Source organism: Pinus tabuliformis, chromosome X (assembly GCF_031772625.1).
Source record: "Pinus tabuliformis cultivar Carrire ecotype Pingquan chromosome X, CPIR1, whole genome shotgun sequence".
Lineage (NCBI taxonomy): Eukaryota > Viridiplantae > Streptophyta > Pinopsida > Pinales > Pinaceae > Pinus > Pinus tabuliformis.
In genome coordinates, this window is record NC_142308.1 from 989219350 (window position 1) to 989363528 (window position 144179).

The window sequence follows — 144179 nt, forward strand, 5'->3', positions numbered from 1 at the left end:
GGTCGAAGCACCTTCGTCGATGAAAGTTCTGTGTATACCTTTACCTTTCATGATGATATGCACCTGAAATGCAAGTTGGTGGGAAAGGGGAGGTTTACACTTGTCCATGTCAAAAATAGCAAGCATGGAATCCGTATGGTCAATACCTCCGATAGCCGAAAGCAAAGCTTTTCGTTGGGTGGGGCATGTTTGTAATACTTCGAGCACCAACATAGCTGACGGCGCTTGCGCCAAATCCTCTACGATGTTGTAGAGTTGGGCGGCACACGCAGATGTATTGTGTGTTGTGCGTCGAAGTGCCCCTTTTGGGGTTCGAATTATAAAGTCCTCAGCCGACCTTTCAATATGAAAATCGGTGGGCGGGGATGGGTTTTGACCTGAGGATGGTTCTGCTGCAGGAGTGATAGGAGTTCCATAACATTTGGCTCTTGTGGCGAGTTCTACCATCTAAAATGTGACAATGGTAGAAGATCCTTCACTAGCTGAAGGATGTTGCAAACCATCGTTGCCCCCTGGCGTGGGTTGCTGTTGGTTTGCAATAAGATTTTGCTACTGCTAAGTGGGAAAAGGATTCATAAGGACATTGGGGGTCTTAAGAGTATCCCTTTTGGCAAGGTACTCTGTGCATTCTTGAAGACGCGGACAATGCTAGGTTACATGGTCTTCAGTAGAGAGTTTTCAAGGAAATCTGGCAAGTGTATACTTTTCATTAGCCGTAGGCGCAGTGGCCTTCTGTTTTGGGTTGGGCTGCTTTGTTGACTGCTCCTCAGAAGGAGCGGTCTTTTTCTTATTCTTCTTTTTCTTACCACTAGGATTTTATGTAGTGTCACACGGAATCAGTCAAGGGTGCAGACACAACTGACCTTCCTAGAAGTCTAAGACATTCTAATGACAAACAAAACAAACTGGAGCTATCCTTCTCTAAACATACATTATGATATGAGAAATCAAGTGTTTCATTCTTACCTTTGTCCAAACGCTGTTGTAGAAGTCCAAGCTTTGTTGATCTGGATGAGCTCCTCCTTTTCTCCAAAACCTGCAATCACCAACAGTCAAACAATTAAATAGCACCTGATTATAACATAAAACAAAGCATATTCAACACATAGACCAAGGAGTACATGAAATAACCCATAAACAACAAGTTATTGAGAAGAATGGACCAATTTGCATTAAAGGTAATCAAAAGGAACCATTACAACCTGAGCCTTGGTGTTGTGCAAGCTCCTTCCAGGGTCCACAAGAGTCTTCCTCTACTTTGACAAAGCTCACCCACTTCCAAATAGAACAAGTAAAGATGGCAATCTCTCCTCACAAGCTTCTAAATGGGAGTCCTAATTCCTGCAGCATTTACCCTTAGAAATCTATAGCTTTCAACCTTCTTCCTTCTGGCTCAATGCCTCTTTTTATAGTGCTCAAGAGGAAGTTAATCAGGTCCACCATCAATGGGATAGTCCCCTCTTTGGATGGGATCACTCCTTTATTGATGGGATAAGTTCCTCTTTGGTAGGAGTGCATGAACCATCTGGAGGCGCTCAATACACGTCAAACAAACTTCTAGAATGCTCTAGAAATGACCACAAGTAAGTTCTTGAAGATAAAACTTGCGCATTTTAACCTTTTCAGAGGGACGCACCTGCCCCTTTAGATACAGAGAGTCCTTGGACGCAGACCTTATGAACAATAGGTGCGCACCCGCAAGCAAGGTTTGAGAGAACCTGCGTACCCAGAGATAAACACATTTATAAAGACTTTCTCTCTTTCTTGGAGTTTGACATGGATAGCAGAGGCATAAGACTTGCTCAAGAGGGTAGTATGACTGTTGATAGAGCCATACCAACTGTAAATAGCCATGGTGACATTTTTTAGTGTAACAGATTGCCCCCTAAAGTGCGAAGCCTGGAATAGATTAGGGTTTTGTATTATCTAGGAAGGGTGAAGCGCTTTATCATTTCGAGGATTATCTTGTGGAGAACCCGGTCAGAACCTGCAATTTTCAACACAAAATACATGTATAAGATTATATCATCACTGAGGTAGGCATTCCCATACTCAGATTGAAACTTTAACTAACAGACTAACTACTCTGATACAGAAATGATTTTGCAGTACATCATAATTATAGACTTTTGTAGACACAGTATGGGCGCAGCCATCTGTTTATGGTTAGTCTACTTAGATAATGAATACAAAACTCCTCGCAGCCTGGATGGTAAAGATTGGATCCAGGGTCTTCATTCCTACTTCTCGAATTGGTACGATTCTAACCATGCGAATAAATGAGTCGATGTCGAACATGGTAGAAACCACTTGATTACCAGTCGATGATGTAAACTGTTAACAAGCGTGAGAGAGACCACCAGTAATGTCAATGGTTCTCAAAGTACCGAGTACAATCCATGCGATGTGAATGAATGAGTTGATGTCGAACATTTCACGGAATCCTTTGATCGAAAGTCAATGATGTAAACTGACGTCAAAGGCGAGAAACCTGCCATTGATGCATGCAGACTTCAAGGTACTGACGATTTCTAAGTCATCTCTCTAGATAATGTGCTGATGTCGATAGAAAGTGACCCGATGCAGGCAAGCCCACAACACGAAATCATTGTTCAAGTTGGAGAAATGTTGCTGTAAGGACTGACTCAGGGATGGTCAAATGGATGACAAGTATTTTGCAGATGAAAGTTTTGTTTGCAGACCTCTTGAACACATAACGACACGACAGATGGTTTGGTGCTAAATAGCTCAAAGTTAATCCCCGGAACCCGGTTGAAGACTTTCAAAAGTGGTTTGATCAACTGTGAGGTGAAAGATTTCCCAACCCAGGTGAATGAAAAGTGTCGTGTCCAAGAGTGGTAATAAAGTTTCTTCTGAGACAAAAGGTAACAAATAGGCTCATTCTTCTCTCTTTTCCCCCACCATTTCTGGCAAGTACCTCTTTATTTTTAACAAGCTTGAGGAGGATAACATATGCTTGATTATAAGCTCATCCTTCGGATGAGTCCAACCTAGTTTTGATTCGAACCCTAGGAAGGAGTGGTTCGTTCCTGTTTGTAATTGAACAGGTCCTTTACTGTGAAATGTTTAACGAGCCCAGTATAGGAGAAACTCGGCGTTTTTCAATTTTAGAGAGTCTGAAAAACTTAAGGAGACTCTAAGTTGAACTTTTTCGTAAATTTGTGTCCCTCAAGCCCGAAAAAGTATAAAATAATACCTGAGGGAACCGCTTGATCTTGCGACCAAGGAGTACTTTCATGATTAGTGCCTCTGACCTGAAAAGTAAAAAGCGATCAAGGACACGTCGTTTTATTTCCGTATCGAGTTTGAAACGACAAAAACCCGGCATTCTTTTCCTGATTTTACGGTCAGAAAAGAGCTATAAGGGGACCGTCTTTTAATTCTGTTTTAACGAGTGTAAAAGAAACGCTCGGCAATCTTTTCATATTTTAGGAGTCAGAAAAGGGCTTAAAAGATGACTCTACGGTGTCACTTTTTCGTAAGTTTTAATGAGTTCGAAAAAATGATAAAAATGTACTCATAGTTTTCACTTTTTCGTAAATTTTAATGAGTTCGAAAAAATGATAAAAATGTACTCATATGGCCGACTTTCAATTTAATTTACGAGCAGGAAAAGACGGAAAGAACTCGGCATTTTCGTTTGTTTTACGAGAATGAAAGATAGCAAAATAATCTCGGTATTTTCATGAGTTTAACGAGTCTTGAAAATAACTAAAATCGACTCGAAATAGGTTTCATTTTTACAAAAGCTTGAAACAGAGAAAAACTATGCTTCAAAGTGGTTTCATTTTTACACAAGCTTGAAATAGAGAGAAACTGTGCTTGATGCCCCCTAAGCGTAACTGCTAGAGTGCATGCCCCCCAACTTCATTTCATTCAATCGGTTGGATGAAATGAAAGTTGAGTTACGAGATCATTTGTAAGACTCGACCTAAAACTGTAAGAAAATTACGCAAAACACTAAAATAACTAACCTAAATATACAACTTAACATTTATGAGATCTAGCCAAACTCTCGACTCAATTAGAGGAGGATTTGTTTCATTTTTTAACGAGCTTGACACAGGAAAAGAACTATGCTCGGACTTGGTTTCATGTTTACGCAAGCTTGAAACAAAAAACTATGCTTGTTTATAAGTTCGCATGACGCAAATCAAGGTACATGCCCCCCAAGCTTCATTGCATTCAATGAGGTGGATGGAATGAAGCTTTACTTTCAAGATCTTGGAAAGACTTGTGGGAGTTGTTTCATTTTTTAATGAGCTTGACACAAGAGAAGGAACTATGCTCATAACTACTCTCTACAATCTACCTAACAAAAACTCTACTCTAAAACCCTTGATTCATTTTTTAACGAGCTTGACACAAGACAAGGAACTATGCTCTAAAATCCTTGATTCATTTTTTAATGAGCTTGACACAAGACAAGGAACTATGCTCTAAAATCCTTGATTCATTTTTTAAGGAGCTTGACACAAGACAAGGAACTATGCTCTAAAATCCTTGATTCATTTTTTAAGGAGCTTAACACAAGACAAGGAACTATGCTCATAACTACTCTACAATCTACCTTCTTAACCTACCCTTGTTTCATTTGTTAACGAGCTTGACACAAGACAAGGAACTATGCTCAAAAAATTCGCATGCCCCCAGCATAATGATGCAAAGCGAGGTACATGCCCCCCAGGCTTCATTGCATTCAACCGGCTGGATGAAATGAAGGTTTACTTTCAATATTTAACTTGAAAAGGGAGTTGTTTCATTTTTAAGGAGGTTGACACAAGAAAAGAACTATCCTCATACCTGATTCATTTTTTAACGAGGTTGACTCAGTAACAGGAACTGTCCTCATAATCCTACTTTCTACCATCTACCTACATATCCTAAAATCTACCTGATTCATTTTTTAATGAGGTTGACTCAGTAAAAGAACTATCCTCATGCTCACTGATTCATTTTTTAACGAGGTTGACGCAGTAAAAGGAACTTTCCTCATGCTAGCCTGTTTCATTTTTTAACGAGGTTGATACAGGAAAAAACTATCCTCGTACTCCTTGTTTCATTTTTTAACGAGGTTGATACAAGAAAAAACTATCCTCGCGGTCTTGATCATGGCTTCCAACTGGAAGAAAGACATGTCAATGGACACACCTTGATCATGGCTTCCAAGAGGTCTTCATCAGAAGGAAGAATACTTCTCTCGAAGGAACACATGTCAAGGGACTCGAAAGGGATAAGAACATCGTGTTCAAGTAGTCCCATAGAGTTTTCCATGTCAATTACCGGATCTAAATCAACAGTGAGAGGCTCACTTACATCGGTAACTGAATACATGGGACCAGTTGCCACATAATTAACCCGTGGCAGGGTAGATACCACTTTAGAATCAGGAACATTTAGGGGTGTCATATTATTGGTAGTTGAGACAAGACTAGGGAACGAAAGCTGGTCTACAGTCACAATACTGCCATTGTGAGGGAAAGACATCACGCGAAAGAGTGTCGATACGACAGCTTTCATTGCATAAACATAGTCTCGCCCAAGGAGTAGATTGAAATCCAAGGGACCTCGAACTACCATAAGATCAATACAGACATTTTTACCTTCCAAGGTAATAGAAAACTTAGGAAGGATCCCTAAAGGTTCACTAATGGTTCTGTTAAAAGCTTTCAGATTCTGCGTAATAGGCGCAAGCTGAGGGGAACCCAAAGCTTTCCAAACAGTTGAGGATAAAATACTAACAGAAGCACCTTCATCTACCTGTGTACGATGAATGTCCCTACCACCAGCCTTGACAATGATTTGGAAAGGGATGGAGGAAGGAAGACGAGGTTCTGTCAGTCTATTCCAATCAAAGGAAAAGACCTCAGTACTTGGAGGGGGTTCTGTAGAAACAGGTGAAATGCCCCCCGGCATAGAAGAATCTGATGTAACAAGAAGAACCTGAGCGGTATGAAGTTCACTCTCTAAATGGAAAGTGGGATCGACCGAATGTGAAATTGAATCGACCACTTGATCAACTAATGGATCATCAACCTGAGTGACATGAGTTTCACTCTCCAATGGAAGAGTGTGATTGATTGTACTTGAATTTAGATCAGTCACTCCGTCAGTTGACGGTAGGTTGGGAGAAAGTTTACGGTAGCCAGTTGGAAATTCTTGCTGTGGAACAGTAAGGTGTTCCAACAATGTTGAGGCTTCATCCATGTGAGGGCAAATGTGAGTTTGATGACTCCCTTTGCATAACTTACAAGGAAACCTAACTTTACCCTTTTTCCCAGGAACCTGACTATCACTGGTTGATGGATCAATGGAAAGTTGATGAATTTTTTCTGACCATACTTCCAGGACCTTTGGAATACCAGGACAATTGACAAGGAAGTGGTCACCCTTACAAAGCCTGCAAGGGTATTTGGGTTTACGGTGCATGTCAGAATTTTCCTCAACACAACTAACACTTACAGCCATGGTTGGTTGGTTGACTTCTTTCTTATCTTGCTTCTTCTTCTTCTTCTTCTTCTTCTTCTTCTTCCCTTTCTTCTTCTTCTTAGCCTCCTGGTTACTAGCATCAAGGCTTTTACCAGGCGAAGAGGAAGAAATGGAGGAAGAAGAATTAGGCGAAGAAGGTAAAGGGTCAACAGAAGGTTGGTGATGTTGAGATGGTGAACTCTGTTGAGGTGAAGCATCCGGTTGAGATGGAACAATTGGAGTACTTTGGACCAACGAAGTTGAAAATAACCATATCGGTAATCCTATTGTAAATCCAGGTAATGACAAAGTAGCCATATAAGGAGGACCAACATTTCCAAAGTAAGGAAAAGTACTAGGATTCTCATTAGGAGGGGTTCCTAGGTTGATAAATTCCGGAACATTTGCCATTATATTCAACTTCAGTGAATTTTATTAACAATTTAAAACTAAAATTAACAATTCACAAATCACACTTAACAACTAAAATTCACAATTCACACCTATGGTCTCTAAAAGTAAAAACAAACAAATTAACACGCGCTATCAAATCTAGGAGTCAAACCACACACAAACAGTAGCCTTCCGGACCGAAAACACTAGTTGGTGATTAAGCCCAACCTCGCAGAATCCAGTACAGAAATAGTGGGTGGAACAGTTACCCCGGCAACCTGCTTAATGAATAGACTGGACCAAGTTCCTCCACTTTAACCGTCTCGAAGTGAAGTGAACCCCCCGGAAAATCCAAGTGAGTATAACCGACGTCTGCTCCAGGTACAGTGGGATCTTCCCTCCACCGTCACCTTGGGTAGAATCCTAAAGATTATGGTCACTAAGGTTACCAACGGCAACAAGTACACCTGGGGGAACAGTCTAAACTCCGACAGCACGCAAGGGTAGAGTAGCAAGCTCAATCCCCTTACCGGCTCCTTGACAGTAATCCAAGGTTTACCGATAAGTGACCCCTGGCTCCTCGACAATGGTTAATCCGAGGTTTACCGTTTGTAATACGTACTGTCTGGCGTCGTTCCCAACGAGGGAGGATGGATCCCCTCACTGGTTCGGACACGAGCTCGTGCTTCTCCTTTAAGAGGAGCTTTCCCAGAGTGTAAATGTAACAATTGGATTTGATTCTATCACAAGATCAGCTACTTGTTTGGTTTTGCTGTCTTGGAGAGTTAATTACTCTCCTACTCCAAGACACTAGCCTGATCTATATTGGTGTTTCAGAGCCCTAGAAATGTAAAAATTACTAGATGAATTTTAATTAAGCGCTGTGTTATTAAGGCTGTTTTTACTCAAAGGGGTAAATGGAGATGAAACCAATGGTGTTATGACCCGACTCAACTGAATGCAATCGAATATGATAATGTAATCTTTTCAATTCGATGAATCCTAACTAAAGTAAGGAGAGAGTTTCCATTCAATTCCAACAATGCAAAAAATTGATCACTAAGAGAAAATATAAAAAATTCTCTAATGCACTAATTTTATCAAGAAAAACTAATGCAAATCAATTCCAAACCATTTTTTTATTTTTATTTTTTGTGTAAATTCAAATCAAAGAAAGCTGATCTAAATCTACGATTGATTTTTCAGAATGTAAACTATGCAATTGTAATCTAAGCACAATTCACTTGAAAAGTATGCAAAGGTAATCTATGCACATTTTTCATTCATATTCCAAAAATGAGAATTCTAATTATGCAAATGTGATCTATGCAAGAGAATTCTCAAACACAAGATGATTCTAATGTGATCTAAGAACCAATCAAGTGCAAGTCGAGAAAATTGGGTGAGAGTTCCAAAGATCAAAAAATAAAAACACTCAAAGGCGATTAACACTCATACACAATTTAGCCCCCCCCGGCGAATGAGGGGGAAATTTTTCTGCAAAAACAGAAGCAAAAAGATGTAAAATTGTGAAAGGACTGAGAGAAACCTCCAAGTAATGACCAAAGGAAAACAAATTAAGAATTTCTCAAAAAAGAGACTCAAAACACCCAATTGATGAAAGCTTAAAGCAAGAATGCTAATGAAACGAGCTTAGGTGAAGATTTATGGCAGGTAACTAGTGGATCTGGGCAGTAAAAACTAAGAAAAAGCAAAATCTAAGAGCAAAAATGCAAAAAATGGAATTTTCTCAAATTTTAGCAGGGGACGCAGGCAACCCGTTAAGACAGGTGCGGGCCCGCACTGTGCACACAGCGACAGTGCGTCCAGGGACGCACTGTGCAATACTCAGAGGGTGCGTCCTACTGGAAAATTCAAGAAAAACCAAAATGAAACTAATCCTAAGCTAACCCACCCAGAGACAAGGTCACAGAGCCAAAACCAGAAAAATAAACCAATTTTCTCAAAGCAAAGTTCACACAAAGGAAAAGACTTTTCTCATCAATGGTATCCCCAGTGGAGTCGCCAATTTGTCACACGGAATCAGTCAAGGGTGCGGACACAACTGACCTTCCTAGAAGTCTAAGACATTCTAATGACAAACAAAACAAACTGGAGCTATCCTTCTCTAAACATACATTATGATATGAGAAATCAAGTGTTTCGTTCTTACCTTTGTCCAAACGCTGTTGTAGAAGTCCAAGCTTTGTTTATCTGGATGAGCTCCTCCTTTTCTCCAAAACCTGCAATCACCAACAGTCAAACAATTAAATAACACCTGATTATAACATAAAACAAAGCATATTCAACACATAGACCAAGGAGTACATGAAATAACCCATAAACAACAAGTTATTGAGAAGAATGGACCAATTTGCATTAAAGGTAATCAAAAGGAACCATTACAACCTGAGCCTTGGTGTTGTGCAAGCTCCTTCCAGGGTCCACAAGAGTCTTCCTCTACTTTGACAAAGCTCACCCACTTCCAAATAGAACAAGTAAAGATGGCAATCTCTCCTCACAAGCTTCTAAATGGGAGTCCTAATTCCTGCAGCATTTACCCTTAGAAATCTATAGCTTTCAACCTTCTTCCTTCTGGCTCAATGCCTCTTTTTATAGTGCTCAAGAGGAAGTTAATCAGGTCCACCATCAATGGGATAGTCCCCTCTTTGGATGGGATCACTCCTTTATTGATGGGATAAGTTCCTCTTTGGTAGGAGTGCATGAACCATCTGGAGGCGCTCAATACACGTCAAACAACCTTCTAGAATGCTCTAGAAATGACCACAAGTTCTTGAAGATAAAACTTGCGCATTTTAACCTTTTCAGAGGGACGCACCTGCCCCTTTAGATACAGAGCGTCCTTGGACGCAGACCTTATGAACAATAGGTGCGTACCCGCAGGCAAGGTTTGAGAGAACCTGCGTACCCAGAGATAAACACATTTATAAAGACTTTCTCTCTTTCTTGGAGTTTGACATGGATAGCAGAGGCATAAGACTTGCTTAAGAGGGTAGTATGACTGTTGATAGAGCCATACCAACTGTAAATAGCCATGGTGACATTTTTTAGTGTAACATGTAGACTGCACAGAGTTTATTGCAGTGGTAGGAAGAGCAGTCGTATTGGTAAAGGGGTCCACTTCCATCTGGGCATTGGAACCACTGCGTTGTTTTACAACGGCCCCAAAGGTTGCGCCGACAATCCCGTCAGCGTGCACTCCAAGGTGCTGAGTGGCGGAAGCATTGGGTTTACCAGGAGCATTGGGGACTATGTCGTAAAGAGTGCCAGACTGTGAATATATCAAATCTAAGTGTTGGGCACGACATATGGATTGGTCTTCTGTGATTGCACCACCTAGAGCAACATCTCTAGTGATTTTTGGAAGTAAGGACCTACAAAACCAGTCTGTTAAGAGAAAGTCTAGGAGGGAGCTTTGACTAACCTCTGCCTATGTCTCCATTCATGAATATGATAAGAGATGTGGGTGGTAGTATCTTGATGAAATGAAGTGAGGAGATCTGTCCCAATCTCATAGCGGATAGGTAGCTAGAAGTGCTTCAGGAATTCCATCGCTAAATTATCGAAGGTATTTACTGACGCGTGTGGTAACTCAATATACCACTTTGTTGCATTGCCAGTAAGGGTGCGGGGAAAAAGACGTAATCGGACAATATCATCCACCATGGAGTTAGAAACACTCCAAAGATGGTAGGTGGTGATATGGGTGCTTGGATCCTCCCCTTAATTGCCATCGAACTTGGGAATTTCCGTTGGTATTTTATGTGGGATCGGCGGCCACTGTAACTTGTGGTAGATTGGGTCATTTTTCAGCTTGTATAAGTTGGGTATATCCAGTGTTGCCAAGAAAGGCAGAGAGTTAGGTTCCCCCGACTCGGACCATGGTGATGACGGATGACTTAAGGAGATTTGCGCTCCTCCCATCGTTTGGTTCCCCATATTATACATGGGTTGCATGGTGTAGCAGTTGCTTTGTGGTATGGTGTTGTAGAGTGGATTTCCATGAGGATTTTGATACTGGGGTATGAAATTTCCCCCAGTATAAGCGGTGCCCCCTTGACTCATTTGAGTCTGTGAGTAGGGTGCCCCCATGGATTGGTTGGGAACCCCTTGTGGATTCTTGACTGACACAGAACTAACCATTTGGCTTTGATTGACAGAGGGAACACTCATGTCAATTAGCGACTATCCATGCATGCCTGAGAACGGAGGGGGAACTGTGACATTCCCTACCGGCATGTGCATATTGGGAACCCCCCCAGATATCTAAATCTAGGGGTTGGAATTGTACATTGGCGGCTGACCATATTGTTGGTAAACAGGAACCGCACCCATAGTGCCGCATTGAGTGTTATATGGAGCACTGTATGTGGCACTTGTCGAAGGTATGCATTGTGGCACCATAGGAGTGGAACCTAGCATCTACTGGGTTCCACTTATAGAGGGTGTTATGTGAGTTTTCATACTTGGGACAAATGGGATAGCAGCATTCCACATTACCGATGTTGTGATGACTGTGGACTGGGGAAGTGGTAGAGGACCAATGGTGTCTCTCAAATTCCACAACCCATGAGTCGTCGACTGGATAGATGGGAAATTTCCACCTACTGAAGAAGGAAGCACAGGTACCATGGGAACCACGATAAGGTCCGAAGGATTTGTGAGCGGAGTGTTAAAGTGAGGAAGAAATTCTTCCATGAAGAAATCCTGTAGAAAACTTGAATCATCGGTCATCCACACAAATCCTGTATGAGATTTAGGAGACTGATTCCTTGAAGATGAGGAATTCGAGTCAGTGGAACTCGGCAGATCTTCCAAAATGAGTGGAGGAAGTCCTAATAATCATCTGGATTGACAACGAGGGCAGGATGTAGCCACGGTGACTATTGAGTTTTATCAAATAAATTTTAATGTGATATTCTTTAAAGTCTCAAAAATGATAGCACTCAGGTACCTAAAAATAAAAAATACACTAAATATATCAATTAGCAAACAAAGGGAAAGTATCTCGTCTAATAAGCACCGATCACTGGAGATGAAGCCCAGTATCTCAATGAATAATAGAGAAGGATGGCCAAATGTACAATTATGGTTACTCTAGAGCTTCACCCAAACCTCAAATTGAGGGCCAAGTACTCTCGTGAAGACGAGAACCCTCCAAAAAACTGAAGACAGAGTAGATCTGTCCATGTAAAGTACCAGGACAGCCTGTCCCAGTCACCTTGTGTAAGTACCTAGAAGTTTTTGCCACTAGAGATACCTCAAATCATAAACGTTACGAGGGGGACATAGTCATAGACAGTGTTCTGTGTAGGCAAGAAACCTGAGTCCACGGCTCAGTTTCGAAATCCCCGAAGGGACCCCCAGTACTCAGAATGCCCAAAGGATTTGTAAGAGAAGGTGAGTTACCTTCAATTACAGTCTGATATTGTCTCATATTTTTCTCCTTCGTTAGTGGAGTGGTCCCGGTAATATAAGCGCAGAAGGAATTTTTCGCTAGTTAACGACACTAGTTTTGGTTTTCAACCTTGGGTAGTTCACTCACATGCTTATCCCAAGATCCTAGCGTAGCTAATGTTGGTTTACTCAAAAGAGTAACTAATTGGTTTTAATGTAAATTTTAAGTGTACTTTATTTTTTGCCTTTGGTAGGGGTGTTGACGTATGAATATGGTGAGACTCTTGACTCAATAAATCATGTAGAACAAGGCTCTGATTTTTTTTTTCCAATTTTTATGCAAACAAGTCTTATTCTACATATTCATCTTTTCACATATTCATGGATTCGTCTGTGCATCTAAAGCCATTCAACACTTGCATAACCAAAAGATTCTTTTTCCAATATTTCCTAACAACTACTGAAAACCAAAATGAAGCAGCTTACAACTATTTCGACAGAAGGATGAATACAATTTATAAGACTTTCTTTCAAAAAAAAATGTATTTTAAGAGAGAAAAACTAAAACAATTTCCTAAAAATAAATTTTCATGACACCAAATTTGTTAACATAATATAGTTGCAAATCTTACTTCAGCCCATGAGAAAATTCCCCCACTTTTGGTCCACAGACTCTTTTGGAAATCATGGAAATGGGAGACTAATGCTCTGTTTCAGTGTAAACAGAGAGTTAGTTGGTCCACTAACGCTCCCTGTACACAGGCACAATGCTTTATAAAGCTCTGTTTAGCTTGGTAACCTGCGTTAGTGAGGGAAATTTCTCAAACAAAGGGCCTTTAGGATCAGTTTCTGAGGAGAATGCAAACTAGTAGGATGTAACAAGATAGTTGGTGGATCAGAAAAGGATTTGAAGAAGTAGGGAGCTCTTAGAAGAAAGAGAAGAACTGAGAGGAGTCCGGGTAAACCGGGAACTAGATGTATAGTCCCCAACAGAGTCGCCAATTCTGCTATGGGGTAAAATGCATGGTGTATGGAGAATGAAAACTACCCTCAAAGGCCTTCCCGGGACCTTTGATAGACTGTAAGATTATCTGCAGAAGCTACCAAGTTATACACATGTTCATCTATCAAATATCAGTTAACCAAGTATGGAAAGAGTGTTTACCTCAAATCTCCTTCTAGATTTGTTTGGAGATCTCAATGCATCCAAGAAGAACTCCTCCAAAGCCGGCTCCAAGATAATTCCTGCACAAAGGAAAGGCAAACATAATCATGGCATACAATCTAGAAAGATTAATATAAGAATGCACAATGAACATATACTTGTATACAACTTAAACTACTCAACTCGACAAGTATCGAAATGAACAACTCAGTGAACAATGTTACCGACACTATGGTGTAGGGTGTTATCACCTATAACTACAGTCACATGTATATAATTTTTGTCCAAAGTTCACTATCAAAAAATTGGTGTCAAATGGGTTTTGTCCTATGTTTCTTACTTAGGGGTCATGTTTCTAAAGGGTCTTGATGTGAATCATTATCTAATACTATTGGTCATCCTCCATCATGATTGCATAAGCCATGTCTTATCTTGTACATGTCACTGGTCCTTTCCGTATTTTCGCAGCGCAGTCTTATTGGTTGATTTTGCAGCGCAATTATGTTTTAGCCTTTTCGCAGCGCGTCAGCATCCAGCCATTTTGCAGCGCATTTTGCTAATTTATAACTGTCTGCGCTACGAAATCGCAGTTTCGGGCATTTTGCAGCGCAGATTCCTAAAGGGTCATGTCTGAGGATGAGTCATTGTCTCCGTTGGTTATTGTCAGTTGGCGTACCTCCCAAACACTTATGAGCCATCACTCCACCAATAGATCCATAGGCATGCACATAAAAATCATTCTAACGGTTTTATCATGCATGAATGATTTATGATGTTTGTAAATGATGCATAAAGTGGCCAGCTTGTGTGATAAGATATTCGAATTGCAAATGAGCCCGAGTTCAAATGAGCTCGAGTTTCTTTTTCAAGCGAGCCTGCGTTCTAAAAAATTGAATTTGCCATTTGAGCTGAGGCTGGGAGTCATTCTCTGTGCAAAAATTTCGAAAGCGGAATGGAGAGGAAGGAGCATAGGTCTGGAAGATGTCAGAGAACAGAGCCTGAGGGATTGGACCTTGCATTGAGAGACGAAGGTGTCAGGAAAGCTTTCAAGGATGCTGGCTGTTGGAATTTCTGTGAGAAGCTGCAGGGTGGCCATGCTCAGGTAACAAAGGAGTTTGCCTTGAACTTTACAGGTTTAAATTCTAAAGTATCTATATTAGAATTTCAAGTATCTCCAGAGGCAATTGCCAATGTAACTGAGATTCCAAGAGGGGGGCAGGAGTGGTTTAAGAACTTTAAATTTGATTTGAACCCCTGCAAAGAATTTCTTAAAGAGGCATATGTGAATGAGGATTTAACAAAGGCAGTGCCTAGAAGCTATGTTAAGGAGCACTATGCTCTGCTTCTTACATGTATTCAAAAGTATTTAACCTGTGAAGGTAGATATAACAAGGTTTACTCCTATCACTTTAAGTTGTTGTTGCACTTTACTGGTAAAGCATCCATAGATATTCCATTTTACCTGTTTCGTAGTCTCAGCAAAATGTGTGATAAAGTGCAATTAAGAAAGGATGACTGTGAGACATCGTTATTTCACCATGGTTTAGTGAAACTGTTAGTGCTGGATGGTCTTCAGAAAATTGGTAGGGATTGGAACTCTTTCATCTTTATGGTTGGTTTCCAGAGTAAAACAGGCCTTACTCCACAGCCGGTTAGAGAAAGAGAAGAATCAGTTGAGGAACCCACAATAGTTGAACTTAGAAAGGAGGTAAAGGATAAAAAGAAGACCAAGTCTAAATTGAAAAAATCAGTGAAGCCCTTGGTTATTAAAGAGCCACCTCAGCCATCATCAAAAGAAGAGGTCAAGCGCAAGAAAGATGTACCTGGATCAAGTGGGTCAGAAAAAGTATCAAGAGTTAAGACAAGGAGTCAATTAAGCAAAGAGAAGGGCAAATCAATAGCTGTTGAGGAAAGTCCAATATCAAAGGCCAGTTTGAGTGATTTTCTTGAGGCAATTGAGTTTGAGTAGGTTGAACCAGTGCATATTGAACCAATGCACATTGATTTGACTCAATCATCACCGAAGAACACTAAAAAGTCCAAAGCTTCAAAGAGACTAAGATTTGATGAACCTGGTGAGGAATTTATTTTCAAACCACGAAGGCCGGTTACAAGGAAACAAGTCAGGGAAGCTGAGAAGCTGCATAAAGGAGAGAAAGTTTTAAAAATGCCCAGAGAAGAGGTAGTTGAAGAGCTGTCTAGAACAAAGGAGGCAAAACAAATCAAGCAAAAAGGCAAGAACAGAACAGTCATTATTTCCCAAGGGGGAAATATCATAGATATAAAGAGCCAGATGGAGTCAGCAAAAGATGTAATTGCCAAGGCCAAGAATGTCACTAGGGAGCTTGCAGTCAGGTATGCCAACTATCGAAGAGCTGTGTTAAAAGGTAGTAAAAACCTAGTGGGTCAAGTGGATTCAGTGGCAGATGTATATACATGGATACTTCCAGCTCTCAAACAAGCTAAACTCATCAGAAAAATGAACATGCGTTTAAGAGCTGAGAACAAAGCTTTAAGGAGAGAGGTTGCAGATTTAAAAGCACAGCTAGGTTAACTGGCTGCTTATTGATGGTAAGAAAGGTCATGTTCTAAGTTTTATAAAATTTTGCTTAGTTCCTTATTTTGAAGGCATGTAGACCTTGCTATACCTATCCAAGATAAAAAGGAGTTTTGCAATCAGGTGGCAGAGCAGTAAAAATCTTAAGGGAAATGGAAATTGTTTAAAACAGTTTCGCAGTTTCGTAGCGCGCTACGAAATTGCGAAACTGTTGTAGGTGTTGTTTTTAAAACGCAGGCAAATAGTTTGAAAGAAGAATCAGAAATTTGCAAAGGGAACACCTCAGTGACATGAAAGGGATCAAAGGAAGTTGCTACAGCCATTCAACATATGCCAAGTGTACCTTTTTGTAAAGGTGAAATATTTTGTCTTAAGTTAAAGCTTTGATAAAGGTACTTTATTACCGGTTGTTAGGGTTTTGGAAGAAGATGCATACGAAGAATTTTGGCTTATACACCTGTTCAATCAACAAAGCTTCCAACACATTTGGGAATATGGTGATGCACTTTATTTTTGGGGTATTAAAGAGCTGGGAACATGCTGCTTAATTTTTGAAGAATGGTGGGAGACAAGGACCGGAAAAACAGGGGTTTTATCCTTATGATTAATGAACCATCAGCGCATTCAGTATCCAAAGCTAGCTTGTTCATTGCATCCTTCTCTCAGCTATCTCGACCAAGCTTTAAGGAGACAAGTGTCAAGGATCAAGAAAGAATCATGCTACGAGGAGAACAGAATCAGAGTTTTAGTTTAGTTAGGACTCTTTGTAATTACAGCTCAACACTTAATGTATTTAATGAGTTAGTTAAATGGTAGATAGGGGTAATTAGTAGCAGTCATCGAGCTCCCCTCATGCTGGAGGAGGAAGCTCAAATTAGTTAAGGTTGAATCTCTATATTGAGGGTTGGATGTTTTTGAGAAACAGAGTTTATTTTGGCTTATGTAAGAACTTGTTTTCAGTAATACAAATGACTGCTTTTTTCTTCTCAGGATTCATACATTGTTTCAGATGCTCAAGATATATGTGGTTTTGTTTTATCCTTTATGTTTTACAGCTTTATATATACACAATCACTCAGAATTCACTCTGCTGCTCTGATTTCCTGTGTGTATTTGTAGGTTGAGGTTTATTTGAGAGGTGTCTTGAGTGTTTAAACATTACATGCCCTGACTTATATGAATGAGTGGTTTTATAGTTTGCTGAAATGATGATTAACTCCATGAGCCCAATGGAAATCTTTGTAAGGTCTGTCTAGCCAATTCATATGTTAAATTTACTTTGCAAGAGTTAGCCATCTCATCAATATTTGAAATCAGTAACCCCTTTGAGAGAGCCCTCTCAGGCTAAGGAGTCTAAGCCTTAGTCAAAAGTCTGGTTTGAAATAGTTACACAGAGTCTGACTGATTAGCAGCCTTCAGTGCTTGATTTTGTGATAACATAGGGAACACAACTACAGTTCTGTATTAATAATGGAAGAGTGATTACAAACATCCATTGTATTAGCCTTCCCTTGCCCCTTCTTACTCTCTCTCTCTCTCTCTTTCAGCTCAATTCTTCAAGTATATGACAGTTCACAACAGCTTAGTGGGCTATCCTTTCAAATGCTTCGACCCCTTTCACAATGGACCTCTCACTGCTTATGTAGCAATCGAGTTAGGGCTGCCAGGCTCCTCCTAGAGTTCATTAGGGCAAAAGCCATGAACCTGCCCTGTTTTCAAGATTTTTCCCATTTTCCTTCATTCTCAGATTGGAATTTCCCCAAATAATTCGATTTTTGGAGTTTCCTTGCTTTTCTTGAGCAAATTTAGGGATAAATATCTAGATATTTGTGAGTAGATTTGTTGGCTTGACCCACTAAACATCTCTTAGTTTCACTAACGCTCCCCATGGTCTAACAACTTGAGTTAGCAGGGTGACTAATGCTCCTCTATGCTTGGTAACAAGCTTTATAAAGTAGGTTAGCAGTGCAAAACTAGCGTTAGTATGGTTTCAAGGCCTGCAATTGTGGTCTTTGCTTTAGTCATGCTGTCTTTCACCTCTGAGTTGATGAGGAGGTCATTTTGTCCTAGAAAAATTCTCTATTTTCTTTCTCTATAATTTCAATTTTTGATAGCAAGGATTGGGTTTCACTCTTACCAAGTGAAGAAGGTCCCTCTGGCTGAGCCTACTCCTCGTCCTTCTGCTCTGTTGTGTCTTTGTTCTTTCTTGACATGGATGGGGACTCTCGGTGCCCACTAACCCTTATCCTCCACTTCGGCCTCTTGTCACCAATTGATTTATCAAATGACCTCTTTCTAACCCTTAATGTCGAGGGCTGGGGTTGCTCCTTTGTCACCTATGTAGCTTCCTCAAACGTCTTTGTTTGCCTTCTGTAGGTGGTCCTAGGCCTTTTCCTCATGAATTCTTCCCAATTCTTGCCCTGTCGGCTCAAAGCATCCAGCACAATGAGTTTGATAAGGCCATAGTTGGTGACACACGTTTCTAGATACACAGTTGTTTTCACAACCGCATCCATATGCCTAATGTTTCCCAGCAAGAAGTAAGGAAGGTTGATCAGTTGCTGATTCCGGAGGTGGTTCAATAGTGGAAATTGATAATTAAACACAATTGTTTCCCTTCCCTCACAAGTAATGTACTTGATGAGATAGAGGGCAACATCCGCCCACGACTAGGGGAGTGACAATCTATCAATTCACATTCCTTTATTTACCAGCGACTCTTCTTCTTGGGGGAGATCCCCTTTCAGTGAGAGGTCATTGACCTTCCTGTTGAACCACCTCTTCCTTCCACTGGAAATCTTGTTACTCTAGCAATCACCTCTTCTGTGACCTCTAGCTACAACCCTTTGACCTCTGTCTGGTTTCTCTCCAGATTCTTTGCAAATTCCATGGCAACACTACCGTATGATCCTTCCAACCTCCGTAAGAATTCGAACCAGCCTTCATCCTTAAAAATTTGGGATGCTTCTAGGCACTCCTTGAAGGCTTTTGTGGACCCTGGCTCGTGCCATGTTGCTGCTCCTCCCATTGACTATGCAAATTAGTGTTTTTCCACCTGCTTCTCCTTCCCTTTAGGTGCTCAGGGTAATCAACACACAACCTGGCTATTTCAGCCTGCACAGTTATCTTTCTCTTCTCCGGTCATTCCGAATGGGGATTCAGTGCTTCTAGCAGGGGTAAATGATAGGGTGGCAGGGTGGCACAGGTGAGGATTTTAGATTAGGATTTGGCACTCATGGTTCGTACTGTACAATGAACTTTTCCTTAATGGTGATTCATGGGGAGGTCTCGTCAATGGTACACTTACCCTTTTTGGTATGATCAGCATTAAGTAACAATAACTACCAAGTCATCATGCCTTAATTGTAGGATTTTTCGAATAATCACAAATCATGCAATAGTCATGTCACAATATGATTCATTCCTCCCCTCCCGACTTAAATATGACAACTGCCCTTGGCCATCAAAAGTCATGTTAAGTTTCCATAATTACAAAATAAAATGAATTCAATATTACCTTTTAATCACATACCTGGGTGACGTGGGGTGAAGTAATGGGCAGTGCGGCGCGTGAACCAAGCTTTGGCAACGAGACGCGCAAACTTAATTCTAATGATGAGGATCATGGTGATGTTCTACTACTTATTACAATAAAATATCTCGTTTATTCCTAAAATTCGTCAACTATTACAGGTGTAACAACCAAGACGACTGATATATATTATTTTAACTTCTACAAAAAGATAAAAAAATAAAATGTCATGTAATAGCACTTATCGTAAGATATACTTTGAAATAGAAAATGTTGTTACAGAATGTGTAACAGCCGCCACCAGGTGGTTTTCAACTGCTACAAAAAGTGTCTATCTGCACCTGGAAATGTTTTCCAAGCCAGATTTATTATTATTATTATTATTGAACAGGTGTAACAGCCACTAACCGAAGTTGATTTTCAACTGTTACACTTATTGGAAAAAATAAAATTTTTGTAGCATAGGGGGGCTTTCCCTTACTCCTGTAATTTGTAGATCTAAATTTGTGACAATGTTTACAAATGAATCCCTTGAAGTAGATTTGTGATATAACCGAATACGGCGCCCATTTGCAAGTAATGGTGTCCTCACACTGTCAATGGTCACCAAATTTACAGTCCCATTTTCAAAGGCTGCATCTACCTCATAGGGACCTAGCCATTTGGTGCAGAGCTTAGCCTTGAAGTCTTTAAATCTTGAGTCATATAAGAGAGTCCAATCTCCTTTCTGGAACTTCTTCTTCTTTATGAATCTGTCATGCCACTTAGCTCTTTTCTATTGGATAATCTTTGTTTCTGGATAGTAGCTAACAATTTATCCTCCAATTCATTGAGTTGGTTCAATCTCTGCCTTTGTGTTGTAGCCAAACCCAAATTGACCTGCAATGTTGTCCCTAGTGTCTTGATTTAAAATTCATTGGGGAATAAAGGGTTCTTACCATACACAAGTTCATATGGTGAGAATCCAGTGGTGTTCATCTATGTAGCCCTGTATGCCCATAACACTTCTGGAAGTTTGTCAACCCAATTTCTTCGGTGACTGGCCACAGTCTTAGTAAGCATCCCCTCAATTACTTTGTTAGGGCTTTCCACTTGGCCATTTTCTTGTGGTTGATAAGGTGTTGTGATTCTGTGATGCATTTTATATTTCTTGACCAACTCCTGTATCTTATGAGATGTGAACTGGGGCCCTCCATCTGTGACTATCTCCCTAGGTATGCCAAACTGGACAAAGATGTCTTCAAAAAAAAAGTCTGAGACAACCTACTCTGTGGCTCTAGTTAGTGCCTTCACCTCAACCCATTTTGTGACATAGTTAGTGTAGACAAATATGTAGGATCTCTGTCTAGATAAAGTATTAATTGGTCCAAAAAAATCTAGAGCCCACTTCTCAAACGGTTCTAAGACGATTTGGGGCTGTAACGACATCTCATATGATCGCAGTGGTTGGCCCATCCTTTGACAACTATCACATCCCTTCACAAACTTCTTGGCATCTTGAAATATTATTGGCCAATAATACCTTGTCGAAAGGACTTTGTATCATGTCTATTTCTCTGCGAAGTGTCCTCCACAAGGTTCCTTGTGACAAGATTTAACGATATAAAAGATCTCATCTTCTCTAACACAGCATCTGATCTGGAAATCTGGTCCAATGTGATAGAGGTTCCCATTTATCCATGTATATATAGCACTTTGATGTATGCTTTTTATTTTCTCCTTGGAGGACAAATACTGAGGAAACTTCCCTGCAACAAGATAATTGGCTATATCTGCATACCAAGGTAAGTAAGTAGAAATAGAAAAAAGATATTCATTCGGGAAAGAATCCTCAGTGGGAGTACAATTGTCATCAATAGTTAGGCTAGAAAGAAATTTAGCTACTACATTATCTTTTCCAAGCTTATCTACAATAGTGATATCAAATTCTTGTAACATTGATAGCCAGCATGTAATCCTACCATTGATAATTGTCTTATTCCTTAAAAAGTGAATGGTAGAATGGTCATTGTGTACAAATACTTGATACCTGGTGATATCATGTCATAATTTATTGATGGCATGCACGATGCTAAGAAGTCCTTCTCGGTCACTGTGTAGTTGAGCTCAGTGGGGGTTAGATTTTTGCTTATGTAGTAAATAGCATAAGGTTTCTTCCAGTTGGCCCAGAACAACACCTACAACAATATCCGATGCATCCATAGCTATGTGAAATGACAGTTCCCAATTAGGTCCTCGCAAGACCAGAGCTGCAGATACACAACATTTCAGCTTTAAGAAGGTCTGCTCACACTTCCTTGTCCACAAGAAATCAACATCCTTCATGAGAAAGGAAAATAATGGCGATGCAATTTTTGAAATTTTTTCTATAAATCACCTGTAACACCTTGCATGCCCCAAAAACTACGTACCTCTTTTTGCATTTTGGGGATTGGAATTTTTAGAATTACCTCTATTTTTACAGGGTCTACCTTAATTCTTTCAACTGAAATTTAGTGTCCAAGCACGATCCCTTCAGTCATCATCATGTAACATTTCTCTATGCTCAAAGCAACATTAGTCAGTACACACCATTCCAACACTTTTTACATATTGACTAATGTTGTTTCAAAAGCATCTCCATAAGGTGTGAAATTTTCCATGAAGATTCACAGATAGTCATTTAACAAGTCAGAAAAAATTCCCAATATTTCCCTTTGAAAGGTTGTTGGTGCATTATAGAGTCCAAAAGTAAGTACTCTATATGCATAGGTTCGCTAAGGACACGTAAAGGTCATTTTATCCTGGTCATTTGGGGAAATATGTATCTGATTGTAACCACTAAATCCGTCCAAAAATGAAAAGAATTTCTTTCCAGAGAGTGTATCAAGGACCTGATCTATAAATGGTAAGGGAAAATGGTCCTTCTATGTGGCCTTATTGAGTTCTCTATAATCAACCCAGACTATCCACTTGCCATTCTTTTTAGGAACGATGACAAGTGGTGACACCCATTGACTATCAGATATTGGATAAATAAAATTAGCACTCAGTAGTTTTTGTAGTTATTCTTTCACTACCTCCTTTAGTGCAGGGTTCATGCGGTGTTGTGCCTATCTGACTGGTTTGAAGCCATCCTTCAAATAAATACGGTGAATGCATAGGTTAGGGTGGATCCCTTTCATATCCATATAGTCCCATGCAAATGCCTTTTTATATTTCTGTAACAGTTGTAACAACCATTGGTTTTTCTCATCAGTCAGGTTGGGATTAACATTCAAAAAATTTCCATATTTGATCTCAATTGGACTGCTATCAATATTCAGAGTAGTTCTCATTTGTTCAAAATCTATTTCTTCCACTTCTTCTTCCCCAATTGAATTCTTAACAGAAGTGACAGAAAGTGAGTTAATAATAAAACCATTAATGACATCATCTTTTGTCTCATTTTTGAAATACTAGGCTTTCCCTAGAGTGAGGAGTGGCATGGAAAGATCTCAATCACGCTCAAACTTATCCCACCAAGGGTTGTAAACATCCATATTTGGTTTTGGGGGATAAAGATTAAGGTTCTGTGTTTCCTGGCCATCTAAGATCACCATAGATCCCATCCTGCAACCTATAAATGCATCTATAGTGGCCAGCCAAGATCTCCCTAAGATCAGAGGATTCCCCCCCAAATTGGATTTGGGATATAAGACAAGAAAATCAAACGGATACCTCCAGGAAGCTACTGTAATCACTATATCCTCTAACATCCCCTTAGGTTTAACACGAGACCTGTCTACTAATTCAAGCACAGTAGGAGTATATCTGAGTCCTTATAGCCCGAGAGCGATAAAGAGGTCCTTTGTCATTACATTAATGGCAGCCCCGAGATCGATCAATGTGTTGGCTATGGGATGATCATTAATGTAGACATTCACTATAGGGTTTCTTGGATCATTGTACTTAGATAGCAGAGTCTGAGCAGACATTAATTCAGATAATTTCCCCATCAAATGTATGGTGGCAGGGTATTTAGGCTTCCTCCCAGGTTGCATAATGCACAAATCTCTCACTATCTTAGCATAAATAGGTACTTCTTTAAGGGCTTGCAGTGGAGGAATTTGTACATGAAAATTTTACAGCTCCATAAGAAAATCTGACTTGGGCCGTGAAGCTATCCTAGGTTTGGCCAATCTCTGAGGATACGAGGGGTCTTGTGTTACAACAGTCGAATCTGTTGTTACAAGTGTATCAGCCTTCCTCGAGTTGGATGTTACAGTAGTAATAGTTCTTCATGGGTCATCTATTACAGATGTAACAACTTCCTCTATATCAGTTGTTGTAGGCGTAGTAGCACCTCAGAGCCTCCAACATCTCCTCTGGATGGTTCACAATCCTCCTCTATAATGATAATGGAGTGACTTGGGTTGACTACCTTGCCCGATCGCAATTGTATTTCATTATGTCCCACGGGGGTAATAAGGTAGGTCTGGAAGGTAGTCGGAGCCTCTATGCCCTGAGTTTCTTTATTGTTTGGGTTTGGGTTAGGTTTCACAGGTAGTTAGGGTCGCACAGGTGGTGGAGAAGAAGGAGCTTGGAAAGGAGGTAACTGCAACTATTGTTGCATGGGTAGTCCAGGCTGAGCTAAATTCTAGGCATTTCCCCTCCAATTCTGATTCCAAGGATACAGTTGGAATTGAGGATATTGAACATGAGGAGATGGATACCATTAGTTCCAGGGTGGAGGAAATTGTGCTGAAGGAGGGGTAGAATATTGCCACGGATATTGTTGGGTATAATATGCATTGTTCCACGAATTGAAAGAGGAAACGTCTTGAGATACCTAGAGGTCGCAATTTCCATGGCCTCCTTGGTGTGATGAAATAAGAGGAATGCACCTCCTCGCTTTATTCTTTGAGTACTGCCTTTAGTCTAGGAAGGTCTGGATTTGTCCCTGTCAAATGCTCCAGCTTGCAGATATTACATAGGCTGATGATGTTCAATTTTCATTCCATCAAAGGATGTTTCTTTCGACAATTTGGATAGAACACAGCTAGGGGTGTGTCAGGTTCATCTTGTGTCTTCTTGATATGTGTTATCATTATTTGGGCAGAGAGAGTACTAAGGGTATCGGTCTTGAAATTTTCAAACAAATTCCCGATCTCTGCTCTGGTTACTCCTCCGCCTGCGGATTTTTATATGCAAAAAGAGGCATCCCGAATTGTACTCCTCCCTTTGGACGATCCTCAAGAACATCTTAGGTAGAGCTTTACAATTTCAGCGAATGGCTCTTGCGATATATCCCCTTTTCCTAATAGGTTCAAGGTGTCAAGGAAATCATCCCTCATTCCTCTAATAAATATAGTTTTCAAGATTTCTTGGTCTAAATCGCTATGTTTAGACCTCTGCAAATTATAGTTGAATCGTTCCACATAATCTTCCAGACTTTCATCCTCATTCTGTGTCATTCTAAGTGTCTACTCCCTTAAGTCCCTAGTCCTACAATAGTCCCAGTACTTCGATAAGAACATCTCCTTCATATCATTCCACGTTTGAATAGAAGTGGAGCCCAATCCCATGAACCATCTCAAGGCTGCCCCTTTTAAAGTAGCAAGAAATACTTTTAATTTTTGAGCATCTGTTGTATAATCATAAATTCTACATAAGACATCAAATTCCAATAGAAAGGTGTCTGGATCTTCCACAGCCAAATCCTAGAAGGATGGTAAGGATGATAGAGGAATATTTTTCATAGGAGCTTCACCTCTGATATTCCCAATTAGGAACTCAAAGGTGGTGATAGTAGCATCTATTTTAGCATTGTTGTCATTATTGTCCCCCATGACTAATTCTTCTAACCCTTGCTGTAGCAGATGTCCTTCAAACTATTTTTGTGATAGCCTTGTAGATGTGATTAGTGTTGAGGTATAAAAGGTGTCTCTCTAACTCCTAATTATCTTCACATTAGTTATCAATCCAGGCAAGACTTTCTATTTCAAGAGTGTACACAGTTTGTGGCAGCTATTTATTCAAGAGTAATGTTTCTAAATTGCAATACAGTGCTTTCAAATACAAGAGTAAATGGATGCAGCTAGTGAACTCAAATTACAATTAAAAGAAAGCTTAACTTGCTAATGAAACCAAACCAAACATTCATTCAAGTATCAGTCAAGAATACAGTAATAATAACTCGTTTCTCTTTTAACTTATTGATATTCCAAAAGTATTTTCTAATCTGAACAGTAGGGATCTCAGTCTAAGAGCGTAGACAGTAGTAGTCAATGCTCTTTACAGTGGAGAATCTCAAGATAGTGCGCTGAACTAAATTACTAGATTGGAAATAGAATGCTGAACTCAAATGACTAAATCTGAAATCATAATAAGGAAATACTGAAACAGTTAATTAAATAACAACTTGAACCAATACTTCTGTAGCATGTAAAATAGAGTAATTACGTTAAGTCTGGGAATATGAAATAGAAAAGCGATGCGATAAATGGAAATCAAACCAAACCATCACACGACAGAAATCATAAAAGAATGATACGGGAAAAACAAATGAATCCACTAGGGTCGGGCCCTTAGCTACCAGTGAACACCGTCAGATTACTTCAGTATGAGAGAAGGAACAACAATTGTATTATATATTAATCATTTGCAAAATAGTTACAGCCAGTTCATACTCTATTTCAACAACGAGAGTCGATGATCAAAGAAAAAATACAATAGTAATTTTTGAATAATCTCCAATCCCCGTTCTCTTTACAATCGCTACCTTTTATAATGGCCAAGTGGTAATAAGGGTAAAATAGTAACAGTGATCCCTCGGGATCAAGAGATCCTGAGGGATTCACGCAATCTTCCATCTTCAGTTAATTTTCTTTCCTTGTGCTGATGTTGTGATCTCCTTTGTTCTTATCCATAACTACGCGCTCCATCCTTGGCTTGCTGCCTGTACACTGTTTCCTAGCTAGGGAACAACAGTTGTTCCATTTCGTCCTTTTCCTGCATAAGGAGTGATAACAATTAGCTAAATCGTGATGATAGATAATTTCCTTATTTTTACCATAATCCTTTGATATATTAACACTTTAGGGTGTAGAAGGGATATAACTAAAGAAAAGGATAATGAAATAAATAATATATATACCTTTTCCATGACTCAACATACTCCCCTGCTTACCCTTTTTCATGTCCTCATGAAAACCATATAGTTTGTATGCAGAGTAGTCAAGGAATAGGCTGGAGAAGGATTGTCATGAAGTGGCCTGAACCCATGATTCTTGGCCAAGGTTTCAAAAATGTGTCATGTCTGTCCTTCAGGTAATTCATATATAGCTTTATAGTCTTCTGCAGGATACCAGACAATAGGACTATGAAATCGATAGCCTAGCCAATATGGGCCTTCCCTCAAGATGAGGTTGCTATAAGTAACAAAGCGATCTGTGGCCAATTTAAAGTTTTTATAGTTGAATGGTTCTTTGTCCTGCACATTACGATTGGAAACTGTCCATCTGAATTTAGTTGCTGCCAAGGAGTTGTCTTTGATAGAGAGAAAATACTCTACCCCCTGCTGGACAATTTCTTTGTGAATGAGCCCCAATACCTGAATTACTCCTTCCTTTCATTTGTAAAGGTTGCTCGTTTTCAGGGCTAGATAATTCTAAGGGTTGGCTGCTACTACCCAGAATGTTTTCAGTTGTTCCCTGACTTGTCTCGGCATATCGTCTGCGTTTTTGTGGTTCATTTACTATGTTGGTAGTCCTTTTCCTTTTTGGGGCAGGTAAAGCTAAACCCCCCTCTACAGTAAACACTAATTATTCCCAACTAGTTTGTTGATGGGCTAGATTGTAGCTTACTATCAACCTAATTAAACAATGATGACTTACAACAGTCTCTATATGTAGGGATTTCTTTATGCTTTGATCAGCGTCATGCAACAAGAATTTAAAATATGCAGGCAAGTTTACAGAACATTTTTGCTTTAAAATTGCTAATAATTGAGGTGGCATGGTCTTACCACATCTTTTGTTCTATCGCATGCGATATAGCTCTGAACTATTCTAGCCAGCTCTGTCCATGGTTCTCCCAGAGATGAGGGTTGAACTTCTTTTCCTTTGACAATCAGGTTCTGTCCCTCATCCCGAAAGGCGGAAATCGTGTCTTGTAGCCTCAATTTTTTATGCATCCATATGGGTCCGACTGCTGGTAATCTAGACACCTCCGCTATTACTGCATCCATTACTGTCATTCACCTTCCTCTTATTATAGAATGATCATCCTGCAAATTCTATAAAAATTCGATAGCCACGGTTTCATTGGGTTGCTACAGTCGTGTAAAATATGTGACCCATCTGACTCGTATTAAAATTTCTTGGGCGGCATCGGAAACAGCTAGTGTCTGTGGCTTGCTGTGTACTGATCGTCCTCCCATTTTGTTTGAATTCTACACACTGTTAGCTTTAACACAGGTAACACAGCAATACATAGAGCCAGCAATGGAATAGCAAGCTGTTAAATTCGGATAATACTTTTTTAACATAGATACCATTAAGAACTTGCTATTATGGGTTATCATGTAGCCCGACACAACCAAATAAAAGACTGACATGTATGCAAAAGTGCTTTGGAAGTCACCCATGCCCCCTTGAAAAATGATAGGTCGCCTTCGACCGGTTAAATCAGGGAACAATGTATTGACGACAATCGTACAGTGGTAAAAATGGCAAGCTGTACATATTGATGACAAGATCACAAAAATATCAAGTTGCTAAAATCAATGCATAGCATGAGAATTACAAATAAATATAGAGATTCCATGGAGTGATTTGAAAAGGGGAAAGGACATATGACGTGGGTAAAATGCTATGCGGTCATTATTCCACTTAAACCATTATGGTTGACTTTTTAAATGATATCTCATGCATAAAGGTTCAAAAGGAATTGGGAACATAATCTCTTTTGAAATACAAATAAAGAAATAAGAAAAGGGGTTATAATTACTATTGATGTTAACAAATATGACTCCAATACCATCAGTAGAGCTCTATTGCCCACGGGTGTTTATAACCTTGACAGAGTTGATTTTTCACCCTTTGGAACCATGATCCTTTATGTATACTTAGAAAAGTGCCTTGTGATGTCAGAATGGAGGCCATTGCGATGTCTTGGTAACTAGATGGATCATAGTGCTAGTCACTGGGAAGGAGTGAAAAGTGGGCAGGTCGGCTCGTGATGAAACCTCCTGTTCCAAGGACTTTTATTTTTCTAATGTGTCCATTGGATCATATCCCTAGTGTGGTGGCCATAGTGGGAATGCCACTTCAGCGCCTCCTTATGATCATGGTAGGCTGGCTCATGATGAGACCACCTATCCTCCATCTGACAAATCATAGAATTGTTAGTAAACACACACACACACACACACACACACACACACACATATACAGATATATATATATATATATATATATATATATATATATATATATTATATATATATATCTTTCCTTCTTTTTTTTCTTTTATATAGCACTTCCTATTTATATATAAAGGATGGCTCAACACTCCTTAAGAGTAGGGATGGTGGAAGAAGTTTGAACATATCAATAGAAGAAAATATGCCCTTATTCTTATTCAATGATAATAAGCAAAGAGAATTATGAGAATTAGGGAAGAACCAGCATGGTACAAGTAATCAATCAATTTGATTTATAGTGAAAATAAGGACAGCAAATTGATATAGATAGTTGTGTCCTCCCCTTTTCTAATCAATACAAAGCAATCTCATTAAAGATGATAATTTCTCTTTGATTTTCTTATTCCAGTAACCTTTAAATTTTGTATCCTTGCATATATGTTTGTATTCTTGCCTTCAAAGGATCATGAAGAGTGAAACAATACACACGAAAAACTTCTCAAAAAGAGTGTTTTTCTTTAGGAGGAACAAAAAAAAATGTGTTTTCCTTAGGAACTAAGAAGGAACAACAAAAAAAGACAACTGCACGCAAAATTGCTATTCCTTAGGAGGAATAGCAGAAAGACAAAAATTGCACATGAAATTGTTGTTCTTCTTAGTTCCTTAAGAGGAACAACAGTTGTTCCTTAAGGGGAACAGTGGGAAAATGGACGTAAGAGAAAGTGTTGATCCTTCAGGGGAACAGCATTAAAACAAACCAAAGCGAAACTGTTGTGCCTCAGAAGGAACAACAATAAGCAAATCATGACGGAACTATTGTTCCTTAGAAGGAACAACAATTATTCCTTAGGAGGAACAACAACTGTTCCTTAAATGGAACGACTTCTGTTCCTTAGAGGGAACAACAGTTTTTCCTTAAATGGAACAACAGAAATAAATGCACGCGAAACTATTGTTCCTTAAATGGAATGGTTGTTGTTCCTTAAGAGGAACAATAGTTGTTCCTTAAATGAAACAGCAAAAAGACAAACACGCGAGCCTGCCGTTCCTTAAATGGAATCACTGTTGTTCCTTAAGAGGAACAACAGTTGTTCCTTAAATGGAGTCATTGTTGTTCCTTAAGAGGAACAACAGTTGTTCCTTAAGAGGAACAATAGTTGTTCCTTAAATGGAACAACAACAAAGAAAATACAAACAGGCGAGATTGTTGTTCCTTAAATGGGACAGCAAAAATACAAACACGCGAGGCTGTTGTTCCTTAAGAGGAACAACACACGCAAATATATTGTTCCTTAAATGGAACATCAAAAAGAAAACATCCGCAAAACTGTTGTTCCTTAAATGGAACGGTTGTTGTTCCTTAAGAGGAACAACAGTTGTTCCTTAAATGGAACAACACGAAAATCTGTACAAAAAAATACAGTTTATACAAGCAAATTTAAATAGAAAGAAAAATCTATATACAAAATTCAAAAACAAATGAGTTTTTCACTAGATTGATGCTGAGGATGGGTTATCCTCTTCAACGAGAATTTGCATGGTGGAATCTTCTCGTAACTGTTGGCAAAAGGACTCCCTAGTAAGTGGTTTGCGATACAGTCGCACTCGATGACCATTCGCTTTAAAAGAATAGCCAGATCCATCAATGGTTGCCAATGTAATGGTGCCATTATCATGCACTTTTTGTATCTCATAAGGTCCTAACCATCTGGTCTGGAGTTTTCCAGGGAAATCCTAGAACTTGGAATCGTATAGGAGTGCCCAATTCTTTTTACAAGGGCATCATGCCATTTCACTCTCTGTTGTTGGATTAGTGCAGTGTGTTAAAGAGCAGATAGCATGATTTCATCTAATTCATTGATTTGTTGTAATCTATTGATCTAAGCTTCATTTAAATTCAAACCCACCTCCTGGGTTGTTCTTAATGTTTGAATCTCGAATTCTATTTGGAAGATGGGTTCTTTACCAAATACTAACTGATATGGTGAATATCCTATAGTATTTCTCCATGTTGTGCGGTATGTCCACAAGGCTGCTGGCAATCTGGAAGCCCAATCACGTCTGTGTGATGAAACTATTTTTGTAAGCATTGCCTCAATTACCTTATTAGTACTTTCTACTTGGCCATTTTCCTGTGGGTGGTATGGAGTTGAATTTTTTGGAGAATATGGTAATTTCTCAATGTTGCAGCAATCTTGTTACCTACGAATTGTGGTCCTCCATCTGTAACTATATCTCTCGGCAGGCCATATCGCACAAATAATTGGAAAAGAAAATGTATCACTGAATGCTTAGTAGCTCTTGGTAGCACCTTTGCCTCAACCCATTTAGTAACATATTTTGTTGCAACTAGTATGTATGTTTTTTGATTGGATGATGGGTTAACAGGACCAATAAAATCTAGCGCCCACCGCTCAAATGGCTCAATTACTAATTGCGGGTTTAGAGGCATCTCATTAGATTGTCCAAGGCGCCCCACCCTCTGGCAGCTAGCATAGGCTTGAACAAACTTTTTAGCATCTTTAAAGATAGTGGGCCAGTAATATCCTGTTCGTAAGACTTTGTGACCGGTTCTGCAATCTGCAAAATGTCCACTGCACAGCCCATTGTGGCATGCTTTTAGAATGTCAAACACTTCATCTTCCTAGATGCATCTTCTAATGTGCATATCTACCCCTATGTGGAATAAGTAGTCCCTGATCCAAGAGAATCGAGTACTGCACTGCACTATTTGTTTTATTTCATTAGGCATTAGGTGCTTGAGTAATTTGCCTACTTCCAAGTAATTTGCAATGTCCGCATACCATGGTGTTCTGACAGTAAAAACAAATAAATGTTCATCAGGAAATTGATCCTCAACTACTGCTGCGTCAGCTGGCTTTGGCATTCATGAGAGAAAATCAGCTACAAGGTTCTCTTTTCCAGGTCGATCCTTAATTGTGATGTCAAATTCCTGCAAGAGAATCAACCATCTTGTCACTCTTTCATTTGTAACAGGATTATTTGATAGAAATTTAATGGTAGAGTGATTTGTATATAAAACTACAGGATATCCAGTGATATAATGTATAAATTTATTTACAACATATATTACAGCGAAAAATTCTTTTTTCAGTCACAGTATAGTTTAATTCAGCAGGAGATAGATTTTTGCTAATATAATATATTGCATATGGCTTTTTATCTTCTTCCTGTCCAAGAACTGCTCTGATTGTTGTGTCTGAAGCATCAGATGAAACCTAGAATGGCAAATCCCAGTTTGGGCCCCTTACCACTAGAGCTGTTGATACAAGCCTTTTTAAATCCTTGAAAGCAGTGTCACATTTATTTGTCCAAATGAAATCAATATTTCATGTTAGTGCATATAATGGTGCAGAAATCTGAGAAAAGATCTTTATAAATATTCTATAATAACCAGAAAATCCCAAAAAACTGCGTACCTCTGCTTGTGTGGGAGGGGTAGGCATTAATAGAATTATCTGAATTTTAGTCAAATCTACTTGTATTCCATCTACTGAGATATAATGACGTAAGATGAGTCCTTCAGTCATCATCAAATGACACTTTTCATGGCTTAAACAGAGCCTGATGGCAATGCATCTTTGCAGAACTTTTTCTAATGTTTGTAATGCTGACTCAAAGTCATCCCCATAAGGTGTAAAGTCATCCATATACACTTCGAGCCCTTCATTTATCAAATCTAAAAAATTGTTGAGTACAACCTTATGAAATGTGGCAGGTGCATTGCACAGCCCGAAGGGTAAGACCCTGTAAGAAAATTCTCCCCAAGGGCAGGTAAAGGTAGTTTTATCCTGATCTTTAGGGGCAATCTGAATCTGATTGTATCCACTGAAGCCATTTAGGAAAGAAAATAATTTCTTCCCTACCAATGTGTCCAAGACCTGGTCAATGAATGGCAGGGGAAGTGGTCTTTCTAGGTTGCTTTATTCAGTTCTCTATAGTCAACACATATCCGCCACTTTCCATTCTTTTTCGGCACCACTACTAATGGAGAGACCCACTTGCTATTAGATATTGGGTAGATAAAGTTTACATCTAAAAGTTTTTGCAATTCAGCTTTCACAATATCCTTAAGATGAGGATTTAATCTTCGTTGGGGTTGGCGAACTGGTCTAGCATCCTTTTCTATATAGATGTGGTGTGTACACAACTGGGGATCAATTCTTTTCATGTCCAGGTAATCCCATGCAAAGGCTTCTTTATATTTTCTCAAGAGTTGAACCAGCTTTTGCTCTTGGTTAGCAGTCAGGTTTTTGTTAATGTTCAAAGTTTTTCTTGGCTCAATTTCTATGGTTTTGTTGTTATAAACAGAGGTGGTTGGCATTGATTGATCATTAATATCTTTTAGGGGATCTTCTTCTACTTCATTCTCAAATGCTGCTTCGATCATGTGACATTTTAGATGGGATCTAGCTTCTGGTTGGTTAATGTAAGTGTTAATGATGTCGTCTTCTGTTTCATCTTTAAATTAGAGAGCATCTTCTATGGTTAGCAGTGATCTAATGTTTTCAGTTAAATATGATACAGGTTGTTTTCTGGTCTTGATTATTGTTAAACTTCGCTGAGCTAGAGGGTATAAGGTTAAATTATTTACACTGTTTCCTCTTGCTATAGTCATGATGCCTGTTCAACAGCTAATGTAAGCATCCGCAGTTGCTAGCCAAGGTCTACCTAGAATTAAGGGGTGTCCATCTAGTCGGTTTCTAGGATTGATGATCAGAAAGTCTGCAAGGTATTCCCAAGAGTCTACAGACACCATTAAATCATGTAATCTACCTTCTGGTCTGAATACCGATCGGTCAGCCAACTCCAGTAAGGTTTTGGTTGGGTCTAATGATGTAATGCCAAGCTTTTGACAAGTTGTGGTTGTAAGAATATTGATTGTTGCTCCTAAATCAACTAAGGCATTGGGAAAGGAGCATCCATTTATTTGCACGGTGACTACAGGGTTTCCTGGGTCCTCATATTTTACAGGTGTTTCTCTTCCTAATAGTAAGTCAGATAAGGTACCAACTACATGGACAGTTGGATTTGTTGTTATTTTCCTCTTTGGCTTTTTCATACATAATTCCTTGATGGTTTTTGCATAAATTGGGATATCTTGAATAGCCTAGAGAAGTGGTATTTTTACACACAAATTTTTCAATTCTCCCAAAAGATCAAAATCAGGGTGTTTTATTGGGCGAGGTATGATTAGTCATTCCGGGAATGGTGGAGAAGAGGTGGTTGCTTGTGCATGAGTTTTTTGTCTAACCAGATTCTCTTCTTGTGGTGTTTGTTCTATAGGTAACGGATTTTCAATTTGAACATTTTTATCCCCCTCTGATTCTATTATATGCCCAGATCTTAATTGAAGGTCATTGCACTCCCTTAACTCGGTTTTTGGTTCTGGTCTTTCAATAATTTGCACAGATTGAACCAGTCTGTTTTTGAGGTTCGGGTTGGGTTGGGTTGGGAGCTGCGGTCTTAAGTTGTTTTGGGGTTTTTGTTGCAATGTATAAGGTACTGGTAGTGTGGGTTGAGGGAGGGGGATTGTTCCTGCTGGTTGATTTATGAGTCTTTGCCAATTCGACTACCAGTTTTGACTCTGCGAGGTGGAGGGTGGCCATTGTGTTGAATATGCATTATTTTGCCAAAATGGTGGATAGTAAGGAAAGTTCAGCCAATTGGTTTGATTTGTTTGATTTGGCCATGGTGACATGGGGAATGGCTACTGTGACTAGTTGGGGAAAGGTGGTTGATTCTGCCACATTCCATTATATTGTTGAGCATTATACTAAGGAGGCTGAAAAGAAGAGGATGGATCAATGGGCATACCTGTTTGTCACGATTGCCATTTACGGCATTGATTTAGTAGTTAAACCAATTCTGTTTCTTCTTCTGCTTCTTTGTAGACTACTTTCAGTCCTGGGAGTGATGGGCAGCTTTCTGTGGCATGATCTTTCGTATAGATGGCGCATTTTTTAACCGTATCCAGTGGGCACTCTTTATGGCTATGCTTCTTTCTGCATCTAGGACAGAATATTACCATGTTTTGTTATGCTTCTGCTTGCTTTTGTTTGGCTTGCATAATGTCCAACTGCGTTGTCAGAATCCATATGATATCAGTTTTGAAATCCTCTAACAAATTACCAATTTCTGTGTGAGTTATTCCTCCACCAGAGACTTTGTTATCCCTTGTGATCATATCGCGTTCTGCTAGCTTCAGCCTTGTGCTACCTCTTGAACATCTGATGCACAAATTAATGATGTCAGCAAAATTTTCTCGATATATATCACCTTTACCCATAATGTTTAATGTTTCAATCCATTGTTCTTTCATCCCTTTAAATAGTGTAGTTTTCAACACATTATTAGGCAAGGGCAAAGATGCATAAGGAGACCTTTGGAGATTGTATTAAAAGAATTCTACATATTCCTCTAGTGTTTCACTAGGTCTTGTTGTCATTTGAAATATCTCATCTTTTAATTCTTTGGATCTGCAATAGTCCTGATATTTCTTTAGGAAGGCAGTTTTCATATGATCCCAGTCGTTTATAACACCCATACCTAACCCATAAACCATCGTAAAGCTGCTCCTTTTAATGTGGAGGGAAATAACTTTAATTTTTGTGGATAGGTGGTATAGTCATACCCCCGGCAGAATACATCAAAATCAAACATAAATGCATCTGGATCCTCTAATGTTAACCCATGGAAGGTAGGAATATTCTAGAGAGGAATGGCTTTCATAGGTCCATTGACTGTTGTGTCCACAATGGGATAATGCAGTGTGGAGTTCTAAGGTGTTGGTTGGTTCTGAGCCATTTGATCAAATATGTGCCAATACCCTTCTGGGATTTCTAGAGAGTTGTTCCTAGGATGATAGGAAGGGATGGGGATGAGCTTAACAACACTCCCTTGGTCTGGGATGATGAGTGTTCCTTGTTGAACTACCACCTGGGGGGATCTTGGCTCCTCAATTTCTCCTGTTTCTTCTTGGATAATCTTAACAGCACTCCCCTTATCTGGGTTGTTGAGTGTTTGAATTATTTCATCAGGGGATCTTGGTTCCTCTGTTTCCCTTGTTTCTCTTCCTCCTTCAAGGAGATTACTAGAATTCCCTTCTTGTAAAGAAATTTGGCGAGAATTTTTAATTTCTTAAAAATTTTGCTCAGTCTCTTCTGTTTTGCTATGCATCTCAGCAAATGCTACAGATGGTGAATCTATGGCCCGAAGGGAGCCAGTAGGTTATCTGGAAGCAACTTTCCTAGGGCCTACTGATGGCTAAGATTCAGCTTTCTTAATGATGTCGTCTATGAAGGTTGATCGACCAAGGGTCACCGGTCCCTTAGCTTTGTCGGGTTTGGGTAGTGGTTTTGGATTATTTTCAAGTTTTTTCTTCTTAGTCATACACAAAACTAAAATATTTACTTCTACCCTAAGTTCTTAACAATTATGTTGAAAAGCAGGCAGGGCAACGGGAATTTTACATGCTCCGTACGCAGGTTCTTACCTTCTGATTTTAATACCCAATTCTATCCTAATAGGCAAGCATCAGATGTACACTACTCCTTGGAAATGGTTACATTCTCCCCGGCACTGGCACCAAAATGTTGAGGTATAAAAGGTATCTTTCTAACTCCTAATTATCTTCACATTAGTTATCAATCCGGGCAAGACTTTCTATTTCAAGAGTGTACACAGTTTGTGGTAGCTATTTATTCAAGAGTAATGTTTCTAAATCATAGTACAATGCTTTTAAATACAAGAGTAAATGGATGCAGCTAGTGAACTCAAATTACAATTAAAAGAAAGCTTAACTTGATAATGAAACCAAACCAAACATTCATTCAAGTATCAGTCAAGAATACAGTAACAATAACTCATTTCTCTTTTAACTGATTGATATTCCAAAAGTATTTTCTAATCTGAACAGCAGGGATCTCATTCTGAGAGCGTAGACAGTAGTATTCAATGCTATTTATAGTGGAGAATCTCAAGATAGCACGCTGAACTAAATTACTAGATTGGAAATAGAATGTTGAACTCAAATGACTAAATCTGAAATCATAATAAGGAAATACTGAAGCAGGTAATTGAATAACAACTTGAACCAATACTTCTACAGCATGTAAAACAGAGTAATTACGTTAAGTCTGGGAATATGAAATAGCAAAAAGATGTGATAAATGGAAATCAAATCAAACCATCACATGGAAAAAATCATGAAAAAATGATACAGGAACAGCAAGTGAATCCACCAGGGTCGGGCCCTTAGCCGCCAGTGAACACCGCCGGATTACTTCAGTATGAGAGAAGGAACAGCAACTGTATTATATATTAATCATTTTCAAAATAGTTACAGCCAGTTCATACTCTGTTTCAACAATGATAATCGATGATCAAAGTAAAAATACAATAGTAATTTCTGAATAATCTCCAATCCCCGTTCTCTTTACAATCACTGCCTTTTATAATGGCCAAGCGGTAAGAAGGGTAAAATAGTAACAGTGATCCCTCAGGATCAAGAGATCCTGAGGGATTCGCACAATCTTCCATCTTCATTTAACTTTCTTTCCTTGCGTTGATGCTATGATCTCCTTTGTTCTTATCCATAACTGCACGCTCCATCCTTGGCTTGCTGCCTGTACACTGTTTCCTAGCTAGGGAACAACAGTTGTTCCATTTCGTCCTTTTCCTGCATAAGGAGTGATAACAATTAGCTAAATCGTGATGATATATAATTTCCTTATTTTCACCATAATCCTTTGATATATTAACACTTTAGGGTGTAGAATGGATATAACTAAAGAAAAGGATAATGAAATAAATAATATATATATATATATATACCTTTTCCATGACTCAACAATTAGTGCCTCAGATACCCCTGGGGCTAGATGTATCACGTCACTACCTATATTTGGATATTGATAAACCAACAAATGCTTTTTTGTCTCAGGTGTCCGATGTTCCCCCTTAGTTTCCTCTTGCCCCTCGATCCTCAAATTCTGGCTACTAGCTTCCCCTTCTTGCTCATGAATTGAATCCTTGGTCTTTGGGGTATGGGTGCTAGCTTTAGAATGATATGGTCCCAAGAGGAAGGAATTAGAGGTTTCTGCTTTCGCTATGGGAGTAACAACTTTCTATAGCCCTGTTTTCCTTGCATTCCTTTGGGAGATAGATTGTTCTTTTTCTGCCTTGGAGATTAGTTCCTAGATAAAAGTCTTCCTTCCCAAATGTTCACCCTTCCTTTCCTTTTTATGACCCATCGTTCCTGTGACATATTACAGTGGGAGTGATTTCAGTATCTCTACAATACCTACAAGTGCACACATGGACCCTATGTGTATTAAATCACACCCTAAGCGTCTCAGTCTTTAACAGTGGTGAGCCTGCCCAGGTATATTAGAGCGATGCACAGGTTCTTACCTCTCGTCTTACCGCTTAGCAACTAAAGAGCTGAAGACATGCTAATCAAAACATCAAAATGTCCTAAGTGTCATAGTAATCACAATGGTGATCCCGCTTAGGTATGTTAGAGTGATGTGCATGTTCTTACCTCTTGTCTTACCACCCAGAAACTGTGGACTAGGAACACTCTATATCAAACAAACAACTTGGCTGACTGTATCATCAACTGCCATCCCCAGCAACAGCGCCAAAATGTAGTGTTGTTTTAATCAATCATAATTGACTGAGTCTGCAACATTTAATTGTCATCCCAGGGTAGGTCTTGTTGTTTCATTGGATTTTGCGTTGTCTGTGCTGATACACTCCAGCCAAGAATAAGAAAATGCAAAAAACAGTAAAGGATGTCGCTGATCTAAATTGTTGAATCAAACCATGCATGTAGACATAAAAACACTCTACAAAATTAAATCACACTTCGCAGCTATCAAAGCAAGGGCGCGCCACACAAGAACTAATATCTACTCTAGCTGGTTACTACCATTCTGTTGATTAACTCAATGTAATAGCATAATATAAATGGAAACATCAGCGAATGTAACCCACGATTTGTACAACAACAACAAGAAACCATAAATCAATTAACTAAACTAGAATGTACACTACTTCTATCACTGCAATCCCTGCCAAAGAGGAGGGCCCTTCCTCCTCAGCAAGGCACAGGAATAACACAAAAGTGATTAACGAATCAGTTGAAGAACAGTAACAACATCACTGTGCTGATTGATATTAAAAATAAACTCAGAATTACAGAAGCAGAGTAACAATGCTTTTCTATATGTCGTATCCTTGTACATGAAAAATCGAGTTCCTTTATAGTTATTACATCTCGAAATTAGAAACAGATCAGTCATGAGAATCTCACGATTCTCATGCTGATAAAAAATAAAAGTAGTTACAACCTATTGCTAAATACAAATATACATTAATTATGATTGCAACTGCTTGAGTCTTGTTGCTTTAAAAATAAACAATCCCTACTTCCGACAGCTATTATGTGGAATAGTACCCACATTTTCCAACTTCGGTGTAACAACATCAAGTGAATGGCAGTTCGGGATGTCGCGACATCACTGGCGACAACACTTTCGGTGTGACAGCAGATTCTTGTATTAGTGCGTCATGTAACAACAACCTATAACAATGTCCAATGTGTAACAGTAACCTGTAACAAGATCCAATGTGTAACAGCAACCTGTAACATCATCCACGGTGTAACAGCGAACCATTATACCCTTTTCTATAGTTAATCCACATTGCCTGTCTGCTTCATAGCTTTGTTCTTGCGAGCCATCACCTGAAAAGAAGAGCTTCCCAAAATACTTCTTCAATAATCTCCCATTTAGCCACAAAAAGGAATAAAGCCTTGTATTATTTGGTAAAATACAGCAAAGTAACATGATAGTAGAATAGGTTAAAAAGGTAAGAAAACAAGGAATTTGTTCATGTAAAGTCATAGGCCTGGAGGATAGAAAGGTCAAAACTGGCAAAAGAATGTGTAGAAAATGGGTTAAAAACCCCACCCAACACCCACAGTAGTGATGTGGCATATGACAATGAATGACATGACTTGGAATGACACCGCTGAAATGGACTGGCTTAATGATGTGTCAATGTCAAGTCGTTGTTGCTGCTGAGTGATAGATGTGTTTGTGGGTCTGCTTTCTTTTCTCCTTCGAGTAGCTTGATAATGTGGGGTCTTCAATGATCTTTAGTCTTGGAAAGTGGTTGCACACTTGTGTTCCTTCTCTTGCTCTTGTTAGGTTCACTTTTCCTTTCAACTACAAGTGAGTGTCTAGGCATGCTTTCCTCCTTCTTCTCCTTCTTCATAATCTCGTTATGACCTAATAGTGTACCTGTTCCTGCAATTCACTCATGACGGGACAACATCAATCTGAAAACTCCCTAGTCTAACATGATGCATTGTTATCCATGAACTAAGCATTGGACAAGTGACAAGCCAGGAGGAAGGACCCAGTAACTATGCATTGTGCAGTTCCAGGTGACAAGGAGAGTGCTTGGTTATTGAGACTGCGTAGAGCGCAGCTCAAGCTTGTCTGAGGAAATTTTCAGCATAGTCCTCACTCGGGAGAAATATTGTGTAGTGGCCAATGGGAGTTAGAATTGCGTAGTTCAAGCCAGTAGTGGCCGATGCAAGATGAGGCCACGAGAGATCAATTTTGCATCATTTTCAAAGGCAAGGAGGACTCGACAGTAGAGAGGCCTGAAGGAAAAATTTGTGCAGTGAGCTCCAGCTATGGGAGGGTACTGGGAGACACATCTGCGTAGTTCTAGAGGCCAAGGGAGTCTAGGTTCTCTATGCATTATTAGTTTCCAATAGGCAAGGGGAAACTATTGAGGATTGAGAGTGTGAAGTGCACAGTTCAAGTCAGACTGGGAAGAACTGTTGCACAATTCTGGGGGTCAAGGAAGGTTAGTGAGCTCTAGAATTGAGTAGTGCAGCTACCCTGAAGGAAAGTGCTTGTGCACTGCACAGTTCCAGGCTACAAGGTCACAACACTTAGGGCTGATACTATGTAGTGTGCAGTTAAGTCAGGGTTTGGTACAGATGAGTTGCCCGATCATGAATATTTTCAGAAAAATGGCTAAGTGCGAGAGGAAGATAGACTTGTGAGGAACTTGAAATGTGATCATGCACTTAGCATACTTCGATGACACAATAACATAAACCACCAGGGAAAAAAACCAAGAATTACCCTATGTATGATCATCTCATGAAAATAAGCAACAAGTGTGACACTTGAGATAGGCTCTAGAATGACCGTGGCGACACTTGTGCGACAATGCTCAAGAGTTTATGTATGAGTGCGACAAGTGTTTACATGACTAGGACAACTCGTATACACAAAGTCCATCCTTCGAAACCACCAGAAAATCATTACAACATTACATATCAGTCAAACATGCCAAAAGATGACATTTATCCCAACATGCAAAAGGGAACGAAATACTTGTCATTGAAGACATAATGATATGACAATGATAAGCCACCATTCATACTAGACTAATAGGTGTATTTAAAATTTATGAGATGCACTTTTTTTCCATACCTACCGTCCAAACAGTTGTGAATCAAATGGAGTCTTCATGCGGTCCTAATCTTCTATCATACCCTAGGTTCCTTGGTCATCTTATCTGATGATTATCTTTTCTCCTCAACTCCTTGAGTGTCATCTAGTATGTCCTCCTTCTTCATATCCTTCTTTATCATCTTGTCATAATGTAAGAGAGCACCATGTTGAGATGACATCAGTTTGAAAAACCCCTAGTCTAATATGTTGCAGATAATCCATTGACTAAGATGAAACTGGTATTAGGTCGGGGGGAGAAGGCTCAGTGGCTCGGCTGGACTGAGGGATAATATTGCATAGTTTCCACTGAGGGAAACATTTGTGCAGTGCCCACTGAGGGACAAAATTGCGTAGTTTAAACAGGCAGTGGTTGGTGCAGGATGAGGCCCTAGAGGACAAATCTACGTAGTTTTTAGAGGCAAGGGGGATTGGGTAAAATAGAGGCCTGGAGGAAAAATCTACACAGTTCTTGAGGGAAGTGAGCTCCGACTGAGGGAAGGTCACTGGAGGTAGCCTCTGCATAGTTTTGTATGCCAAGGGATGTTGGGATTTCTTTGCATTACATAGTTTCCACAGACAAGGAAATAGCTTGAGGGTTGCAGATGCGAAGTGCGCAGTTTAGGAAGATTGGATGAGGCTAGGTCGCTAGGAATCCTTTGGAATTTCACTAAGTGTGGGGTCAGTGGAACCGATGTGAACAGTGATACAAATTGACTGTGACCAAAAACTCGGGCACTTAGTGATACAACATAGATCATCTAGAACATATGAAAACATACTTCACTTAATGCAACAACCTTTGTGGCAGCTTACGCCAAGTGCGCCTTCGACGATAGACTTTGTGAGGATAATGATGATACTTGTGTAATAGTGTGTTAAACTTTTGAAATGAGTGTGAAACATATTTATATGATGGGAACAACTCATTTTGACAAATATTTCCCCTTGGAACAAACTAAGACTTCCCTTGGCATGAAAAATGATAACTACCATACTCGAAGATGACACTAGCTATATAAAGATAAAAGCATGAACGACTCTTGAGATTGAAGAAGGCAGCTTGAAATCATTAGCTTACCAATAAGTTACTAAGGAACGAACGATCACAGGACCCACAGTAGGCTCCAAAATTTGAGTATAGGCCAAAATTTTGGAAGGTGTTGCAACCGCTATGAGAGAGAGTGTAAGAGAATATTTATGATGTTATTTAATGAGTGTAAGAGAGTGTAAGAGAATTAATGAGAGTGTAAGAGAAAATTATTGAGAGCCATGGTTGAGTGGCTTGAATTTCCTTTTAATAATAATAATAATGATGATGATGATGATGATGATGATGATTAAGTCAAAATTGAACTATTAGGATTGATTGATGATCATAAGGGATTTTCCATCAACAATACTTGATTACCAATTGACGCAAGGTGATTGACTATTTTTGGAAAGTCACACTTGATACTTTCTAATTTTAGACTTTCTAGTTTTAGAAATTGTATTTTTAGACCTATTTTTAGAAATTCTGTTCTTAGACTTTCTAATTTTAGAAATTCATCCCTGAGCTGCCAAATTTTCAACATCATATAAACATGAGTTATGATTTTGTTGGCATGTTGTATTAGCAAGTCATGGTATTGTAACAAATCTTATTTACAAGTTACAAACCTCCATGATTTAGAATCTTGTTTCACACACACACATGCTTAACTGATATATTATTTTTTATAATTAATAATAAGAATCTAAAATAAAGTTATAATTTGTTTATTTTTTATGATTTTTTTAATCTTGACAACCTGAGAAGTATCGTAAGTTAAATATTTTAATGCCTATCGACAGTAGTCATATGGCTACATTAATTGGTAATATAGTTATTTATAGCAATAGAACCTTGTCTTACACTATGTTATCCTTGTTGGAAACTAGATCACTACTAGGGGGGGGTGTTGAATCATTAGTGAATGCACTTGTATATTTTTCTCCAAATTATTATTCCTTTAAATATGCATAAACTTAAACAAAAAATGATAGATTAGAGTATCAAATATAGACATGAAACCATGAAAGAAATCAACACAATAGACACATATATTTTTGGTGGAAAACCTTCTCCAGGGAAAAACACCACTCATTTTTGTTGTGCTGCTCAAATATTCTATTATGTCAAACAATTATTTACATAGAGATTCAAATGGATACTTTCAAATGGAGACTCTTTCTCACATGGATCTACGGATGACAATCCATTGAAGGCCACCATGATCAATGATCCTCTATGGGGCACGAGATCCCCAAGGGAAGTTTTGGGGCTTAAGGCCTAGATTTTGACTAAATTCGATGTAAAGACTCCGCATTTTGTGGGCACAGAGCACGAACTTGTAAATGAGTCATAGGGTTGTCCACCCTCATTTTTGTAAATGTAATGTCAACTTTAGAGATCTACTTATGGCCCACGGACCATGGGATTGTATAAATAGAGTGAGGCTCTACGTTGAAAAAGAAGAGGATAGAAAAAAGTAATAGATGGAGAATTGAGTCTTATCTAAGTGTAGAGTCGAGTCTTGGGTTGTAGAGTTGGAGAAGGCTCTGCAGCTGAGTGCATAGAGGCCTAGTAGTCTGTAGCCGAATGCGCGGACCCTTGCAGCTAAGTGCGTAGGATGAGTCGAGTCTGTAACTGTTAGAGAAGTAATAAAGAGAAGTTTCATATAATTTATGTGTATCTTTTTCATATTTTTTGCATTGAATGTATTAGGTATAAATTGAAATTTCACTATTTATATAGTGCGTGAACTTATATGATTGTGTTGACTAAGTGAATATAAGATAAAGTATCTGTTTACGTGAAGTTAACTAACAATTATAAGAATATAAGTAAGATCCGCAGTGTAACTTAGGGAAATAGAACAGATCATTGTGATAGCAACACGAAAGCACTTCAGCCCCTGGGGAGGGTTGCGCGAAGGTGATTATAATAGAGCACGAAGGCCTCACAGGTCAGGGCAGTGCGCAAAGTGACCTGCATGAAGGTATTCACAGTTGGACTAAATCGACCCCTCAGACATCTCAAGGGTGTGAAAACTTGGTTCCAGCATCCCCCCATACTTCTTCAGGTGAGACTTCAATCCGCGCTCTGCGAGATGATGCTAAAAGGGCTAGTAGTGTAGGTATTTGTTTAGCTAATTAACTCTGAACCTGGGTCAAGCCCCCTCAAGCCAATAAATGGTTTCGTTGCTGGGACCAAAATCTGCAAAGAGATGTCTGATGTCATATCATTGGAATCCAACTAAGAAGGAAATTGAAGGTTGGTTGGACAGGAGAATTGACAAGTTCGCGGTGCAGGAGAACAGGAATCTGTGACTGACAAAAGAAGAGTGGTTAGACTGATGCCTGTACACAGAGATCCATAAAATCTTCTTCGCATCATTCCCTATTAAGCTGTATGAGTGGATCGTGAAGCTAGCAGACAACCAAGGAAGGTGGAAACTTGAAAATCCTATTGTGTGGACTCCAGAGTTGGTGCGCAGATTGGAAGCATCTAATCTAGAATTTATCCAAGGAAAATAATTAAAGGTATTACAGACTCATGTGCATGGATGTGCCTATGTTACTTTATGCAACGGATCGACAGGATTGTGAAATACATAGACACTGAAGCAGTTAGAGAAAACATAATAGGCAAACATGTAAACACGACAAGTTTAATAATGAGTTCACCCAATACTCCTGGGCTACATCTCCTAGCCCAACCCTCAGGGGTGGCCTCTATACTATGTTTTCAAAGCAGAATTTTTACAACAGTGAGCTCAATTTGAGTCTCACTCAATAGATATAAATCATTAGGACTGGCCTTGGATGCCCCAAGTCCTGGGAGTACACAAACTCCGTTACTGAAACTCAACCTCTATGGGTCACAGTAGTATGACCCCAATCTGAGACTCATACATGACAGGCATGTACAGAGGAGTTCACTTGAACCTCTCAAGCCTTCTCTGGAGTACACAAACTCTCTAACTCTCTCTGGCTCTGTCTGGCTCGATGCTGCCTTCAGGTCAGCTCGACTTCTTCTCTCTGTTCTCTGCTCTTGGCTTTCTGCCTTGACTAACTCTCCTTGCTTTCTTTGTTTCTGTCAGTTCGTGGCTTTAAAGCCAATCTGCTTTCTGATTGTTCATTTCTGCTTCCTAACGCTCTGGTTCTCCTACCTCTGCCTATTTGAATTCGTTTTTCCTATGTCATCATCACTGTGTAATGCCTCATAGGGAGGTGGCCACCTGTTTCATAATGAATTGAGTGTCAGTTCTCTTGAAAATGTTTGAACATTCGTTATTTCCATTTAACTCCCAGATTGCCCGCGAACATGATTCCTCTACCAAAACATTGTTCATGTTGGACTTCAAACTTTATAAAACTTGGCCTATTTACCCCGTTGAATCCGGTCATCCGTCGAATCGCATGTCCGCCATCGATTTGGAGCCTCCAGATCCTACGGTCTCCAGCCATATTAGGCAGGTAAGTTGCATTACTTTTACCCGTCTGATGTAAGCAATTTTCTCTCTCTTCTACCGGACGTGTGGCACCCAGTGTGTGGCATCGGGCGGGACTTGGTTGAAACCGATTATTGCTCAAAGCCCTTTCAATATCCTGCCACTTTTGTGTGGGACCCGCCTCTGACAGAATCGGCAAATTCCGTACGGTTTTTGACTTTTCAGGTCCAGTCACTTGGGGTTTTTTCTTCTCTGAGGGGTTTGCTTGGCGATATGCAATTAGTGACTTGTCACTAAACGCATATCAAAAACCTCCCCCATTTCTCAAAAAGGCTTCTAGTTTTGTTGTTTCGTGGCAGTACGTGTTACCATGGGCCAACAGTCTGTGCGCTTGACTGAGGGTCCTCGTTGCTCAGTGCTACTCACAAATTACAATTGTTCAAGGATATTTCTGACAAGCTCGACCTTTGTAAGACCTTGAAACTTTGGCATGAATTTTACAGAGTTATGAAAACTTAGAGAGTTCTTTAGGATCCATTTTGGATCATGGCCTTCCCACTAAAAAATATTTTGGACCACCAAAAGTTGGTTTTTAAGCATCAATCAAGTGAGAGTATAGACTCCTCGCTTGCCCAATTTCTATCCATTTTTCACTTCTTGATTTTGAAACTTTGAGTCCAATCCTCAAGTACTCAACATCCCCCCTATGCAAAGTTCTCACCTTCCTGTCTAGAACTGTATCTTCCTGCAACTCATTGAGATATTCAGGTAACATATCATCAATAGAAGGCAATTGACTTTGCTCTTTGGGATCTTCAATCAATGAAGGTTCAAATAGTCTCAAGCTGTCTGCATTAACAACTGAGTAGGTGTGCATGTAAGCTGGTAAATCGAGGTGAAAAGAATTCTCACCAATTTTCTCAAGTATCTTGAAAGGTCCATACCTTATTGGCTTTAGCTTCTTACCTTCACCTTGCATTCTGTCTTTACTAATATACAGCCAGAATTGGTCACCAACTTGGAAACTATGCTCAGTTTGATGCTTATCATGCCTTGCCTTATACTTAGATTGGCTCTTTTCCAGTTGTTCCTGTACTACCTGGTGAATCTCTTGGATTTTTTCAATGAACTTGGTTACCTTGTCCAAATCACTGTGTCCATCAACCACTATGTCTTTACAAAAGACAAAATCCAAGGGAGACCTTGGTGTGAAACCAAAATAGGTCTCAAAAGGAGATCTTTGTGTAGAAGAATGTTTAGCTCGGTTGTAAGCATGTTGCACATAACATAAATGTTCATCCCAAAGCTTGGGATGCTTGCTGCAATAGCCTCTGAGAAACTGGATCACTGTCCTGTTGACCACTTCTGTTTGGCCATCTGTTTGCAAATGAAAAGTTGTGCTCTTCTTTAGTCTGGTGTCCATCAATTCCCACAAACTTGACCAAAATTTCCCAACAAATCGGGTATCTCGATCAAATATAATGGAAGTGGGTAATCCAAAATGAACCCATACATGCTAAAAGAACAACTTTGTAGTTTGTTCAGCTGTAATCTATTTGTTACAAGGTATTAAAATACACATTTTGCTGAACCTATCCACAACAACATATAAATAGTCATGACCTTTTCTAGATTTAGGCAGTCCCCCAACAAAGTCCATAGAAACACTTTCCCAAGGATGAGAAGGAACTGGTAGTGGAGTGTACAAGCCTAGTTTTCTATTGTTGGGCTTGCTTTTAGCACACATGGTACATCCTCTTACATATCTAGAAACTGTCTCATTCATTTTTGGCCAATAACAAAATCTTTGTAGCTGTGCAACTGTTTTACTTATACCAAAGTGACCTGATATTAGAGAAGTGTGTGCTTCTCGAATTATATTTAATCTTTCTGTTTGAGGAATGCATAAATTTCCCAAATGATACAAGAGTTGGTCCTTAACATGATAATCCAATTCTTCTACTTGTTTTCCATGACCCAAAGTTGCATATACATCTTTAAAATATATATCTTGAGCATATTGTTCAATGTAGCTTTCATGTAATACTGAATTATGCTTAAGTATAGTGGATGCATTTATGATTGGTCAGGACAACATATCTGCAACTTTGTTGTGTATGCCCTTTTCATATCCGATGACAAGATGAAACTGTTGTAGAAAACCCATCCACCTATAGTGTCTTGATTGCTGCAACTTGGTTTGTGATTGAAAATATTGAAGTGGTTGATGATCAGTATGTATAATTGTCTCTTTGCCCATTAAATAATGTTTCCACTTCTTCACACTTTGTACTAATGCATACAATTCTTTATCATATGTGGGATAATTAACTACTACAGAATTAAATGTCTCAGAATGATAACATATGGGTTTACTGTGCTGCATCAACACTACTCCCGTGGCATAGTCACTAGCATCCCTTTCAATCTCAAATGGTCTTTGAAGATCGGGCAGTGCTAGTACTGGTGCTGTACTAATCTTTTCTTTTAAGGTGTCGAAGGTTTTCTGCTATTTGCCTCCCCACTGAAACACCTTGTTCAATCCTATTAAAGCATGTAAGGGAGCTGCAATAAAGGAAAAGTTAGAAATAAGCATTCTCCAATACTGTACTGCTCCTAAGAAGCTTCTAACTTCTATAGAAAATTTGGGTTTAGGCCAGTTTACAATGGTTGCAACCTTAGAGGGACCTATCTTCAATTCACCACCCCCTACAATATGACCCAAATAATTCAAAGATGTTTTGTCACATTTTGAAAGCTTAACACAAAGATTCTCTTTTTTCAAAACATCTAGAGTTTTCTTGACATGATTTAAATGTTCTTCCCATGTTTTACTAAATATAATAATGTCATCCAAATATACAATGACAAAATTATCGATAAAAGGTCTGAGTACATCATTCATTATTCTCATGAAAGTAGCAGGAGCATTAGTTAAGCCAAAAGTCATAACCAACCACTCATACAATCCCTGCTTTGTTTTGAAAGTAGTCTTCCATGCATCTTGCTCTGCAACTCTGACCTGACGATAGCTACTATGCAAGTCCAACTTGGAAAAATAAACACCTTCTTTCAACTGATCTAATAGATCATCTATGCGAGGAAGGGGATAACAATTTTTGATCGTTATCTTATTCAGTGCTCGATAATCAATGCACATTCTCCATGAGCCATCTTTCTTTCTCACCAAGACAACTGGAGACCCACAAGGCGATGTGCTAGGTCTTATGAACCCTTTCTCAAGCAGCTCCTGTACTTGCTTCTTGATTTCTGCATTCTCTAAATCGGACAACCTATACATTCCGATGTTAGGCAATGGAGTATCTTGCTGCAAATTAATATCATGTACTATTTCCTGTTTGGGCGACAGACCTTTAGGTTCTTGAAATAGTATATCATATTCTGAAACAACTTTTTCTAAATCAACTTGCTGTTTAACATTACAGCCCTCAAATACATTGGTTTTATCAGGTTTCTTTTCCTTTACAACCATCAATAAAAAATTGTTTGCATGAATTTACAATTCTTTTCATCTACCCTGATTTTATGAGAGTATAATTATTCTTGAGTTTATGAGCTCTTACAATATATTTGATTCCATATTTAACGAGTTGATACTTGTTTTTAGCTCTATAGAAAATAGCTTTCCTATCATACAAGTAAGGACTTCCTAAAACAATTCCACATATATCCAAGGGAACAATATCTAACTCAACCTCATCTACAAATGCTGACCCAAAATAAAACCTAAGTTTACATTGTCTAGTCACTTGTAGTTGTGCTTTATCACATAACCAACCTAATGGATATGGCTTTTTGTGAGGTGTGGTTAGTAATCCCAACTTCTTTACAATTTCTTCAGAAATTAAATTTACTTGTGAGCCACTATCAATCAAAGTATTAATCTTTTGATGCTTGGAAACAACTCGAATATGAAAAATCTCATATCTTTTCCTCTCATTTTCTTCATTATCAGTAGATTGTGCAGAATTACTAGTAGATGCTTCAGAATTTTTGCCTTTTATACCTGTGGCTGCAATTGTTGTTTCATCTCCTAAGCCTAACCCCAAATCCTTTTTAATAGCTGCAATAGTCTTCTTCTTCTTGCCATTATACTTCTTGGGTTTCAACTCCAGATGCAAAATCCAACAGTGTTCGTCATCACGCCCATCCATCTTACAGTGAGTGCATGAAGATTTGGTCTTTTGTACAGTATTTGTCTTCCTATCTTTCCATTTCTATTTTCTTTTCTCCCTATTCTTGCTTGCAGTGGGTTTTGATGATCCCCCAACTTCTGCGTTCACATTATTTCCTCTAGCCTCTAGATGTGTAGCTTGAGCATATACCTCATCTATGCTAGTGGGATTAAACATGAGAATTGTGTGCCTTAAGTAGCTATGTAGACCACCTATATACTTCAGAAAAGTTTCAGGTGAGTCTAGAGGAATTCCTAGAATCAAAGCTCTTTTCCTAAATTCTTGAGTGTAACTTTGTACACTTTTCCCTTTTAATTATTGACGAATTTGCCAACTCATCATGGCTTACTACATATAGGCTAGTGGATAGAATTTCTTTTTAATTTCAGAAACAAATTCACTCCAGACAGAAAGAATTTTACCATGCTTCTTCATGTCAGCTTGTGTCCTGCCTTCCCACCATACTAAGGCAGTGCCTCCAAGGCGTAGGCTGGCCAGCTAAATCTTAGTACTGTCTGAATCAATGCTTTACACTCTGCAATAAACATCAATCTGTCTAATTCAATTATCTATATTTTCTGGATTCAACTCTCCATCATATATTGGTAAATCAAATTTAACATCTAATTTAATCACATATGTCTTCTTTTTTGTTTTTAGGGCTACTAGGAGGTGTGGGAAGTTTTTCTTCTTTCCCTTTGTCTTTAGAGTGGTCATGGAGGAGAGATTCTTCTGCTCCTTTATCTCGTTTGGAGTTTGATGCATCTTCCTCTCTACCTTTCTTAAATTCTCTGTACATTTCCTCGACCATGGCTCTCATGGTTAGGAAACTATCCATGAACTGAGGGTCTGATTCCAAGGGACTTTCTTCTGACATTTACCCCTTAGGATAGACTCTTCCAATTTCAAGGTTAGTTTCAACCAACTCTCCTTCTCCTAATTTAAGTTTTGATCTAGTTAGCATTCAACAATAAAATCTAGCACAAGCTTGTCTAACCTTAGTAACCTACACCTCTGATACCACTTGATCTAGAATTTATCCAGGGCAAAGAATTAAAGGTATTACAGACTCATGTGCATGGATGTGCCTATGTTACTTTATGCAACGGATCGATAAGATTGCGAAATACGTAGATACTAAACATAACAGGAAAACATGTAAACACGACAAGTTTAATAAGGAGTTCACCCAATACTCCTGGGCTACGTCTCCTGGTCCAGCCTTCAGTGGTGGCCTCTCTATTATGTTTCCAAAGAAATTTTTTTACAACAGTGAGCCCAATTTGAGTCTCACTCAAAAAATATAAATTAGAAGGATTGGTCTTGGATCCCCCAAGTCCTTGGAGTACACAAACTCTCCTTAATGAAACTCGACCTCTATGGGTCACAGTAGTATGAGCCCAATCTGAGACTTATACACGACATGCATGTATAGAGGAGTTCGCTTGAACCTCTCAAGCCTTCTCTGGAGTACACAGAGTCTCTGACTCTCTCTGGCTCTGCCTAGCTCAATGCTGCCTTCAGGTCAACCTGGCTTCTTCTCTCTGTTCTCTGCTCTTGGCTTTTTGCCTTGACTAACTCTCCTTGCTTTCTTTGTTTCTTTCAGTTCATGGCTTTAAAGCCAATCTGCTTTCTGACTGTTCTTTTCCACTTCTTGATGCTCTGATTCTCTTGCCTCTATCCATTTGAATTCCTCTGTTCTGCGTCATCATCACTATGTAACGCCTCGCAGGGAGGTGGCCACCTATTTCATAACGAACTGAGTGTCAGTTCTCTTGAAAAATTTTGAACGGTTGTTATTTTTGTTTAACTCCCAGATTTCCCATGAACATGATTCCTCTGTGAACTCATCGTTCATGCCAGACTTAAAACTTTATACAACTCGGCCTATTTACCCCATTGAATCCAGTCATCTATCAGATCGCATGTCCGTCATTGATCTGGAGCCTCTAGATCCTACAGTCTCCGGCCATATCAGGCAGGTAAGTTGCATGACATTTACCCATCTGATGTGAGCGGTTTTCTCTCTCTTCTGGTGGACGCGTGACACCCAGTGTGTGGCATCGGGCGGGACTCGGTTGAAACCACTTACCGCTTGAAGCCCTTCTGATATCCTGTCGGTTTTCGTGTGGGACCCCCCTCTGATAGAATCGGTGAATTCCATACAGTTTTTGAATTTTCGGGTTCGGTCACTCTAGGATTTTTCTTCTCTGAGGGGTTTGCCCAATGATATCAGAAACCTCCCCCATTTCTCAAAAAGACTTCCCATTTTGTTGTTTCGTGGTAGCGTGCGTTACCATGGGCCAACTTTCTGCACGCTTGACCAAGGGTCCTCATTACTTAGCGCTGCTCACAAATTACAATTGTTCGAGGATATTTCTGATAAGCTTGACCTTTGTAAGACCTTGAAACTTTGGCATGAATTTTACAGAGTTATGAAAACTTAGAGAGTTCTTTAAGATCCATTTCAGATCAGCATCAAAGGATAAGATCGTGCATGTTGTTGGTCACTGGCTCAATCAGATTATAGGAGGATTCATTACTGAGTTTGCGGTAGATACTTCAGTCAGCTATAGTGAGCCAGACCGATGCTTTCTCAAAGGACCACGAGGTAATTATGTAAAGTCTCTGAATACTTGGATTAAAATTCTATTGTGTGAAAAGAGGGTAATGTAATTACTTTGATGTTTGGAGCTAAATGAAGCAGGAAAACCTATAGAAATGAAGGAAGTAAGGGACCAGAGAATAGCCCTTTGATTTCACCACCATGAGGGGACGAGGAAGAGCTCACGAAGGTCTCACTGTAAAGTGTGATCAATTTGATAAGGCAGAGGATTCTGTGCATACCACCCCCACCCACACCGCCACCAGCTTCACCACTATCACCTCCATCTCCACCCATACCACCTCTGCCACCACCATGAGTCAATATGGCAAGCACGATAAAGTTGCCTGTGTTCAAGGGAGTAGGAAATGAGGATCCAGACCAATTTTGGTTCGTGATAAGAGTCATATGGGAAGCACAGGGAGTTATAGATGACAAAATAAAGAAATCGAAACTGGTTAGCGCCCTGTAGGACTTCACACTGACCTGGTATATTAACCATTCTAATGATAATCCAAATGTAGGAATCGCGGATATTCAAGCAGCGCTAAATAGATAGTTTAGCAGGTCGAAGTCAAAGGCGTAGTCAATCATTGGATTCAAAGAGATCACAATGCTACCAGGTGAAACTCCTTGGGAGTTATATTAGAGGTTAAAGTGTATGATTCGTGAAGCTAATATGAATCTAATGGATGGACAACATCGTGAATGGTTTGTGGCATCACTAACGCCACCTTTGAGGAGCGCGCTATCATAGTAGAAGTTAACGACTCAGGCAGAGGCCTTAGAGATCACGATGATGCTATATGAAACCCTGATGTAGGATCCTAACTTGGGAGTTCAACAGATCCATGCACACTTGAAAAACTTATGCCTTGAGATCCAGAGTCTGAAACAGGACAAGACAACTCACCCAAAAGTGCGCGAAGAGGTGTGGTGCGTAAAATGCAAGGGTCAGGGTCATGATAAGGACCACTACCCGATGTTCATGAATTGCCTCACAGGAGGAGGACTGATGCCTTTAAGACCAGAGGCACAAGAAGGACCTAGTGGGACACCTACTTTGTGGTGCGCAATTTGTGAAATAAGAGGGAAACATGCTACATACAACTGCCATTTGTTATAGAAGTACACGCAGAATCCGCAGAAATTGTTATATAACTTTTGTAGATCGGTGGAACACGATGAGCGCACTTGTAGAAGTTATGATCTAATGATGGATATAAATCCCACCTACAGAGTTCAGGTAAAAACGCAGCCCCTATACCCGAATGTAGGAGTGGCATGAACTATATTTCAGGGGCACGAACGAGGCCGAGGTGGAGGAGGACCTGGAAGAGTTCGTGGACAGCTGATATGCTACAATTGCGTAGGGCCAGGACATTATACCCGTGATTGTATGAATCCAACGCATCCATCATGTTTGTATTGTGCCTTGTTTAATCATGAGACAGAAGATTTTCCTATGTTGATAGCTAGGATACGCGGCAAGGGAGCACTACCATCTCCCCCGACTCAGAACCTACAGATGATGAGGTTTGAGCCGTGCGAGGAAGATCCAAATGTGAATATTGTGCTCTGAAGTGGAATCGTGATGAGAGATGATAAAGGCAAATAGCCTGAAGATAGTACTTTGGTTCGCAAGGCTCTGACGAAAGAGGCAGAGTTTGATTTGGAGTGCGCTAAGGAAACCTTCATGGAAGCTAAGAAGAGCTTCACTGATGCCTCCACTTTAGGAAGTAAAGATAGACTGGAGCTTTAAAAGGACCCATCTATGCCTACGATGTTCCTGGAAACATGTATGAAGTTATTGCATGATAGTAACGTTGTAAAGGGACGACATGAACTCATTATCAAATGCATTGGGACAGCACTAGGAGAACCGCGCGTAGTCTGGAAGACTGGAAAGCATAAGACAAGGATGGGAATAGAAATGAGGTTAAACATGTAGATTGGAGAATATGAGATGGACCAAGTAATCTTGGATTTAGGATTGGACGTGAACGTTCTGCCGAAGCAGACATGGGAGCGCATGGGGAGGCCTCACTATAGTGGTCTCCTATTCAACTGCGAATGACAAACTAGTAGAAGATAATCCCTATGGGAAGATTGCAGGGAATCATTGTGGATATTGAGGGAGCGAGCGCACTAGCAGACTTTAAAGTGATAAAGATTGTTGATGATAGAAATCCCTACCCCACATTCTTAGGAATTGATTGGGTCATTGACATGAACGGGGTGATTAATCTGAAGAAGTGCAAGATGATTTTTGAGAAGAAGTCTCTACGCGTAGTTATACCCCTGGACCCTACTAAAGGATCGCACTATACAGAGCTGATGTGCGACTATGAAAGTGATGATGATTTGGACTGCATCTACAAAATAACCGCGCGAGAGCAAGATTGGGTAAATCCCACCATGGATGGACGGATCTCATGGGAGCGCGAAATCTCCTGTACGTCGAATTCTGATGAGGAGATAGAGCGATGGCAGAATCGGTTACACGAGGTAACCATGCTAAACTATAATATAATGACAAGATCATTGCACTGCATATCGATAGAAGTGAGGGATCTGCCTACTTATGATGGGTTAAGTGAGGTAGATACTTTCCTAGATAAGTTTGAAAGGGAGGTGCCAGAAAAGCAATGTTTCCAGGCTTTGAATTGGGTACTATGTGCTACACTCGTGAGGTGGTGGGATACACACAAAGGGAGATTTGAGGAGTGGTGCAAATGCAAGAGAATGATGCGCACACAATTTGGGAAGCCTAATATGCGGCTAATAGAAAAGTATGATGGACATGATGATCTGTGCGCACACCTAGCCAAGCGGATGAAGGTCAATGGAGAAAAGCCACAACTTGAGTGGGTGCACCTGTTCTGTCATACCCTAGATGTTATACCCATGAATTGGTATATAGAGATGGAGCTCCGCCATGGGACAAGTGAATGGGATATCCTGCACGAAGGGTTCATGATGACCTTTTGTTTTGAGGATAAATGGTGGGACAACATTGATGAAGCGCAAAAAGAGGTAAAAGCAGTTATCTTCAAGATACCACAAGAGCCAGTAGAATCGATTCATCCTGAATGGGCTACTTAGCTGAGTTGTGCGTTGGAATGTTATAATGTTAGTACTGAAGAAGAAGATGAAGATTCGCGGAAAATTAACATTCCAAAAAAAGAAGGCCATCACAAGGTTCAAGGACCACAAATTGAGAACCCTGACATAACCACACTACTAAAAACGAAGCAGGTGAACATTGGTAGGGAGGCTAAACCTAAGTTTGCAGCACTCAGCAACTATTGGGACGACACAGTGGTGGATAAGGTTGCTGAGTTACTCCACGAGTACCAGGACTTATTCCCGACCAAGTTTACGGAGAAATGGAATCATCAGAGATTTAAGAATGATGAGGTTCACATTAAAACTCGACGCGAAGGCAGTTAGACAGAGGCATTACCACTTAAATCCAAAATACAAGGAGAAGGTCCACGTAGAACTAGACAAAATGCTCACAGCAGGAATTATTGAGTGAGTGGAAGAATCCGATTGGGTAAGTCCAATGGTGGTCCAGGAAAAGAAGCAAAAGGACGAAATAAGAATATGCGTGGATCTCAGGAAATTGAATGATGCTTATATGCATGATCCATTCCCAACTCTGTTCACAGATGAGGTGTTGGACAATATTGGTGGGCAGGAAGCATATTCTTCCACTAATGGGTTCTCAGGGTACCACCAGATCAGAATCGCGTTGGAGGATAGGAGCAAGACAACCTTTGTGACTGAGTGGGGTTGCTTTCAATACACTATCATGCCGTTTGGGTTGAAGAACGCGTCGGCCATCTTCTCGTGCGTGGTGGTTGTAGTGTTTAAGGAATATATTCATAACTTCTTGGAGGTTTATTTTGATGATTGGAATGTATTTCGACTAGTTAAGCACCATGTAGCAAGCCTACGCTTGATGTTGGATGCCTGCTGAAGATATCAAATCATGCTTAACCTCAAGAAGTGTACGTTCCTCGTTCCTTTTGGGAACTTGTTGGGACATGTGGTTTGCAGATAGGGACTGATGATAGATCCTACAAAGATTGTGGTGATTCTGAAATTGGAAGCGCTGCGAAGTGTGAAACAGTTGTGTGCTACCTTGGGACATACGGAGTACTACAGGAAGTTCATCAAAAGATATGCCCAGAGTTTCATGTCCATGTTGATGCATCGTGTATAGTGCTGGGAGTGGTACTAACACAGGATGGTGGAGAGGGCTTGGACCACCCTATCGTGTTTACGAGTCACAGATTGTCTAAAGTAGAAAAGAATTATTCCACCACTGAATGCGAGGGATTGGCTATGGTGTATGAGCTCCAGAAATATCGACACTACTTGCTAGGGAAACAGTTCAAAATATATACACATCATTCCACACTGAAATACTTGGTCAATAAGCCTGTGTTTGGGGGGCGCATATGCAGTTTCCTTTTATTTTTCCAAGAATATGATTTGAAGTTGTTGTGAAACCTAGATGATTGAACGCAGGACCAAATCACCTGTCGCTCATTGAGACAGGAGAGGAACCTACTAGTCTGGGGGAAGGATTACCTGATGCACAACTCTTTGTTGTGCACATATAAAATGGACATTTTGAAGATATAATCCACTTTTTTACGACTGGAACTACACCAAAAGAGTACTACATCCAGCAGAAGAAGGAACTAGTGGTGTGCATGACAAAATTCTCTATCATTGTGGGGAACCTATATAATATGGGCAATGATGAGATAATGCGAAGGTATGTACATGAATTTGAACGAAGTAATATCCTCACAGACGCTTATGGGGGCACTACAGGAGGACATTATCTAGGGAGAGCGACTGCACAGAAGATTCTTCACGCAGGGTTGTGGTGGCCAACCCTTCATCAGGATTCAAAAGCACACTACAAGGCTTGTGATGTATGTCAAAGAACAGGTAAACCATCATGGAGGGACAAGATGCCTTTGAATATGCAAATGATGCTGCAGCCCTTTAAAAAGTGGGTGATCGACTTTGTAGGACCTATCAAACCTCAAGGAAAAATGGGCGCAAGATATATTATCATTGCGACAGAGTACCTGACTCATTAGGCAAAAGTGCAATTGGTAAAAGATTGCACAGCTGTGACGACCATGAAGTTTTTGTTTCAACACGTATTGACATGATTTGGATGTCTGAAGATCTTGATGAGTGACTGTGGTACACATTTCTTGAACGAGACGATCAGCGCAGTGATAGAAGAGTTTAAGGTGTATCATAAGAAAAGCACACCGTATCACCCACAAGTTAACGGGACAGTAGAAGCATTTAACAAAGTACTAGAGACTGCACTGACCAAAGTATGCAATGCGTAATGAAGTGATTGGGACCTGTGTGTACCTACAGTATTATGGGCATATCAGACAACATGCAAGAAACTGACGGGACAGACACCTTTCCAGCTGGTCTATAGAGTGGAAGTTGTAATGCCGATGGAATACATCATGCCTATTTTGCACATAGCAGCGCTCACAGGTATGATGGATCGTGGAGCCCTAGAGGAGAGTCTAATGTAGTTGGAGGAACTCGAGGAAGAACGATTTTTGGCTGGATTTCACCAACAAGTACAAAAGTAACGTGAAAATGCCTAGCATGATCGACATATCAAGCTGCGCACCTTCAAGGTGAACAATTTGGTGTTACTGTATGATAGTAAGTTTGATAAATTCCCAGGAAAACTCAGAATGCATTGGCTGGGACCGTATGTTATTAAGGAGGTCACCGACGGAGGCATGGTGCAGTTGGTAAAGTTAAATGGAGAACCTTCCCCAGGAAAAGTGAATGGCAGTTAGTTGAAGCCAGACACAGGTGGCCCGGTTATCTGACTAACCGACTGAAGCACAGTCTTAGTGCTCCAGGTATCTAAAAGGAGGAACGGGACTATAAATAGGTGCAGGGCAGTTGTTTAGCTATAGAACAATACATCCAAGAGGCACAACAAGTAGCCGCTTAGTGCGTTGCCGACCTTGCAACGGTCCAGGCAGAGTTGGGAGGTCTCCGCGCAAAGATGTCTGCACCAATAGAGTGACTTGAGGGTGAGTCACGATGTTTATGTCGGGGGCTTGTTGGGCACGGGATCCCCCAAGGGAATTTTTGGGGCTTAAAGCCTAGATTTTGACTAAATCTGATGTAAAAACTCTGTGTTTTGTGGGCACGAAGCGCAATCTTGTAATTGAGTCATAGGTTTGTCCACCCTCATTTTTGTGAATGTAATTTCGGCTTTAGAGATCTACCCATGGTCTGTGGACCATGGGATTGTATAAATAGAGCGAGGCTCTAAGTTGAAAAAGAAGAGGATAGAAAAAAGTAATAGATGGAGAATTGAGTCTTATGTAAGTGTAGAGTCAAGTCTTGGGTTGTAGAGCAGGAGAAGGCTCTGTAGCTGAGTGTGCAGAGGCCTAATAGTCCACAGCTGAGTGCGCGGACCCCTACAGCTAAGTGCGCAGAGGCCTAGTAGTCCACAGCTGAGTGCGCGGACCCCTACAGCTAAGTGCACAGAGGCCTAGTAGTCCACAGCTGAGTGCGCCGACCCCTACAGCTAAGTGCGCAGGACGAGTCGAGTCTGTAACCATTGGAGAAGTAACAAAGAGAAGTTTCATATCATTTCTTTGTATCTTTTTCCAGTTTTGTGCATTGAATGTATTGGGTATAAATTGCAATTTCACTATTTATATGGTGCGCGAACTTATATGATTGTGTTTATTAAGTGAATATTAGATAAAGTAATTTTTTACGCAAATTTAACTAACAATTATAAGAAGATAAGTAAGATCCATGGTGTTACTTAGGGAAATAGCGTAGATCGTTGTCATCGCAATGCGAAATCACTTCAGCCCCTGGGGAGGGCTGTGCAAAGGTGATTATAACAGATCGTGAAGGCCTCGTAGGTTAGAGCAATGCGCGAAGCGACCTACACAAAGGTATTCACAGTTGGACTAAATTGACCCCTCAAACATCTCAAGGGTGTCGAAACCTAGTTCCAGCATCCCCCCATACTGCTTTGGGTGAGACTTTAGTCCACGCTCTGCGGGCTGATGCCGAAAGGGCCAGTAGTGTAGGGATTTGTTTAGGTAATTAACTCTGAACCTGGGTTAGGCCCCCTCAAGCCAACATCCTCGCCCAGTTACTCCTAAACTAACAATCAACTCTACAGATTCCTATCTATTGGAAGCCACCATGACTAACGAGCCTCACCGAGCTTCTCTGAACTATCCAGCCACCATTTGATTAAGAAAATTGCTCACTTATATTGATTTCACCAAATTCCTCCAACTCCACTCCTATATGTTTTTATCATTTCAAACTATTTCAAACTGGAACCAAGAACAGCTCAACATGAGCACTTCAACAACATATCATCAAAGCACATAATGAAAAACCAAATCTCCAATCTTTAAATACATTAAAAACTATAATACAATCTCTCCACTCACTTCTACCAATCCACACTTCACCTTCTCACTCACTGCACCAAAATGATGGTTCAAACATACTTCATCTAACTATTGCAACATATCAAAATTGCTTCAGAAATTCTATAATACAACTCACACAGCTTGCACACTCTTCTCCACTCTCATACTCACTCAACACATCAAGAGAATCTACCATACTATAATTGAGCTTTCTCCAATATATAAATGCACTGAGGTGCTCAAATCAATAATTACCAAGAACTACTAAGCTCCACAAACTTTGTTCGTATGCTTGATTTAATCTAGATTCAACTCATTGACTTTATCAAGCCACTAACTCCACTTGCCTTTTTATATTTTCAACTTTTATTTCTCTCTATAGACCCCACAATCTTTTTCAACCATATACTGAAAATTTTCAATCAAGAGCATCGCCACAATATCAAAATTAGCTGAGTTGTGTGAGGAATGCAGCGAAAAACCCATGAAAATTTTTGGTCGCGTGCAAAACACTGCACAAACTTGACTGGAGCTCCTCAGTCACTCCCATAAGCCTGCCTACTAGCAACTCTAAAGTTTCAGTCACTACCATGACTCACCATCCATACGACTGGGCAAAGGATGAAAGTCAAAGAGTCAAAGAAAATATTGAAGAAACCTTCTTGGGCATCTATCAAATGTATATGAGTCAACCTAGTGTCTAGATCAACCCTCCAAAGACAAGCACAATCCTCTTGAAGAAGTTGGCCAACAAAACGATGTAAAAACTAGTTATGTCGGCTCAAGAAAGGAGACACAATAGTTCACTGTCATGTCAACTTAATATATGGGTCGAACCACTATAAATACCCAGCTAGGGTCACAATAGAAAGCAAAGGAAAACTTGGACTCTCTGTAATTTTGTATGGGTACAAGAATCTCAAAACTATCAGACAAGTACAGGGGTGCAGACATCTCGGATAAATATAGTGGGACAGTATTTTCGGATGAATGCAGTGGTTCAGAATCTCAGATGAGGAGAGTAGTTCTATGTTTCAAGGATGGCCATCATGATCACTATCTCGGTATAAACAGTCTCGACATAATTGGTGATGAAGATCTTGGTACAAGGAACTCTAAGTCATACACACTTGGCATTACTCTCTAGACATAGTCACAGTCTCGACATGATTGTGACCTCACTGTTATACACTCTTGGCATACCAAACACAGTCATAATCTCAGCACATTGGCAACCATGGTCTCAGACATAATCTTGATGAAGACAAGATCTCAGTGCAACTTTCATATGTATGTACATACATATCTCAGTATAGAGACCTCATTGACATCATTATGATCTTAGTGAGAGTCCAACAATTATCTAAGTGAAGATACAGCTACGGTTCGATAGTAATGATCTCATTGCTATGATGAATATCTTAGTGACGGTGTATTAAAAATGACCTCAGTGAAGCAGCAATGATGATGATGATCTCAGCAGTGACAAAGAAGAGGATTGGCATCTTGGTCTTGGAGTGGACTAACAGGTTAAGGGTCATGGTCTTGTTATTTGTCAATTGGAATCTATATAAGAATAATTTTGTGTGGTTTTTCATCTCAAAGAGAGAGGTTTTGGCCCTGGCAGAAAGCTAACATCTTGTGTTATTGTCTCTTGGTTTTGGTAGGTATTTTATGAACTAAAGAAGGCACACTCTAATATTAAAAATTGTGCTAATAAGAAAAATTAAAACACCTCACAAAGAGTTATCATGGAAAGAAGAATATTATTAATCTAATTTCCCTAGATTCTTCAACAACACCCTCCCATCATCCAACACCAAAATCTCAACTTTAACATTGACAAGCTAAAGAAACATCTTTTAGGTCCTACTAAGTAGCAAAAAGTTTTTAACTCATTCATGGTTTTGCTGAAGAAGGATGATCCCATTCTCTCCCAGAACACCTGATAATACCACATAGTCATGGAGAGATTGCTACCTAATAGAATTAAGGCGATTGCATCATATTATGAAGTCTGGGTGGATTATCTTTAAAAATCACAATTGAAGACCCAATTCCATTGTAACAACTATCAACCTCATTTTTGAGGGCTTAAAGTAATTTCCTTTATTATTTTTGCAAACAATTAGAAATTGAAGTTTTGTGAATGATCCCAGAGAAGTTCAAAAATCATAAGGGGAAGTTGCTAACTTAGTTTGTACATGTTGTAAAACTATTAGTAACAAGGACTTTTGAAATTTGGGAGTTTGGTTGAAATACCAGGAAGCTAGTATGTCTATACTCATTGTTATAGAGTCCTTGAAGGCCATTGTTGAAGTTATACTTCTACATGCTTTTTTTTTGTTTCAGACTATTCTTGAACAATTTCATTTATGTGTGTATTTTATAAAATATATTTCTACTAGATCTCAAACTAATATATGGAAGAAATAGTCTCTTCTCTCATGTTTATTGTTTTAGTTCTATATATTATTTTAATAAGAACTTATTCAATTGGAAAATTGGCTATTATGAATTTATTCTACTAAGTTAAGCAATCATTATTGTCCTCGATAAAAATATACAATTCTTAACCATAGTCCAGCTATAAATAAGAAGTACTAGTATTTAAAGAACTATTAAAACATGTATATCGTTCGCCTAAAGTGTTGTGGAAATAGGCCATTAAATAAAATAAACCACACATTCTATATATATATATATATATACAAAATAGTGTATTTAAATTACTTGCCGCAAATAAATATATTATATATATATACAAAATAGTGTATTTAAATTACTTGCCGCAAATAAATATATTAAATCTCATCCAAAAGATGGTACAAAAACCCTCAAAGTATAAAAGAATTGTGGAGTGTTTTTTTAAACAAGATTAACTTAAGCACGAGCTTGTCTGGACAAACTTAGAAAGAAAAATAATTTCAAATCATTTAATATACATAACATAGAAATTTAGGTCTAAAATTAATGTTTAAAGAATTTCTTGAATATGAAAATTGGTTTTTGATGGCCATATTTATCTCAGACAAGTATTAAAAGGGTAACCTTGATCACCAAGCTTAGGACTCTTTCATTTTACAAGGGATCCACCATTTTGATAAATCTCAAGGGATTTTTGTAAGGTCCAAATAACATTTTGCAGTTGGGAATAAGAATGATTTGTACTGATTTTGTAGCCAGATCATCATTGTGGTGACAACTGGACAGGGCAGGGATGTGCACTAGCACTAGGAATCACATGCATGTTGGTTGGATTGTTATAAGACTGTTGAATCATTGTTCTTTAATGCATGTGTTACTTATCATATCTCGACCAAGCACTAGCATCTCAGGTTGGTTATGTCTACAAATTGAATTTTTTTATGACAATTTCACTAGCATCCACATTTGCATAAATTTGTTGACTCAACATGTAGGCACTAGAAACCAAAAAAGAAATTCACAATTGTCACATTGTTGGTATCATTGACCAAATATTAGTTTGCTACTATTCTCATCTTTGTTTAGTCCATTGAAAGGGATATTTATTATTATATGTTCTAACTTGGGACTGTTATGTTTTTATATACACCAATGCCTCATAGTGGGGGAGCGTTGTGGTTAGGGGGGGGTGTTCGGTGGGTGGGGGGCGGGGCAAGTAGATATGAATGATGTTATCCTTATATATATATATATATATATCTATATATATATATATATATATATATATATATATATATATATATAGTTTTTCATGTTACTTTATGTCGTTACATTTTATTGTGTTGTTATGAATTAATTTGCATATCTAATCCCACACCTATGTTGATCATTTAGGAGCACTGAGGGCCCACATAAGGTGTGGTTTTGTGTTAGTAGATTTCTTGTCTAATTTGTAAGTAGGTTTATATTTTTATCTTTTCTTTCAGAGTATTTTGAATGCATTTCTAGTTCAATTGATTTCTTTGTAATTTCAAACAATTGTGATTATGTGATTTATGATTTCATAGAACTAGTGGTTTGGGGAATTTTTCAACCTACTCTATGAGAAAATGTCTTAGACGTGAATGCTACATAATCACTTGAGTACAGAATACACTTGGTGACACTAAGTTAGTCAACCCTAGAGATAAATTGTGTGCTTAAGGTTCCACGTATCTGAGTAGTGTGTCATCAATAAGTATATTCTTCCATTCAATCACAAATTCCCATGAATTTCCTTGCTTAGGCCATCCCAAGAAGTGTGAGGGACTTGTTTGTTATGTACACAACATGGAGAGCCTCGCAAGTATACCAACCCCACTTCAACAATTAAATTGAATTATGTAGCCTAAACATCTGTTGAAATAATAAATCATATAAATACACCATCAAATTTTTTTTTTCCATTTCTAGTGAGGCACTCAAAAGATTTAAGATTCCTCACTTAACTATTACAAAACATGTCATGGATATAAGCAACCAAAGGGGTCGTTAATTACCCCTTAAAGTAACTTATATCCCTAATTAATTTTTTCATTTAGGACATGATAGATGAACTAAAATACCATAGGTAGAAAAACAAATTGCTAAAGCCTCATGTGGTGTGATAGGAGCCACTCGAACTAACATTATGACAAGTGAGAAAGGAAAGTAAAATACATTAAAGGTCACCAAAGCCCAAAATAGTGCAGTACAAAAGCCACCTAAGGGAGAACTACCGTAAAAAGGGGAAGAGACTACATTAGATGAAGAACTATAAAGTTCTGAGGGTTCTAATAAGGTTCAGAATCATGAACCTTTAGGAAAAGAAAATATGGGGGATGAAGAAGTAAATGGACCTAGACAAAAGGAACTTGCTACTTTCGAATTCCCCATCCAATATCATGATGGGTTAGGCCAAATGAAAAAAATTCCTCTTTCCACCTTCCAAATTTTCATTTCCTTTCAAAGGAGTATTTGGATACTTTTTTGTTTGAATCTGATGTTCTCTTTCATAGTTATGATTATTCCACGGATGCTCAATAACTAAAATGATTTCTTGGGACATTGAAAGATGTAGCCCTCCGATGGTTTATGGGACTTGGGGGGAACTCCATTTGAACTTGGGACAATATGAAGAAGGCACTTTGGAAGAAATATCAAGATTGAAAATAAATCTTTCGGTGATAATCACATCGGAGAAAATATTGTCGTTGTGTTTCGAAACAACTAGTGTGGTTCATCTTCACGGTAAGATGAAGATGAAACACACTAGTTGGTTCGAAATGTGTTGAAAATATTTTCTTCAATGTGATTATCACCAAAAGATTTATTTTCAATCTAAATATCAAGATTATTGTAAAGCCTAGGATTTCAAACAAGAAATATTCGAAATGTCCCAAGCAGAGGAGGAAATTCTGGAGTATTACAGGGATAGGTTCCTGTATAATTTACAAAGGAAAAAAAACACTTTGGATGCAAAAACCCTACATATCCTTTTCCCTAAAGGAACACGAGAGAACTATTTTGATACATTGAACCTCACGGGAGTAGAGAATATTTCCCTACTAAAATATTAGGATATTTGTGACTTATGTAAGTGGTATTCTAGAGGGAGCTCAAAATATGGGAAGAGTTGTCAAGATACTGTCTCTATAATTAATAGGTCAAGTGTGACAACAGTGACTAAGGTTGAGCTAGGAAATTTACTAAACAATTTGAAAATTGATATCCTTAGTACGCTAAGCTCCCAATTAGATACCCTGCAAGCGAAAAATAAGAAGGAAGTGTTGAGTTGACCTTGGCCATATTTTTCTCCAAACATCGGAAGAAACACCCTCTTTGATAATTTCCTTTAAATGGTGTTGATTCATGTGACATTTGTGAGTAGAAAAATTCCACTCAAGGTTATCCTTGTTTACTAGGGGTTAAGTATTTTTTTAAAGAGGCTAATGAGGAGACTAAGCAAATATTTTTTGTGGTTCAAAACAAGCCTTGGCCCCCTCCATGATTTTGATCTACTCCTGATCCTTCCCAATATTTTACTTTGACTCCTAGATGGTATCCACCTATTCCATGGCCACAGTAGCTCCCTCAAATGCAAAATTAAGTTTGGTCCCTTGGGTGGAGAGGACCTCCCCCCTTTGGAAATATGGCACCACAAGATCCACATCAAGCACATGTGGAACAACTTCAGCTACCTTCTAATATACCTTCTCAAAATCCACAGAGACCTCAATTTCCAGGCCAACCAATATCCAATCTAAATAATGAAGTATTACAACCCACCTACAAGGTTGAACTACCCCCTCTTCCCATGTATGTATATATATATATATATATATATATATATATATATATATATATATATTCGGCAACAGGGGGCAACCTCCCAACTCACGTTACACGGGGTCGATTCTCACAGCTAACCACTTGGAGCTGCACCGACCCCTCTATGTAGATTCAGGGTTAGTCTAGGGGATTTGAACTCGTGACCTTCAGTACGGAGCCCACCTTTCTAACGAACTTCACCGCATTGTGATTACCAACTCGCCTACCCCCGTGGGGCTAGAAACATATTTTCTTTTTTTTGGGTACGTAAGCATCCACGGGGGATTTGAACCAGTGACCAATCACAAGGAGTGTCTTAACAGTGCACCCTTTCATTGTCATTCCAAAGCCTCGTAGGCATTCCCATGTATATTATTACTTTTTTTGTTTTTCAAGATATTCATATTGCTAATATTGATGACTAAAAGTAGCTCACCAAGTTAACTAAAGATAAGTGACTTTACTTTAATTAACTATCCTATATTTAACTTTCTCTAGTTTAACTCAAGTATAAGTCATAAATTTGGCTTACTTTACATGCACATATCATCCATGTCACATGCAATGCATTTTCATGCATGCATCTCACCTGCACAATCTCCATATCACGCGTAAGCTCTTAAAGAGGCAAATCAAGGCCCTTCTAGTTAAGACACAAGAATACAAGTACCTTCTGAGATACAAAACTCAACATTTATGTGGATGATTCTTGTGTCTCAATCTCAATTTTGTTCTAGCAATTCAATGATAAAGTTGAGATTTTAGTGTTGGAGGATGGGAGGGTGTTGTTGTCAACTTTTTCTCCTTGAGATTGATATTTAGATGTCATTAAGTCAAATCTCATCCAATCCATTCCAATTTTGGGGAATTATTTTTTTCTAGGTTGCAAGTGATTAAATTAGTTGGGATGTATTCCTTTAATTAAAACATGTCCTCTCATATTTGAAGGGGTATTTTTGGTCCATTAATGGATCATTTTGTCATTCAATTTTTTGTAGGTTTTCCTTTTTAGAGTTAAAAATTCAAATTTTATTCCTCTAAATATTTATATGCCTAGTTATCAAAGTAGAGGGGAAAGATCGAAGAATCAAAATGTCATGTAAGAGGGCTTCCTTCTCCCATTTTGTGGAGGATGTGTGGCATCTTTTCCTGACTAGATATTTTGGTTAACATTTTATTGTTGTTGTGTGGAACTACATGTGCTTTGATTCAACATTTCATCACATTTTTTATGATTTTTGTATTAAGAGCCCTCTCTACACTACAATAACCATTTGGGACAACCACCAATAATAAAAGTCTAGTTTATTCTTTAGGAGCTTTTGTAATCAAGGTATGTTTGAGATTATGATGTATTACTCTATGAGTGTAATGTTAAGTGCCAATTTAAAATAACATGACTTTATTATGTGAAAAATAAAACATCCATTAATGAGAGAGATGGGGGGATATGATCAAAGAATTTAAAACATTTCAATATACATTTTTATCATTCCGACATAAACACATCTAAAAATACAAAAAAACATATACATTGATTTCAATGTACATTTCTCATCAGTTCTAAATCAACACATCAAGTTTATAAATAAAAATAGAAATTGACATATTCATTTATTTATGCGTAAAAAAAATTAATTTCAATGTAAAATTTTCCATTCAACATTGTTAATTTATGCATATTCAACTAGTTTCCTATTTAATTCCTAAAAAAATATATATCTAAGACATATAAATAAACATAAGTTTTATTATGTACAAATTGTGCCACTATTCCAAAAACTTAATAACATATATTAATATTAGATTGACATTAAGCATTTTCACGATATTCATTGGTAATCATTTTTAATTTATTATTATTTGGATTCATAATCATGAAAATTTCCAACGGTCAAGTTAATGTGAAACATATACATATACGTAATGATTTCCTAACAATTGGAACCACCGTAAATCAAATAAACACATCTAAAAATATAAAAAAACATATACATTGATTTGAATGTACATTTCTCATCATTTCTAAATCAACACATCAAGTTTATAAAAATAGAAATTGACATATTCATTTATTTATGTGTAAAAAAATTAATTTCAATGTAAATTTTTCGTTCAACATTGTTACTTTATGCATATTCAACTAATTTCTTATGTAATTCAGATATATATATATATAAACATAAATTTTATCATGTAAAAATTGTACCACTATTCCAAAAACTTAATAGCGTAGATTAATATTAGAATCACATTAATCATGTTCAACATATTCATTAATAAACATTTTTAATTTATTATTATTTGGATTCATAATCATGCAAATTTCAAAGCGTCAAATTAATGTCAAACATATACATATAAATAATGATGACCTAGCAATTGGAACCACCGTACATCAATCTTAACTTTAAATAATCAAATCAAAGAAAGTGAAACTTTTTCCAAACAAATTTTGTACTATAGAAGATGGTTTGTACCTGATGTATTTAATCCATTTTAACTTATAATAAATAAATATACAATTAAAATATATTCATTTCTAAGCTTACTTATCCATATTAATTAATATACCTTCAACCATCTCAAAAAAGTTCAAAAACCAATTAATATACCTTCAACCCTTTCAATAAAGTTCAAAAACCATAAATATTACCACTGCATTCTGATTCAAAAGACGACTCAAACTCACTCAATATTGGAAGTAATGCTGCTACAAGATTCCAGGGGTTCCTTATATCTGGGGATTGTTCAACTTAAAAAATGTGAGCATATGGTTTTTATGTATGCAATTGTTCTCGAATGTAGCATGTTGTCTCTGTTTTGTTTTTTGAAGCAAAACTACGGTGTAATTTTAGACAACAATATTTTCTATGAGATGGTTTCTATATTTGTTCTAGAAATCCTGCTGGAAATTCCTCAGAAATTTTGTTGTAATTTTAGACAACACTACCAAGAATAGGAAATCGGGTTTTAATATTTTCTATGGGATGGTTTCTATATCTGCTCCAGAAATTCTGCTGGAAATTCCTTAAAGAAATTTTGTTTCCGAAGGTGAAATTGGTATATGGCTTCGTCGATAGTGAAAGTACGACCAGATTTATTCTCCTTCCTAAGAGACATATTCCCTGTGCACCAAAGGAAGCGTTTTGGATGGCCTATGATGGAATTTGTTCAATATAGTGTTGATCTGCTGTTTTCCAATGATGATAAAAAAAATACAACGATGTGCCAAGCATACAAGGCCCCTTTACCACGTCCACAATAAGAGCTCCTCGATACCGTTGCCGTGGCTGCTGGGATTCAAGCCCAAGTCCCCACAGAGTCTTCCATAGGGGATTATAGAACCTGAATGCATCCGTCTCTACTAACGGTTTGATCTATGTCAAGTTAATTCCCTATCTTGTGCACAACATGCCTTTGCATCAACCATTTTTTGATTTCCATGTTGACTGGTTTCGGCAAGACCGACTGCATTCCTTCTCTGGTTATGCTGATGTTGATTTGTTTTCTAACAAAGTCGTTGTAATTCTGCTCGCCTCTACTCCGTTCGACTTTCCAAAACAACGAAGATCAATCCAGCTATCACCTTGTCCTTTCCAAAGCAAACTCGTGGGTTACAAATGTGAAGCCTACTCTTTGCCCTAATTATATGAACGAGCTGCAATAAATCCAAAAATTTGGCCACAATGTTGTGAAAGACCCTATGATGGCGTTGCAGACATAGGCCAACACCAAAGCAAACCTGAACTTTGTGGATGAAAGAGAGCATGCCGTCTGATAACAAGGCGGAACAAGAAATTTCAAAACAAAGCGGGGAAACAAATTTCAAATCCAAATGGCCCTCCTGAGTGAGGAGATAAATGGGCATCGGTGAGGGATTCGAAGGAGGATTGGATGTAGTATTCGAAATGGATTTTTGCTTCAAAGAAGATTTACTAGACGTTTAATCCACTGATCCAATGATACCATCGATAAGTGGTACATTTGTAGGTTTAGAAGATGATGGATCCATAGATGGTCTCAGGGCATCAGGCAAGAGATCATATAATGTGTCAGATTGAGAATACACCAAATCTAAATATTTGGCACGGGAAATGGCTTAATCTTCAGTTACACAACCTCCCATAGCTATGTCCTTGGAAATTTTGTTGACGAATGATTTGGTAAACCATTCAGTTAACATCTCATCAGGTATCTCAAACTTGATAAGGAGATGCCGACGTCTCCATTCATGAATATGATCAGAGATGTGGGTAGCAGTATTATGTTTCAAAGACGTAAGCAGATGAGTACCAGTTTCATATCGAACCAGTAACTAGAAGTGAGTAAGGAAGGGCATTTCCAAAGAATTTAAGTCTTTATAGGCACCTCAAGGTAACTCGATGTATCATTTCGCGACAACACCCATCACGGTTCATTGGAAAAGACATAGATGAACAAAGCCTTCAACCCAGGAATTAGATGAATACCATAAATGATAAGTCGTAACGTGGGCCTGGGGGTCTTCTCCATGCTTTCCTTCAAATTTTGGACAATCTCCAGAAATCTTAGTAGGAACTGGAGGCCAATATGGCGAATGAAGTATTGGATCATTAGTGAGTCTTGACGCATCCAGTAGTTCCAACATTGTTAGGAATGGAAATTGTGGATTGAAAGGCATGGGAGGCCTTTGATAAGGCCTAGCTTATGGATTCCATCATGTTTGGTATGGGTTATGTCCCCAAAGTGGTAGATTTTAACAATAAGGAGCTTGATATTGCCCCCATTGAGGGGTATTCTAACCATACAAAGGTGGATTCTACCCCCACAAAGGTGGGTTTTGACCAGGGTAAGGTTGATACTAACCCGCCATGGGCCATTGAGAGCCATAAGGTGGATAAATGACTTGTGAAGCATATGGATTATAATGTTTTTGTTGCAATTGTTGACCCTGGTGGTAAAATTGTTGACACTGCTGCTGTACGGGTTGACCTTGTGGCTGTAAGGGTTGGCCTTGTTGATACAAGGGTTAGTTTTGTTGCTGCAAAGGTTGTCCTTACTGCTGCAATGGTTGTTTGTAAATCCCTTATTGCACATAAGGTCGTTGTTGTACATAAGATTGTTGTTGTTGGAAAGTTACTTGAGGAATTTGTTAAGTTCCAGGTTGGCACTGATAAGTTCCAGTTTGAATTTGAATAGATGCCCCAAATGAGGTATTTAAACTAGGTTGCATTTGGGGGCCTTCCTATTGAGTAAAAGGTGGATTTTGAGGCTATTGTGAGCCATACAGAGGGTACAATTGTTGGTAGGGTATCTGGGCCGAAAGAGTCTATTGATACGGGATTTGGCCTGATCCAAATGGAATTGATGATCCACTAGGATAAGGTATACTACCAACATTTTGAATAGCTCTGGTAGCATGAGTTTGAGGTGCACTCACATAAACTCCACCCAAAATAGGAGGTACATAAGGCAGAGGTGGTTGTTGCCCCCTATGTGGTGGGATAGGTGGTGACACATATTTTCCACTTAATGGAGGACCTGAAGAACTTATAGGGACATTAATTGCCCCAACCGTAACTGTTGGTTGTATAGGAACTGACGAAACTCTAGTCGATACAAGAATTTGAGAGGCCAAATTTGAAACAAATGGACCAGAAGTAGGCATGGCGCCCAATGACCAAATGGGATTTTTATAAAGTGAAGACACACTTGGAGAACCTAAACTAATTGAGCCAAAGAGGTATACTCAACTGGAAACAAAGGTTCATTGCTTTTAGGCAGTGGTGGAGGTGCAATACTTCCCACATATGGATAACCTTCAGGTGGAAAGTCATAATCAGAATCATTGTCAACACTAGGAGTATGAGTGGCTAAGACTTCTGGAGGACCTTAAGAAGAGGCTAGAAACTCACCTTCGGAGCCATGGGTGGAAACATTTGGTGATGGGGAATCTGAGATGATCGTGGAGATAACTCGAAAGGCACACCAGGATTATCGTATGGACTATAAGGTTGTTGAGGAGATATAACCAATGGATCAAAAAGTGGATTCGGAGGGAATAAAACAAACCTCTATGGACTCTCAGGAGTTTCTAAATCAGATTCCTGAGATGATGACTCTCAAGGTGGAGGATGAGAAGTAGGGGGTTGAATACTCCGGATAATTCTAAGTTCAAGACCTTGGTCTTAAAGTGACTATGAAATCTCAAGATGAACTCCTTTTGATGACCCTTCAGTGTTAGATGATGAAAGAGAAATGTAATGTGACCTGATGGTTTAGCCACAATGACCTTTTCTCAAAAATAATAAGGGGTGGTTTATTTGAGCCTACAATTAAAATTTACTATTAATCAAGCAATGCGATGCCAAGGATAACTGCATAGATAAGTCATGTTATCGTGGCCAATTAAATTTTAGAACTTAAAAACAAGAAATAAATCAAAAAGGGTGTACTAGGCAAGAGGGCTTACCAATTATCCGTGAACCGTTATATACATCTTAGCCGAAACCAAGGACTTAATGTACGATGGTTGATCTCCCTGAATGTTGTGTTTGGTGTATCATGTCTACAAGGCAGCTGACTCGGTTACCTGTGGCTAAAGGATAGCAACCTACTAGGTCTCCCAACACATACTTGATGGTATGGGGATCACAAGTCTATGTTAGCACTATTTAATGTATAACCTTTCAGTGAGAGCGTTCCCATATACTTTCCATACTAGAGTGCCTCCGATATACCCAAGAGTACTGGAGAACTTCCAATATACTTCTGTACTGGAATGAGATTTCACCCCTGGGATACAATGTAGGCAGTTAATGACAGCTTCTAGGTTCATAGATGCCGTAACACATCTCTAGCCTAGACCTTTAAATGTTTGTGTTAAGTTCCAAATGCTCCTTAGGTTAATTCAGTAAATTTTAATGCCTTTCTTGAATTAAGTTTCAATTTTGGGCTCAAACGATGTCACCTGAATCCTAGAATGCAACTATATGAGAAAAAGGAAACTTTTCATTTCAATGAATCCTATACTAACTAAGGAAGAAGGTTCAATCAATTAATGCATCAAACAAGAGAATGCATCAAACAATAGGCCTCCACTAACTTTTCCAAATGCAAAATGCAAGAGAAAAACTAAACTTCACTTTCACTAATGAACATGCAATCTATTGGAAGCAAAAATGACTTTTACTTTACTAAGATGCACTTTACCTATATGACTTTCTCTTTGATTTTCTAATGCTCACATGCAACTAAGCTTCAACTAAGGAAAAAATGAAGATTTTGATTCAAAATACTCCTAATGCAAACAAGGCATCAATCAAAGTAACACCAAATTCAAAAGCACTCAATGAAAATGCCTTTCACTTTCTCTTTTGAATAGATAATAAAATATACTCATTTAATTTCGTAAACCAAACAATGTAATCTATGCTTGATAAATGAAAAACATGGATTTACAATGCAATATGACCTAGTACAAATAAAAAACAACTTTGCACAAAACAAACTGAAACTGATGTAAATCAATGTTTCAAGTGATTTTACCATATGAACATACCTAATCATTTAGCAAACCAGAGACTCGATGACACTCACAAGCGGAAAGTGACAATCAAATGACCTATAAACCCTAAAATCAATCCAATTGCACTCAAACACTTGAAAGTTCAAAGAAGTAAGAATTTTCTAATAAAATGAGGTAATCAATCAAAACATCAACAAATCTAGTCATGCTAAACAAAACATGACCTCAAGGGCCCAAACACACTAGAGTTTGGTAGAGAAGCCCTAGGTTTTTTGCCAATCTCAAGGATCAATGCAGATGTTATGGCCAAACTGGCATTGAACAGGGGATCAACACGATTGTTTTAATAAAAAGTGCATTGGCAGTGCGACTTTCAGAACAGAAAGCGCGTTGGGAGAGGAATAAGGCAAAAAACACACACACACACAAACACTTCCACATTGAGCACTCTAGGATAGAAACCAGTGACTATGCATACTTATACAAATGCAAACTAACTTAGAACACAATGGTCGATCAAACTAATCAAGAGATCAATTGAGAAAAGGAGGATGAAAAGGCTACAACTTCTTGTTGTGGCTAGCAACAACCCCCCTTCTTATTTGGTGTTATTACTAATACTAAATAAGTGGGGACCCTTAGTCAAAAATTTAAAAAATCAACTAGTGCTTATATTTCCTTCTTCAATAAAATTTACCATCTTATGCGATATGAAACTACGGACATATATCGCATCGCATGCGTCAAACACCGTTTACATTGAAAAACTTTAAACTGCCGATATGCGACGGCACATATCGCAAATCGCAGGAAACAGATTAACGAAAATTTTCATATGCCATGCTCCCGCGATATTGCGATATTGCGATAGAGCAATTTTGCAATATTGAGATAAAATCGGCAATGCGATAACACGATTATGCGAGAATGCGATGTTACGATCTACAATATAGCAAGCAAGCGATGTCGTGATTCTGTGATATTGCGATTTGTGATATTGCGAAGCAAATTGCAAAATCGCAAAATCGTAGATCCTGTGGGCTCGTGGTTCGAAAAAGTATTTTCCATAAACCAAGACCTGGTTATGCGCTTTAATGCCAATTAATGAGTTAGTTGCCAGTAATTAATGGAATAGGGTTTCGTGCTTATCAAAAAATCATTTCACGTAAGGTGGTGTATTTTATATGTCTTCGGCATTTAAAGCTTTCCCGTCACCTTTCCTTATCATTATTCTCACTTCACTTGTAAATTGCAAGAACGAAGAACAGAGAACGATACAAAGCAGTATGCAGGATACTATGGGAAAGAAAGGCAAAGCCCCGAGCTCTGAAGAGAAGGAAATGGCGCCCTTGTATACAGACACCGCCTGCAACTGAGATGTTGGTATTGCTACCTAGGAAGGCATGTACAATCTACTTGAGGAAGAGAATCCCAGAGTAATGGAGGTCGAGGCTACTACAGGCTCACAAAGTTCCTCCGAGGCATCCCTTACAGAGCTAGCTTGTTCATTCTTACACCGAATAGCGGCGAGGCCCAAAATTCTTCCATACACGGACATGGTTAAATGGATACTGGACAACGTGGATATCAGAAATAGACAGTTTAAGACTCAAGGTCAAGAACTGACGAAATCATTATTTTTACAAATTTTGAGCTTTATATCCGCTAAAAGGAAAAGCGTAAAAGGCGAAAAACGCATCAAGGAAGCCCAAATCAAGAAACGAAGGCAGTTTCCGATGCGCGCATCGCTGAGCAAAATTTCTTGAAAAGGAAAGCTCATAATTTCTCAGTCACCTGTAAGCCCAAAAATTTGTAAGAAAGCAACGATAGAGGTGAGAAGTAAAACTTGAATTCTAAACCAGTGATATTTGTCAGAAATATCTTCAAAATGGTATCTACCAAAGACACAGCAACTACAGGCAGACTGGAAACAGAAGGCTCAAGAAAAGGTAGAATCAATCCAAAGGTTAACCAAGTTAAATTGGGATTCTTACTGGATGTACTTGGTAAAACCACACAGCCAGTGCATGACTCTCAAGTGTATCATCAATTCTGCCGAGAAGATGGCGCCAGCTCTTACCGATTATGTTTTCTTAGCACAGCTAAAATCGGAAGTCAGCCAGCTGACTCTTCTCAAACAGATGCTGAACGCGTGCGATTTCAAGAATCAGATACATAGTTAGTTAGTAATTTTAGTATTTTTTAGTTTTAATTTTGTTGTATTTTTGCTCAAAGTAAGGACGGTCATTTAAACCACACCCTACATTTTTGCAAAAAATTATTTTTAGATTTAGTTAGTAGTATTTAAACCCTTCTCATGCATTTAGAGAAGGGTCCTAAAATTTGTCAAAAACTCATCCCCAAAACATGCACTTTTGTACCCTCTCTGGAGGTTTTGATGAATGAATGGAACAGGATTTATCAATATCTGTATTTAATATCTGCTACTGATGTTGCATTTTTGTACTCTTAGTGGATGTTGGGTTACGAAGAGATAAATCATTATCACTTGAAGCTCATGAGAATGGTACTTCTATCTCTTAACTATTTCTGCCTTTTGTGTTAAAAGTGTTATTCAAGTTCAGTTGTTTATATATTGATGTGTGAATGCTTGAGTTATCATTTGGCACTTTTGTACAGTGATAGCTATTTATTTATGCTTAATGTATGAATAGCTTATTATGCGATATGTTTTTCACAACTGTTTCGTCTAAATTTTTATACGAAGTGGTTCATCTTTATTGAACTCTTTTCTCATAGCAGTTGAATGATCTTTATTACCAATTGTTATTTGAAATCATTTTAGATCGCATAACAGAAGGATTACACCCCGGGTTAGTGTAGAATTAGATGTTTCTGTTTATTAGAATAAAATTTGCACGTTATTAGATTAGAGTTAGAGCATCTCACTTAGGAACTTTTAGAAGGGAAATATCAATTCTTCACACACATACACATAAATTGGGAAACTGGTCCCATATCCCCAGTCGGACCCACTATACCAAACGGAAAAGGAGCTACTAACCAAGGTCTGGACCGGGTGGGTATCCCCCTTGTTGTAGACTCGATTTTCGAGGCTTCAACATATTTGGCACTAGAAGGAGGGCCACGAACTGTGAATGGCAAGTAAATCCAAATCTAAATACCATTCTGAGAGTAAACCACCCTCACCTTCTCCCCCAACTTCTCCATTGCATTTAGAATCTTTAAATCCAGAGCTAGAAGTCGCTGGAGGAACAGTTGCTACTATAAACCCTGACATTTCAGAGAAATCTACTATTGAACCTCCTGAAGTTGAATCTTTGATTCACAAACTTCAGCAATTTTCTATATCCCCTCAAAAATCTGATAAATCTCAAGGCAGCGTGACTTCGCAATATAACCCTGCTCATCCTCTTACCAGATTAAAAAGTGAAAAGTTTGGTGTTCAGCCAACCGAGTTACCTCTACCTACAAGGAAGAGAGCAAGGAAATCTCCTAAAGGGTCCGATAGCGAGACTCTTTCATCATCATCATCCATCTCAACCTCTTCACCGCGAAGTCAACCATCCACCCCTCCACTTCAGATCATTGTCCATCAGCCCACCGGCACTACCACATCTTCTTCTCAATCTTCTGGAGTTATAATACCCTCATCTTCTCAACCGCAGGGATCATCTTCTGCACTTTCCTCTGTTATTAGTTCAGCGATGGCCTAATCTCTGTGGAATAACCCAGGGGCAGTCTTAATGCCTGCGCCCTTGAGTCAGTTACCGGCCCATCCTGAAAAATGGTTGCCTAAGTTTAACCCTGAGGCAGGCATGCTAGCAGAAGAACATATAAATAACTTTATGCTATCCATAAATCTTAATGGAGTTACCAATGAAGACATTGTTGTTCGAATTTTTCCTTATACTCTGCAAAGAACAGCCGGATCATGGTATTTCTCATTACCATCTAGATCTATTACTAGTTGGGAGATTTTCCAAGAACAATTCTTGACTAAGTTTGGTGATGATAGGTCTACGGAAACATTGATCAATGACCTATCTAATCTTAGGGCCGAGTCAAAAAAACCTATCAAAGATTTCAATTTACGTTTCAATAAAATCTTAAATAAAATTCCTGCTGCTTCCCAGCCTAGCGAAAAAGTGCGAAGTGAATGGTACATCACTGCTTTACCATCAAACATAGCAATCATTGTTGATAGGGCTAACAAAACAAATTTAGTTGAAAATATGAAAGAAGCAATAGCAGTAGAGAAACGTATTATGGCCTTAGAAAAGAAAAACGCAATAGAAGAACGAAAATCCAAGAAAGTGTCTTTCAAGGAAGATCCCAAGAAAAAACAATCGAAAGATCCATTCAATTTAGAAGGATTGCAAAAAGTTTTGAAGACCATGTCTAACGAGATGGTCGATATTAAGAAACAAGTGGCAGAAACTTCTTCTAAAAAAACGTATAGACCTTTTAAAAGAAACCCTTCAACCGATTCCAAACCCCCTAACGCAATTACAAGTGTTGAATCTGAAGAAGAAGAAGAGGAAATCGCTACCGAGGAACATACCCATGAAGAAGAAGTTGTAGAGTTACAAGGTATGTGGGATTTCATCCTCCCAAACGAAGAGGATCAAGAGGCATCCCCGGTCAGTACTCGCAGCAGAAATCAACTTGATCCTCCTCAACCTACACCTAAGCCAAAAAGCGCAAGCTCGATGACTAAGGATAAAGTCGCAGCCAAGAAAACGACACCTAAAGCGACTCAAACCAGCCCAATCCAAACAGACCCATCAACTCCATCTAAAACGTTGATCGTTTCGGATGAAATGGAGTATAATATCATAGAAGATATGAAAAAGACTAGGGCCAATATCACTTTTTATGAATTGAGCAAGTTAAAACACCAGAAAAAGGTACTTTTGAAAGAATTACATGTTGTTAATATGTATCACTTTTTCCCTTTTTGTGGCAAAGAAGTTTTATAAAAATAAATGGAGTTGGAAAGTTTAATCTTAAATTTACAAAATCATCAAAAATTAGGTGGTGGTAAAAGAAGACAAAACATGTCAATCTAAATTCAATTTCATGTCATATTTTTTTCTAAAATTTAATATATTTTTTTTTATCTAATTTATTCATTTTCTTTAAAAGATATCATTAATATTTTACATAAATTTTTAAGTAGTGACAAAACTGCGACCCCCCATTTCTCTATTGATTTATGTTTTTCAATTCCAATTTCTTTAAGAGATGTGTTGTAAACATTCTAAAGTTTGCTAAACAAATTTAAAAATAAAAAGTAAGAATATTTTTTTAATTATTATTAAAATACTAGTAAAAATGATCATCTTTTCGTATATATAAAACCACGACCCAAGAAACTACCCTTTCAAGTTTATAAAATCAATTTTTTTTAATAGAAATTTGAAAATAACATATAACAAAATGTTAAAATTATTTTTTGAAAATTTTTAAAATATATTTTAAATTGTTTATAATAAAAAATTTAATTATGATTATAATAACATATTTTATATTATTGAAAATATAATATATAAAATTATTTGTTTCGAAATTCTAATTCTATTTATATATATATTTTTAAAGAGTATTAACATTTCATTTAACTTTACATAAAGTTATTTATATTTTGTGAGTGATGAACCATAGTTTTTACCAATATTTACTATCAGTTGACTTATTTGCAAATTTAGTATTTACTTTTTATAACATTATTTATATTTTCTAAACCCATTAAATAGGTTCACTATAGCTTTTACTAAAATTTATTGTGAGTTAGCTTTGTTACAAATTTAGCATTTATTTTTTATAATTAACAAGTATGAAACTCAACTCATTTAATTAATATTTTTATATTATTATTTTTATCTTTTTTCAATTGAGTACTTTTTTGCTTTTGCCATATAATGAGACACATTAGCATGCTTTTACCCACCAGCCGTTGTAATCTCTCAAGCTTCCCATGACATGGGAAGACCTCCAACTAATGCGATAAATAAAGTTGATACAAACAATATCACCTTAATTGGAGGAAGATCGAGATCTCATACTCCCCCATTTCTTCCTACTTATGAAATTTTCAATAAAAATGTGCATATTTGCTTAGTGGATTCTGGAGCTTCATCAAATATTTTACCAAAGTCAATATGTGCAAAATTGAACGTTCAACCACAAAAATCAGTTGTACGTATAGTTTAATTAGATCGATCGCAAGTCAAAGTGATTGACGAATTAAATCAGGTCACCATAAGGCTATCATCCAACCCAAAGGTATGTCAAGTTATCGACATTTTAGTTGCTGATATTCCAAAATTTTATGGCTTAATTCTTAGCAGAGATTGGTCAGAAAAACTTCATGGGTATTTTGCAACCAACAGGTTGCACATGTGGCTCCCTTACAATGGTAAACCAAATTAGATAAAGTTGAGCGAGAAAGACATCAGAAATACATAGTAACAGAACTTGAGGGAGAAAATGAACCAGTAGCATATAATTCTAACATCATTGACAACTATTCAGTAGATTCTTTCCTAGGAAATTTTAATGCTCATACCTCACCTTACTTAGAACATTCTGTTTTATCTCAAATAGAAAATTTCTCTCAAACAGATAGTTCTAAATGTATTAATTTTTTAGATAATCCTGTAAATAAATCTTTATTTTGGAAATTATTTTTTGACGGTTCTAAGTCTAACGAAGGAGCAGGAGCAGGATGCGTGTTAATAAGTCTAGAGGGAGATAAGACTATGCTAACTTGTAGACTCGAATTTGATTGCACCAACAATACAGCAGAATACGAGGCTTTAGTCCAAGGGTTGTACAAAGCAATTGGATTAGACGTCAAATATCTTCAAGTTTTCAGAGATTCTGAAATTGTAATCAGACAGGTACGTAATACTATACATTGTTTATCAGGTCATTTAAAACATTACCAATCTTTAGTTCAAGATCTGACTGAACACTTTATAGCATTTAATATTTCATCAATTCCTAGACTCCAGAATGCTAGTGCAAACCTCCTAGCTAATGTAGCTTCTAAGCTCATTCCTTCAGAAGATTTTAGCCCTGATCAATTTTCAATTGAATTAATTTTTAGACCATCTATTCCTGATAACATTACCAATTGGAGGATTTTCAATGACGATCCTGATATCGTGAGTTTCCTCACATCTGAGGGATCCTATACCAATCAAATAATTGATGAAGACCAACATGACCAACAATTGCAACAGGATAGCATTAACAATGCCATACCTAAGTCAGTAGTCAAGTTAGAAGATCTTTATGATTTGAAAGATCGGTTTAAAAGATCTACCAATTCAAAACTCCAAAGTTCAACCTTGAATTATGAATTAGTAAATCTAGGAACTGATACCAAACCACAGAATATCAATCTAGGCCTTGGTCTAGCTCCTGAAGAAAAATTAGCATATATTCGTCTCTTGAGACAATACAAAAGTGTCTTTGCTTGGAATTACGATGAACTCAAAACGTATGACACATCTATCATCCAACATACTATTCCAATGATAGACAATGAAAAACCTATCCAACAAAAGTTGAGAAAAATCCATCCCAATCTAGAAAACCAGATCAAATCTGAACTCAATAAGTTATTGAAAGCCAAGATAATTTTTCCCGTTCGACATTCCAAATGGGTTTCCAATATGGTCCCTGTTAGAAAGAAAAACGGAGACATTATAATTTGCATTGACTTTCAAAATCTTAACAAAGCCTACCAAAAGGACAATTTTCCTTTGCCTCCCATGGAACAAATACTGCAGGCGGTCGTGGGCTCAGAATTGATGTCCTTCTTGGATGGATTCTCAGGATACAATCAAGTGTTGGTACATCCCGATGATCAATTAAAAACCACATTCATAACTAAATGGGGCACATACGCATATCAAAATATGCCATTTGGTATGATTGATGCTGGTGCCACATTTCAGAGAGCCATGGACATCGCATTCAAAGGGTTAGTTAATAAATCAGTGGTAATCTATTTGGATGATATAATTGTATATTCCAAGAAATGAAACAATCATCTTAGAGATTTAAAACAAATCTTCCAACGTTGTCAAAGGTATGGAATTTCACTTAACCCGAAAAAATCTTTTTTCGCATTAAGTGAAGGAAAACTTATCGGATTCATAGTGTCAAAATCTGGAATTCACATTGATCCTTACAGAATCAAAGAGATTTTTGCAAGACCCCTACCTCACAACAAGAAAGCCATGCAATATTTTCTTGGCCAGATTAGTTTTGTAAAGAGATTTGTTCCAGATTTTTCAAGAATCGTGTCTCCTTTACAAGCAATGATTAAAAAGAACTCAAACTTCATATGGGGCCAAGATGAACATGAGGCATTCAATCTGATCAAACAAGCAATCATTAATGCTCCATCTTTAGCAACTCCAAATTTTTCCGATCCTTTTATTTTATATACATTTGCCTCTGATAGGTCATATGCTGCGATACTCACTTAAGTAAATCAAGAAAAGGCAGAAGCCCCAATTTCTTTTTTCAATTCCAATTTACAAGGGGCTGAGTTGAATTATTCAGATGTGGAGAAACAAGCTTATGCTGTTTTCAAAGCAATTAAATATTTCAGACCTTTTCTACTCAAAACACATACAAAAATCATAGTACCGTTTCCAGCGGTAAGAAATCTTCTAATACAGAAGGATGTGGGAGAGAAAAGAGCCAATTGGGTTACTGCCTTACAGGCATATGACGTAGAAATCAAACCAGCAAGTATTGTAAAAGGGTAAGGCTTTTGCAAAATTCTGGCTGGAGCATCGCTCATGTCCGAAATTCCATCTGCAGAGATACAAATGTACGAGGTAAGCCTAAACGATGTTGAGTCATTATACGCTGATATCATTTATTATCTAAAGAATGGATACACTCCTTCAAACCTCGATCATACAAAGAAAAGAGCTTTAAGGTTGAAATCCAAACAATATCAGCTCGTGAATGATGTTATTTTTAGGATAAATTATGATTTTGTTCTCCTTAGATGTCTTGAAAAATCTGAAGCTGAAAAAGTCTTGCAGGAACTCCATGATGGGCCAGCAGGCGGACACTACGCTAGAGACGCTACTGCTCATAAAATCTTACGCATAGGTTACTACTGGCCCACACTATTCAAAGATTCACATAACTACGTAAGGAAATGTCAAGTCTCTCAAACCGCTGCCGGGAGACAAAAGAAACCATCCTTGTCATTGCAACCAGTTAACATTGAGTAGCCTTTCGATCAGTGAAGATTGGGCATAATAGGTGAGATCGTTCCTCACTCTTCTAAGCAGCATAGATATATTCTTACAGCAACATATTACTTTACTAAATGGGTAGAAGCAGTTCCACTCAAGACGGCTAATGTTGAAAATATCATCGAGTTCATAGATCATTTCATAATCACCAGGTTTGGGTTGCCTTCTGCTTTAATGTTTGATAATGCATCATATTTTTCTAGTAATGCAATGACCGAATTTTCACTCAAAAGAGGTTTCAAACTCAAATACTCTGCCAATTATTATCCACAAGGGAATGGGTTAGCTGAATCTACAAATAAGAATTTAATTAGAATCATTAAGCGAACCATTGACCAAAATCGAAAAACTGGCATAAGTCTTTAATATACGCTTTATGGGCAAATCGAATAACGCAGAAAGCCTCCATCGGCACTTCTCCCTTTAATTTAGTTTATGGGAAATAAGTGGTTCTTCCAACTCATTTGGCAATTCCCTATTTAGCCTTGGTTCAATATATTGATGAAGCACCAACTTCTTTCTTACAACTAAGGCAACAAGAAATAATCAAGTTAGAAGAACAACGAGAACAGGCCAAGATAACTCACGCTCATCATCAAGCCTTAGTAAAAGCCTCTTTTGATTCCAACATGATATCCAGAAAAGATTTTCAGATGGGAGATCTAGTTTTAAAATGGGACAAGGCTCATGAGGAAAAAGGGAAACATACAAAATTTCAACGAATGTGGCTTGGCCCTTTTCAAATCATAGAAGTCATAGGTCCATCTACATTTATGTTACAGGATTTAACAGGAAAAAGAGATTCTTTACCTGTTAACGGTCAGATTCTCAAAAAATATTTTCCATAGGAGATCATTCTTCTATTTTGTAGAATAGTTGTTTTAGTTTCATAATAAAACCGGTTGTAAATGGTTACATTCGGGATTCATGAAAAAGACATAAATTCTCTTTTAGATTTTGTTTTTCACTTGTATAAATAGAATTCTTTTTAGAAAATTGATCATTATTATTGAAAGATACAGTTAAAAGTTCTAGGCCTAGAAATGATGCTAGTTTCAACTGTATAAATTTTGATAAAAAACAACTTTTAGTAAAGAAATTGTTTTGCATCAGTCCAATGAAAGGTATCAATAATAAAACAAAGATTCTCTGTAGAAAAGATCTTTCCAAAAAACTCTATTATTGTCGTCCAGAGCCATCTTAAGGAAACAATGACTTCCTCCCCACCTAGGAAGCTACAACGTTCAGGGAACGATCCAATGATACACTTTAAACTTAAAGAGTAAGAGGTCTCATCACGAGCCGACTTATCATGATCATAGATATTATAGCTTGCTGACTTTGCCAATACTGCATACCACAACAGGGCAATGACTCAAGATTGTTGCAATCAAAAGACAAGGGGTCTCATCATAAGCCAGCTTGTTCAGCAAAGCTATAAATCAGTGAATGACTATGTCATAAATTGGCTATCAAACCAAGACATTGTTCTTTAAGGATAAAAATAAAATGAAAGCGATAAGTGTGGATATGGATTTCTCTTTGAAAATTGTAAATTTCTCTAAGTAGGATACAAGATCATTGCTGGGTAACAGGTAACCCTGTCGAGGCTATAAACGCTTGCTGGCAGCAGAGGCTCTACCTACGACAAATGAGCATATTCAAAACTGATTTACAGAGAAGGCTTTGTTTTTATCTTTATAAACTAAGTAATAATTGATGTAGATACAAGGACTAGCTTGAGGGAGTAAATAATCAAAGTTGAAAATAGAAGAAACAAAATATCATTGATAGGTAAAAGCATAATGTACTTTGTCTTTCTATAATAAAGTTTAATTTCCTGGAAAATTTTATGTTTTTGAAGTTAGAAAATTCAAAAGAAAAACAGAGATAACTGGTTCTTCCAAGTGAATCGCCAATTGTTGTGGCCAGCAACAACCCCCCTTCTTATTTGGTGTTATTACTAATACTAAATAAGTGGGGACCCTTAGTCAAAAATTTAAAAAATCAACTAGTGCTTATATTTCCTTTTTCAATAAAATTTACCATCTTAAACTTAGGAGAAAACCCTTAAAAAATCAAAAAGCCTAAGTTTTATGATAAAGTAGGATTATTCCTTAGGAAATATCGCATCGCAAAAGGATCATGAATACCCCCTTGCAAGCCGAATTCTAAAATTGTGAAATCGCGATACGGGACTACAGACATATATCGCATCGCATGCATCAAACACCGTTTACATTGAAAAAATTTAAACTGCCGATATGTGACGGCGCATATCGCAAATCGCAGGAAACAAATTAACGAAAATTGTCATATGCCACTCTCCCGCGATATCGCGATATTGCAATATTGCGATAGAGCAATTCTGCGATATTGCGATAAAAGCGGCAATGCGATAACACGATTATGCGATAATGCGATGTTACGATCTGTGATATAGCAAGCAAGCGATGTCGTGATTCTGCGATATTGCGATCTGTGATATTGTGAAGCAAATTGCAAAATCGCTTCATCGCAGATCCTGTGGGCTCGTGGTTCAAAAAAGTATTTTCCATAAACCAAGACCTGGTTATGCGCTTTAATGCCAATTAATGAGTTAATTTTCAGTAATTAATGGAATAGGGTTTCGTGCTTATCAAAAAATCATTTCACGTAAGGTGGTGTATTTTATATGTCTTCGGCATTTAAAGCTTTCCCGTCACCTTTCCTTATCATTATTCTCACTTCACTTGTAAATTGCAGGAACGAAGAACAGAGAACGATACAAAGCAGTACGCAGGATACTATGGGAAAGAAAGGCAAAGCCCCGAGCTCTGAAGAGAAGGAAATGGCGCCCTTGTATACAGACACCGCCTGCAACCGAGATGCTGGTATTGCTACCTGGGAAGGCATGTACAATCTACTTGAGGAAGAGAATCCCAGAGTAATGGAGGTCGAGGCTACTGCAGGCTCACAAAGTTCCTCCGAGGCATCCCTTATAGAGCTAGCTTGTTCATTCTTACACCGAATAGCGGCGAGGCCCAAAATTCTTCCATACACGGACATGGTTAAATGGATACTGGACAGCGTGGATATCATAAACAGACAGTTTAAGACTCAGGGTCAAGAACTGACGGAATCATTATTTTTACAAATTTTGGGATCTATATCTGCTAAAAGGAAAAGCGTAAAAGGCAAAAAACGCATCAAGGAATCCCAGATCAAGAAACGGAGGCAGTTTCTGATGTGTGCATCGCTGAGCAAAATTTCTTGAAAAGGAAAGCTCATAATTGCTTAGTCACCTGTAAGCCCAAAAATTTGTAAGAAAACAACGATAGAGATGAGAAGTAAAACTTGAATTCTAAACCAGTGATATTTGTCAGAAATATCTTCAAAATGGTATCTACCAAAGACACAGCAACTACAGGCAGACTGGAAACAGAAGGCTCAAGAAAAGGCAGAATCAATCCAAAGGTTAACCAAGTTAAATTGGGATTCTTACTGGATGTACTTGGTAAAACCACACAGCTAGTGCATGACTCTCAAGTGTATCATCAATTCTGCCGAGAAGATGGCGCCAGCTCTTACCGATTATGTTTTCTCAGCGCAACTAAAATCGGAAGTCAAATAGCTGACTCTTCTCAAACAGATGCTGAACGCGTGCGATTTCAAGGATCAGATACACAGTTAGTTAGTAATTTTAGTATTTTTAGTTTTAATTTTGTTTTATTTTTGCTCAAAGTAAGGACGGTCATTTAAACCGCATCCTACATTTTTGCAATAATTTATTTTTAGATTTAGTTAGTAGTATTTAAACCCTTCTCATGCATTTAGAGAAGGGTCCTGAAATTTGTCAAAAACTCATCCCCAGAACATGCACTTTTGTACCCTCTGTGGAGGTTTTGATGAATGAATGGAACAGGATTTATCAATATCTGTATTTAATATCTACTACTGATGTTGCATTTCTGTACTCTTAGTGGATGTTGGGTTACGAAGAGATAAATCATTATCACTTGAAGCTCATGAGTAGGACTAGTTATAAATGGTACTTCTATCTCTTAACTATTTCTGCCTTTTGTGTTAAAAGTGATATTCAAGTTCAGTTGTTTATATATTGATGTGTGAATGCTTGAGTTATCATTTGGCACTTTTGTACGATGATAGCTATTTATTTATGCTTAATGTATGAATAGCTTATTATGCGATATGTTTTTCACCACTGTTTCGTCTAACTTTTTATACGAAGTCGTTCATCTTTATTGAACTCTTTTCTCATAGCAGTTGAACGATCTTTATTACCAATTGTTATTTTAAATCATTTTAGATCGCATAACAGAAGGATTACTCCCCGGGTTAGTGTAGAATTAGATTTTTCTGTTTATTAGAATAAAATTTTCACGTTATTAGATTAGAGTTAGAGCATCTCACTTAGGAACTTTTAGAAGGGAAATATCAATTCTTCACACATATACACTTAAATTGGGAAACTGGTCCCATATCCCCTATCGGACCCACTGTACCAAACGGAAAAGGAGCTGCTAACCAAGGTCCGGACTGGGTGGGTATCCCCCTTGTTGTAGACCCAATTTTCGGGGCTTCAACACTTCCCCAGTGGTGTCGCCATTTTGTTGTGAAGGAAAATCCCCTTTGCAGACAGAGGCAATCCCTCTAGCCCAATGAGTGGGTCTAGCAACAAACTAAACAAATTAACATACACTTTCCTGGCTTATGTTCGACAAATAAAGAGAGAAGGAGAAACCTACCTCACTCTGATGTTAATCTCTCTATCCTTGGAGATGGCTTTGAATATTTCACTCCAGGCCTCACTCTTTACTTGTTCTTCACATCTGAGTACCTACAAGGAAGATCAAAGAGCTATGAAAGATACAAGAGCATATATGGCATACATCAAACATAAACTACTTAATAGATCAAGGAGTATTAAGCTAAAAGCATAAACATTTACACAATTATGGAAAGTGAACATCATATGTATATATTAATAAGCTAAAAAGGGAAGCATACAACCTATGCCTTGATGTTGGAGACCTCCTTTTGGTGGATGTCCAAATCCAAGAAAAGACTCTTCAAGCACTCCTTCTCCAAGCTAGAATGGGTAGCATGTAAGAATAATCTCAGCATAGGGATGCAGCAATCAATGACTAGCCATTTGGGGATGGAAGTGAGTGATTTTATAGGAAGGGAGAGGGAGTTAGGTATCAATAGAAGAGGGAGGAAGGTACACATCTCAAGGGGAAATCCCGTGATGATAAGATCAAGAGGTCCAAATGGGAGAGCTCAACCATATCAACAACAACCAATATCCAGCTCATTGTTCCTAAAGGTTCTATTAGGAGAAGCTTCTCCTCTAGTTGGGAAAACCTGCCAGAAGAGGTTAAGCGTGGGTTTTCCTATGAAAATTGGTGTTGGTAGTGTGAGTGTATAACTGAGCAACCTGCCATCAGCATGGGCAGGAAGTGGAGCAAAACGTGTTGATGCTAAAATTAGGGTTTTTAGTCAACCTTCTTCATAATGGATTCAAGGCAGTTTTCCTTTGATTCTTCAAGGAGGTTTTGGTCTGTATATCATAATGGATATGTTGCACAGTAGTCAATGTTTTGGAACTTTGGGATATGGAAAGGAAGTTAGCATGAGGTATGACAAAACACTGTGTAACAAGGAGTGTTGAAAATTGCACCAAGAAATTCTCAATTTAATTTTTCCTTGATTAAATTGATAAATTTTGAATTTCCACATCACCAAACAACTTGGATGATGTTAACTTGTGTGGCATGGCTTGTGTCACCCTATTTACTCATTAAATTCAAGTTGGAGGAGTTAGAGTTCAGTTTTTCATGTGTGATTTCTATTTTGTAGCAATCAAAGTTAGTTATCTCAGGTTGTTTTCAGTTAAACTAGTTCTAACTTTTGGAGGAACTAGTGGAAGGTCAGTTAAGCAGTGGTACTTCAGTCAAACTCAATGATCATCTAGTTAACTGATCAATCAACCCAAACATAGCTAGTGCATGTAGAGAATTTTATTTACCCATTTGAGGTGGGGATTCCAATGAAGTGTAACATCAATTGTAGACTAGTCCTAAGTGTACAAGTGTTGCATCCAGTTAGATGATCAGCTTAAGTAATGCGTAATTGAATTATTTCCTAAATAATAGGGGCTAATTCCTCAAGGAACAACACAAGTCAATAGGAACTCAAGCCAAGTAAAAATTTGACTAAGTATGGGTCAGACGCCTTCAGTGAGTAGAGAGATAGGTTATGCACTTGCAAGGTGTGCTAAATTGAGGAAATAAATTGCAATACATCTCTAATCATTTGGTTAATGCAAGCAGATATTGGGCTTTCTAGAAGATTTATTTCTGCGGATAAAAATACGTGTTTCATGTGTGTTATTATTCTTGCATGTCTTATATTTTTTTTCCAAATTGTAAATTAATGTCCGCAAAGTAGTAGAGTATGTTTTTGTCTTGTGATTTTGATTAAAACTTCATGAGAAGTTGAAAATCTACAGCCTAATTTATATATTTCATGGTCATGCCACTTTGTTTGTGATGTTGTATTGTAATTGATTTTTCATGGTTTTATTCTTGTTTTCTTCTTATTCTTGCCTTTTATGTTTTGAGGGTCTTGGGAATTGGTTGGGGAAAGAGGAAAGTTAATGGAGCTCTAGGAGGGATTAATGAAACCCAATAGGTAATGTAAGACCTGGATGAATCCTGGTACATGTATAAGGGAAGGTGAAGGCAAGAATATGACAACCAGTTGGACTGGTTGAGTCCATTGGGCTAAATGGATAGCGGCAGGATAGTCATGGGAAAGGTTATCAGGAAAGGCAAAGTAAATGTGTTTGAGGCGACAAATTCCTTGGTTAAGTTGGGAACTGTTGTTCTCAGTGTTGTGCATGTGTTTCATGGATAAGGAAGTTATCTTAACCTTGAACTTATGAAGAAATATAATTGTGTTGAGATCATAATTATGTTAATATTTGTGTGTGTGTGTGTCATTGTCTAATAGTTTCTTCGAGGATCATTCTTGAGGAAAAATGATTGGTTTATGAAAGAGAATGGCTTGAAAAGTTTCTTGTTTTTATATGGAATCAAGTGGGCATGGTAGCCCTAGAGGATCTATGAGATTAGTATCATGTGGATATTATTTTGGTATTATGTGCTTATAACTATGCCTATGTTTATGTTATGGCAAGAAATGTTGAAGGATACATCAACGAATGAAACCAGTGTGATCTGTAGCATGCTAGGATAAGCACGGAAAGTGGAAAGAGCCAAAAATCCTGGAATTAGATTGTGGATGCACACAGCAAGGCATGGGAAAGAAACTAGAGACAAGGTTGTCTAGTAGATATAGTGTGGTCTCTAGATGTGTAGTATTAATGTTGTGTATATGTTTTACATGTTGTGTTGTGTACATGTGATATTGTGTCATGAGTATTATGTGGTTGTTGTATCATGACATGTGTATTTTTTGTGTTGTACTATGCGTATTTTTCATGTGTGGTAATTTTACATTGAGTGTAGGTGTATGTGTTGTGATTTACACTAGGTGTAGGTGTATGTGTTGTGTTATACACCGTGTGTAAGTGTATGTGTTGTGATGTACAATGTGTATGTTTACCAGTTGGGGATTGGTTCTCTGGATCCCTAGAGGTTATGGGCTAGATCCCTATAACATCTTGGGTCCCCTGAAAGATGTGGGTTGAGTTATTAGTCCTTGGAGCCTGCGAGTTGGGACAAATGCTCTGTTGCCCTGTAATAGCTTGGGTTCCTTGGAGGCTATGGGTTGAGATACTAGTCCCTAGAGCTTGAGGGTTGGGATAAATTCTCTAGAGCCCTAGACAACCTGGTCTGTGACCAATCTTGATTTGATGATATTAAGGGTTGAGATGGTATAGTCTTTGGACACCCTTGTTGTTGATATGGGAGAGAAGAGAAGGCACTGAGTGCTTTCCAAGTTTGGTAATTGATCCAATGAGTGTACAAAAAGGACAAAGAACAAAGGCAGAAGCAAAGAATCAATTGAAAGATAAGTATCAATATTTTATTTCAGATTTTAATTATGGATGTTATATATGATTTTGATACATGATGGTTGATTTTTGAGTTAATCATATGTGATATGTTTATATATGATGATTTTATGAAGGAACTCTTTGACTTGTCGTGACAAGAACTGAAAAGGATTTCCAGTGTACCTTATTAACAAGGCATCAATGAGGTATGATTTGAATTTATTTCAATTCATTTGAGTCTAATGTAAATTATGTGCTTGTTACAAGAAAGCGGGGAAATGCCTAATTTGGGTGGTAGGAACTAGTTGCAAGAGTGCTAGAAGCAACAATAAAAAGGAATTGGAACATGCAATAGTGTGTTAGTAAAGCATTATAGAGCAAGGCCATTGTGGGACACTCGTACCCAATAGTATCCATTGATTTCTATGAGCATGATATGGTCAGTATGATGGTTTGTAGTAGGGATATGCCTTGTTTTTTGGATCTTCTAATGTGAGGAAACCTTGCTAAGAGATGGATCTCCTAGGAAGGAGATGCCAGGGAACTTTGAAGGTGAGTTACTACACAGAAGGGGGTGATCATATTGCCTGAGGGAATGATAAGCAGAGAAAGGAAGAACAGTTAATAATTTTCTTGGTCATTATAATTTCTAGATGGAATTAGAAGCATATTGGGAGTGTTCCCTGGAACAACAAGGAAAATTTTAAGGATGGAAAATTTTCTTGAAGTTTAAAACATTGGCGAATCTCACTAATCCCTAATATGCAAATTATAAATGTTTATTGATATATTTGTAAAATTAATCAAATTTATAATTATTTTATATATAGTCTCTATATAATGTTGGCGATTTTTAAGGTAAAATAATTTTATATTCTAAAATTTGGGCGAATTTTCTTTTATAAAATTGGAAATTGGCGAATCTTTTTTGTGGAAAAATCATGGAAAATTAGCCCACTGGGCGAACATTAGCCCCTAAAATTTTCCATGGAGAACATGTGGCACAAGGATTGTAGCGCTGGACATTGCAGGCTTGTTTTGATTTTGATAACAGATTCTAGACTTTCTGGGAAGAAGGTGAATCTAGGTACTACTTTGAGGGTGGAGGTGTGAGTTTCTGGATTCCCATGTTGTTGATGAAGGCATTATATCCTTTTATTTGTTGGTTGAGAAAATGTGCATATGTGTATATGTGTATATTATTTTAAATATTGTATTGAGTTATGTTTATAAAGCTCCATAGATAATATGATTATTTTTTGGTTGAAGCAAATGTGCATAAGTATATATGTGTCGCCATTGTAAATATTTTATTGAGTTGTGCTATAAAGCTCCAGTAAGTGGTACGTTTGTCATGTTTCAACAATTTTCATTGCAAATATTGCATCAAGTTGGGTTTATAAAGCTCCAAAGGTAGTATGTTTCACTGGTCATAAGTGTCATCGAACATTAAGGATGGTGTTTCCTATTATGAAACCAGCGCACAAAAAGATAGAAAAAAATATCAATGCCTTAGAAATCAACCTCTTCGAGGGGGAAACCTCCTTTACATTACACAAATGAACAATTCTTGGATGATACAAATGAAAAAACCTCCTTTCTATATATAGGAGTCTAAGGGGTCACAATATAATCAAAGTCGACATAACAATAATAATATAAGGGCACAACTATAACGATAGTGGGCTTATATGGGGCACAATATAAAAATATGGGGACAATAGGGGCACAAAAATAACAGTAAGGGCTAAAATGACAATATTAATGGGGGAATCACTAGTATTATAGGGACCTAACATTTACCCAAGGGGGAGGGGTTTGTAACAACCCCTGGGTGATTTCCATGTAAATAAAATAAGACCAAGTTCATGAGACACGTATCTCAAGATAAATGTTGGGTAAAACATTATAGTGGGAATCACTTTCGAGTTATTTATGGCAAAGGAAAAGAGGCAATAATTGGCATTTAATTATGAAAATTAAGGAAATTAAGAGAAAAGGAAGGCGAAGAGACACAAATTTGCATGTAAGGGAAATTAGAGGAAAATGAAGAAAGGAGACTTCAATGATAAAAAGGCACTTGAGAATCAATTGACAGTTTTTGCCCATCTTTTAAGCAGGTGTAGCAAAGGATAGAGAACATGCACTTATACAATAAAGAAATGAAAGAAAGGATGTAAAATAGGAAGCTTGGACAGCGGACAATAAGGACGGAAATTAGCTGCCGATAATAGTGTGCATGTGAGATTTAGCATGTTGATTTTTGGATGCATGGTATATTCATGTGATTCCTTGGTTATGTGTGATAATTATGATTGGGAAATTTCTAGAGGGGGGGGGGGGGAGGTTGAATCAATGATTTAAAATTCTTATTTTTGCTCAAGTTAATTTTCTTTTTATGCAATTAATGGTTTATGTTTGTGCTCAATCATCATTAAATTCCTTTTGCAGGTGTCAAGGAGAGAAATTTGCAGATTTACTTATCAAGAATTCAAAACATTCACACAACATTCAAGAATAAACACATGAAGACCCTAGATATAAGTGGAAACCTCGAAAGGAGAAAACCACGAATTTTAGGCTGAAAGTGATGTGAAGGCAAGTTGTTACTCCTTATTACATCATATTTTTGTAGGCTCCTACCTAAAAGGAAGCTCTAACTCCCACAAGTTTTATGCAAGCTACAACCCACAGGAAGCTCCTACCTTAACAGGCTACAACCTATTCTTTTTCAAGCTACAACATAGAAAAGAATAGAAATTTCTCAATCACATAAGACAATTAACATTGCATATACAAAAGTTGTAATGTCCTTTCAAGGTAATGCTCCTTCAATGTAAAGTCTTTCCATGTTGTGTAATTCTTTCTATTGAGCACTATGGAATTGAGATCGTTGGACCATCAAATTGTTGACACACTGTTTGAATGGAAACTGCTACAAATGGAAAATTAGGGTATCTGTAGAAATTCTATCTACAAATCCATCTCTGTAGATCTGCTGCCGGTTAACCCGATAATGCAATATAACCAAAGAAAAGTACTATAACCTACTTCTACTATCAATTTGTGCAAGCTTAAAGATTGAGCAAGGTCAAGCTAAACACATATAGCCAGAAGAAGAATCAATGCACATGAAACACAAAAAATACTTAGGGGAAGGCCTCAGCTAAAAACCCCACTATCTGTATTATCATACAAGGTGGAAATTTATCAGAATTACACAAAGCCTTAGCTCTCACAGCTAGCTAGCTCTCTATACAATCCTCCTGGATGCTCATAGGCAATCAAAGCTTCTCACAAGCCTTCTCCTCTACCCTCCAAGCTCCTATTTCCTTGCACAGTTTCTCCTGGGTGATCCTCCTGTTACCAAGTGGAAGACTCTCAACCAAGTGGAACACTGATCTCTCACATTGATCTCGCACCCTGTTAGAACTACACAATCCTCAAGGAACCTTATTCTTCTACATGGATGAGTTTCCTTTATAGGAAAACTCATGCAATTGATAGTACACTGTCATTGTCTTTAATCTCAACTAGGTCTTTCTCAGAATAGACATGCATGAGCTAAATGATGAGAGAATCTTCGGTTGTCTAGAGTACACTAGTTGGATGCATTCATGCATTAACTGGCTAAACTCACAATTAGTTCCTCAAACAGTTTGGAACTAATTTAACTGGACTTAACTCAATAAACTGAGCTAACTAATTACAACTCAAATATAACTCAATATTATCTCCTTAATTAAGGGATAATCTCCTTAATTTAAGGGATAACTTTTGCATGACTGCAGAAATACTTCTAACTTGAATTTCTCCAACTAATTAATCCATAATGAATTAATTAATTAATTTTTAAGCAGCTGGTGAGACTAAATTCGAATTTTAATTCAAGGACAAATTAAAACTGAAATATTCTGGATTCTATTTTTATCATTTCTTGTTGCTATTTTTAACACTCCCTCTCAACAAGAAAGGAATTCAACTCGATCCCGATCGTGTACCTCTGGAATGTTATGCATGCAACACTTCTCTCTAGTGTTGTTGCTCCAGCAACTCCAGAAACAAAAAAACACCCAACCTGAATCAGTATGATGCATCTGTCATCAAATTTTCTGACTGTTATTGCCTCTGTCAACTGAAAAGCTTTGCGCTTTGGTTGATTTTTCCTTTCTACACTGTTGTCAATCCTTCTATGTGCTCTTCAGTATCTGACTGCTCTAGCCTCTGTCACTTTGATCTCTGACTGAATCAATCACATTGATTCCTCCCACTACTCTGTACTTTAGGCTCCCATAGCAAGGTACGATCCATGAGATAAAACCTCTCAATGGACCCTGCCCAATTTCAGCCTTCTTGGGACTATCACTTCACATTGCCCCACCTCACACCTAGAGGTATGGTTGCATGTGATCCCTCTACCCACTTCTCCAATTGTGGCTCCTCCACAATTGTCTGAGACTTCGTTTGGGACTGCATGTTGAGAGGTAATTTACTCTCCCTCTCAACCACCAAGTCTCTAACATTTGCCTTGCTCCTCATGGCTTTTCATGCATCATGAACCTCAAGATCATACGGGTTCTGAACTTGTGAACTGATCTGTTTCACCTGTCTCGTGGTGATGTGTCTAAGGAACACTTTTCCTTTACTAAAGACAACATCGTAGCCTTTGTCCTCCAACATCATGACTGATACCAAGTTCTTCTTCAGTCCAGTCACATACTTCACATCTGTCAAGGTGATAAGAGCTCCATGCTCCCTCTGAAAAGCAACCGTGCCCACTCCTGAAACACTATACCTTTTGTCGTCACCCATCTCGATGCGCATCTTGAGGTCTTTCTCCTCCAAGGCACTGAACAAAATTTTATCGCCGGTCATGTGGAATGAGGCTCCACTATCAAGATACCAACCACAACCCATCATTGATGATACCATGCATGCGATGAGAGTAAAGTCCATTTCGAACTGAGAGGCCATTGCCTCACCTTTGATCCTTCCGAGGATCCCTTCTTGGACTTCTTTGATGGGCAATTAGTCACAAAATGTCCCATATCGTGACAATTAAAGCATCTCACTTTAGACTTGTCACCCGTCTCCCCTCCATGAGAAGAATTCAATTTGGAATGGGAATCCTTCCCTTTCCCTTTCCTTGCCTCACTTTCTAAGGCCAAATTTTCTTCATCATCATCCTTGGATGAAGAACCATCTCGTGTGCTCCTCCTGATCTCCTCCTACATGAGATCTGACCATAGTCGTTCCCAATCTAACAGTTTCTCCCTTCCATTCACAGAGTCCTACTAGCTATTCCAACTCTTTGGAAGGCCAAGGAGAGCGACGCTCACCATATCATCATCGGCAATCGTTATTCCTACACTACCAAGCTCATCTCTACAAGTGGTGAGCTTGTTCAGATATGTGGAAATAGTATCACCCTTGTCCATCTTGATTCTTCAAAGCTTATCCTTGAGCGCCAATTTCCTCTAGTTGCTACTATTCTGGTAGAGGTCCTTCAATGTCTTCCACATTGAATATGGAGTATCCTTCCCATGGAAACTTGAGACAATATGGTCGCAAGGATGATCTATCTCGCCCTCACCACATACTTCTTCCACTCAGCCAACTCTTGTGCATTAGTTGAAGCTGGCTTTTGGATTTCTTGATCAATGAAATCCTTCAAGCTGTTGTCTTCTAATACAGCCTCCATGTGAACTTTCCATGCTATGTAGTTCGAGCTGCCTTCCAAGGCATACTCTAGTCTCAAGCCATAGAATGCCATTGACCAAACTAAAGTATAATATGAATTTGATTTGCACCTGCAACCCCGAACTTCAAACTTCGAATTCTCTTCTTAGTATACTATTCACAGCTTCGATAACCTTTGCTTTGATACCATGTAGAAATTCTGTCTACAAATCCAGCTCTGTAGATCTGTTGCAGGTTAACTTGATAATGCAATATAACCAAAGAAAAATACTATAACCTACTTCTACTATCAATTTGCGGAAGCTTAAATATTGAGAAAGATCAAGCTAAACACATATAACCAGAAGAAGAATCAATGCACATGAAACACAGAAAATACTCAGGGGAAAGCCTCAGCTAAAAACCCCACTATCTGTATTATCATACAAGGTGGAAATATATCAGAATTACACAAAGCCTTAGTTCTCACAACTAGCCAACTCTCAGTACAATCCTCCTCGATGCTCACAAGCAATCAAAGCTTCTCACAAGCCTTCTCCTCTGCCCTCCAAGCGCCTATTTCCTTGCACAGTTTCTCCTAAGTGATCCTCTTGTTACCAAGTGGAAGACTCTCAACCAAGTGGAACACTGATCTCACACCCTGTCAAAACTGCGCAATCCTCAAGGAACCTTATTTCTTCTGCATGGATGAGTTTCCTTTATAGGAAAACTCATGCAACTGATAGTACATTGTCCCTGTCTTTAATCTCAACTAGGTCTTTCTCAGAATAGACATGCATGAGCTAATGATGAGAGAATATTCAGTTATCTGGAGTAAACTATTTGGATGCATGCATGCATTAACTGGCTGAACTCACAATTAGTTCCTCAAACAGTTTGGAACTAATTTAATTGGACTTAACTCAGTAAACTGAGCTAACTAATTACAACTCAAATATAACTCAATCTTATCTCCTTAATTAAGGGATAACTGTTGCATGACTGCAAAAATACTTCTAACTTAAATTTCTCCAACTAATTAATCCATAATGAATTAATTAATTATTTTTCAAGTAGTTGGTGAGACTAAATTCGAATTTTAATTCAAGAACAAATTAAAACTGGAATATTCTGGATTCTATTTTTATCATTTCTTGTTGCTATTTTTAACACTCCCTCTCAACAAGAAAGGAATTCAACTCGATCTCGATTGTGTACCTCTAGAATGTTATGCATGCAAAACTTCTCTCTAGTGTTGTTGCTCCAGCAACTCCAAAAACAAAAAAACACCAAACCTAAATCAGTATGATGCATCTGTCATCAAATTTTCTGACTGTTATTACCTCTGTCAACTGAAAAACTTTGCGCTTTGACTGACTCTGCCTTTCTACAATGTTGTCAATCCTTCTCTGTGCTCTTCAGTATCTGACTGCTCTAGCCTCTGTCACTTTGATCTCTGACTGCATCAATCACATTGATTCCTCCCACTACTCTGTACTTTGGGCTCCCATGGCAAGGTACGATCCATGAGATAAAACCTCTCAATGGACACTGCCCAATTTCAGCCTTCTTGGGACTATCACTTCACATTGCCCCACCTCACACCTAGAGATATGGTTGCATGTGATCCCTCTGCCCACTTCTCCAATTGTGGCTTCTCCACAATTGTCTGAGACTTCGTCTGGGACTGCATGTTGAGAGGTAATTTACTCTCCCTCTCAACCACCAAGTCTCTAACATTTGCCTTGCTCCTCAAGGCTTTGCATGCATCATGAACCTCAAGAGCATACGGGTTCTGAACTTGTGAACCAATCTGTTTCACTTGTCTCGTGGTGATGTGTCTAAGGAACACTTTTCCTTTACTAAAGACAACATCGTAGCCTTTGTACTCCAACATCGCGACCGATACCAAGTTCTTCTTCAATCTAGACACATACTTCACGTCCGTCAAGGTGATAGGAGCTCCATGCTCCCTCTTAAAAGCAACCGTGCCCACTCCTGAAACACTATACCTTTTGTCGTCACCCATCTCGATGTGCATCTTGAGGTCTTTCTCCTCCAAGGCACTGAATAAACTTTTATCGCCAGTCATGTGGAATGAGGCTCCACTATCAAGAACCACAACCCATCATTGATGACACCATGCATGTGATGAGAGTAAAGTCCATTTCGAACTGAGAGGCCAATGCCTCACCTTCTGATCCTTCCGATGATCCCTTCTTGGACTTATTCAATGGGCAATTAGTCACAAAATGTCCCATATCATGACAATTAAAGCATCTCACTTTAGACTTGTCACATGTCTTCCCTCCATGAGAAGAATTCGATTTGGAATGGGAATCCTTCCCCTTCCCTTTCCTTGCCTCACTTTATAAGGCAAAATTTTCTTCATCATCGTCCTTGGATGAAGAACCATCTCGTGTGCTCCTCCTGATCTCCTCCTACATGAGATCCGACCATAGTTGTTCCCAATCCGACAGTTTCTCCCTTCCATTCACAGAGTCCTGGTAGCTATTCCAGCTCTTTGGAAGGCCAAGGAGAGCGAGGCTCACCATATCATCATCGGCAATAGTTATTCCCACACTAACAAGCTCATCTCTACAAGTGGTGAGCTTGTTCAGATATGTGGAAATAGTATCGCCCTTGTCCATCTTGATTCTTCGAAGCTTATCCTTGAGCGCCAATTTCCTCTAGTGGCTACTGTTCTGGTAAAGGTCCTTCAATGTCTTCCACATTAAATATGGAGTATCCTTCCCATGGAAACTTGAGACAATATGGTCGCAAGGATGATCTATCTTGCCCTCACCACACACTTCTTCCACTCAGCCAACTCTTGTGCATTAGTTGAAGCTGGCTTTTGGATTTCTTGATCAATGAAATCCTTCAAGCTGTTGTCTTCTAATACAGCCTCCATGTGATCTTTCCATGCTATGTAGTTTGAGCTGCCTTCCAAGGCGTACTCGAGTCTCAAGCCATAGAACGCCATTGACCAACCTGAAGTATAATATGAATTTGATTTGCCCCTGCAACCCCGAACTTCAAACTTCGAATTCTCTTCTTAGTATACTATTCACAGCTTCGATAACCTTTGCTCTGATACCATGTAGCAATTCTTTCTACAAATCCAGCTCTGTAGATCTGTTGCAGGTTAACCTAATAATGCAATATAACCAAAGAAAAATACTATAACCTACTTCTACTATCAATTTGCAGAAGCTTAAAGATTGAGAAAGATCAAGTTGAACACATATAACCAGAAGAAGAATCAAAGCACACGAAACACAGAAAATATTCAAGGGAAAGCCTCAACTAAAAACCCCACTATCTGTATTATCATACAAGGTGGAAATATATCAGAATTACACAAAGCCTTAGTTCTCACAGCTAGCCAGCTCTCAGTACAATCCTCCTGGATGCTCATAGGCAATCAAATCTTCTCACAAGCCTTCTCCTCTTCCCTCCAAGCTCCTATTTCCTTGCACATTTTCTCCTAGGTGATCCTCCTATTACCAAGTAGAAGACTCTCAACCAAGTGGAACACTAATCTCTCACACCCTGTCAAAACTGCGCAATCCTCAAGGAACCTTGTTTCTTCTGCATGGATGAGTTTCCTTTATAGGAAAACTCATGAAACTGATAGTACATTGTCCCTGTATTTAATCTCAACTAGGTCTTTATTAGAATAGACATGCATGAGTTAATGATGAGAGAATATTTAGTTATCTAGGGTACACTAGTTGGATGCATGCATGCATTAAATTTAACTGACTGAACTCACAATTAGTTCTTCAAATAGTTTGGAACTAATTTAACTGGACTTAACTCAGTAAATTGAGCTAACTAATTACAACTCAAATATAACTCAATCTTATCTCCTTAATTAAGGGATAATCTCCTTAATTTAAGGGATAATTGTTGCATGACTGCAGAAAGACTTCTAACTTGAATTTCTCCAACTAATTAATCCATAATGAATTAATTAATTATTTTTCAAGCAGCTAGTGAGACTAAATTTGAATCTTAATTCAAGGACAAATTAAAATTGGAATATTATGGATTCTATTTTTATCATTTCTTGTCGCTATTTTAACAGTATCCAAAGAAAAGAGAGAACGCATTGGATAGACACCTTGCAAAGCATTGTAAGAATTTTGTTGGGAGAACACTTTGTAAGGCATTGCATTGTTGGCTTTATAAGGTTGTTGAAAACATGGTTGAATATAAGAGGCATAATAATAATAATAATATGTCTGCATATTAATTCAATGATTGCAATGAAAGCTAGAATATAATAATCATGTAATATTATCATTGCATATGTCAGCAATAACATGTTGACTCTGCTCCAAGAATGAATTTTTATTAATGTTGCTTTGTCGCTCCATGTATTGTAATGTATTAATCAACAAGGCTTCCCAAAATTTGTAGCATTCGTTTTGAACTGAGCCAACGACCTTCAATCCCTAAATTCAATGGTGGTAAAAAGAACCATATACTACCAGAAAGAGCAACGTTTATTTTTCACACAAGAGCAGTGTTTATGTATCCGACGCAAAAGCAACTTTTATGCATCCAACGTAAGAGTAGCATTTATGCATCCAACGCAAGAGAGGCTTTTATGCATCCAATGCAATTAGTCACACTGTGTTCTTCATTATTTTCACACTGCATTAATCCATGCATTAAGCCAACACAATTATTTCAAGGTGCATATTCACCACATTAATATTTCCTTCAACGCAATTACCTCAACACATTAATATTTCCTTCAAATGTATTCACCACGCATTATTCCATGCATTATTTCAAGGCTTTTATTCATCATGCATTAATAGACCTGCGCTATTTCACCACACATTAATCGACCTGCATTATTTATTCCACGCATCAATCGACATGTATTATTATTCCACGCATTATTTCAATGCAATATCGACCACGCACTAATATTCCAAGTGCTCCATCCCAACGCATTAGGTCACTGCCCAAAATTTAACCATCTCTTCAAATCAGCCAAATAACATGGAAATGTTAGTACTAAAGCAAATACTTGTTCAAGACCTTGACTGGACCCCTACTAGCCACGACAGCCATTTTGTCAAACATATTGCAAATGTCTAATCCAGAGGTGTAATTAACAATTATGAGCATATGGGTCTCATACTTAGCTGAGAATCACTAAGAACCATTGATGCCTCAATACATCAACTGTTATTCCATCCATTAGGTCATAGATACATTGATCATTCAATGAAAATTAAAAACATTATGAAAGTCACACATGGATCTTGTCATAAAACACATACATAACCAACATACTAGCATCAGAAATACTCATGAAAGTACAGTCATATAGACCACATATAATCCATAAAAATGCTTATAGAAATATGAGAAATACCCTTTCATTAATGATGCAAAATCCAAACCCAAGATGGTACTTCCACGTTCCACTCGACCATAGAATGGCTGAGCCAAATCTCTCTTCAGTAATTCACTCCCGTGCCATATTCCAAGCATAAATGTGGGATCTCATAGAACACATCAATCAAAACTCATTTAGGGCTTCCAGAGGCCATCCACCTCAACCCATCATATAGTGATTCTGCCTCATGGTCGAACATCACAAAACCATCATCATATTAGTCTCCTTTCAAGCCTTCCAGGGCTTCCAGGAGTAGTAACTCAACCCACAGCTGTCATCGGGCTTCCAGAGCATTTGTCCAACCAAGGCTTCTAGGACTAGTAACTCAACCCACCAAGGGCTTCTAGGACTAGTAACTCAACCCAAGATCTTAACGGGATTTTAGAGCGTTTGTCCAACCAGGGCTTCCAGGAACTAATAACTCAACCCAAGCTAAGGAAACATGAGAACCAACCAAAAACAAACAATGAAATTAACCCACAATCACCACTTCTATCTAGGAAATGGCAAGGCTAGGCAATCCACTGTTAATCTAGGCAATCCTCCATGCCAATGACAGATCACAACCAAGCAACTAAAACTAGTGAAGGAAACATATATGAAACTCAGTACCTGCAAGGAAATCTGATGTAGTTATTAATCTCGATGCCTTCTTGTCCTTTCCTGCTCTTCCTTTTCCTTCTTGCTCCAAAAATCCAAGTATGCCACACCCACCAAGGGTGCTCCAAGAAAACTCTAAGTCTCCAAGAGTATGAGAGAGAGAGAGAATTATGAGAGAGCTCCAAAACTAAATTGACAAAAGGTAACCAGTTGATCCTAAAAATCCTTTTTATGAATGAGGACTCTATTTTCTTCATTTTCCATTATTTTCCTTCAATTTCCTCCTCACTTGCAACCTGTGACCTTTCACCTCCCTTTTCTCCTAATTTCCATTATTTTCATAAATAAATGTGCCAAAAATTCCATTTTGCCTTTCCAAATCCTTAGCCATTTCCTTTGCCAATTTTCTTAGCCATAACCAATCATAAGTGATCCCCATCAGTAGGATTTTGCCCAACATTTAGCTTGGAATAAGTGTCCCATCATCTGTGGTTATTATTTTTTCTTTATTTACTTTTATTACATGGAATTTTCACCAAGTTTGTTATAGGAGCAAGCCATTAATGTTGCCACTATTAACTGACATTGTGCAGGAGTACGTTAGTCAGGCAATGGATGCTGGATATTGCTCCAAATGTTCAAAAAAATAATGTTAGATGTAATATGTTGAGTTGCAGAGAAATGCGTTGAGCTAATGATTAGGCTGGAGGCATTGGCCTTTATGGTTCATATCCAAAACTTCAAGGTAAGTTTTAAAACAACATATTTGAAATGTAGGCCCCTGTACAATTCGATTATTTGCCAGTTATAAGAAAGCTAAGTGGTAGCTAGGGATCAAAACCCTAATTCTAATCCTTGATATAGATCCATCTTATAATTTTCATAGGTGGCAAGGATTTGGAATGCTTGAAGGAGAACGATGTAAGAGTTGAGTTTAGGATTGTTTTTGGTTGTATCATTGTGGTAAAAAACCCAAAAGGAATTGTGATTGATTGGCCATAATACTCCAATAATGAATGCATCAATAATATTATTGTTCAATAATAATAATGATTTAAGTAGCAATATATTCTCCAGCGTTGAATACCTATTGTGCAGTGATAATAATAATACCAATGAATGCTTGATAATGCCATTGGAATGTTTGATAATGATAATAATTCCATAATAATCACTAAAGTTGTTGCAAGGCAATTAATGCTGAGGGAATCAAATAAAACTTCTCCAATAGAAACGTTGCCATGGAATATATGAACGTTGCATATAATTATTCCTCTGCACACAATTATTATGTTGCACACAATTATTCTATTGCACACAATTATTCCTCTACTTCAAACATTATTTAACATTGCTCCAATCCACTAGTTGTCAATACTATGTATGGTGTTTTATTCTACTCCTGTCAAATTTTTACCTTCATAATTGCAATTAAACATTACCCTTCTTTGTCCATGCATTACTTTCCTTGTCACTATTTGTACCTTATCATGATATATAGAAATCATTTTGAGCACTTGGTTCTCTTTGATGGATGCCAATTTTTTTCTTTATGCTTACTTTCTTTGATTTCTTGAGCTTTTATGTATCTCTCCCTTCTTCTTTTTTGTTTGAAGATTTAAGTGCAGGAAAATTATCAATGCTTAGTGATGCCCTTTTCAATGGCATGGACTGATAGCCTCTTATTCCACAATTTATTGTTCTCTAGAATTTCTTAGAGTCGAATGTCCAAAAATTACATCTCAATGATTGTAGAGAATAGGTTTGACAACACAATGGATTTAAATACCTGTTCATTTGTTTGTTATGAGATGTATGAGGTTTATTTTCTGAATCTTGTGTAGATATGGAGAAAGATTTCTTTATATAATTCCATTTATTCTTTGTAGGGTTATTGACTCTTCATTTACTCTTTCAAATGTAGGAATTTGATCTTCCTCAACTCAAATGATGATGCTTTGCATAATTTCTTTCATAGTTTCACTTTGATCATGTAGCATCAATATTATGTACATCTCTATGGCCATAATAATGAAGTTGAAGTGTTGCAATTGAGTGAGGCATGGTGTTTCAATCACCCATGGCCTTCAATTTGTAGAGACATTTTCATAATTTTCCTTTTATTCTGCAATACAATAGATTTGAATGTCGATTTCTGCATTGAATTCTTCAATATGTTTATTTGAAAGAATTTTCTCCTAGGGTATTTGATATTGCAGAGTCTCATTTTCTTCAAAAGTTTGTCACTGCTTGAGATGTGATTGATGAGCAAGAATAATTTCCATTTTTTTTGTTTTTGGAATGGAGAATGATCTCGCTGCAATTTATTTTGCACATGATCTTTTGATTAGAACAATGATGAGTTCCTGATGAATTGAGTCCATACTCAAATTCCTATGAGATTGTGGATTTTTACTGGAACATATTGTACTTTGTTTAATTGTGTTGTTGAAGTACCTCAAAACTTTCATCTTTTGTTGATAAATTCATTTTTATTCTTCAAGCATTCACAGTAGTGTTCACAATAACAGTGCTGAAGGATTTAAAGAAATCCTAGTGATGCAGTGAAATTGGTACAATATTTGATTACTTGCTAAAATAGAATTCTTCACATGGAGATTGCCAATAATAAGGTTATGATTTAGATTTCATAATTCTTCATGGTGAATGCATCTATAAACCAAACATAAACATATATAGAGTCTTCTCCTCTGCTTGATGGAAATAACACCCCCCCACCTCTTTTTTTTCTTGCATATCTATATATATATATATCTATATATATATGTATATATATATATATATATATATATATATATATATATATATATATATATATATATATATATATATATATATATATATATATAGATATATATATATATATATATATATATATATATATATATATATATATATATATATTCTAATAAAATAGGATTTGCTCCTCTAATTTGATGTCAATATCTTTGCTTTTGCTTCCGTATTTATATTTGGATGGCTCTCAGGTTTTCATACATCAAATGTTTAATAGGGATCATCATAATGAACATTGATGCATTCAAAAAAAGAAGAATTTTGAGAAAAATTGACGATGTAATTATACAATAAGTTAGGCTTAACTTCCAACATGATTTTAATAGATATGAAATTGTCTTAGAAGTACTAGTATTTTGTTTACTTACATAAATTTATTTACATGTTTATGTATCAAACATATACATGTGAAAAAAAAAATCGTTGAAGAATGGACTTTTGAATGGTGAACCTAATTGATGTTGTTAGCTCCTGGAGAACATGACTTGATTTCCCACTTTGATGATGATTTTGTTCTTGATGATTCTTTAATTGCTTTAAATCCTTGGTATGATCACAAGCCTCGTGTTCCTCTTCAGTACACCTTCTTTCTCCTATAATCTCCCCCTTAGATCGTGCTCAATTTCATATACTCTGCAGTATTTTAGGTTCTCCTTTTGAAGTCACATTAGTGAAGATAGTCTGTAGATACTATCCCTAGCTTATTTCTTAGATATTCAAATGGTTCTTTAGCAAGGGGCTTTGTAAATATGTCTGCTATTTGTTCTCTTGTGGGTATCTACTCCATCTTCATTATTTTCTCAGCCACTTGTTCTCTGAGAAAGTGGTACTTTATAGGGATATGTTTATTCTTTGAATGGAGCACATGATTTTTTGAAATGCTTATTTCACTTGTATTATTACACTTGATAGATATAGGTTCATTAAAATTTACCTTCATGTCCTGTAGTGTTTGTTTCATCCACAATACTTGTGTGCAATAGGATGCAACTACTATGTATTCAACTTTCATGCTAGATAGAGAAATTGATGTTTGTTTTTTTCTTAGCCATGCCACCAAAGACTCTCCTAGGTAGGATGCACCACCGCTTGTAATTTTTTTGACATCCACATAGCTCGCCCAATCCACACTTGTGTATGCTATCAATGTAAAATCCTTACATTTCAGATACCATATACCATAACCGGTAGTCCCTTTCATGTACCTGAATATTCTTTTTGTTGCTAACAAATGGCTTTGTTTGGGTGATTATTGATACCTTGCTACTAATTCGACAACCAATATTATATATGGTCAAGAAGTTGTTAGGTAAAACATACTTCCTATGATAGATCTATATAGATTTTGATCCGAATTAGGGGATTCATCATTTGCACATAGCTTACATCCCATAGTCATGGAGGTTGAGACAAGTTTACAATCTTCCATTTGGAATCTTTTCAACATATCTCTTGAGAAATGAATATGCCTCTAGGTTTTTGTAGGATTTTAAGCCCTAGGTAGAAGGTAAGTTCTCCAATCATAGACATTTCGAACTCGGTCTTCATCTCTTCATAAAACCATTCTACTAGATAATGTTTATTGATTCCAAATATAATATCATACACATACACAACTATAATCAGTAACTCATCTCCATCAGCCTTTATGTATAGATTACTATCAGCTCCTCCTCTCTTGAACCCCTATTTTTTAAGGTACTTGTCCAGTCTTGAGTACCACACATGTGGTGCTTGTTTAAGACCATATAGTGCTTTCTTTAACCTAAAGACATAATTAGGCTTATCTGTCAATGAGAAACCTTCAGTTTGTTCCATATGGAATTCTTCCTCAAGATCACCATTTAGGAAAGTAAACTTCACATCCATATGATACACCTTGAAATAATTGTAGCATGTAAAGGCCAAAAACATCTTGATTGCCTCCAATCTCGTGACTGGTGCAAAGGTCTCTTCATAATCAATTCCTTCTACTTGTGAGTAACCCTTACACATGATTCTAGCTTTGTTTCTAACAACTTGACTCTATTCATTAATATTATTTTTGAATACCCATTTTGCACCAATGATATTCTTTCTGACAGGTCTTGGTGTTAGTTCCCAAATCTCATTCTTCTGAATTTGGTCTAACTCCTCATTCATAGCATCTATCCAAATTTTGTCTTTACTTTCCTCTTCAAAGTTCTTTGACTCTATCTGTGATAACATGGTTATATGAACTTTCTCAAATTTTTCTGCTAGTTGCCTCCGCACTTTTACTCCTTCACTTTTATCTCCAATAATTTGATTTTCAGGGTGATTCTTTTAAGTGTGTCTTGAAGGTCCTTTTGAATGAGTCTCAATATCTTCTAATTCTTCATCTTGTACTTCATTCTCCTTACTGATATGATGATGATGATATGAAGGATTGATAAAACATGTGCTCTTGCTCTTATTGGGTAGCTCTTCATCAACCTTTACATCTATGCATTCCACAATCTTATGCAATCTTTTATTATAACATATGTATCCCTTACTTCTTGATGAATATCCAAAAAAATTTCCTTCATCAAATTGAGCATCAAACTTTCCTAGCTTTTGATCATTATTTTTTATATAACATTTACTTTTGAATACTTTAAAATGTTTGATTGTTGTTGGTTTCCCGTGCCATAGCTCATAATGTGTCTTATCACAATTTGGTCTGAGATGTGCCTTATTGAGAATATGTATGTTGTATGCGCCACTTCTGCCCAATAGATTTGAGTAATGCTTCTTTCTTTCATCATGGCTCTGGCTATTTGCTGAACATACATATTTTGTCTCTCTGCAACTCCATTCTGTTGTGGTGTGTTTGCAATAGTATATTGTTGTTTTTTCCAAAATTCATTAGATAGGTCTGCAAACTCATCTGATGTAAATTCACCTCCTCTATCTCACCTTATGCACTTTATCTTGCACCCTGTTTGATTTTCTGCTAATGCCTTAAATATTTTAAATTTCTCAAATTCTTCTGACTTATTTATGAGAAATTCCACCCAAGTCAATCTTGAATAGTCATCGATTACTAGCATGAAATATTGTTCTCCTCCTAGTGCTTCTATTATGGAAGGCCCATATAAATCTATATGAACTAGATACAAAGGCTTACTACTTGATAGTTTATCTTCAACTTTGAATGATGTTTTTGTTTGTTTTCTCATTTGACGTGACTTGTAGATAGTGTTTTGAGGCTTCTTTATTGTTGGTAGATCTCTGACTACTTTCTTCTTGTTGAATTTGATGATGTGATCAAAGTTGAGATGCCCCAATCTCCTATGCCATAGCCAGGATTCATCTTGTTTGTTGATGTAGCATTCCTCATTCTCTTCTTTCAAGATATATACATTATTCTCAGTTCGAACTCCTTTAGCCAAAACCTTCCCTGTAGATGTTGACCCGATTTCACAGTCTTGAGCTCTAAAAAGAACATCACAACCTTTGTCACACATCTGACTTACACTCAACAAGTTATGTTTTAGACCATCTACAAACAATGTATCTTGAGCCTTTCCTCTTCTATTGTTCAGACTGACTATACCCTTTCCTCTAATTCTTCATCCTTCATCATTACCAAATGTGACATTTCTTGTTTTATTTTCATTCAGGGAAACAAACTTGCTTTTATCTCCTTCCATATGTCTAGAGCAGCCATTGTCCACATACCATTTATTATTTTGATATTGAGTGTACAGAACTAGGTCACACTTGTCAGGTTTCTTTTCTTCTACCTTCTTTCTCCATCGCATGCATCTAATTGTTTTATACATATTCTGAGATGTTAATCTATTGTCTTTAAGATGATGTTCATATGACTTGTGCCCAAATTTGTGACAATAGAAACATTTAGTGATATCAAGGAGAGGAGAAAATTCATTTTGTCTAGATTCATATTTGTTTTAACATTTGTGAATCCATTCTTTCTCATCTTAAAATTTCCAGAATCAATTCTACTGACATAATCTCTACAATTTATGGCTTTATGTCCAAAATTCTTATAGCAGTAACAATATCCATAAAACAAATATATTTACCTACTAGTGGATGTTGTTTGAGAATCTAACCATCTTGAAATTTGATAATCCTATCTTCTAAAGAAGTGTGGTTTCTGATAGGTTGTTGATTGATTGTCCATTTCTTTTTCCTTTTCTCCTTTACCAACAATGTTCCTTTGCAGTTGTTCAATTGATGTTGAAGTGTTGCTCAATTTTTGTTCTCAAGTTTATGTGAGTTGCCATCCTCTCCCCTAGTAGCTTTTACAAAGTTGATTGTTCCTTTATCCTCTGCCTTAGATTTACTGGATTCTCCTTCATAGCCTAACCCAGTATTTATGAGTAGAGACCTCTGAGCATTTAATATCACATTCAATTTTTCAAACCCTTTTATCTGTTGAATATTCATGTTTAGTTCAATTTGAGCCTTCTCTAGTTTTTCTTTAGACTTGCCACCTCTTCCTCCAATCTTTCACACTCCTAGATTTTCTCTTTTATCTGCTTCATTAATATATCTTCCACCTTATTTGCTTCTTCAAGTTCAACTTTCAACTTGATAATGTATTCTGAATTTGATTCTTCCTTTAAATATTTCAATAAGATCTCTTTCTGCTTTTTATTCTTTAGTTTAATCCTTTCTATTTCATCTAGGGCACTGATTAACTCTCCCTCAAGGTCTACCTCACCTTCCTCTTCTTCTTCATAATCCTGGAAATCACTTTCAATTTATTTCAAGGCCATCAACATGAATTCATTGGTTCCATCTTCACTAGAGGATTCATTGAAACTTTTAGATCCACTACTATCTTCTTGAGCATAGAATTTTTTCTTTTGTAATTGTCTTTCTTTCTGCATTTTGTTATACTTGTTCTTATCTATCCCTTTAGGTTGATTTTCCTCTTTCTTATAAGCACATTTTGATGCATAATGTCCCACTCTTCCATAGTTAAAGCACATAAATGGAAGTTTTCCTTTATACTTACATGTGACTTTCTTCAATCTTCTAACAAAATTTGTTTCTTCTTCATCAAAACCTGAGCGTGAACATTCTTTTTCTTCTATGGGCTTGTCTACCTTGAAAGTTTCTTCTCTACTGGTTGCCTTGCCTTTTGCAATTCTCATCACATACACTGTCAAGGAGCCACATAGTTGATCTCTGGTCAAAGTCTCAAAGTTTGTTGTTTCTTCTATAGTTGAAACCTTAGGACTGAATTTAGACAGTAATGACCTCAATATTTCCTAAATTATTACACTTTCGTTGATTGTTTCTCCTAGACCCAACATGATATTTACAACTCCGTAAGCTCTTAAAAATAATTTAGCTATATCTTCATCTTCATTCATTTTTAAGGTCTCAAGTTGTGTTCTATACACTTGTAATTTGGTCATCTTCACCTTTTTATCTCCTTCATGTATATTTTCTAATTGAACCCATATATCTTTAGTTGTCTCACAATGCATTACTTTGATAAATTCAAACTCACATAAACCACTCAAAAGTGCACTCATATCTTTTGCATTGGCTATAAAATTAAGTTTGGCATCTTTGTCACTAGTTGTTTCCTTTGGTTCTTCATACCACATCATCACAATAGCCGGTACCCCTAATCCGAGAGACATTAAATATGTATTCATTCTCACTTTCTAGAAGGCATAGTTTGTACTAGTAAATAGAGGGGCCTTATTTGTTGAGCATCCCTCTTGACTAGCCATTTTACTAACTTAGGACCTCTTTCCAGTTGTTAGATTGTTACTAAAGGAACTTGGCTTTGATACTAACGTAGGAGCATTTGGCACTCTTTAATCAAACTAGGAATCGAAAGCGGAGCAAGGAGGATGTGGACCATCGGAGCAAAACAGGGGACAAATTTCTATTAAAATAGAGCTAAACTGATGGAATGGATTAAGTCTCTCAAAGACTTAATTAAATGTAATTTTCCACATATGTATGCACGTAGAGAGAATTAGGGAAAGTTGAGTGATTCATGGAGAGGATTTTATCGGGTCCTTTCAGTGATACGACTCAATGTGTTTTATAAATGATGAACCTGCATGTTCAAGAGGGACAAAGTGAGAATAGAGGAAATTTGTGAGAATAGAGTGATCAAAATGTAGTTGATAGGGAACTTGTTCCTAAGGCTAAAATGCCTTAGATCTGTAACTATGCGGTGTATAATATAAAGTGTGTTTAAGTGTTGAATTGTGTGTTTGTGTGTTGTTCATAGATAGTCTGAATATTATATGTTGCAGGTTTGATCAACCATTGATCACTGTAAGGATCGATGGCGATCCAATGATTGTATGGTGTGTCGTGTGTAGACAGAGGTTGGTGGCGGAACTGTGTTTTAAGCGTAGAAATCCATCAAGGGAAAACGAGATCAAATTAACGAGGAAACAGACAGAGAGTGCATAGGATCCATTGGATCTCATAGATTGACGGTCATCACATGGTGAAAGAGCGAGGGCGTTAATTCACGAAGAAGTGGTTTTGCAACAATAGAAGTGGTATTTTGAGCGGACTCAAAACCATAAATGGTATTGAAGGTTAGTCACCCAATTCCACTAATCAAGTGACACGTAGCAACGAGGAGGAGAGAGGAAACCGCTTTTCGGGCAGTTAATCCTCATGCTTGTTATCTACCCGAAATCTTTGTGAACCGTCAGATCCATTGAGTGTAGATCAACGACGGAGGATCAACAGACTGGTTGAGACTTCGAAGTGAATATTTACCATTGGATCGGAGGATACAATGGACGGCGGAGATTGATTTTATCGTTGATCGGCAATCATGGAATGAGAAAGATGGTGCAACGGAAAGGAGATGGATCGAGAGCGAACCCGTCGATATTTATGAACGCGGGTTTAAAATATTTGAAGTTCGACCTTATGTGTTTTGGGACAGGTTTCTTGTGTTTTTCCCGTGTAATCCTGTGTATTCCGATAAATGAATGGTCCTAGGTTTTTAAAGAAAAATCTGAATAAGTGTATGGCCCCGGCCTTAAGTCCAAACCGCTTTCTAAACTCTTTCGATGGGGTTTGTGGGCCATAACCCACAAGCCTCAGGATCGAAATTTATAAAGAAAGGGGAAATTGGTTAACCCCCAAAATCTCCTTTCATCATTTGGTATCAGAGTAGGGAAAGGGAAAGGGAAGAAGATTTCCTGTGAGAAGGAGGAAGAGTTTGCAAGAAGAAGGAGAAGAGGTACAGTTGTTGAAGTATGGTGAGTTTATGGTCTTTACTATTGTGCGGATAGCAGTAGCAGAAGTGAGAAGACTTGCAACAACCTAGAGTAAGGTGTACTCAATTGGTTCTACAGAAGAGAACCAGAACGATGCCAAAAGACTAAGCTCAGAGGAGAAAGCTTGGTGAGGTATCGTGTAGCAGAGGAAGACTGTTACTGCAGAGGTTTGGTTGCAGCTCACAGAAGATCATGAAAGCAGTTCCACTAAGAAGTGGGTAGAATTGCTAAGGGACAAGGAGAAGCATATGACCAGGAGGTCATAAACTTTTGTGCCTCGGAAGTCTAATGCAGGAGAATCTAGCACTCTTTAATCAAACGAGGAATCCAAAGTGGAGCAAGGAGGACGTGGACCATCGGAGCAAAACAGGGGACAAATTTATGTTAAAATAGAGCTAAACTGATGGAATGGATTAAGTCTCTCGAAGACTTAATTAAATGTAATTTGCCACATATGTATGCATGTAGAGAGAATTAGGGACAATTCAGTGATTCATGGAGAGGATTTGATCGGATCCTTTCAGTGATCCGATCCAATGTATTTTATAAATGATGAATCTGCATGTTCAAGAGGGACAGAGTGAGAACAGAGGAAATTTGTGAGAACAGAGTAATCAAAATGTAGTTGATAGGGAACTTGTTCCTAAGGCTAAAATGCCTTAGATCTATAACTATGTCGTGTATAATATAAAGTGTGTTTAAGTGTTGACTTGTGCATTTGTGTGTTGTTCATAGGTAGTCTGAATATTTCGTGTTGCAGGTTTGATCAACCATAAATCACTGTAAGGATCGATGGCGATCCAATGATTGTATGGTGTGTCGTGTGTAGACAGAGGTTGGTGGCAGAACTGTGTTTTAAGCGCAGAAATCCATCAAGGGCAAACGAGATCAAATTAACGAGGAAACAGATGGAGAGTGCACAGGATCCGTTGGATCTCATAGATCGACGGTCATTGCATGGTGAAAGAGCGAGGACATTAATTCGCGAAGAAGTGGTTTCACAACAGTAGAATTGGTATTTCGGGCAGCCTCAAAACCATAAATGGTATTGAAGGTTAGTCACCCGATTCCACTCATCAAGCGATACGTAGCAGCAAGGAGGAGAGAGGAAACTACTTTTCAGTCAGTTAATCCTCGTGCTTGTTGTCTACCCGAAATCTTTGTGAACCGTTAGATCCATTGAGTGTAGATCGATCGCGGAGGATCAACAGACTGGTTGAGACTTTGGAGTGATTATTGACCGTTGGATCGGAGAATACAATGGACGACAGAGATTGATTTGATCGGTGATCAGTGATCGGGGAATGCGAAAGACGGTGCAGCGGAAAGAAGATGGACCGAGAGTGGACCCGCCGATATTTATGAATGCGGGTGTAAAATATTTGAAGTCCGACCTTATGTGTTTCGGGTCGGGTTTCCTGTTTTTTTCCCGTGTAATCCTGTGTATTCCGATAAATGAATGGTCCCAGGTTTTTATAGAAAAATCTGAATAAGTGTATGGTCCCGGCCTTAAGGCCAAAGCGCTTTTTAAACGCTTCCGATAGGGTTTGTGGGCCATAACCCACACGCCTCAGGATCAAAATTTATAAATAAAGGGGAAATTGGTTTACCCCCAAAATCTCCTTTCGTTAGATACCAATTGATATTTATGATTGGGAAATTACTGGGGGGTGGGGGGTGAATCAGTAATTTAAATTTTTTATTTTTTCTCAAGTTAAGTTTCTTTTTATGTAGCTAATGGTTTACGTTTGTTCTCAATCATCATTGAATTCCTTTGCAGTTGTCAAAGAGAGAAATTTGTAGATTTACTTATCAATAATTCAAAACATTCACACAACATTCAAGAATAAACACATAAAGACACCAGATATAAGTGGAAACCACAAAGGGAGAAAACCATGAATTTTAGGCTGAATGTAATGTGAAAGCAAGATGTTACTCCTTATTACATCATATTTTTGAAGGCTCCAACCTACAAGAGGCTCCTACCTCAAAGGAAGCTCCAAATCCCACAAGCTTTTTGTAGGATACAACCCATAGCATGCTCCTACCTTAATACACTACAACTTGTTCTTTTTCAAGTGTAAAATAGAAAAGAACAGAAATTTCTCAATCACAACATCAAGTCAGAAATGTTGGTTACCTCATATACAATTTTGTTGTCAAGTTTTCTATTGAACTACTTCTTCTTTTCACTCTTTTTCTCTTCTGCTACTACTCATCAACTCTTTGATGCAGACTCCTTCCACTCAAAAAAATGATCATTTTTTCCATTCCACATTGTGTATTTTATAAGCAAGCCATCTTGGTTGTTTGTATTCTTTGCAAGAATATGAGATGAAGCATAGTCTCTTGGACTTCCAAAAACTGCTCACAAGCTTGTCTTTTCACTTTCAATTCTGAAAATTATTTGTAATATAAAATAGAGCTAAACTAATAGCTCATTCAATAATAATTACAAGAGACAAATCAGATTTGTATTATCTACATTTTTTGTTCAAAGAAATATATGTATTTCAGCTTTTGTCTCAAATTTTAGCCTTCACATTGATTAGCATAGCATTTTCACTTCACATCACTTTTACCCTTTTATATTCACATTTAACATTTATGTGCACTTTCCATTCAACATACATTTTCACCAATGTGCTTAGTGACATCAATAACATTCATCGGCATTAATAAATCATATTAACTTGACATCAATGCCAATATTGCCAACAATGTATTGTCAATGGCATAGATATTTTCTTGGATTAACAGTTTTTTCATCCATTTCCTATATATCCATGGTGTTGTGGGTTTCCCACTTGTTTTTTTGATTGATGCTATACTTCCCTATGGTTGTGGGTTGGAATAAACACTCTAGAAGCCCTGGAACAGTTTAGGCTGAGTTACTAGTTCGTGGAGCCATAGGTTGGGACAAACACTTTAGAGCCCTTGGTGGGTTGAGTTACTAGTTCTTGGGTCCGTTGTTGGAAAAAACTCTCTAGAGACCTAAAAAGTTGTGGGTTGAGTTACCAATTTTTGGAGCCTTGGGCAGCTTGGGTAGAGACCGATCTAGTTGATGTTAGTGAGTTATGGACCATAGAGGTGAAATCACTGTGGTTGAGGGTTTGGGTGTTTTGGCCTCTGGATTCTCTGGTTGATTTTGTGTTGGTTTAACCCATGAGATCCCACATCCATGCTTGGAATATGACACAGGGGTGATTGGATGAAAGAGATATTTGGTTCAGCCCAATCTATGGTCAAGTGGTACATGGAAGTCCCTGAATTGGTTGGTATTTTCACATGTTAATATGAGATATTTTCCTATTGTGATCTGTGAGAACTTATAATTGTTTTCATGTTGACATTATGATTGATTTACCATGGTTTCTATTCTAGTTATTTTTTGTTTATATGATGTATTCCATCTATGACTATTGAAATGTTCGATAATTTATTGAATGGTTGATGAATGCATGGGCTAACAAGTGTTATTACAACTAGCTAGAGAGGGATTGGAGCCTTCTTGGTGATCCTTAGATGAAGTTCAAAATTTTATGATCAAATATGCATTCATGACTTGTAGCTTACACGTTTACCATATGTTTGACGAAATGTCAAATTTGTATTAGGAAGTATAGGGCAAGTTCTTGCTTCAAATTTGAATGTTTAGCATTGTTGTCATGTTAATTATTTTTCTAGAAAGTTATAGGAAGTTTAGGTCTGCGGACTAGAGACTAGCGTAGAAAAGTGGCTCAGATCTCAAAACCACTAGCACTGAACTGGAAATTTAGGTCATAACCACATGGAAGTAGCCTTATGAGTGCGGTTATAGCCTCATAGACACATGCATATTGTTTTATGAGTGTAGTTGGGGTTAAGCTTGTGAAAAAACAGTTCCGACTCAAGATGTGGTCATCAGAGGTTGTGGACTGACTTCTGGGTGATCTAGTGCTCCCGAAGGATGTTTCTAAGTTGTCAGTATGTCAACCCCACTTCCATAACTAGAACTTGGAGTTCGAGTCATGTCATAGTGGCACTCGTCTCATGTTTACCCTGGCAAGCTTGTGAATTTGGGTAAATGTGGGAAGGATGTTACACTAGCCCATTGGGTTAGACCTAGTGTTCACCATCTTAACTTGCTTCTTCCTGGATTCGACCTTTTTAGGTTCACATCAACTTTCCCAAATGAAACCTATACCAAAATCCAATAGCCAAAAACCCCTTGCCCACATAAAAATCAATTACAGAAGCCCCTTCCCCAATAACCTGCATGTAGAAAGGAAATTGTCCCTCCAATGTTCCTTTATTTTTTTATTCTTTTAGTACCACTTGTATGCAATCAATAATTCTTCACCACCTACAAGTAGGAGAGAAATAGTACCAACCACTCCATTACTTCTTCATATCAACTCCAATACCGTCTGTTATGAACCCTAGGTATCCTACGATCACAAGGTTCCTTTTGGGTGCACTACGATCACTTAAGAGTGCAACATCGATGTGTTTTTCCTCTACCTCATGTAGCACAGAGTTACTTCAGTTCGAATATGCCTCACAGTAAGTTCGCTTATATAATATCTATACCATTAGTTACTTAGCAGAATATCACAACTCTTCAATATAGTGCAAGCAATCTTAATGTTACTTCTACTTCAATTGGTTTCCATTCATAAACACATGAGCATTATATGCAATACAATTCACCATTAACATCATCATACACATGCACATATTTATAAAGAGAATGGCCCATCAACCTTCTAATTTTATTAAAAATCATAATTACAACATTCCTCTAAGACAATGTGTCAATCCACAAATCCACAAAGCCAAGAAATCCCAAGTGAGTACAAAAAAACCTTTTTCCAACTTTCTCGGACCCCATTGGGCCATCCGTTCACCCTATCGTGGGTTTTCTCCACCCTAATGGTCTAGTTTGGTTCAGATATAAAGAACCTCAGGTCATACACAATCTCATACCTAAGTCCTCATCCCAGCTCCTTCCTTCTTCGCTCGTTTGTACACAAACTCGATTGCACCCTTGTTCGGCTTGACTCGTTCTTCATGTGTGCAACTTGTGTGTTGTTGTTGGATGCCTCCTCTCAACCATGTGGCTCATATTATTATATGAGTCATTCCAACCTCAATGCAGCCCCTTCACTCACACTTCAAGTCAAATTCTCGACCATCTCACCCGTCACAGAAGTTAGCTCCCCTATCATCCCACTTCTCGAACGTGTCAAATTGCCCATGTATTGGATACCTTGGGCTGAGATGAATCATCATTCTTCCTAATACCCTCATACTCACCCATGACACACTCATTCCAAGTCATTCCATCCTACTCGACCAATGCGCCCTCGGTGGTCACTCGTCCTAACTCACCCGTCACTCGACTCGCCATGCCACCAAGATGACATGGGTTTGGTTGGTTCTTCCAAAACATGGCCTATCTTGACCCATCTCAGTTAGTCATCTCTAGTATTCATCCCACCACCCATTCCTTCATGACACCCTCTCCATGGTACAAATTTCCCCATGACAACTTACTATAATTTTTGATTGCCCATCTAGTGGTGTTTTGGCCTGTGCCTTGGGTCACTCATGTTGTCTCTCCTGGTGTTGTCCTAGGAATTTTCATCCATTTCTAGGCCAAGTTGAGTGTTTGGTTGCTCACATCCATCATGCCACCACACTGCCCACATGATCCAATGGAAACCCCAAGTGTCAGTTTTTCAACACCTCATGTTGGCGTGCTCTCACCTAACATCCTCTTTTGTCACATTCCTTGTGATATATTCGTCACAAATCATGTGATGAAGATGTCCCCCATGGTGAATACCTCGATTAAAGGTGAGTCCAACTCTAGGACTTGATGGTTGGGTAACTAATACATATTTTTCCTTTTCTTGGTATTTTTCCCTTTAACTTTTGTCTTAAATTTTAGTGAAATTTGAAGAATTTGAATTATTGTATTTTTTTATTTTTAAGAAAAAATCAAAATATCCATTGATTTGATCGTGAATAAAAAATAAGTTAATAATGAATAAATATAATCATTAGACTTTTTTTTTTCAAAAAAAATCAATTTTTATAATACTAAGTTTGGTTAACAATTTGTTTCTGAGGTATGTGAGTTCAAGTCTTCAGAAACTTGTTATATATGGTCGGTTAATGACATTTATGAAAAGTTGTATCTGTTGTAATAGTGGAAATAATTTAAGGATTTTTCTAATAGTTTTATAATATTTAGAAGGAGAAAGAGATGTTCTTATTTTATTTTTTAATTAATAAAAACAATTCTTATTTATGAAACTACAAATATTAAATATTAATATTATATTAATATTTTTTGTAGTGTGAATTATATTACCTTTAGAAACTGGAATTTACAAAGTGGGTTGCAAACAGTCAAGTCAGTTTCTCACTGGGGAAACTTGACCATATCCAAAAAATAAACTCTCCTTATGAAGGAGAGGGACAATTATGTATTATAAGATACAAAATTAACAAAACTAAAACTGAAACGCTGGCCTATGTGGCCTTGTACATAAATAGTTATGAACAAAAAGTCATAAACCATAAAAATTCCACACCTAAGTATAGGGGTCTAAATCCGAATTTGCAACCTGGATGGGTGCTTTTTGGTCCTTTGGGGTTCTCCCTGCCACTAGAGGAATGTCAAGATGTTGTTCAATCCTCTCTATTCTCCAATATCTATCTCTTAGGTGCCTATGCAAGTGCTCGAGTGAGTGAAGGATGTCCAATGAAATACACAAAAGATTGCAGAAACATAATACATAAATACATAGAACAAGAGAGACACAGATATACATGGTTCCCCCAATTTGGGCTATGTCCACGGAGAAACAACCAGTCCTTCCTTTTATATTATCCAGCAAAATGAAGAGATACAAACTACAACAGATCTGTTGTAATTTCCTCTTCACTCTCACATAGTCTCCTCTCTCTTTCTCGCTTAGAATAGTAATACACATCTGTAATACAATTCACTCATATAAACCGAGGGATTTCCTTCTAGGGAAAAAAACCCTAAATTAAACAGGACTTCTACCATCATATCATCGGCCTAATGAACGACCCAGATTGACTACAAAATTAGAATATTTTACAAAATAATTTTTCATCTATTTTTAGCTTCGGGGGTGTTGCACCTGAACCCTCCGTCGAGGGGGGTTCCAAACATGCAACCTCCCCCCTGGACCTCCCAAGAAGCAATACTGGGGGGGCAAGCCCCCTGCACCCCCCTTTCGGGGATTGGGATCCAAACACAGCTGAAACAAGATCTCTAAATCAGGAAGATAATCAGGCTCCACATCCAACAATCTCCCACTTAGAGTCTGATTATATCAACTCCATCATTGCTTCACTTGCTGGACAATGCTACCACTTTGGACCTGGTTATTTCTCATCTTCATCATCATTCTTGAAGGTCAATTGAAACTAAGTAGCAGCTCAATTTATCCTTGGTTACAACCTTTGTCAACATATCTATAGGATTCTAGCTAGCGTGTATCTTTTCTAGCTTCAACTTTCCATCATCCAAAACTGACCATTTGAAATGATACATGAGTTGTATATGTTTAGTATTAGAATGAAAGGTTCAATTCTTTGCAAGATGAATGGAACTTTGCATGTCACTATATAACCTGCTTATCTCTTGCTTCTTGCCTAACTCATCCATAAACCTTTGTAACCAAATCATTTCTTTACTAGCCTCTGCAACAACAACATACTTTGCTTTTGTTGTTGAAAGTGAAACAAAGTTTTGTAATTTTGAAACCCAACTAACAATTGTTCCACTTATATTAAACACATACCTTGTGGTGCTCCTCTTGTTATTTCTATCACATGTCATATCTGCGTCAACATATCCCTATAGATGGTCCGAACTTAAGCATGAATGCAACAACTTACAGATATAATCATAAACACAGAGATGCGGCAGAAAAACACTTCATTTCATTAATGGAAAAATACTGAACTATGCTTACAAATAGAATGGAAATAAGATAGCTCGGGCAATGGTAGCTTATCTCTGAGGAGAGATGTGGCGGCTAGATACCTCTGAACTGTGTTACAATGAGGCTGAAAGACCTATTTATTATTGACAAAATATGGAAAACCCTAAACATCCAAAAACCTAACCCTAGGAGATGAAGTGCCAAAACTGTGGGCCCCATTTGGGTAAAATGGTACATCAATTTCCCGAGGTTGTACCTTTGGCATACGATCTCCATTTGGCTATCATAATACCTCGTTTCAAAGATATCGAAGAGAAGGCAAAAAACAAATGGGTCGGCCGGTTTGGGGTGCTTTTGGTCTCTCCACTTTCCCTAAAAACGTTGTTTAGAGCCTCAAAACGGCTCCGAAAGTTCAGGACCTGAAAAACTGCCAAAATTAGTAAATTGTGCTATAATTAAGGAAACCGAAAAACTAAAAGAGACAATGTTGAGTTCCAAGTGGAATTGGCAGGTGGCCACCAATATCCACCTGGATCATTCCTCCCCCCTTAGGAAGCAATGGTCCCCATTGCGTTGAGTGCCTCCATAAGATGGGGAAACTTCTGCTGAACTTGGTCCCTGGTGAGCCACATGCCTTGGTGAAGGAGTTGGCCAACTTTGACAACCTGATATAGTTGGATCTTCTGTTAGCGAGTGCTCTTGATCTATATGTCCATGAGACAATCAGTGGTGGCCTATTCCATGCAGTCTGGGCTTAACTCTGTTGGTGTGAGTTGTTCTGCAATGTTAGATGTGTCCAACAATAGTGGGAAGTATAGTCAAAGGTGATCTACATTAAACATTGGGTGCAAACCAATGGTGGGATGTTGAGCTTGAAGGCATTGTCACCGACGGCCTTGGTGATGATGTATGGCCCATATTGGTGCGGGTGAAGCTTGTGGTGGGGCATAGCAAGGTGCTCTTTCTGAAAATGAAGCCATGCTTTGTCGCCCACCTCGAACTTGTGTGGCACTTGATGTTGATCATGGCATTGATTGTACTTAGCATTGGATCTATCCAATATATCATGGACCTATTGGCGGATGTGTTGAATGCACTCAATGAAGTTGTTAGCCCTTTCAGCTTTAGACTATACGTGAGTCGAATCTACTTGAGTGGTTGTAAATGGTATGGGCACGTCAATGGGGCATAATGGATGAAATCCCAGCCCTACCTAAAAGGGGTTGTGGCCTGTTGAGTTTTGGAGAGCTCCATTGTAGCTGTGTAGGACAAAGGGGATACTTTCATCCCATGTGCTTTGATTCTTCGAGTTATACATGCGTAGAATGTGTACGATTATTCTTTTGACAACCTCTATTTGGCCATCAGTTTGGGGATGGAAAACCGACCAGAGACTTGACCAAAATGCACTTAGGAATTTGTTGTCCCGATCTGAGATAATAGACTGTGGGATCCCAAAGTGTACCCACACTCATTCAAAGAATAACTTAGCAGTGGCCTCTACTAAGATACTCTTCTTGTAGGCTGCCATGATGGCCAGCTTAGAGAATCTGTCGACGACCATGAAAACGCAATCATTGTCGTTCTTAGTAAAAGGAAGGCCCGACATATAATCCATGGATATAGATTCCTAAGGCCGGTTAGGAGTAGGTAGAGGAGTACATAGGCCTTGCTTCTTGATGGTTGGTTTGGCAATGGCACAGGCGATGCAGGATGTAATGTACTTCCCAACATCCTAATGAAGTTTCAACCAATAAAAATACTTCTGCAATACTTCCATTGTTTTCTCTACTCCAAAATGTCCAGCGACCCGACTGTAGTGTGCCTCCCAAATCATCTTGGCACACTCACTTGAAGGAACACAGATGTGTCCCAAGTGGCATAACAGTGCATCCTGAAGGTGAAAATTTGGAACTTTCCTCCCTTCCAGGAGTGTCTAGTATATGCTGTCGAATTCTGGATCACTCTTGTAAGCATGCGGCCACCCCGATTTCTTTTGCCCACAGGAGTCGAGCACAGTGGTCAGTGCAATGACCGGTGGTCTGCTAATGCAATCAGCAACATTATTGGTGCTTCCCTTCTTATACTTAATCTTCAAATGGAACTGTTGTAGATAGGTGGACCATTACTGATGGTGATCGTTCTGCAACTTCCCTTGTGTTTGTATGAAGTGTAGAGGCCGGTGGTCTGTGTGGATGACCATTTCCTTCCCCATAATGTAATGCTTCCATTGACGACAGTCTTGCATAGTGGAATAGATTTATTTGTCGTAAGTGGGTACTTTCAGACTGTGTCTGAAAGTGTCTCACTATGGTAAGCCACTGGATGCCCATGTTGAGTAAGAATTGCCCCAATATCATAGTCAAAGGCATCTGTCTCAATCTCAAATGGTTGTCGCAGGTCTGGTAATATGAGCACTGGTTCAGAACAGAGGCGATTCTTCAACTCAGATAATGCTCGTTGCTGGGTTTCCGAAAAAAAGAACATTGATTTGACTCTGCCCTTGGTGACTTGACTTAAAGGCCAAGTGATATGAAAGAACCCCAACATGAACCTGCAATATAAATTGGAAAGACCCAAAAAGTTGCGGAGCTTCGTTAGAGTGGTTGGGGCTAACCGATTTTGAATGACTTGTATCTTGGATGGGTCCACACGTACACCCTCCTCATCAATGATGTACCCCAGATATTGAACCTGGGTCGGGCCAAAGGTGCATTTCTCCAAGTTAGCACACAGATTGTGTTGTAGAAGGGTTTGAAGGACCTATCGAATATGGTGGAGGTGTTCTTCCAAGCTCTGGCTGAAGATCAAGATGTCATCTAGATAAACCACATGAATGCATTGTTGAAGGGTTGCAAGATGTCGTCCATCAGTCTCATCAAGGTTGCAGGGGAGTTTGTCAGTTCAAACGGCATGACCAACCATTCAAAAAGGCCCTCCTTGGATTTGAAGATAGTATTCCACACATCGGAGGGTTCGATAGGCACCTAGTGATAATCTGAACTGAAATATTTGGCCCCCTTGAGCCGGTTTAGAAGGTCATCAATCCGTAGGATTGGATACCTATTCCGGATAGGGATCTTGTTCAGTGCCTGATAGTCAATATAGAGTCTTCAGGTCCCATCCTTCTTATGTACAAATACAACTGGGCTCCCACAAGGTGATGAACTTGGCCTGATGTTCCCTTTCTGCAGTAGTTCTTGAATCTGCCTCTTTATCTCATTGTTCTCCATAATATAGCGCCGATAGATTGGTCCATTGGGCAGTGACATGGTCGAGGTCATACCTATGGAATGCTTGACCTGACAATCTAGAGGTACCCCTGTGGGTGAGGGGAAAATGTCCCTGTACTCCTCCACACCCTTGTCCATCTGTTGCTGTTGTGCAGAGGAGCCCTACCTAGAATTCGTGGCCATAACCTTCTTCTTTCCTTGGGGGTGAATCATAAGGAAAACAAATTTCCTAGTTTGGGAAATGATCTTACTGCATTGCTTTATAGTGATCAAAGAGATGGCAATAGGCGAGGCTAGCTCCGGTGTCCTGTACAAATTATTATCCAAATTAATAATCACAGAGCGAAGTCTAGAGTCATATACAACATGTTTCTTCCACAAATATGGTTTTCCTAACAATACATCAGAAACTTCAAGAGGAGCAATGTCACACAATACCTCATCCGTGAAGGGCTTGATGTTATAGGGAAGGTGACACTTCGGGCTGACGCGAAGATCACGTCCTTGGTGAAGCCACCCAATGGTGTATGGTTGTGGATGTGTTGTAGTCTTTAGGCCCAACCACTTCACGACTTCTAATGAAATGAGGTTCTTTTGGCTTTCACTGTCGACAATGAACTGCAGCAGAGAGCCTTTCACCCACATCTATGAGTGGAAGAGGCATTCCCCCTCCTCCAAATCTTCAGGCTCAATTTTCTGGATCTTTGTGGTGGCCACGGTGGCACTGGGCTCTGCATCAATGATTTTCTTCCATTTGTCAGTACCCTTATCGAGTTCTGATTAAGATTCAGAACCTGCATCTGATTCGGAAGCCTTCAACTCAGCCACCAGTGACTGCATGGCACGACACTCACTTGTATTTTGAGTGGAGCTCTTATCGAACTTATACCATTTTCCCATGTCCTTCTTCGTCTTCATGGTGTTTTTATTTGCTTGTGTCTTTAGTGGGTTGTCCTGGGTAGCCCTGCCTTAGCTTGGTCCCTTGTTTTTTAGTTTAGGGGCACCTTTTCCTTACTTTGGATTCGCAGCTCCAAAGTCCTACTTCTTCTGTTTAAACTTCTACTCAATCTTTACAGAGTACCGATACATTGTGTCGAGCAAGGAAATGTCTAGGAACTGCATCTCGTCCTGGATGTACTTGTGTAGACAGTCACGGTACTTGAGCACCAAATTCCGCTACATATCCTTGATACCCAACTTCGTGATAAGGGTATGATAGTATTTGTGAACTCTGGCACATCTTGGTCCCTTCCCCGTCATAGCATGGTTCACTTTATGTATTTATCTTCATAGCTCCCAACAGGATAATACTATTCCCTTGTGGCATCTCGGAAAGAAATCCAAGTGGGTGCAGCTGAAAATAGTGAGGGTTCACTCTCATCCTTTTGTTCACAGTAGGTTTCCCACCAGTCCTTGACGTGTGGGGTGGCTTTGAGAAGTGAAAACATAATCTTTTCCCGATTGGAAAAGTCATGAACTGAAAAATATCATTCCAATAGATTCAACCATTTATCTTTGATGTTGGCATCAATCAGGCCTTCGAATATGGGAATATTGAAGTTAACTTGTACCTTAAAAGGAGTGGCGCCTCCAGAGTGGATGTTGGATGAAGATGCATCGCCTTTGGGTAGTTTTCGAAGGATCTAGGAAAAGTTATCCATCAGCGTGTCCCTCTGTTGCTCGAGAGCTTCTTCGAGCAACATTTTGAAAGGATCTCCTACCCCCTCATCTTTCTGTTCTTCCACCATGGGAGGTCACTGGGTTTTGCGAGGCTGATCCTACAATGGTTCAACTGGATCGAGCCCTAATTCCTTATACCCTGACCTCTTTGGGGACATGCAAAGAAAAAAAGAGAAAGAGAAATTCGCTCTGATACCACTGATCTGAACTTAAACAAGAATGCAACAACTTACAGATATAATCATAAACACAGGGATGCGGTAGGAAAACACTTCATTTCATTAATGGAAAAATACTGAATTATGATTACAAACAGAATGGAAATAAGATAGCTCGGGCGATGGTAGCTTATCTCTGAGGAGTGATGTAGCGGCTACATGCCTCTGAACTATGTTATAATGAGGCTCAAAGGCATATTTATTATTGACAAACAATGGAAAACCATAAACATCCAAAAACCTAACCCTAGGAGATGAAGCGCCAAAACTGTGGACCCCGTTTGGGTAAATTGGTACATCAATTTCCCGGGGTCATAACTTTGGCATACAATCTCCATTTGGCTATCATAATACCTTGTTTCAAAGATATCAAAGAGAAGGTTGAGAACGAATTGGCAAGCCAATTTGGGATAATTTTGGTCAATACATTTTCCATAAAAACGTTGTTTAAGGCCTCAAAATGGCTCCGGAAGTTCAGCACCCAAAAAACAGTCAAAAATAGTAAAATGTGCTACAATTAAGGAAACCGAAAAACTGAAAGAGACAGTATTGGAGGTCCAAGTGGAATAGGTAGGTGGTCACCAATATCCACCTAGATCATTCCTCCCTCCTAAGGAAGCAATAGTCCCCATTGCGTTGAGTGCTTCCATGAGATGGGGAAGCTTCTGCTGAACTTGGTCCCTGGTGAGCCACTTGCCTTGGTGAAGGAGTTCGCCAACTTTGACAATCTAATATAGTTGGAACTTCTGTTTGCGAGTGCTCTTGATTTGTGTGTCCATGAGTTGATCAGTGGTGGCCTGTTCCATGCAGTGTGGGTTTAGCTATGTTGGTGTGAGGTGTTCTGCAATGTCAGATGTGACCAACAATGGTGGGAAGTATAGCCAAAGGCGATCTACATTGAACACTGGGTGTAGACCAAGGAACAGTGGGATGCTGAGCTAGAAGGAATTGTCACCCATGACCTTGGTGATGGTGTATGGCCCATATCGGAGCAGGTGAAGCTTGCAGTGGGGCCCAGCAAGGCGCTTTTTCTACAAATGAAGCTAAACTTTTTTCCCACCTGGAACTTGTGTGGCACTCGATGTTGATCATGGTGCTTCTTGTACTTAGCATTGGATCTATCCAATATACCATGGACCTGTTGGCGGATGTGTTGAATGTGCTCAATGAAGTTGTTATCCCTTTCAGCTTCGGTCTGTACATAAGCCGAATCTACTTGAGTGGTTGTCAATGGTATGGCCACACCAATGGGGCATAACGGTTGAAATCCCACCCCTACCTGAAAGGGGTTGTGGCATGTTGAGCTGTGGAGAGCTTTGTTGTAGCTCTGTTGGACATAGGGGAGACTTTCATTCCATGTGTGTGGATGCTTTGAGTTGTACATGCGCAGAATGTGTACAATCATTTTGTTGACAATATCTGTTTGGCCATCAGCTTGGGGATGGAAAGCCATGGATTTGGTGAATTTTCTATCCAACATCGACCAGAGACTTGACCAAAATTCACTTAGGAATCTGATGTCTCGATCTGAGATAATGGACTATGGGATCCCAAAGTGTACCCATACTCGTGCAAATAAGAGCTTACCAGTGGCCTCTGCTGAGATACTCTTCTTGCAAGCGGCCATGATGGCCATCCTAGAGAATCTATCAACGACCACGAAAATGCAATCGTTTCCATGCTTAGTAGAGGGAAGGCCCGACATATAATCCATGGAGACAGATTCCCAAGGCTGGCTGCGAGTAGGTAGAGGAGTATACAGGCCTTGCTTCTTGATGGTTGGTTTGGTAATGGCAGAGGCGGTGCAAGATCTAGTGTACTTCCCAATGTCCTGATGAAGTTTCGGCCAATAAAAATACTTCTACAATACTACCACTATTTTCTCTACTCTGAAATGTCCAGCGACTAAACTGTAGTGTGCCTCCCAAATCATCTTGGCACGCTCACTTGAAGGAACACAGATGTGTCGCAAGTGGCATAACAGTGCATCCTGAAGGTGAAAATTTGGAACTTTCTTCCCTTCCATAAGTTTCTAATATATGTTTTTGAATTCTGGATCGCTCTTGTAAGCATGCAGCCACCCTGATGTCTCATGCCCATTGGAGTCGAACACAGTGATCAGCGCCATGACCAGTGGTCTGCTGAGGCAATCAACGACATTATTGTTGTTGTCCTTCTTATACTTAATGTTCAAATGGAACTGTTGCTGATAGGTGGACCATTTCTGATGGCGATCATTCTGCAAATTCCCTTGTGTCTGTATGAACTATAGAGGCCGGTGGTTTGTGTGGATGACTGTTTCCTTCCCCAGAATGTAATGCTTCCATTGACGACAAGCTTGCACAATGCAATACATTTATTTGTCTTAAGTGGGGTACTTTTGGACTGTGTTTGAAAGTGTCTCACTGTGGTAAGCCACTGGATGCCCATTTTGAGTAAGAACTGCCCCAATAGCTTAGTCAGAGGCATCTATCTCAATCTCAAATGGTTGTTGCAGGTCTGGTAATGTGAGCACTGGTGTAGAACAGAGGTGATTCTTTAACTCGGAGAATGCTCATTGTTGGGTTTCCGACCAAAAGAACTTTTCTTTCACTCCTCCCTTGGTGACTTGACTTAAAGTGCAAGTGATATGAGAGAACCCTAACACGAACCTGCGGTAGAAATTTGCAAGACCCTAAAAGATGTGGAGCTCTGTTAGAGTGGTTGGGGCTGGACAATCTTGAATGACTTGTATCTTAGATGGGTCCACATGTACACCTTTCTCATCAATGATTTACCCTAGATATTGAACCTAGGTAAGGCCAAAGGTGCATTTCTCCAAGTTAGCACATAGATTGTGTTGTCGAAGGGTTTGAAGGACCTGTCGAATATGGTGGAGGTGCTCTTCCCAACTCTGGCTGAAGATCAAGATGTCATCTAGATAAACCACCACAAATGAATTGGTGAAGGGCCGCAAGATGTTGTCCATCAGTTTCATGAAGGTTTTATGGGCGTTCATCAATCTGAACGGCATGACCAACCATTTGAAAAGGCCCTCTTTGGATTTGAAAGCAGTCTTTCACACATCGGAGGCTTCGAGAGGCACCTGGTGATAACCTCACTTCAAGTCAATCTTGCTAAAATAATTGACCCCCTTGAGCTGGTCCAGAAGGTCATTAATCCACGAGTTTGGGTACCTATTCCAGGCAGTGATCTTGTTCAGCACCCGATAGTCAATACAAAGTCTCCAGGTTCCATCCTTCTTCTGTACCAATACAATCAGGCTCCCACAGGCTGATGAACTTGGCCTGATGTGCCCTTTCTGTTGTAGTTCCTAAATCTGCCTCTTGATCTCATCGTTCTTGAGAACAGAGCATCGATAGATTGATCCATTGGGCAATGACATGCCTAGGATCAGATCAATGGAGTGCTTGACCTAACAGTGCAGAGGTACCCCTCTGGGTGAGGCAAAAATGTATGTGTACTCCTCCACGACCATGTCCATCTGTTGCTCCTGTGCAGAGGAGCCCTACCTAGAAGTCGTGGCCACAACATTCTTCTTGCCTTGGGGGCGAATCATAAGGAAAACAAATTTCCTGGTTTGGAAAATGATCTTACTGCATTGCTTTGCAGTGATCAAAGAGATGGTAGTAGGCGAGGCTACCTCCGGTATCCTATACAACTTATTAGTCAAAGTAATGATCACATAGTGAGGTATAGACTCATATACAACATGTCACTTCCACAAGTATGGTTGTCCTAACAATACATCAGAAACTTCAAGAGGAGAAACGTCACACAATACCTCATTCGTGAAGGGCTTGATGCTATGGGGAAGGTGGCACTGCTGGCTGATGCGAAAATCTTGTCCTTGGTGAAGCCATCCAATGGTGTATCACTGTGGATGTGCTCTAGTCTTTAAGCCCAACCGCTTCATGACTTCTACTGAAATGACATTCTTTTGGCTTCCGTTGTCGACAATGAACTGTAGTGGAGAGCCCTTCACCCAAATAGGTGAGTGGAAGAGGCGTTCCTCCTCATTTGGATCTTTAGGCTCAATTTTCTATATCTTTGTGGTGGCCACGATGGCACTGGGCTCTACATCAATGATCTACTTCCCTTTGTCAGTCCCCTTATCGAATTCTGATTTAGAGTCGGAACTTGCGTATGATTCAAAAGCCTTCAGTTCAACCACCAATGAGTGCTTGACCCGACACTCACTTGTATTGTGAGTGGAGCTCTTATGGAACTCACACCATTTTCCTATGTCCTTCTTCATATTCATGATGTTGTTCTTTGCTTGGACTTTGGCGGGCTGTCCTGGGTAACCCCGCCTTGCCTTGGTCCCTTGTTTTGTGGTTTGGGGGCACCTTTTCCTTGATTTGGATTCGCAACTCCAAAGTGCTGCTTCTTCTATTTAAACTTCTACTTAATCTTTACAGCATACCAATACGTCGTTCTGAGCAAGGAAATGTCTAGGAACTCCATATCGTCCTGGATGTACTTGTGTAGACAGCCGCGGTACTTGAGCACCAAATTCCACTCAGTATCCTTGATACCCAGCTTCGTACGAAGGGTATGGAAAGTATTTGTGAACTCTGGCGCCTTGATTCCCTCCCTGCCAGAGCTTGGTCCAGTTTATGTATTTATCTTCATAGCTCCTGATAGGGTAATACTGTTCCTTGATGGCATCTCGGAAAGAATTCCAAGTGGGTGCCACTGAAAACAGCAAGGGTTCACTCTCGTCGTTTTGCTCACAGTAGCGTCTTTGAGAAGTGAAAACATAATCTTTTCCTGATTGGAAAAGGCATGAACTGAAAAATATCCTTCCAATAGATTCAACCATTTATCTATGACATCTGCATCTATCAGGCCTTCGAGTATGGGAATATCGAAGTTAACTTGTACCTTATGTTATCACTCAGATTTTCCTTAGAAGTTATTGAAAGAAGGACAGGGGTCTGAGGTAACCACAAACCAATCTTTTAAGTACAGAATCTAGCCAATTTGTACTCAAAGAGGGCTCTCTCTTTATGATTTAGTTTTATTTGAAAAGATTTTAGGCTAGTTATAAATGTTCAAGGTTGTTTTGTTTGAGATTAGTGGAATTCTAAAACAAATGGGCAAACTAGGCTTCAGGCCATTGGGCTATGGAGTCAATCTGGGAGAATTCACTGGATCAAGTCAAATTGCTGAGGTGGGATTTCAACAGGCAGGATAACAGAGTAAAAACAAATTCAGGGCTTAAATGGATGATATTTTTCTTCAAAACAAGAGGGCAATTAAGAATCATCAAGTTAGGATTATAAAGAAGAGGGGAAGATAGGTCAACCAGCATAAGGCAATTAAAAATCCTATACCAGGGACTTATTAAAGAAAACTACAGGGATAGAGGAGCAATTAAGAATTCCTTTACCGAAATAGTTTAGAAGAAAACATGTAAATTGCATATTGTTGATAGCAGAGAGAAATGAAGCTAATTCTAATATACTTTGACTATTTTACCATTTAGTTTTAAGATGCATGAAACATTGAAACATGTAGAAAACACATAAATCACAAGGATAGAATACTTATTTGCAATTAGACTGCACATGAATCTGATGAAATGTCCTCAACTTTTTTCCTTTTCTAGCAAAAAATCCAGACTTGAGTACAAAGCTTTCTCTACTTGATAGTATAGAGTTACAGAAATGTTATAGAATCCACACCTAATACTTCGAATAAAGAAGTATTTATACAAAAATTATATCAAAATATCTCATAACTAAATGAGATTTATTCTAGGAAATACAAATATATTTACACACAAATATAGAGACAGATGGTCTCGAATATAGAAATAGATAGTGAACTGATTGTTATTGTCCCTATTTTTGTTGAAGGAGCTGGAGGCATGCTCTATGAATGTGCATCTTGCTGTTGCCCTACTAACTCTGTGTTGGACATCTGATTTGACCTTTTCAACTGATACTCTTTCACCTGTATCTGATACACTTTACCTGTTCACCAACATTCATCCTTTTTACCAAAATTTACTGTGGTAAATATTTCTATTTACCTCACTTTTGTCATGGAAATTTATAGGATGTCAGTCATGTTGGTCCACCACTCATCCTTTGGTATTTTTGTTCTTATCAGCTTCCTGTAAATTTCATCTGCCTCTGTATACTTCACAAAATTGGGTTGTACTGGGAATAAGTGCTTTACTTCATGTTCAATAAAAAAGAGGTTCTCTAAACCGTCGTATAGTACTTTTCCTGTTGGTAATGTCTTGGTTGAAGATGAACTAGCCTGACTATCAGCCTGCTGATGTAATTTATCAATGTAATCATTCTGAACCATTAGCCTATCATTGATGACTAAAGGGCTTGGGAGTCCTTTAATTCTTAGGATGTCAAATTTTCTCATGAAATCATCTATATCTTCCTGCATGCTTTGACATCTACGTTCCAGGCCTTGCATCAGATTCCTTTAGGTCAACACTTTCTTCAGTTTGAGGATGGTAGCAGTCCTATCCTCAATATCTAATTGTTCTAACTGTGCCTGCTTTTACTGTTCAGAAAATTGATTAATCTGATTGCTTCCTCAGGTTTTCTACCCAGCTCTTCTCTGGCCTTCTCAATTTCTTCAAGAGCAAGATTTACTAAATCAATCTATTCAAAAATAATTTGAATTTATGACCAAATATCATTGATGGAATCAATGATATTGGTCCACAATATCTTCCTAATGTCTATCATAGGCTCTTCAAAAGTTAGGTCCTTCTCCAATGCTTTAATCTGTTTTGTCATGTTCTTATTTTTCCTTCTCTCTTCTACATAATTTATCTTTGATAAATCATATTTCTGCTCCAAAGTAGTGAACTTCTCTTTTACCTTCTGTAGCTCTGTTACTTGGAGCTTCATTTCTTCCATTGACTTAATTAAGTCCTTTGTGCTCTGTGTTGATGTACATGTCTGTGATGTACCTGTTGCTTCCACTGGTGTGGTTATTGCCAAAGGAATGTTTGGTGCTAAAACAGTTGCCATAGTGGAAGGGACTACTGTTGAAACTATAGGCACTATAGTCTGGGGCTGGATGGTTGACTCACTTTGCCTTGACTGCACTGCTTTCTCCAATTCCTACTCTGTTTCCTTCAATTGCTCATTTAACTTAAGGACCAAGTCCATAAGTTCTTCTTCATTTTTCTTCTCTATAATCTCAACAGTTTGAGGGTGTATGAGGGGTGGCAATTTCAGTTGTTTTCTAAGCGCAGCTATGTCTTCATTCTTCTTCTTGATTAAGCTTTTTGCTGCCGTAACATCCTTTGGGTCATGACCCAACTCAATTACTAGTTCTTCCAATGATTTTATTCTATTATCTTTAGCTTGTGATGAGGCCTTTTCCAGCTGCAATTGAGTTGTAGTGTTGCTCAATGAATTTTGCAATCTATGAGCCATCATTGCTTTGTTGGTCAGTGTTGAATAGACCATCTAACCCGTTTGCTTGTGTAGTTCAATCTGATCGATAGGGTGGATGTCTTTAGCCAAAACTTCAAAATCATTTTTGAGATAATCTGCCAAGGATTTTGGCTGTTGCGTTGTGGGCTTCAGGAAGCTCATTTGCATTTTTCCCTCTTTGACGTCAAAGGTTGACATCAGTCTAGTCTGGTTTGTAGGGGCCATATTTAAGTACTGAGCATATGCTTGTGATTTAAGTTTCTCATTCTTTGTCTTGATCTCCTTAAACTTCCCCTTTATATCTATAATCTTCTCAGAAGAAGACCTGAAGCATGAAACCTCTGTGCTAGGTTGTCTTTCTAGCACTTGCCTCTGTAAACTTGAGGGTGTCCCACCTGTTGGGAATGTTTGTAAACTATATGTCCCTTCCTTCCTCATGCTCTCTGTAGTCTCCCCAATGAATGCCTCCTTTGAATATGGATTCAACCTTTGCCTCTTAGCAAAGGGTTGATTTGTGGGTATGCTAGAAGGGGTAGCTACTTCCCTTTCTATTTTCAAGTTTCTTTCCTCATTTAGAGGATTCTGTAGCACTAGAGGATTACCCATGTTTTCTGGAGATGGTAATGGCTATGGGGGAGCCAATTCTTCCAAGATCTCAGGTTGTTATGATTCCTATGGCTGTTCTGCTGTTTCTGGTTGTTCTGATGTAGGGGAATTTGTTTCCTGAGTTTGCTTCTGTGAAGGCTCTGCTGTGGGAGCACTGAGTTCCTGTGCTGGCCTTTGGGAAGACTCTGCAGGCACCTGTACAAGGGATTCTAGGTTAAGTCTCTTCTCCAAATTTTTCATCACATTTCAACTTCAACTTTATCACTATCTTGTTCTACCAATGTCCCTTCCCTCCATTCATTTAAATTGGCATATTGTTCTATTTCAAGGATTCTATGATGGATGTAAGGTGACAACTTGTGTTTTATCCTTCTATCACAGATGAAACTGTGAGGATCATATGCTCAAGCAAAACTTTTATTTAAATGCATCTTCGTCTCTATGATTTCTTCTGCTTCTTGCCCTGCTTTTCTGTTGTTGCACACAAATGGGCCTAAGTGGTCTTTGATCCTCAGGTAGGCTTTCTTATTTGCTTTCATGAAGTGGATTTGATCAGAGTTGATTATTTTCCTGTAGTACTCCAGGGCAAATAATCTCATGGGACATACTTGGGCAATTTGTATGGAGGAAGTTCACACCCATAGACTCTTATCTCAGTATGATTCTGGTATAAGTACCAGTCACCTATCCTATACTGCTTTGACAACTGAAGGATTCTTTTGATATCATCACTGATTCTAGGGGGGAAATTCCTATCAGCATGGTAGTTATAGGACAAACAAATTGATCAATGAAATCTATATATGAATAGGGAGAAGAGGGTGAGTGGTGAAAAATAGAGGTCCAGAAAATGACTGACCTAGGGTTACCTTTGGTATCAACCTTATGCACAGAGAATGAGAATTTGTCAGTTTGGTAGTAAAGGAAGAGGTGATATAGGACTGTAGAATACTTGAACACTCTCTCATTCTCTAGCCTCATGAATTGGTCGTGGATTTTGTCAGCTATGAATGTAGCATAGTCATATTTGGCAGTAAGAGGCTGGCCAAGGGTGAAGATAGTCATGAAATCTAGGGTCAATTCATCAACAAACTCACTAGTATTGAAACCCATAATGCCAGCAACCATATTAACAATATCTTTTCCCATATCAGTGAAGAAACATGTTAGGTAGGGAGGGGGATCTTTGGGTATATGATTCTCATCCATGAAAGTATGGCAAATATGGCTGAGTTCAGAATCAGACATTTTGGTGGATTTTTCTAGTAATTATGCAATGGAAATGGGGGTGAGGTTCTAGCTGCGTTGAAGCTGCAACATTTCATTAATTAAATCAGCAGTAATTGTAAATAGGACTGACTGGTCGGGGGACATTACGGCTCTGAGGTTAGGATTATAATTGGCATGACATTGATGGATAATGTCCGGGAAAATGTGCACAAAAGGGAAAAGGTACTTTGGGAGATTTGATTCCCAAAGTCTTATGGTATCAGAATAGTTCAGGTAATTGTCTCAGCATCGAAAATATACTTTCAGGGGGAAATTATCAGGTTGAAGGTCTTTTATTTGGAAGTCTTTATCTGCTAAGGGGAGGTAGTCCAAGTCCCTGTGAGAAGTAGTGATTGGAGCTACATTTAGGGCCACGGGGGTTTCCATCCCTAGTTCTTGTGTTTTCAGGGACAAAACTGGGATTTTTCAATGAAATTTGTTTAAAATAGGGGTGCCTAGGAAGTTTTGGACTAAGCTAACAACTCAATTGAACTGAAAACTTTGGGTTTTAAAGCAATTTCAGAGGAATTTCAGTATACAACAGGGTTTCCAGGAGAAAATCTGGTAAATACCTGTTCCTGGGCAACTGGCTATGATTTTCACGTTCGTAGGATGCACACAGTGGACTGGAGCAGCGTTGAAAGACAATGTTCAAGGTGGTTGACAGTTGGGGGATGAGCTGGTTGATTTTGGACGTGTTGCATGCATGCATGGGATTGTTCTGAATAAAGGACGAAGAATAGATTACACTTGTTCTTTATGCAAAGTCAATGTTTTGGCAGGTTAGCGACAAGGATAGATAGCGTCAACTTGATGATGTGACATTTTATCGTTTATGGGAGGTGGTAAGCGGGTTTCATCGCACCGCTTATGGGAGGTTGGTGGTATTGAGGGAGGGTCGTGTGATTCCATTTATCAATTGACACGTAGCATCGGCGATTTTTGGAAAACCTCTCATATCGCGTGCTTAACGTCCGACCAAAGGGCCCGCGCAATATGAGCAGTAGCTGTCGGATCTAAGAGATTTGATCAGACGGTGGTCGGGGATTGGGAAGTGAATGATGGTTAATGGAGGGGGCCCGATGTTAATTAAAAGGCTTTAATTACATCGGGGGCAATGTGATTGGTCAAAAGTTATTAATTAATCTAGATGATTTAATTAATCCTTTATTGTCATGGCGGAGGGCGGGGTTCTTAATTAGTCACGGGTTGACTAATTAATCCCATTTATCAAACATTATTAAGGTTATTTCGCAACTGCGGGGCGGGATATATATTTATTGGGATTTTAATAATAATACGGGTAATGGGTGATTTTTCAGGAGTTAAATAATAATACAAGTTAATGGTTAATATGACTTAGTAGGATATGAATATGTGCTAAGTTAAAATGTTTCCGAAAGCATTTCATCATACAACATTCATGACTTAGGCTAGTAGAATATGGGGGTTTTGAGATAAAATGTTTTAATTTCCCTAAGTAAAATGGGATTTTACTTAGGAAAAGCTTTATAAAGGGAATAAATGACTTTATGGAGGAGTAATATTGATGAAGGGGATTTAAGTACTTTAGGTATTTCAAATTATTGGGCCAAGCGTTCGGTCCCTCCAAAAGTTAGAGAAATGCTCTGAGCCCCTCTAACTTGTTATAGGTGCCTTTAGTATTTAGGGGAAATTAGTAAAAATTAGGGGAAAAAGAGTGAGGAAGTTAATTAATTTGACTTTGATTTCTTGATATGTTGTCTTCATTGTGATCCATGCTTTGTCCCAAGTGATGAAAGCAAGAGATTTGAGCATTAAACTTAACCATTCATCACACCTTTGTTCTGCAACCAATCATCTACTTACCCTACCTACTTAACCTAGCATTTTTACTTCTTTATTAGGGTGCACTTAAACTGGAAAACCCTTATCACACTTTCTTTTCTTTTACATATAGATATCTATCCAAGCCTAGCCTTATTACATCCAAGGGCTCAGATTAAACTGTTGAGCTCCTTTTATTCACTCTACCTATCTACTTATCTGCCAAGATTAAACAGTTTGGTCAGATTTTATTCTCTATCTCTATAAACATGAAATTGGAAACATGGAATAACCAAGATTAAACTATTTGGTTACCATGGATTGTGGCATAAGTAACAATTTGCACACAATCATTATTATGCATAAAAAGTAAATAGGAGTGGCATTTTGACTTGCTCACTTTCATGGTCTTTTTTGTTTGTTGGGGTTCATTTTCTTTCATTTTTTGACCCTTTTCATTCTTTTTACCCTTTGATTTTTCTTTTAGGGTATACATTCTTTACATTTTTTAATTTTTTCTTATTTTTTTACAAATATGAAAAACATTTGCAACAAGCAAAGGTATGAACATATTTTAGAACAAAACCAAGTCAATCATGATATATGACACCTATTGGTATAGGAACCTAACAGTGGCTCCACTTGGGGATGGCTTTCCTTGGTGGAAAGTCAAGAACTGTAGACCAATGGCCCTTGAAAGATTTTGATTATGCTCTACAATTTCCTTTTCCCTGTTGCTTTATTGGTATGTATAACAGTAATATTTCTGAAGCTTAGGGCCTTCTTTTCGGGCTTCAACTTCAAAACTTTTACCATCCAATCAACACTGAACATTATGAAGGATATAGTATGTACAACTAAACTTGTAAAATTAGTAAATGGGGTCAATGTAGTGTTTTAACATCTGACCATTGACTAGTCCTCCTTCAACTTTTGCACCATCTAATTCTTTCAGAAATTAAGCATTATTTCCTCTGAAGGCATATATAATGTATGGCCCTTTCCACAGGAAGTCAAACTTCCCATGCTTCCCTTTGTCCTCTCTTCTTGAATCCCATTTTAACACTTTGTCTCCCAGATAAAAGTCTTCTACTTTGGTCCTTTTGTCAAAAATCTTCTTGAGTTTTTCTTGTAGTACTTGGGATCTTTGGTACACTTCCTCTCTAGTTTGCTGTAAATGGATGGTCTTGTTAATTCTCCTCTGTATATCATTTGGTTCCATTTGGGCTTCCTGAAGTAACTTCATGACTGGAACTCCTAAAGATGAGGGGAAAACTGCCTCCATTCCATACACTAGTTCATAGGGACTGGTTCCAATGGACTTCTTGGTAGTAAGCCTGTCTGCCCACAAAGCATTGGTTAATTTTTTGTTCCAAGTTTTCTTATTATCTTCCAATAGTTTTTTGATAATATTTATTAAACTTTTATTGGAAGATTCTGCAAATCCATTCCCTTGAGGATAGTAAGCTGTGGAATGACCAAGTGTTATATGATATTTGTGACAGAAAGCAATAATTTTCTTTGACTTGAAGGTTGCAGCATTATCAGTAATAATTTTGTTAGGACAACCAAACCTAGACAGAATATTAGCCTCTAGAAAACCTATTATTACAATATCGGTGGCATGTCTAGAGGGAATAGCTTCTATCCATTTGGTGAAGTAATCAGTTGCAGTGAGGATCCATTTATGCTGAGCAGAAGAGGGTGGATGGATTTCTCCAATGAAGTCAAGACCCCATTGTTAAAAAGGCTTTTCTGTGGATATGGGTTTCAGAGGCAAGGGTAAAAGTTTTCTTTTGCCTTCGAAGATCTGGCATTTATGGCATGAAGTTACAAATTTTTTAACATCTGCAAACAAGGTTGGCCAGTAAAAACCAACCCTTAGAATTTTATCAGCAGTTGACTTCTAGTAGAGATGTCCACCACAATCTCCTGCATGAAATTCTTGGAGTACCTTGTCAGCTTCTTCTTTTAACAAACAATTCAACAAAATTCCTTCATGATTTTTCCAAAACAAAGTATTATCCATAATGCAGAATTTTAAAGTTTTCATTTTCAAAAACCTACTTTTAGTTTTGGATAACCCTAGAGGAGCCTACAAGTTTTGTAGAACATATATAATATCAGCATACCATGGGGAATCTAGAAAAGGCTGGTTGATCTGTGGAGTCGCCATCTCCTGTTTGTTATCTAGTTCTGCAATCAGATTTATGTCTAGGTTTTGGAAATTTGTTTCCGCCATGAGTTCGGCCAACCCCTGTCCTTTAATTAACTTGGTAGGTTTTATCTCTATATCATATTCTAAAATAGTAGCTATCCATTTACCTCTCTTTCCATCAACTCCATCCTTCGTCAGGATATCTTTAACTATAGCATTTGGGACACAAGCTACTACATGAGAATACAAAATATATACTCTGAAGTCTTTAATAGCCTTTACCAAAGCAAAAGCTTGTTTCTCCATTATTTTATACTTTAATGAGGCATCTCTGAGAGCTTTACTAAAAAAGGGTATTGGTTTTTCACATCCTTGATCATCCTTTTGTAGTAAAACAACAGCTATGGTGTGTTCTGATGCAAAGGAAAAGATAATGAAGTCTCTATCAAATCTTGGGCTTGTGAGGACTGGTGTTTGAGTTAAGGCTAATTTCATTTCTTCGAATTATTGTTTAGCCTCTTCTGTCCACTTAATAGTCGAATCCTTTTCCAACATGTTATTCAATAATCTAATTAATTCAACTAAGTTAGAGATGAATCTTCTTAAAAAAATTATCTTTCCTAAAAATGGGTGAAGTTATTTAATGTTTCTTGGGTAAGGTATTTGCAAAATAGCTTCAATCCTGGAGGGGTCAATTTGGATGCCATCTTTAGAAATTATGTGACCTAACAGCTTTCCTTCTTCTAAACCGAATAAAGATTTCTTTGGATTTAATGAAATACCATATTTTCTGTATTTTAGAAAAACTTTCCTGAGATGCTCCAAGTGTTGTTGATCTAATTTGGAAAAAACAGTGAGATCATCAAGATATATAATAAGAAAATCATGAATCTCTTTTGCAAAGGCAATGTCCATTGCTCTTTGAAAAGTTGCTCCTGCATTTTTTAGTCCAAAGGGCATTTTAGTGTACATGAAGGTACCCCATGGTGTAGTGAATGCAGTTTTCTCTTGGTCATCAAGATGAACTAAGATTTGGTTATAACCTGAAAACCCATCTAAAAGTGAAATTCTAGAGGAACCCACTACCCTTTGCAGTATATGGTCCATTTTGGGTAAAGAATAGTTATCTTTAAGCGAGACCTTGTTCACATTTCTCAAGTCAACAAATAATCTTATTTCCCCGTTTTCTTCCTGGTAGGTACTACATTAGATACCCATTCTGAAAATCTAATAGGGGCAATAATTCCTGCTTCATACATGCATTTGATTTCTTTATCAATTGATAGTAATAACATGGGGTTAATTCTTCTGAGTTTTTTCTTAAAGGGCTTTTGATTTTCTCTCAAAGGGATAGTGTGCTGAATGATAGATGTGTCATAGGATTTCAAATCTTCGTAACTCTAGGCAAAGACATCCTGGAATTCCCTCATAAGTTCAACATACTTTAGCTTCTGATCAGGAGGTAAAGATTTTGACAATTTTAACAATTTGGGGTTATCATGTGTTCCTATGTCATACTCTTCAATGTCTGCTTTTAAAGGATCCATTTTAGGTTCTTCGGAATGTCATTAGAGCCAAACAAATCCTCCAAAGGAGTTAATCCTTTGGGTAAATGATTATCCTTCATATTTATAACCTCTGTTTCTTCTTCGATTATCTCATCTAGGTCCATTTGTTTTAGGTCTTTGATTTCTGCTTGTGAGAATTTAGTAGGGTGAAGCATGTTTATTGAATTCTCTTCCAGATTGTTAATGTCTACTTCGTTAGTGTGATCAAAATCTGAAACTAGGTCTACATCTATATTAAGGTTAGAAAATTCCTCATTTAAAGTTAGAAAATTATTAATCTACTTATCACTATCAAAGACCTGCCAATTCTTAAGATTATCTGGTATGGCTGGCCTGTGCCTAATCTCAGCAGTATACTGGTGATTGGGCTGGAAAGGCAATTTGCATGTGCTGGCAAACATAGCCAGGCTATGAGCTTGCATGTTGTGTTTTCTAGGAATAGTTGCAAGCTGGGTCTCTAAGAAAGTATTGAGGATTTCTATGATTGTACCTTTGTAACGTCCTAATCTAGGATCTCTGGTTATGTAAACTCCTTTTATCTATTTAACTATCAGTTCAGAATCTCCCATGATTGATACCCTTATAGCTCCTAATATTTTGACTAACTTGAGGCCTAGCAGGAGTGCTTCATATTCTGCCATATTGTTTGTACATTTAAAATTCAACCTATAGGCATGTCCTTCTGCATGATCATTCTCTAAGTTATAGATCCATACCCCTGCACCTACACCTAGTTTATTTACCAAACCATCAAATTCTAGATGCCATAAAATTTCATGTTCATAATTTGTATCTGGGGTAGTGTAGTCTTTCTTAACTAGGGCATCTGGATTTTCTTCATTATCTGATTTCTCTTTGTCATCTGATATCTCTTGAATTTGCGCAGTTGATCTTTCTTCTTTTTCAATTTCTTTTGGTTCTGCTGCTAAATATTTAGGATTATTAATTTCTGGATTTATAGAGAATAAAGGAATCCATATCAGAATGTACTAAGTAAATGGGAAAGTTTTGAGGCTTCTCCTGACTATTCACTACATACTTCATTAAATTTTCTCTATATAACTTCTTTGGTTGTCCAAAAATAGATATGGTAGCATATGACATGTCTAATTGTAGAGACCCTTGAAGTTTGGCACCCCAATATTTGGACAACAACATGCCATACTTGGGTGGAATATCTGCTACCACTATGTCCATAAGTATAGTTTTAGCAGGGTATTGAACCAATGAAACACATAAGTCCTTTATAAGACCTAAACACCTCACTTGATTGGAATCAAAGGAAAATAAATCCCTATAGGGTCTAGTGATGTCTAGGTTGAGTTTCTCCATAACATACTTGGGCATGAGGTTGTGAGAAGCTCCAGAGTCAAACATGGCATTATGCAAAATCTTATCATGGATATTGAGACTGACATAGAAAGGTGGTATCCCTCCTTCCAGTGGTTTCCTGATTACTTCAGGGCCAAAAATCAACTCGGGCTGGTCATCAAAGAGATTTACAGAATCTGCATTTTCAATGATATTTAATGATATTCTTATTTGAGACCTGTAAACATCATGTTTCACCAATTTTGTCAAAGGAACCGAAATTTTAAGCTTGGCTACTTCTGCTCCTAGATTAAAGGGCATGATTGTTTAATCAGTTTGAACCTTTGGGTTTCTGGCAGAAATGTTTTCTACGTTTTCCTCTATTTCAAGATTTGAAACATCCTTTGTTGATTTCTCTGATGTGATATTTTGAGGTTCTTCCACTATTTCCTTGGAGGGAATTGAAGTGGAAGGTTGTTTATTGCTGGGTTGGTTATCAGACACATCTTCTATGGTGGGGTTGGAAGGATTTTGATTAGTTCTTGAAAGGATTTGAAGTGTTTTCGTTACTGGACCAGTTTTACCCTTTTTAGGTTGACTAGGAGTTGTTTTTTGGTTTGTTTCAGGGTTATCAATACATTTTATACTTCTTAGGTTATACTGCTCATGTTCTTCAAAGATGGCAGAGTCATATTCCTACCTAAAATCAAATGATTCTCCTATTTGAGTCTGAAATTGTTGGAGTATATGAGACTCTTGGTCATCCTGAGTTAGAAATACATCTTCCTCCCCCTCTAGACCCATTAAATTTATCTAAGTGTCTTGCTCAGGGTCTTCTGATTGAGAGGCTTCTGCATGTTTTTCCTGGAAAGGTGGTCTGATATTCTGGTTGGGAATATTCTTACTAGTGTTTTGATTCTGATTTTTTCTAAAATTAGAATTTCTCCCTGAATTGGCCTATTGGCCATCCCAAGGAGATTTCCTTTCAATTGTATCAACTCTGTCAAACAATTTGTCCATTCCTTTAACAATAGCATCTAGCTTTTGTTCAAAGGGTGAACTTTCATCTTTTGTATGTATTCTTCTCTCGTTTCTAGCTTTAGCTCGTTTAGAAAGTAGATTAGCCTCAACACTTACAGCTACGCTTTGCATTTCTTCTAGAGTGGGGGGATTTCTTTCTCTCAGCTGAAAAGCCATGTCTGAATCAAATCCATCAGGAAATTTGATCAGGGCTAAACCAGGAGGGGGTCTAAGGTCAAGTGGAATGGCACTATAAACACTATTAAATCTAGTGCAATAGTCCTGGACGATTTCATGGGGTCCCCTTCTAAGGTTTTCGTATTCAGATAAAATCTGAAGGGGAGATTCATTTTTTCCCACCTGTTCAAGAATTGTTGGTAGAGAGTTCTTAGGCTATCTATACTATTAGGTGTTAAGGCTCTAAACCAGGTTCTAACTTCTCCAGACAAACTTTGAACAAAAATTCTCATTTGAACATCAGTGGTGTCTATCTCATATATCTCAAAATAGTTGGTCATCTTCTTAGTGTGCTGCTGAGCAGTGTAGGTTCCAGTGCCATCAAAGGTGGTAATCTTACTTTGATAGTCTTGAGGCATTGCACCTAGGTTAGCAGGTAGCACCAGGGGAGCATATCTGTTGGCCATTGTTCTGGGTTGGGTGAGAGTAGAACCAGGAGTTGGGGTAATGGGAGGTGTTTGTGTTGTAGAGGAGGAACTAGAAGTGGTGGTGGGATGTTGGGTGGTTATTGGTGGGAGAGGAAGTGAAGGGGTGAAAGGGGGAG